Source organism: Diceros bicornis, chromosome 1 (genome assembly GCF_020826845.1).
Source record: "Diceros bicornis minor isolate mBicDic1 chromosome 1, mDicBic1.mat.cur, whole genome shotgun sequence".
In the NCBI taxonomy this organism is placed as follows: Eukaryota; Metazoa; Chordata; class Mammalia; order Perissodactyla; family Rhinocerotidae; genus Diceros; species Diceros bicornis.
The window spans coordinates 68,305,825-68,449,535 of NC_080740.1; the positions used below are offsets into that span (position 1 = coordinate 68,305,825).

The 143,711-nt window shown below is 45.4% G+C and overlaps 2 protein-coding genes across 6 annotated transcripts in view; one reads left to right on the forward strand and one right to left on the reverse strand.

The window, feature by feature from the left end:
- Positions 1-4,576: 4,576 nt before the first annotated feature.
- On the forward strand, positions 4,577-71,308 carry SLC36A1 (solute carrier family 36 member 1). Of its 4 annotated transcripts, none has more exons than XM_058544420.1 (11): positions 4,577-4,650; positions 39,650-39,797; positions 45,546-45,636; positions 46,867-46,955; positions 47,429-47,524; positions 49,542-49,626; positions 50,027-50,245; positions 54,675-54,773; positions 57,351-57,517; positions 61,029-61,198; positions 69,451-71,308. In XM_058544420.1, the coding sequence occupies exons 1-11, from the start codon at positions 4,635-4,637 to the stop codon at positions 69,720-69,722; spliced, it is 1,452 nt and encodes a 483-aa protein (XP_058400403.1). In that variant the 5' UTR covers positions 4,577-4,634; the 3' UTR covers positions 69,723-71,308. The 4 variants fall into 4 exon arrangements, with proteins under 4 accessions (XP_058400403.1, XP_058400405.1, XP_058400404.1 ...); XM_058544421.1 differs by lacking the exon at positions 4,577-4,650 and adding an exon at positions 27,616-27,740; XM_058544422.1 differs by lacking the exons at positions 46,867-46,955; positions 49,542-49,626.
- A 16,855-nt stretch (positions 71,309-88,163) lies between these two features.
- Positions 88,164-143,711, reverse strand: part of FAT2 (FAT atypical cadherin 2) — a 60,051-nt gene continuing 4,503 nt past the window's right edge. The window contains exons 2-23 of one of the 2 annotated variants that reach the window (XM_058544440.1): positions 142,847-143,161; positions 137,737-137,795; positions 136,029-136,340; positions 134,807-135,017; positions 133,113-133,252; positions 132,242-132,523; positions 130,923-131,133; positions 123,014-127,072; positions 121,338-121,534; positions 118,676-118,829; positions 116,452-116,685; positions 113,756-114,139; positions 111,376-111,590; positions 110,220-110,357; positions 109,466-109,609; positions 107,582-107,779; positions 103,433-104,243; positions 100,550-100,695; positions 96,030-96,471; positions 93,367-93,520; positions 91,231-91,688; positions 88,164-90,149 (exon numbers count right to left, since the gene is read on the reverse strand). In XM_058544440.1, coding sequence (XP_058400423.1) covers positions 89,629-90,149; positions 91,231-91,688; positions 93,367-93,520; positions 96,030-96,471; positions 100,550-100,695; positions 103,433-104,243; positions 107,582-107,779; positions 109,466-109,609; positions 110,220-110,357; positions 111,376-111,590; positions 113,756-114,139; positions 116,452-116,685; positions 118,676-118,829; positions 121,338-121,534; positions 123,014-127,072; positions 130,923-131,133; positions 132,242-132,523; positions 133,113-133,252; positions 134,807-135,017; positions 136,029-136,340; positions 137,737-137,795; positions 142,847-143,161 — 9,785 coding nt within the window. In that variant the 3' untranslated portion in view covers positions 88,164-89,628. Of the gene's footprint in view, positions 90,150-91,230; positions 91,689-93,366; positions 93,521-96,029; positions 96,472-100,549; positions 100,696-103,432; positions 104,244-104,660; positions 104,720-107,581; positions 107,780-109,465; positions 109,610-110,219; positions 110,358-111,375; positions 111,591-113,755; positions 114,140-116,451; positions 116,686-118,675; positions 118,830-121,337; positions 121,535-123,013; positions 127,073-130,922; positions 131,134-132,241; positions 132,524-133,112; positions 133,253-134,806; positions 135,018-136,028; positions 136,341-137,736; positions 137,796-142,846; positions 143,162-143,711 lie in introns of those variants that run through there. The other variant, XM_058544445.1, reaches the window with a different exon arrangement.

Sequence of the window (143,711 nt, forward strand, 5' to 3'; positions counted from 1 at the left end):
CCCTTTTATTTCTTTTTCTTGCCTGATTGCTCTGGCTAGAGCTTCCAATACTATGTTAAATAAGAGTGGTGAAAGTGGGCATTCTTGTTTTGTTCATGTTCTTAGAGGGATAGCTTTCAGTTTTTCATCATTGAGTATGATGTTAGCTGTGGGTTTGTCATATATGAGATTTATTATGTTGAGGTACTTTACTTCTATACCCATTTTATTCAGAGTTTTTATCATACATTGATGCTATATCTTTTCCAATGCTTTCTCTACATCTATTGAGATAATCATGTGATTTTTATCTTCCTTTTGTTAATGCAGCATATCACATTGATTGACTTGTGGATGTTGAAACATCCTTGCACTCCTGGAATAAATCTCACTTGAACATGGTGTATGATCCTTTTAATATATTGTTGTATTCAATTTGTTACTATTTTGTTGAGGATTTTTGCATCGATGTTCATCAGTGATATTGGCCTGTAATTTTCTTTTTTGTCGTCCTTGTCTGGTTTTGGTATCAGGGTAATGTTGGCCTCATAAAATGAGTTAGGAAGTGTCCCTTCCTCTTCAATTTTTTGGAAGTGTTTGAGAAGGATAGGTATTAAATATTCTTTGAATGTTTGGTAGAATTCACCAGGGAAGCTGTCTGATCCTTGACTTTTGTTTTTTGGGAGGTTTTGGATTACTGTTTCGATCTCCTTACCGTGATCATTCTATTCAGATTCTCTATTTCTTCTTGACTCAGTTTTGGAAAGTTGTAGAATTTATCCATTTCTTCTAGATTATCCAATTTGTTGGTGTATAGCTTCGTGTAGTATTCTCATAATCTTTTGTATTTCTGTTGTGTCCATTATAATTTCTCCTCTTCCATTTCTGATTTAATTTATTTGGGCCTTCTCTCTTTTTTTCTTGGTGAGTCTAGCTAAAAGTTTCTCAATTTTGTTTATCTTTTCAAAGAACCAGCTCTTAGTTTCATTGATTTCTTCTTTTTTTTTTTAAGTATCTATTTCATTTATTTCCACTCTGATTTTTATTATTTCCTTTCTTCCTTGGGCTTCATTTTTTCTTCTTTTTTCTAATTCCTTTTGGTGTATTGTTAGATAGTTTTCTTGAGATTTTTCTTGTTTCTTAAGGTAGGCCTGTAGCACTTTAAACTTCTCTCTTAGCTACCACTTTTGCTGTAGCCCATATATTTTGGTATGTCTTATTTTCATTTTTATTTGTCTCCAGGTATTTTCTTATTTCTCCTTTGATTTCTTCGTTGACCCAATAGTTGTTCAATAGCATTTTGTTTAATCTCCATGTATTTGTGGCTTTTCCAGTTTTCTTATTGTTGATTTCTAGTTTCATAACATTATGGTCAGAAAAGATGCTTGGTATTATTTCAATCTTCTTAAATTTATTGAGACTTGTTTTGTGGCCTAATATGTGATCTATCCTGGAGAATGTTCCGTGTACGTTTGAAAAGAATGTGTATTCTGCAATTTTGGGCTGGAATGTTCTCTATATATCTACTAAGCCCATCTGGTCTAATGTGTCACTTAAGGCCAATGTTTCCTTATTGATCTTCTGTTTGGATGATCTATCCATTGATGTAAATGGAGTGTTAAAGTCCCCTACTATTATTGTGTTACTGTAAATTTTTCTTTTTATGCCTGTTAATAATTGCTTTATGTATTTAGGTGCTCCTAAGTTGGGCTCATAGATATTTACAAGTGTTATGTCCTCTTGTTGGATTGTTTCCTTTATCATTACATAAAGCCTTTGTTTGTCTCTCGTTACAGTTTTTGTTTTACAGTCTATTTTGTCTGATGTAAGTATTGCTACCCCAGCTTTCTTTTCATTGCCATTTGCATGGAGCATCTTTTTCCATCCCTTTATTTCAGCTTGTGAGTGACTTTAGGTCTGAAGTATGTCTTTTGCATGCAGCATATATATGGGTCTTGTGTTTTTTGTTTTTTTTTGTGAGGAAGATTGGCCCTGAGCTAACATCTGCCGATCCTCCTCCTTTTGCCGAGGAAGACTGGCCCTGGGCTAACATCCATGCTCATCTTCCTCCCCTTTATATGGGATGCCGCCACAGCATGGCTTGCCAAGCAGTGCATCAGTGTGCACCTGGGATCCAAACCGGCGAACCCTGGGCCGCCGCAGCAGAGTGCATGCACTTAACCCCTTGCGCCACTGGGCCGGCCCCTGGGTCTTGTTTTTTTAATCCATTCAGCAACCCTATGTCTTTTGATTGGAACATTTAGTCCACTGACATTTGAAGTAGCTATTGATGAGTATGTACTTATTGTACATTTTGTTACTTTTTTCAGGATGTTTTTGTACTTCTTTGTTGCTTTCTTCTTTGCTTGCTTTCTTCCCTTGTGACTTGACGGCTTTCTTTAGTGTTACGTTTGGGTTCCTTTCTCTTTATTTTTTGTGTATTTATTATAGGTTTTTGGTTTGTGATTACCATGAGCTTCATATATAATAACCTATGTAAATAGCAATCTATATTAAGTTGATGGTCTTTTTAAGTTTGACCTCTTACTAAAAGCCCTACACTTTTACTAACCCCCCATTTTATGTTTTTGATATCATATTTTACTTCTTTTATTTTTGTGTATCCTTTAACCTCTTATTTTGGAAATAGATAATTTTAGTACTTTTGTCTTTTGACCTTCATAGGTGGTTGATCTACTACATTTACTGTATATTTGTCTTTACCAATGATATTTTTTCTTTGATAATTTTCATATTCCTATTTGTGGTCTTTTCTTCTGCACTTAAATAAGTCCCTTTAACAATTCTTTTAAGGCCAGTTTAATGTTAATGAACTCCTTTAGCTTTTGCTTGTCTGGAAAACTCTTTATCTCTCCTTCCATTCTGAATTATAAGCTTGCTGGGTAGAGTATTCTTGGCTGTAGGTTTTTTTCCTTTCAGCACGTTGAATATATTGTGCCACTCCCTTCTAGCCTGTAAGGTTTCTGCTGAGAAGTCAGCTGATAGCCTTATGGGGTTTCCTTTGTATGTAACTAGTTGCCTTTCTCTTGCAGCTTTTAGGATTCTCTTTTTATCTTTAACTCTTGACATTTTAATTATAATGTGTCTTGGTGTAGGCCTCCTTGGGTTCATCTTGTTTGGTGCTTTCTGTATCTGGATGTCTGTTTCCTTCCTTAGGTTAGGGAAGTTTTCAATTATTATTTCTTCAAATAGGTTCTCTGCCCCTTTGTCTCTCTCTTCTCCTTCTGGAACACCTATAATACCGATGTTAGTACACTTGATGTTGTCCCAGAGGTCTCTTAGACTGTCCTCAATCTTTTTAACTGTTTTTTCTTTTTTCTGTTCAGCTTGGGTGAGTCCCTCTACTCTTTCATCCAGATCACTGATCTGTTCTTCTGTATTATCTACTCTGCTGTTGATTCTCTCCAGTGAATTTTTCATTTCCATTATTGTATTCTCCTGATCTGATTGGTTCTTTTTTATATTTTCCAATTCTTTGTTGAAGTCTCCCAAGATCAGTGAACATCCTTATGACTATTAGTTTTTACTCTTTATCAAGTAGATTGTTTATCTCTGTTTGTTTAGTTCTTTTTCTGAGGATTTGTCCTGTTTCCTTACTTGGAACATGTTCCTTTGTCTCCTCATCTTGCCTACTTCTCTATGCTAATATCTATGTATTAGGCAGATCAGCTGTGTCTCCCAACCTTGGAAATGTGGCCTTATGTAAGAGATGCCTTCTGGGGCCCAGCAATGTGTTGCCCTCTTGTCTCCCCTGCCAAGTGCTCCTGGAGTGTCCCTTGTGTGAGCTGTATGTGCCTTTCTGTTGTGGCAAGGTTGCTATTGCTGCAAGTGCATGAGTAGGCTAGGCTGGCCCCTGGGCTGGTTGGTTGTAAGGGTCAGCCATGTGCAGCTGCTATGGCTAATTTATTGGGCAGGGGAAACCCTGGCATGCCTGGATGTGAGGTCTAAGAGCACATAACTACTGCTGTTTTGCTGTTAAGTGAGTCAGGCTTCCAATGTGACTGGTTGCTAGGCTCAGGGGCTCACAATTGCTGCAGGCCTCCATTGTGGCTCCGTGTGGTGCATGCAGCTGTTGTTGGCTCTCTTTTGGGTGGGGCAGGCCTCTGGCCAGATCTGGCTATGTTGCCTTGAGGTACACAGCTGCCTTAGGAGCGCAGATGGGTGGAGCTGACCCCAGGCATGGCGGCGCACAATTGTTTCAGACATTGGAAGGCAGGGCAGATCCCCTATTTGGCTTTTGCAATGGCCAGTGGCACAAGTCTGCTGCAGACCCACATGCCTTGGTGCCTGCAGGCCCACATGCCCCGCTGCCTGCAGGCCCACATGCCCCACCAATGTGGGCCCACAAGCATGCTCCGCCAACTTGGACCCACTCACCCCACCGCAGAGGCCCCACACACCCACCTATGCAGCCCCACAAGTTTCCCTCAGGCTTGCTGGTGGGTGGGGCCAATGCACTCAATTGCTTCATGCACTCTAGTGGGAGGGGCAAACCCCTGCACTAACAGGAAGGAAGGAATCTAATGGCGCTGCCAGCATCTGTGTCAGCACGACTGAACTAGGTCACAATAATGGCTGCCGCCAACGTCTCAGTCCCTGGGGAGGTGGCCACAGCCACCTCCTGCCTCTCTGAGATGTGCTCCGAGCTTTGTAAGTGAGTCTCTTTTACCAATGGACTATGCACTTTTCTATCTGATGCTTTCGTGTTAGTTTTTAGATTGGGTGAATCTGTGCTTGGGCCATCTAAGAGCAGGTTTTTCTTTCTCTGAAGTTCCATAGTTTTACTGGGCATATTCCCCGTTGGTTTTCAAAGCCAGCAAAGCCAGGTATTATGGGATCTTGGTTGTGCTGAATCTAAAGTCTGGGATGCCTATTGTGGCATAGACCCACTGCTCAGATCCCCTGTTCCTCTGGGAAAAGCTCTGTACCTTTGAGATCGCTCCTGGCCCTGTGAAGTGCTACAGCTAGGGTGTGGTGTTTTTCCCCAGCGGAGCTGTATTTCTGCCTCTCCCACCCCGGCAATGTCGTCCCTTGTTGTGGGGTGCTTTTTATTCAGTTTCCAGATCTCTCTCAGAGGAAATTGATTCACAGGTAGTTGCAGATTTGTTGTGTCCATGGGAGGAGATGAGTTCAGGGTCTTCCTATGCTGCTGTCTTCCAAACTCCCTGAAAATGTCAATGTCTTGTACAGATTTCATACCCCCTGCTATCTGAAAGTAGAGCATTCCCATGAAGACCTTTTGTAAACTGAAATGGTGTTAGGTGAAGAAACAATTACCTTAGGACACATCTTGCTAATGGATGCACAAAATAAATCAAGATAAAGCACAGATGCTCACAGACACAGTTCAAAGCTATGGTTCCTCGATGCTGAAGTGCTGAGTGTAGTTACCAGGGAAGGAGCTTGGTGGTGCCACTCTTGCTGCTCGAGGTGCGCTGCCTCTATAACGCTAAAACAAATGCTGAACGCTATTTTCACTTTTTGCCTTTTTCATAAAAGCAAAAATCCTCTTCAGATTTCTTTTGGTTACTGAAAACTGGTACAAATGTAGGTCTTTTGTAAAAGCAAAGTGGCATAAAGCAAACTTTGGAAAAGCGGGGAACACTGTACATTAATTTGCTTCAAGAAGCTGCCTCTACAGTCAACAATGCACAGTCATTTCTTTAGGGCTGTGGTTCTCAAACTTGCATATGCATCAGAATCATCTGGATGTCTTGTTAGAACAGATTGCTGGGCCCCATCCCCAGAGTTTCTGATTCAGTGGGTCTGGGATGGGCTGAAGAATCTGAATTTCTAACAGGTTTCCAGGTGATGCTGGTGCAGTTGGACTGGGGAACAACTTAGAGAACAATGGTTTTAGGACATCCAAAAGTATTGATATAAATCAGGGTTGTATTTCCCTGGGACCTCATTGGGACCCACCATCCTACCCCACTCCAGGCAGGGAGAGGACAAAGTACCTCCTCCAGTGGGTGTGGTCCCAGAGCCAGGTGCAGGGGCTGGCCTCAAGTGCTGCATCACCACATCCCCATAGTCCAGGAAGGGCTCATTAAGCTTGTGGGACAGAGCACAGGAAATGGGACTTTGTTGAGTTCAGAGTATATTCTGAGGAGAGAGCAAGACAAGTCTTTCCCTAGCACAAGGCTGAATGGAAAGATGTATGGTAGGAACCCTGGCAGAAATGGTTGGTACCAAGACTCGCTGGTGCCCGCTGTGCCTCCCTCATTTCTCTGCAGAGATCTGAAAATCATTTACTAATTCCTTTTAGATATCTAGTGAGTGGTGACTGAATGTCTGGAGCTGTGCAAGGTACTAGGATGCATATCAGTGAATAAGACACGCAGGGCCCCATCCTTCTGGAGCTATCAGTCAAGTGGATTAATGAGTCCCATGTATTCATTGAATGTGTGGGGACACTCAGGCCTAGAGAGAACAGGGCACTTGTTCAAAGTCACACAGTGAGTTGGGGCAGAGTTAAGACCTGATCTCAGTCTCTTGTCTCCCACAACACTGATTTTCCTATTACACCCTGCCGCTTCCCTGAGACCACACAAATTGCTGGGTTTTGTGCTAGCGATGAAGATTATCATACATGCTACCCTTGGTACAATGGCTTTTACCAGGAGTGCAGGGGTTCATACTCCTATGGGCACATCAGAATTTCAGAGAAATGAGAAGAAATGTGATTTTGTTCCATTTAATTAAAAATTATAGCAGTGATGAATGCCTGTCATAAAAAAGACAAATAGTACAGAAGTATATAAGCAAAAAAGGAACATTCTTATTCATATCCTCCCCCTGCCTCATCCCAATCTAATTCTCTTCCCCACTTCTCTCCTCAAACCTAACTACTTTTAACAGTGTAGTGTGGTTAAGTTCAGACCTTTCCTATATATTTATAAATGTTACATATAATAATTTACAAACATATATATATAAATAGGTTATTTTTAAAATCTTGCAGGTTGTTAAAAAACATATTCAATATTATTTTAAAAACTGTGTGTGGAAAGTGAAAAAAGGGCACTCCTTTTGTGATGGAAACTGCAGAAAGAAGCAGTGAAGAAACTCTTGGCTGATGGGGCATGATGGAGAGGCCTTGTTGTGGTACGCAGATAAAGACAGAGAGCAGGAGGCTAGGCAAAAATGGCGGTAGAATTAAAGCAAAGGAAATTTTGTTCGGGAGACGGCTGGGAGGCTCTCACCTGTAGTGGAAGTGTGGGCAGGTTGGCTAGGTCACCCATGCAGTGCACGGCCACAAGGCCTATCACCAACAGGCTGATGGGACCCAGCTGGAGATGGGGATGTGGACAGAAGGAAGAGAGAGTTGTGAAGGTGTGTTAGGATGAAAACTACAGGACAAAAATGGATTTATTCAGAGGACAAGAAGACAAGCCATAAACTGGGAGAAGATATTTGCAAAAGACCTACCTGAAAAAGGACTGTTTTTCCTCTTAAAGCTCAACAATAAAAAAATGAATAATTCAATTAAAAAATGGGCAAAAGATTTGAACAGACATCTCATCAAAGAAGATATACAGAAGGCAGATAAGCATATGAAAAAATGCTCCACATCATATGTCATCAGAGAAACGCAAATTAAAACAATATGGAGATATCACTACACACCTATTGGAATGGCCAAAATCACAAACACTGACAACACCAAATGCTGACAAGGATGTGGAGCAACAGGAATGCTCATACATTGTGGGTGAGAATGCACAATGGTACAGCCTCTTTGGAAGACAGTTTGGCAGTTTCTTACAAAACTAAACATACTCTTATCATATGATTCAAGAATCGCGTTCCTTGGTATTTACTCAAATGAGTTGAAAACTTATGTCAACACAAAGTTTTGTATATGAATGTTTATAGCATCTTTATTCATAATTGCCAAAATTTGAAGCAACCAAGATGTTCTTCAGTAGGTGAATGGATCAACTGTGGTATATCTGGACAATGGAATATTATTCAGTGCTAAAAAGAAATGGGCTATCAAGCCATAAAAAGACATGGGGGAACCTTAAATCCATATTACTAAGTGAAAGAAGCCAATCTGAAAAGGCTACATACTGCATGAGTCCAACTATATGACATTGTGGAAAAGGCAAAACTATAGAGATAGTAAAAACATCAGTGGTTGCCAAGGGTGAAGGGAGGGAGGGTTAGGCAAAGCACAGAGGATTTCTAAGGCAGCAAAATTACTCTGTATGTTACCATAATGGTGGATACCTGTCATACACTTGTTCAAACCCATAGAATGTACATCACCAAGAGTGGATCTTAATGTAAACTATAGTCTTTGAGTGATAATGGTGTATCAAAGTAGATTCATCGATTGTAACAAATGTACCACTTTGGTGGAAGATATTGGTAGTAGGGGAGGCTGTGCATGAGTGGGGCCAGGGAGTATATGGGAATTCTGTACTTTCTACTCAATATTGCTGTGAACCTAAAACTGCTCTAAAAAAACAAAGTCTATTAAAACAAAACAGAACAAAAAATCTGAATATTTAAGAAATGTAGACAGAAGGACTAAGAACTCTACAGTTTGATATAATTATTGATACAAGTATATAACTAGTCTCACGTGGACAGACAGTAAGACGCTCCAGAGAGTAGACCAAGGCTGGAGCAGTAAGCAGTCACCAGGAAAAGAGAAATAGGATAAAGAAGGGCCCTAACCCCTCCTTTGTGGGCTCCAGCACCATACTAGAGACTAGTATACTAGATGGCTGTATATATTTGTGCTCATGATAACTGCAAATAGAATGATGTTAACCCAAAATCTATAATTAAATAAAAAGACTTTGCAACTGCCCCTGCCCCCCACACTGTGTGGCTTGTGAGGAATGGGAGGAGCCCTGTACTGGGAGCTCAGTGCCTGGTTCCCAGCCTGGCTGCCTCTGGTTTGCTGTGCCACCTGGAACAAGTCCCTTCTCCTCTCTAGGCTCATTTTATATAAAGTGGGCTTATAATTCTCAAGGGTCTCTTTTACTTCTTAAGGTTTTAGGCATTATTTCATGGGAGCAGAACTTTCTGAACATTTCCTAAGATAAGAGTAATTAATTAGAGTGACCATGGAGGATGTTTACTAAGTGCTAGCATCTCGTTTAATCTACAGAACAACTCTATTATTAGCCCCATTTTACAGATGGGGCGACTGAGGCTCAGGAAACTTGGCCACTGCTACAGAGCTGGCCAGTGGTGACATCAGGATTCAATGGAAGGTCAACTCCTCTGTCCTCCCTCTCAATCACTCTGCAGGAAGAACCCCTAGCCTCTGCTGCCTGGGAGAGGAGAACAGAGAATATAAAATCAAAGTGCATTATGTTAGACAGGAAATGGGTCTGAGCATGGAGGTCTCCCAGGAACCTCTAACATCACAGAGAACAATGACAGAGCTCAGAGAGCACAGGGAGCGTCAGAGGATGGAGGGTGTGGAGGTTTCAGTGACATTGGAGGAAGAAAGGCAGAGGATGGACTTTAGGGGCAAAACTGATCTCCGGAGACAAGAAGGCATTTAAGGGAAGACAGTGTGGAGTTCCAAGGCAAAGGAGAAGTTAAAGGCTTATCGCTCCACAAGACTATCCAGAAAACTCATAACCTTTTCTTCTTTTTTTTGAATCACAGACTCCTTTTTCACAAATAAATTGATCCTTTCAGAAAAAGAGCAGATATTAATCATTATACTTTGCCTACAATTTCATGAGGTTTGTGGAATTCCTAAGGGCCCAGGGAGACTAATGAGATGCGAGTAATTGTTAACCAATAATTTTGATAATAATAGCAGAAAACAGTTAACTGTCAAGTACTTTAACGTTTACAAAACAACTTTACAGACATTATTTAATCTTGCCAATGAGCAGCCTGTCAATTCTTGTTTTTACAGGTGAGAAAACAGGCTCAAAAGGGAGAGAGTGCCTTCACATGGCCGGGTTTCTTTTCAAGACAAGGCAATTTGTTCTAAAATCAGATTGTGGTGATGGTTGCACAACTCTGTAAATTCATTGAAAATTCATGGAACTGCACACCTGAAATGAGTAAATTTTATGGAATGTAAGTTATACCCCAACAAAGATGTTAAAAAACCATCCAACCATAGAAAAGGGCCAAAGCACTTGGAAGCCCACATCACTCACAAGTGGCAGAGCCGGGTGAACGCAGACTTTCAGGCTCCCAGGAGTGCAGAGTCAGCCTTTTAAAGAAGACTCCTGAGAGAGAAATGGTCACAAGGACACTTGATGTCCAACTGTGTCTGGTGTCACCTGAGTGAGGTTTGCTTTCAGGCAAGTGTTAGAGCACAAAAGACATCGCTACCCACTTCCCCCAACGATCAGGACCACTGGCTGCCCCTCTCACCAAGATGCCCGCGTTCTTCACGGATAGAGGGAGCCCCAGGCCAATGGTGCCTTTCACTGTGTGGATCAGGGTTTGCAGCCGCCTGAGGACGGGGGAGGAGGGAAACATGAGAGAAGCTGGTCACTGCTGAACTTGGCCCAGAGCCAACTGCTTGGCGCAGAGCTGGCAGACAGGCTCAGGGCGTGGGTGGACCTGCCAACCCCATAGGAGTCACAGTGGGAAGCAGCTGGGATGCCACAGTGCCCAGTGTGGAGAGGCGCCACACGAATGTGGGGCCTGACGGATGGATGAGGGACCTGACCAAAACAAAACAAAAACAAAACCCAACGTGCTATGAGTCTGTATTTACAAAAAACATATCTAGAAACAGGGAGTTGATAACTTTACTTTGTTCTGCAGAACTCAGGCCATACCTGGACTATAAACTTAGTCATCTTTTAAAAAATATAGTTTATCTGGGGCTGGCGCTGTGGTGTAGTGGTTAAGTTTGGCCCATTCCGCGTCAGTGGCCAGAGGTTCATGGGTTCGGATTCCGGGTGTGGACCTACGCCACTCGTCAGCCATGCTGTGGCCGCGAGCCACATATAAGGTAGAGGAAGATTGGCACAGATGTTAGCTCAGGGCTAATCTTCCTTGGTAAAAAAATAAAATTAAAAAAAATAGTTTATCAAAATAAGTATTATATGTACATGGTAAAAATGCAAATATTACAAAAGCTTATAGAGTATAAAGTAAATCTTCCCACCCATGACTCCTGGAATCCCAATTCTCCTTTCTAGAAAGAAGCACTGTTAATAGTTTCTTGTGTAGCCTTCCAGAGGCAGTCTCTTCTCTCTCTCTCCAGATATAGATAAAGATATATATTGATATATATGTATATGTATATACACACCACACACACACACTTACACCTTTTTACAGTATTAACTCTTTTCCACTTTTATTTTTTAAAGAACAAGATTGTGCATATCGGTGCATAATAGATGTAGCCCATTCTTCATTGCTTTCAACAAGTGAGTAGTATTTCATTGGTTGTATCAAGGTTTATTTAACCCACCCCCATCGGTGAGTATTTTGGTTGTTTCAGGTCTTTTGCCACTCCAAACCAAGCTGAAATGAGCAATAGTGCACGTGTGCTTTCATACATGCGTGAGAGCTCGTCTGTGAGCCACATTCTCAGAAGTAGATTAGTAGGTCAAGGGTATGTGCTTCTAAAGTTTTAATAGACAGAGGCAAATTACGTCCAAGGAACGGCACTCATTCCGTCCCCACCAGCAGAGGGCGACAGGGACTGTTTCCACCTGTCCTGGTAAACACCGTTTATCACACTTTTTGTCCTGTGTCACTCTGTGAAGAGGGAGAGTGGCAGCTCCTTGTGGGGACTGCATTCCTGCACTTCGTTCCTTGTTCCTCGCCTTATTAAGGATCTTGTCAGATGGGACCTGTCTGGAGGTGAGAGTTAAGTGGTCAGGGGCCAGGAAACTATGACTTGGAGAAGAGCTTGGAAGGATTCAGTGGAAATCAGGACAGCCAGACTCGTGCCCTGTCCCTCCTGGAAAGGCCGTCATGGGGATGAGGGAGCAGACAGCACTGTGCATCCAGGTGAGGAGAAGGCAGCCAACAACAGGTGGATGCCACAGCACACAGCTTTCATCTGAATCTAAGAAAGCACTCAGACCTCTCCAACCCCTGGAAGCCTTCTGGGGTAGTGAGCTCCCTATCAATAGGGGTATTCAAGCAGAGATCAAGGGATGCGAGATAGGGTTGACTGGCAGTCAGTTTCTATTCCCACCTCCTTTTGGTGTGTCTTCTTCTACTGTAGAGGCTGGAAAAGGAACAGTTAGTAACATCACCCAGACTCCTGGAAGCTACAGTTCTATCTATAAAATAGGAGGGTCAAAATGGGGCAGAGAATATCTGCTGTTTTTGGCTGTTTTCTGCTGGGAGGAGAGACTGTCAAGAGGAGGGGTTTCTCTATAGAGTGACCCTGGCTCCAGCCCTGAAGGTGTTGAGAGGCAGCTCCTGCAGCCGCGGCAGACCCCAATCCTGATCCCTGGGGCACAGCTGCGGCCTTGGGTTCCTGCCCACAGTGGTCCCTGGGGACTCCTGGTTCCCTGCCTTCCTGATTGTGGGGGAGGTGGTGGCACCCCTGGCGGCCTCTTCATAAGAGTTGCTCTCGAGACCCTTCCTGGAAGTCCAGCCCAGAGCTCCCTGTTCCAGCTCTTCTAATGGCTATGTGAGCCCCTAATTCCCATTAGGAAAGCTATTTCTGGCATTTTTCTGCCTAACATACTAAGTTTCCTGCCCTAAACCCTGACTGATAGGAGGCAGGGATGTATAGGACACAATGACCTCAAGTTGCTTCCCTACTCTCAATTTCTATGACCCCATGATATTGTTCCCCAACAGAAAAGGCAGTCCTCAAAAACCAAGGGCGATGAGGCAATGCTGGGAGGAGCAAGGGGTGGCCCAGCCCCCACCTCACCCCACTGGCCGCATCTCCAGGCCCTGGCTGGCCCAAGCGGAAGTGAGTTTGTGTCGCAGTGGCCCTCCCAGACCCTCTGCTCTTCCTTATTCCCTTGGCACTGAGGCTAATTCTGGATCCAACTGTCCTCAGGGCTCCAGGACAGGCGGCCTGACCGTAACTGGAGGGTGTTCTGGGGACAAGTGATAAAGAACGATTCCTCCCTCTGCTGCCTTGTGAGCTCTTGAGGACAAAGCTCCTCATGAAATGGGTAAAGCTGTGACAGAAAATCCACAGGATGCCAGAACCAGACTCAGACTCCGCCCAGCACAGCCCCAAGGGAGAAATCCCGGGTGTAAGCGCTCCCTACGTGACCCTTATACACCTTGCCTCATTTAAACCTCTCAACAACTCTAAGCAACAGGATTTATCCTCACCATTTTACCTGTGGCTCAGAGACAGGGAGAGCTGGCCCACGATCACACAACGAATGCGGGAATAGCAAAGTCAGGGTGGGAAGGAGTGTGTTTTCCCGTGGTCTTAATCACAGGTTGTCCTGCAACCTCAGCAGCCATTGAGTTCCACATTCTCTCCCCTCCCATAAAATGTTTGGATGTTTCCTACTCCAGCCAATGCTCAAACACTTCCAGAGACAAACCTCAAGCAGACTGGCCCGTTACACCTTCAAGGACAGGTGATAGTTTATCTTCTTAAAACACCCTTGGCAGTAACACTGCCTTCTATAGAAACCCCTTCTAATATTCAACCATACTCATTCTCAAACAATCTTCCATCGTGTGCAATTTAAGGGCTTGATAAGGAGGATGCCTCCTTTGTTCATTCATTCATTTTGCAAAACTTTACCAAGCCCCTTGTACCCAGGCTCTGTGGTAGGATCGGGGGATACAGAGGTAAGTGAGGCCTGGTCTTTGCCCTCAGGTTGCTCACAGTCTGGGCAGCTCGTCTGATCCACACTAGAACTAGCTGACCTTTTACTCAACGATTACTATGTGCCAGGCACTGTTAAGTGCTTTGCATGGATTATCTCAATAGATCCTTAACAACAATCGTCTGAACAAGATACTATTATTATCCCCATTTGACAGATGAGAAAACTGAGGCTAAGGTAGGTCCAGCAACCTGTCCCAGGTTACACAGCTGAGAAGTGGCAGAGCTGGGATTTGAACTCAATTCTGTCTGACTCCAAAACCAGTGCTCGTTTCCATAATGTTCTACTGACCTAGGGCAATATCAAACCTGGGATTCTTTGATTCTGCTGGTGAAGGCTTGATCTATCTTCTTCAGTGGAGGCAGATAACGCTTTACAGTATCCTCACAGGCAACATCATTTCTCCAAGGACTAGCTCAGATGCCATCTCTAGCACAAGACTTCCCCACTGTCACCACCTGGAAAGAACACTTTCCTATTCTGAACTCTTGTAGAACACTGATTTCTTTCATGCTATTCTCTCTGGAATTTCAGTCATGTGTGTATATCTCTTCCTCCCTAGTCTGTGAGAGCCTTAGAGGCAGGGACAGAATGGTGTCTCGTGTTCATCGCTGTAGCCCCACGATGCTCAGGTACTCAGTAATGTTGAAAGAATGGACCCCTAAAGAGTATGCTTAAGATGCAAAGCATTATCTTCAAGGACCATTATCTTTGCCACTAACACAACTTCTCTACACCTCTCTTTGTCAAGAATGGAGAAGAGCCCAGATTTAGCTCCTTTAGTTACTGGAAAGAAGGAAGAAATTCCCACAGAAGTCTCTAAGTACAAGAGCTCAGGCCCAGGAGGTCCAGCTGGAGAGGAAAGGACACTTACGAGATCCTGCTGGCCTCCTCCAGGCAGCAGGAGCCTGGATGCAGGAGTTGCTGGGCCCTCCCTGGGAGCCTCTGGGGCATTCCTTGGGCTGCACCATCCAGGGACTGGTAGCTGGTGGAGGCGTCCCCAGCCCCAGGCAGGTGCACACCCCACCCTTCAGCTCCAAGCATTGGGTGGATTAGGGTTTGGGAGCGGCCGTGGCTTTGGCAAGGGCTTGAGCAAGAACAGCTTTGGCGTGTGGGGGCTACAAGGCACAGCTGTCAGCTGCTTGAGCCTTAGCAGGCTCAGGAGCTTAAATACAGCTCCATCCCCCTCGCCTGGAGTGACACAAGCTCTGCTCCTTAGGAAGAACAAAGGGCCAAAAGCATGAAAAGATGGATAAACGGGCTTCTCCTCCACCCACACAGCGACTCCTCACAGTTGCTCTAACAGTCTGTTCTTTCCCTTCGTCCTTCCTGCCACAAACACTGATTGAGTACCCATGTGCCGGGTACTCTGCTCGTGCTGGGAACCCACCAGTTCCAGGCAGCACAGTCCCTTTCCTCCAGGGGCTTAGCTGGAAGTCATGAATATTAATCAGAGTTTGCCATAAATAAGTAAAAATTTTCAACTGTGATAAGTGCTCTGAAGGAAAATTCCGAGAGGCTTGAGTGTGTGGAACCAGAGCAGTTAGTCTTGTAAAGGGGGTCAGCAAAGGTTTTCCCGAGGAAGAGGGAAGTCCCTGTACTGCAATGTTCTCTCCACCTTCCTGCTTTAACTAGAATGGGGCTCTCCCAGAGGTCCCGGCTTCCTCTGCAGACCTCTAAGAGAGGGCTGTTCCTCCTCATACCTCTCATACCACGTGGCCGGGAGCAGGGTAAGGATCCTTGCTCCTTGCTTTCCTCCCTCCTGTCTAAAAATGCTGGCTCTGGGGCCGGGCCCGTGGCAACACGGTTAAGTGCTCGCACTCTGCTGCTGGCGGCCCGGGTTTGGATCCGGGGTGGTGTGCACCAATGCACTGCTTCTCAGGCCATGCTGTGGCGGCGTCCCACATAAAGTGGAGGAAGATGGGCACGGATGTTAGCTCAGGGCCAGTCTTTCTCAGTAAAAAAAAAAAAAAAAAAGAGGAGGATTGGCATGGATGTTAGCTCAGGGCTGATCTTCACACACACAAAAATAAAAATAAATAAATAAATAAATATACTGGCTCCTTTGCAACTCAGGCCAGCAGAACACACCACCTCTGCTGGCTGCAGCCTGCACAGCCCTCAGGGCCACCCTCTCTCCTCCACCTAGTGACTTCTCTCTCAGTTCTCTCTCTCTGTCCTTCTCTCTCTCTCTCTCTCCCTATCTCTCTCCCTCCACCATTTCACTATGATCATTCTTGATGGTTTCAGCCACCATAAATGAATCATCTGTACTCCAGCCTCATATCCTTGACCTCCTTTGCTTCCAAAATAGTTTGTCCTCCACCCTGCCTGAGACACCTACTCCCACCATCATACCTAGACCTTGTCATTATCAAAAACTGCAGCACCTTCAAAATCTCTATTGCAAGCATCCCGTTCTCTGAGTGGTTCACCAACTCCTATCGGTCCATCTCTCATCCACCACTTTGCCGCCTCCAGCAGTTCTTTGACCTCATCAGGGCCTCCAGTCTACAGATGCTACTCCGCTTCTTACTCGATGCTCTCCGTCCCCTCATATCCTCACTGTCCCTTTTGCCCAGCGACTGGTCAATCATTGCAGCTCCTCCCTGCCGCACACTCTCATCCCTCTCGTCCCTCTCCTTGTATTGTATCCACCCTGCAAAAGCCACAATGCTGGGTAGATACACCTCTCCATCTACTTTGAGACTGCACCCAAGCAGTTGAATGTGGCTAGATGAAAATGCACAGATTTGCCAACTGGCTGCATTTTAAATTTATGAACGCAAACCTCAGGTGGGTCCTAGCACTGCCGGGCAACTCTACTGCTTGTCTTCTTTCTGTTGCCCTTCCTTTCTTCAAGAGGACTGTTTTCTATCTCTTCTCTAGATTCGAACCTCCGTTACTGGCCCCTTTTCACCCTCAGCTGATGACATCGTTTTTATTTCATTGAGAAAATAGAAGCAATTAGAAGAGAACTTCCTTATCCTCCAGCCACTAAATCCATCCACTGATCTGTGTCGGAATCCATACACCAGGCTTTTTCTCCCGTGATAACAGCTGAGCTGTCCTCACCTGTCTTAAGTCACTCTGCCTCGTGCACTGGATCTCACCCCCTTTCACCTACTCAAGAGCTTGGCTCCTGCAATGATCCGTCCCTCTCTCTTGCATCATCAAAATTCCCCTCTCTACCACATCAATCCCAGGACTGTATAAACATACCATAGTATCTTTAATCTTTCATCTCTCTCCTCCCTTTTATAGCAAAACTTCTGAAAAGAGTTGTCTCTACTCACATACTCCAATTTCTTACTTTCCATTCTCTTGAATCCACTCCAGCAGACTTTCATCCTCATTACAGTCATGAGCCGCATAACGACACTTTGGTCAACGACGGACCGCATAAAGGACGGTTGTCCCCTAAGATTATACCATGTAGCCCAGGTGTGTAGTAGGCTATACCATCTAGGTTTGTGTAAGTACACTCTATAATGTCTGCACAACAATGAAATCGCCTAATGATGCATTTCTCAGAATGTATCTCAGGCATTAACCCACCTGTGACGGTGCGTCACTGAAACTGCTCTTGCCAAGGGCAACAATGCCTCCTGTTGCTGAATCCAACGGCTAAACCTTAGTCTTCTTCTTACTTGTCTTAACAGGAGTGGAAATTTCAGTCTTTTTACACTTACGATTCTCACCGCCATGACGGATAGACTCTAAGGTGCCACCTCCCTTGCTAGTCATGGTTTTCATGCTCTTGTATATTCCCTCCCTTGAATGTGGGTGGCACTTGTGATTGCTTCTAACCAAGCGAAGGTGGCAAAGGTTGCAGGATATCCCTTTCATGATCACATTACATCATGGAAGATTTTGTCTTACTAGCAGACTCTCTCTAGATCTTTGAAAGCCTAGCTGGCTGGGAAGAAGTCAGTCGCCACGTTGGGAGGTCCACACGGCTAGCAGCTGAGGGGCAGCAAGGAGCTGGGCCCTAAGTCCTACAATGGCGAGGAAAATAATTGTGCCAACAACCTGAGTGAGCTCGGGGGAGGAATCTTTGCCAGTCGTGCCTCCAGATGAGGATGCAGCCCAGCCGACACCTGGTTGCAGCCTCGTGAGCCCCTCTAAGCAGAGGACGTAGTTAAGCCATGCTGAACTCCCGACCCCCAGAAACTGAGATGATAAATGTGTGTCATTTTAAGCCACTAAGTTTGTGGTCATTTATCACACAGCGATAGAAACCTGATATAACCACCCATCTTTTTTATATGGTGATTATTTTTCTTATATGGTGTTTTTTTCCCCACAATGGCATCTTATACTGTATTTTTTGAAAACTCAGACACAATTTATTTGCATATTAAACAGGTACCATTCCATACCCTCGCATGGAAAATTGTGACCATGGAACTCTAGGGTCTAAGTGAGCAGTCACAGGAGAACCCAGAGATTCTCACACTTGTTACTAAGTGTGACCTTGAACAAAATTTTTTGTCCCTCTGAGGCTCAGTTTCCCACATGTAAAATGAATGGGCTGCAGCAGACCATCTCGAAGAAACTCTAAAGTGTGATGTATGACGATTCTTTGGCTGACCTAGGACCCACTTCGTCATCTTTAGAGAGAGGAGTGCAGCTGAAGCAGGGAGCAGGACTCACAGCACTGGAGGACTTGAGGGATGGACTTCCTCCTCCTATTAATTTCATTGGCGAGAAACTGAAGCCCAGATGGAAAGGGACTTGCTGGAAGCGGCAGAGCTGGCCTCAGCCCTGCCCTTTGGGCTTCTCCATCAGTGCTTTTTCAGCAGCAACAGGAGGCATTCTCTCTTCTAAGCTCTCCCAGGCCCTTTGTTACCATTGTGAGGTAACCCCAAGGTCTGCCTGCCCTACAGATGGGGATTTGTGGGTTTACTCCAGGTTTCTTAAAGTGCCTGGACTCAATCCTGGGAATATTCCTCATCCAATGGTGCCTTCTCCTGCCTTATTTCAGGAGCTCCTACCACTTGGCCCTGTCTGGAGCCAAGACTGAGAGCAAGGAAACTGACGGCTGAGTAAGAGGTTAGGGGAGGGTCTGCGGGTGAGGTGGCAGCTGTAACCAGGTTTCAGGTAGGGTGGCGACTAGACCTTTGGAGAACCTGAGCCCAGAAAGCTCTTGGAGGCTTCTCCCAACACAATCTTACTTTAAAAATTAATATTCACATTAAAAAATACATGCCCATGGTTAAACTCTTAATTTTTTTAACCAAAGGATTTATAATAAAAATGTAGAATCTCCTTATCTGACCTTCTCCATTCAAAGTTCCTCTTTCTGGGGCTATCTTTTTTTTTAAATCAGTTTTTTGTTTAAGTTCCCCATCTCTCTATACAATATATTTTAATGATATTTCTCAACTAATTAACATGATGTTAGATGAAAATTTACGCCTGTCCACCTCTCCCACTCTTCCTCTCGATATAATTATTTCACTGTTTTAGTTCTTTATTATTTACCTTTGTACCTTTTAAAATTATATAAGCATGAAGATAAACTTCTTATAAATTATAAATGGCATTTGTGTTAGTTTCCTATTGCTGCTGTAACAAATTACCACAAATATAGGGGCTTAAAGCAGCATGAATTTATTATCTTATAGTGCTAGAGGTCAGAAGTCCTAAAGTCAAGATGTTGGCAAGGCTGTGTTCTTTCTGAGGCTCTAAGGAGAATCTGCTTCCTTGCTTTTCCAGCTCCTAGAGGCCTCCCGCATTCCATTGGCTCGTGGCTCCTTCCTCCATCTTCAAAGTCAGTAGAATAGCATCATCTCTCTTCTCTGACCTTCCTGCCTCCCTCCTATAAGAACTCTTGTGATTACATTAGATCTACCCAGATAATCCGAGATAATCTCCTTGCCTCAAAATCCTTAACTTAATCACACCCGTAAAGTCCCTTTCGCCACCTAAGGTAACATATTCACAGGCGGTGCGGATTAGGACATGGACATCTTTACGGGCAGTATTCTACTACTCCACCATGCATCCCGGTTTACCTGGAACAGTCTCACTATATGTCTAGTGTCCTGGTGTAAATATTAATATGGCCGCTTTCACTCTCAAAAGTGTTTCCGTTTAAACAAAAAATTATACGAACACTCTACTTACCCAGTGCTTCCCAATCTTTTTTATATCATAACATATGTAGAAAATGATAACAATTTATAGATCCTCTGGATAAAAAGACAAACTTGCTTGTGACGAGAGGCAATTGTCTCAGGAGCTCCAGCCACCTTAGGACCCGCCTGGCTGGTCCAAGGGGCAAGAGTGTCAGTATCTCAGCCCCTATTACCCGTTCATGGTGCACCATTGGCCATCACACACCAGTGGGAAAGTCTCTCTTACATTAAAGCAATAAAATATGTTTAAAGCCTGTTCTTTCAATATGCTCCTGTGTGAGCAGCATTTGCTTCCAAGGAGTGTACCTGGGGCTCACACACGTGTGCTGACACTCCTGTCATTGCGATCTTGCCTGCAGGTTAATTCAGGTTGTCAGATGGATGCACTTCTGGGCATCTCTTCACACACCCTCCAGTTCTGTGTGCCTGCAGAATCTGCCATCCCTCCCGCACTCTCCCGGGCATCAGGATGTTGGCACTGGTGGCCGAGCAATCCTACTGGATTTGCACAAGGATGAGCTTTTGAATAGCTTGTAAAATTTTTCTCTGGGGCTTCAGAGTGCACAAGTCTCTTAACTTTGTAATATACATATATATTTTCAATGTAATTTGTTTACCCCAGAAATACTAGTGGTAAAACGTTTTATCATCATTCCCTCCTTTCTAATCATCAGAAATCACAACAGCTTGGTGCAGAGGCACACGAGAGTGTGTTGATCTGGCACCAGCACTTTTCCCTACGTATTTGGGCTGATGTTTATTCCCTGAGCAGGGCCCTTGCTTTCAAGGCTGCTTTTCATTTCAACTCTGTTGCTGATTTACTTTATGGGATGCGCTCTCCTTAGTTATCAGCATGTCCTATCATGACGGTGTTTGGCCTTCTTTATAGCAACTGTATCTCTTCTAATTTCCATTCCAAAAGTAAAGATTTTTAAATTCATTTTTCAGCACTTGTGCTTCTTAATGAATTCTTGAATTATATTGTTATGGCTTACAGAATATTTTAAATTATGCTAACAATGAATGCTTATACTACAGCTAATAAGTACTCAAGCCACCCACAGAAGTTCCATGTAAACAATGGCATTTCTCTCTGGATTCTGACAAAAGTGGGCGGGCACTTCTGCGTCCCAGCCAAAGTGGCCACTGTATGGCAATAATCGTGTAGCACAGTTTATGGTTCACTCTCTGAGCTTCAGTCTGGCTATTAAGGGATACCTCAGGAAATTTTAAATTTGAGTGAGATTCTAAATACTCTTCTGCATATGAATTGGAACTTTATTAATATTTTATATCACACTATCTTACATTCATGTATTTCAGATATGTATACAGAGATGGTGTCGTGTGTATATACACCTTTTTTTTTTTTCTTATCAAAATGTGATCATTTTCTGTATGCTGTTTTGTAACCTTTGTATGACGTGGGGGCCAAGGGCTCGGAAGCTTGAGCAAAGAGACGCACGACGTGTGTGACTCTGGGTGCATCCCCCTCCAGGCCTCCAGGCCTCAGCTTCTCCACCTGAGGATGAGGTGGACTCACCCATCCCTAGGGGGCTTTCCAGCTCTGATAATCTATAGTTAAAGGAGGCTCCTTGCAAGAATCCCTTTATGTCTAAGGATGTAAAAAGGAGGAAAAGAAAATAAATAAGGTAAAGAAAAAACAGGAAGGAGCAGACAGGTGCTGATAAAAGAAGAGGAAAGGAAAAAAGCAAGATGCTTAGACTCAAGACGTGCGAGTATGCACTTAATTTATAAAAAAACTGGTTTCAACTTACAATGTTTTTTAAGAACGCTGGCTCTGGGTTAGACAGAGCTTGACTCTTGGTTTTATCACTTACGTTCTTGTGGGACTTTGGGCACAGTTTTTGTGTCTCTTTGACTCAGTTTCCTCATCTTTTAAGTGGAATTAAAAATAACTACCTCATAGATTGTTTGGGGAGTACAGGAGCTTGTAAAGCACCTAGCACAGGGCCTGGCACAGAGCAACACTCAGTCAACTCACGTTTTAATCATTGTCATCACTTCTCCTGGGGCCCCTCTGCGACCCCGGGACAGGAATCCTCCTTCCTTTAAGGCGTTTGTAGGCCCACCTTACCCGTCTTCATGAGGCTGAACAACTCCAATTCCTGAGTGAGGCACCCACAGAGGTGAAGCGGGCACGTTCCCCCCATGCTAACGACACCTGCCCCCTGAACTAAAACGTCAACAGTGAGAGGAACGAGAATGCCCTCTCTCGTGGGCATGTTGATCACAGAGTACCACATGCTCTGACACCTGTTAGACCCTCCTGTGGTGAGAGATGAGGAAGCAGTCTCAGGAAGCTCAAGTCACTTGCCCAAAGTGATAGGTATGGCCTGGATGTCGTATCTCACCGCTATGCCACAGCACGCATAACCTGGGGTGGGGTCGGTTCAATTTCTCCAGGGAGGCTGGGTCCTGCACGTGCTCTGCCCCGGGATGGCAGTCCCCACTCTCCCGTTCCACTAACTGCATGCTGGTGCAGGGAGGGTATGGTGAGATGGGCAAGCCCGTGATCTCTGGATTTCTGGCTTCAGCACTGGTCAGCCATGTGACCTTGGGTGAGTGTCTTCAACCTTTCTAAAGCCCAGTTTCCACATCTGTAAAATGAGACATGTGGGGAGTAGAATGGAGGGGGGAGATGTGACAATTGGCTTTATGTTTTTTTCTTGTGTATTATTCCAGAGTTTCTTTATATATATACAAGTAATAAAAATATATCCCCTCCTTTTTGTACAAAAGGTTGTATTATCATTCTCTTAATTTTTTTTCCTTAAGAATACATATCTGGAATTTGCTTCAAGGTAATCTAGGGTGCAGGGGCACTGGGTGGGAATATAGATAATCGGGGGTGGGTGGTGGTGTTGGGTTGGAATACAGACAAACAATGCTGGCCAGACAGAGTAGGTTAAACTCCCACCACCTGATCAAAGCTGCTCTTTTGAACACCATAGATGGTCTTATCTAGATAAACACACGGTCAGTTTTCAGTCCTCTTGTTGTGTGACTAAGCACCAGCCTTTGACAGAGATGGTCGCCCCCTCCTGGAGACTTTCTTCCTTTGGCTTTCAGGACGACCCCACTCCCGGTTTTCCTCCTAGCCCACTAACCGTGACTTTCTGGTTCCTTTTGCTAGCTCCTAGTCATCTTTCTGTCCTCCCCTAGACTTGATTTTTGGATTTTCTCTCATTTTTATTTACCCTAGCTTCCTTGGTGGTCTCAACTAGTCTCTTGGCTTGAATATCATCAATACGTAAATACCATCAACATGCTGACAATTGTCACATTTTTACGTCCAGGCTGGACCTCTCCCCTCTCACAATCATCCCAATGCCTACCGGACCTAACCTTGGATGTTCACATACAACAGTCTCCCTTTGCTCCTCACCAAAACCTGCTCCTGCCATTGTCTTCCTGGTCTGGTAAAAGGCAACTCTATCTTTCCTGTTGCTCAGGCCAAACCATTTGTCTCCTCTCTCTCACACTCCGTTTCCAATCTATCGACATTTCTACCATAAAAATATTTTCAGAAACTGATCATTCCTCGCCACCTTCACTGCCATCGCTCTTGTCCAAGTCATCATAATCTGATCCTGGACTGCCTCCCAGCTGCCTTCCTGTTTCTGCCCTTGCCTATATCAACCTAACAGACAGAGCATCATTTTAAACCCAAGTCAGATCACGGCCTGCCTCTGCTCAAACTCCTCCGATATCTTCCCATCTCACTCAAAAGAAAAGCCAAAGTCCTTAAAATGGCTCACAGAACTCCACACCATTTTCACGCACTCATTATTGCTCTGACCTAGTCTACTTCTCTTCCCATAGCTCACTCCGCGCCAGCCACACTAACCTCCTTGTCATTCTTCAAACAGGCCGGGCACACTCTCACCCCAGGACCTTAACACATCCCATTCCCTCTGCCCACAATGCTCTTCCCAGAGAAGTGCACGTGGCTTGTTTCCTCATCTACTTTAGGTCTTTGTTTAGATATCACCATCCCAGTGGGACCTTCCTTGACTATTTAAAAAGACTGCAACCCCTTCCCTCTGCCCCCAGACTCCCTCTCCCACTTTCCTGATTTATTTTTCTCCATAGCAGATACACTGACTCACGTGGTATGTATATGACTTAGCTCTTTTTACTCAGTTATTTTTGTTGTCTGTCTCCTCTGATAAAAGGTAAGCTTCACGAGGGCAGAGATTTTTGTCTGTTTTGTTCACTATTGTATTCCCAGTGCCTGGCACACAGCAATAAACATTTATTAATTCAGAAAATGAACGAATTTCCTTATCCTTATCTTCTCACTCTTCTATTGGATTCTTCATTTCTGTTATTATATTTTTAATTCCAAAGGCTGGGTTTTTTTCTCAGAGTATTCTTTTTTTAAAGCACGTTGTTCTTATTTCATTGTTCTTACTGCAACATCTAGTCTCTCTGAGGGCATTTGTTTGTGTGTTCAGGTTTTGCAGAGTCTCCTCCGCAGTGCCTTCATGTGTTTGTGCATTTCATCATTCTTCTGACTTTTATCTTAGCGGTTTTTCTCAAATGTCTGGTAATCTCTTTAAGATTTTTAGATTGACCTTTAGAAGTATAATTTATCTACAACAAAGTTCACATTTTAATTGTTCAGGTAATGGCTTTTGACGAATGTATGAGCCCACAGGACCACCATCCCCATCAAGGTGTGAATATTAGCGTCCCCCCAGAAAGCTCTCTTGTGTCCCTTTGCAGTCAGTCTCCCCACATCCCAAGCAACCACTGATTCGCTGTCACTAGATTAGTTTTTGCTTGTTCTATTAATTTATATAAATAGAATCATATACTATGTAGTCTTTGTGCCCGGCTTCTTCCACTTAGCATAAAGAGATTCATCCACAATTTTGCCTGTTTCAGTAGTTCCTTCCTGCTATATATGCCTCAATTTGTTTACAACTCACCTGTTGACAAAGATTTGGGTTGTTATCAGCTCAGCTGTATTAAGCCGCCTGCTGTGAACGTCTGAGTACAAGTCTTTGTGCGGACCACAGCCAGGACCAGGGCAAGGCAAACTAGGAAGCCTGGGTCACAAAATTTAAGGAGGCGCTCACTCTCATGTTCATATAAGTGCCAACTCTGCACTTGCACAATCCTGAGAGTGAGCGCCTCCTTAAATTTTTCACCCAAGTCACCTTGTTTGCCTCACCTGTGCAGGCCCTGATGTGGATATAAGTTTTGATTTTTCTTGAGTAAACACCCAGGAGGGGAGTTGCTGGATCATAGGACAAGTATGTGTGTAACTATAAAAATCTGCCACACAGTTCTCCAAAGTGGTTGCCCCACTGTATACTCCCGCTAGTGACGGATGAGCCTTCCCGCTGCTCCACATCTTCACCAACAAGTGTATTTCCAGCTTTTCTTCTCTGTTGCCACAGACAGATGCTTCCTGCACATGTGGCTCCTCTGTGTGGTTCTTTCTCTCATCCTCATCTTCTTGGCTTTCCTTGATCCAAACCAGACTCAGGAGAGCTTTTGCTACTAGTCTTGTTGAACTGCTTCCACACCCCATTGTTGCAAACAAAAGGGATCTAGCTGTGCAGCTCCAAGTGAGCTGTCCACTTTCAGGAAGAGAGTTTTCACCAGTGCTTTTCGGAGATCTGTCCCTACTGGGTCCTTCACTCCTCTCTGAGCTTCTTTCTTTCTCTTTTTCCTCCACAGCCTTTGTAGGATCTCAGTTGCTTTTGTTAGCCCTTACATATATTTTGGATTCTGTGGATTCCATTTATCTTCAGGCTTGGCTGAAAATAGTATTCGCAGAATTTCTCCTTTTCTGCCTTTGCATAGTTTCTCGGAGTAAAAGAGTCAAAATGTTCATTTATACACCCATTTTGAACTGGAAATCATCTTCATTTATATTTCCAAGTAAACAACGGGAGCAGAGGTGGAGACTTGCGTATTTGGGAAAAGTTGTTTGGGAACAATACAGAGATGTTATGGTATGTTAATTTCTAATTAGGACTGCACACTGATAAGGTTGCTAGAGCCCTAACAGTATTTGAAATTGATGTCGCCTTTTTTCAAGGGTCTCTCTAAGAACGGTGTGGTGGTCAGGTATAAGAGGGAATCTTTATTTATAGTCAGTGTATCCCAGGAGCAGGCTGGGGAAGGCAAATCCCCACTTGCCTTCTCAGTAATTCCAACAGGGGGTTGTGTGGTTCTCACAAGCCCCGGCTTTCTTGGGTGAGACATTCGGAGGAGCCAGAGGACAAATGAAATTGGAGGCCACACGTTAAGGGTGCATTCCCCGACTGACGCCCAGCAGCATTACAAGCACAGTTCCCGGCGCTGAGCAGTCAAGGAACTGCTGGGTTCTTCCAGGGACGGGATGAACTCGCTGGCCTTCATATTCTGAACTGGGCATGAATCTGCATTCTCTTCTCTTTCACTGGTGAAACGAAACAACCGGAGTAGCTTTTTAAAAAAAAATTAACTAGATTTTAAATTATTATAAAATAATATATATTCAGGAAAGAATTTAAACAGTATAGACAGTGAAGAGTGAAAGTTTTAAGCAAAACAATAAGTACTTTCAAATAAGATTTGAAATTTTAACGCCACAAATCTGTACATTTCTGTATAGATGCATATATATATCTGTAAATACATCGTATAAGGTTTGGAGAATAATACTCACATGATGGTAACTTCAAATCTTTGGAGAGGAGAGTGAATTTGGGAGAAGGGGAATTTTCGTTGTTTATATGCTTATATGTTGTCTAATGTTTCTAATACATTATATTAATGTATTACTTAGGTAATTTTTACTGGATATTTTAACAGCTTTATTGAGGTATAATTTATATATGATAAACTGCATGTAATTAAAGTGTATAATTTCATAAGTTTCAGCATATATATTCACCTGTGAAAACATCACCACAGTCAAGATACTGAGCATATTTGTCACCTTGAAAGTTTCTTTATGCCCCTTTATAATCACTCTCTCCTCTCCTGACCCCACTCGCACCCATTCTCAGGCAACCACTGATGTGTTTTCTGTCACCGTAGATTATTTTGAATTTTCTAGAATATTACATAAATGGAATATTTTTTCTGACTTCTTTCACTTAGCACAATTAAGATTTATCCACGCACAATCATTTTGACATTTATCCATTTTGCAGCTGTATCAATAGTTCATTCCCCCCTTTTTTTTGGCTGAGTAGTTACATAATTTTTAAGAGTGAAATCCGATGCGAGAAGGAGGAAAGAGAAGAGTAGATAATACCTACACCTCAAACATACTGAAATGTTGCCATTCATTTAAAAATGTTGCTTACAAACTTGAAATGTGTTACAAAGATAGTGTTGCCTTACCTCACAGTCCCATTTCCAGTTAGCACCACAAATGAGTTTGTGTAAACTTCTAAAAAACAAGGCATGTGTGAAAATGAGCAATCTTGCACAAGCTCACAACTCAGGGGCCAGAACTCTTGGACTCCGGGCTCACTGCCGACGCTCCGAGGTCAACGCCCCGCCCAGTCCCCTCTCCCAGTCCCCAGCCCCAGGAACAGGGTCCTTCCTGCAGTGGCAGAAATAGGCCGCCAGGTGGTGCTGCGGGGCCGAGCCCAGGAGCACAGTGAGCGGGGAGGAGCAGCAGCGCGCGGGAGCATGTGACCTGGGTCTCCTGGAGCCTGGATCACGTGACGGGGCCCGGAAGCGGCTGCCGGGCAGCTAAGGGGGATGACCAGGACCCGGAGCTGAGGCAGGGAGAGGGGGCCTGCGCTGAAGAGGGACCGAAGCCGGAGCCGGAACCCGAGCGGTGAGTCCGCGCGCTGACGGGCTGGGGCTGGCGCGGGTCGCCGCCTTCGGCAGGACCCACCTCGCCTTCCTTGGGGGCGCAGCGGATGCTCCGGGTCGGGCACCGACCCGCCTGGGCAGCGGGTCCGAGTCGTCTCGGCTCCCCGGCCGCACCTGTGGTCCGATACGGGCACCCATCCCGGGAGGAGGCGAACTGGAGAATCCCTCTTCCCTCACGCTCTCTCCCTTGACATCCCCTCTTATTTGACAGGTGGGGAAGCTGGGGTCCCCAGATGGGAGCGATCACCCAAGTGACCAACTCGGGCTTCCTCCCCGCTTCCCAGAGAGGTCTGGCCGGCTCGGGCAGGTCCCCGGCTCGCTGCGGGAGCCCTGCTCCGGACTGGCTAATAGTGGGTCTTGGGGGCGTAGAATACCAGAACTGCAAGGACCCTGGGGAATCATCTGCTGCAGCCCTCTTCTGGGACAGTCTGGGAGATCGAGGCCCCGGAAGGGGTAGGGGTTGTCTACGGTCACCCAGTGAGTTAGTTGCAGACCTGCGACTAGAATCCGAGTCTCCCTCAGCTCCAGCCCCGTTTGCTTTTCACCGCGCCGCCTCCTGCGGAGAACTTGACATGTGGAAAGGCACCCTTTTCCTGTACTCTTCTCTTTCATTGCTCTCCGCTTTTAGCTCAGCATTCTCCATCGCCGGGATTGGATTGGCTTTGGGTGTGGTTCCATGTTTCAGTGTTGGCGATTTTTCTGCAAACTCATCATTCTGTAGGTTTTGTTTCTGTCTTGCAATTTTGAGTAAGTCGTATCAAAATATGACATAACAATCGCCTATGCTCCTGGAAGGGTAGGTGGCTCCCAGCTGAGGTTGTGGAGAGCCCTGGCATTAGCTTGAAGAATGCAAAGACCTTTAAATTATTTTTTCTGTAGCTTGGCAGATTTGGGGAAGACTGGTTATTTGGAGGATGTTTTGCAGTTATTTGAGGCTTGCTGAAATAAGATAGCAGCATGATGTAATGGAAAGAAGCGAGAATAGGGAATCAGGAGATTTTGTTCTAGATCTGACACTTGCTTTTCCAGCTTGGGCAACTCCCTTCCTTGTTTGAGTTTAGGTTTCCCAGTCTACAGTGATGGGGTGGAGTCCCTAAGGGTTCCTTCTTCTTTGACATTCTCTGCATCTAGATCTGTTTGTTTTCTAATCAGAGATGTCTTTCCTCCAGTATACATTAGTATCTGCCTTGCAACAAGACTTAATCGAGTTGTCCAGGAAGCAGTTTCCCTACTTCTTATTTCTACGCTGCCATGAAATCCCCCTCCTCTTTCTTCTTATCTCTGGATTACATCCAAGCTAAATACTGACAGCTGGAAATGGTTTTCTCTGTCTTTTATTACTTTAAACATGATCAGGGCCCTCTGACTCTTGTCAAGAGCCTGGTCTACAGTAACGATCTTACTTGTACATTCAGAGCATGTTTTCTTGAAAGATGTTCTTGAAGTCAAGAAGTAAGGAGACCCAAAAGGCTTGGTGATTTGCTCTGAGTCTGAGACTGTCTAAGGTAGAGGCTGCTCTGAAGACAGTATTGTCTCTCTCCCTTTGTTTTCTGATTGTGCCATTTATGTTTGTCTGCTCCTGAGTCCTTATTTTCCCTTTAAACCATGTAGCTGTTCATTCGGCCTCATCCCTGTGGCACCGTAAAGTGCTCAGAGCTGTCTCTGTCTATTTTAAAGGCAGTGTAAGGAGGCAGATTCCATTTCTTTTGTGATATTCCAGAGTTCAACTAGGACCAATGGATGGAAGTGCCAAAAGGGAAGTGGTTTTTGGGTGAGCGTAAGAACTTTCCAAGAATTCGTGCTCTCTCCCGTTGCAACACAGAGTGTGGAGGTCCTGTCACTGGAGGTAATTGTCACTGGGCAGTTACTTTTGGAAATGTGGATGAGATTATTGTACTGGTAGAGGGTTGGACTGGATAAAGTTTTGTGTTCTTCCCACTCAGAGGTTCTGTGAAACTCTAGGACTGGACTTGTTAGCATGTGGGCTGTGAAGTAGAGTAGATGGAGTGGATGTCCACTTTTGTGAATAGTTTCCCCCTTGCCCCTCAGATAACTGTTCTCATGTTAATTACGCCTGCTTTTTCTTTTTCTTTTTTTTTTTCCAGTTTTATTGGGATATAATTGATACAAGTTTAAAGTGTACAACATAATGATTTGGTATATGTATATATTGTGAAATGATCACCACCATAAGTTTAATTAACATCCATCACCTCACGTAAATTTTTTTTCCGTTATGATGAGAACTTTTAAGATCTACTCTCTTAGCAACTTTTAAATAGATAGTACAGTATTGTTAACTATACCATGCTGTACGTTAGATCCTCAGAACTTATTTATAATTGGAAGTTTGTAACTTTTGGCCATCTTCGCCCAATTACGCCACCCTGCCTCTGGCAACCACCAATCTGATCTCTGTTTCTATGAGTTCGGTTTTTTTAGATTCCACATATAAATGAGATCACGTAGTATTTATCTTTCTCTGTCTGATTTATTTCACTTAGCATAATGCCCTCAAGGTCCATCCGTGTTGTTGCAAATGGCAGGATTTCCTTCTTTTTCGTGGCTGAATAATATTCCATTATATATATGGAATATATATATTACATTTTCTTTATTCATTCAGTCAACAACTTCAGTTGTTTCTGTACCTTGGCTATTGTGAATAATGCTGCAGTGAACGTGGGGGTGCAGGTATCTCTTCAAGATAGTGATTTCATTTCCTTTGGATATATACTCAGTAGTGGAATTGCTAGATAATATGGTATATTTTTAAGTTTTTGTGGAATCTCCATGCTGTTTCCATAGTGGCTGCACCAGTTTACATCCCACCAACAGTCTACAAGGGTTCCCTTTTCTCCACATCCTCGCCAGCACTTGTTATCTCTTGTCTTTTTGATGATAGCCATTCGAACAGGTGTGAGGTGACATCTCCGGTAGTATTGATTTCCATTTCTCTAATAATTAGTGATGTTGAGCGTGTTTTCAGTACCCCTGCTTTTTCTTTCTTTTTATCACCCCCTCCCTCCCCAGCGAGTGTCTCAGCTCTTTAACTGCTTGATATGATATCTCTGCAAGCGTCAGATGCTGAAGAACCATTGCTGTTAATGCTACACTTCTTCCCACCCTGACCTGAAACAAGATCCTAGAACTGGGCTGAGTTTGGTTTCTACTTTTGCTGACCTGGTCCCGATAACCCTTCCAGAAGTGTGTGACTGACTAACCACTAACACCCAGGCTAGTTTTCTTCTTTTTCCCATAGAGGAAACTCACATTGAGTCTGTTGACCTCAACCCAGGCCTTGGAGGAACCATGAACCTCCCTCCTTTGGCTGGGCCTTACTAGGTCCGAGCACACAAAGCTGGCCTCTGTCTGATGGGTGTGGGGTCCAGTGGATGGGACGTTCTGAATTTGCCAAAATAGAAATCACATGATGCTGCATGTGGGGCAGTCTCTTTTTATCCCCCAGACATTTCTGTGGGAAGCCTTGACACCCAGGGCCAGTTCCCAATGATCCTCTCTAGTAGGAAAGACTCCTCTGTGCTTCCGTTTTCCACGAATTCAGGAATCTGTGTGGGTCACTGGGATGCTCATGGCATGTAGATCACCATTTCCAAGACGGGGACCAGGCTCAGCTCTCCAGAGGGATGGAATGGAGGAAGTCCTGCATTGCTTATTTGTGTAGTCAACTTTCTAACTTCCTGTCTTTGAACTTCTCTGTAGAAATAATCACAGTTGCTACCATCAATGAGGATCCATTATGGACCATGCAGCATATTGAACATCTTTTCCTTCTCTCTTCATAACAATAGTGTGATGTAGATATTATTAATGACATTTTCCAGATGAGGAAACTGAGACAATGGGACATGCAGTAACTTCCTCAGGGTCACACAGCTGGGTTCTGAACTCATGTTCTTATGATGCAGAGTTCTCCCTGCAGACCTAATCCTGTACCTGTTTTGTTCCAAAGTAGCTTTTAGGAAGGGTAGATAACTTTTGGAGTGGTAGAAGGTGTACCGGACTGAGAATCTGGTATCCTGGATTCTAATCCCAGATCTCTAACCAGCTGGGGGCCTTGGTTTTCTCACCTCCTAATGGGAAGCTGGAGCTCGATCTGTAAATCATGCCTGGTCCTAACATTTAGCGATTTTTATGATCGTGAGTAAAAAGTGAGCATGTTTGCCTGTTCAGCTCCTATTGTGCAGAGCCTGCTGAAGTCAGCAGCTGTTTTGTGGCTGCGCTCGCACCAGACTCTTTCAGGCAGAAGTCTCAAGTTATGGGATGTACTTCTGTGGTAGGTTAGATGGAGCTTTATCTGATACTGTTTGAAAACAAATCACATGGAAGTCAGAAAGTTTCACTTCCCTGCCTCTAGATCATACACAGCAACACAGTCTGTGTCCCTGTTCATGTCTTTGGAATTCCAGCAACAGAGAAGAGACAATGCAGCTAGAGAGTTCGCTGCTTCTCTGGGTGCCAAAATCCAAGCCAGTGGAATTGTTTCAGAATAATGGACAGTGCTTTTAGTCTGCGTTTATCACCAATCCATGGACTCTGGTAGGAGGTAAAGCTTGGGATGTACGCATCATAATAAGATCATTTATTTTTGGAATGCTTTATATAAATCTACCTGTAATCAAGATCACCTAGTAAGCTGGTTAAAAATAAAATGCTCAGGTTGAATCAGACTGAGCCCAGAAATCTGTTTGTTTTTTTTTTTAGCAGCTTTATTGAGATATAATTCATATAGCATAGAATTCACCCATTTCAAGTGTACAATTCAGTGGCTTTTAGTATATTCACAGAGTTGTGCAACCCTCACCACAGTCAATTTTAGAACATTTTCATCACCCCAAAAGAAGCTCTGTACACCTTAGCCATCACCCCCTAATCCCTCCCAACTCCCTATTTCAAGCCCTAGTCAACTACTAATCTCCTTTCTGTCTGTAGGTTTCCCTATTCTGGGCTTTCCTATGAATGAAATCATACAATATATGGCCCTCTGTGACTGACTTCTTTCCCTTAGAATAATGTTTTCAAGGTTCATCCATGTTGTGGCATGTATCAGTATTTCATTTCTTTTTATTGTTGAATAATATTCCATTGTATGGATATACCACATTTCCTTTATCCATTCATCGGGTTTATTTCCACTTTGTGACTGTTAGGAATAATGCTGCTATGAACATGTGTGTACAAGTTTTTCTGTGGGCGTCCATTTTCATTTTAGTATGTATCTGGAAGTGGAATTGCTGCGCCAAATGGTAACTATGTTTAGCTTTTTGAGGAACTGCCAGATTGCTTTCCCAAGTGGCTGCACCATTGTACCCTCCTACCAGCAGTGTCAGAGGGTTCCAATTTCTCCACATCTTTACCAACACTTGTTATTATCTGCCTTTGATTCTGGCCATCCTGGTGGGTGTGAAGTGTTGTCTCATCATGGTGTTTGTTTTACATTTACCTGATGACTAATGATGAGTATCTTTACATGTGGTTATTGGCTATTGTCACATCTTTAGTGAAATAGCTATTCACATCCTTCCTTATTTTTTAATTGGGTTGTCCTTTTATTATTGAGTTGTAATAGTTCTTTATATGTTCTGTGTACAAGTCTCTTATTAGAAATATGATTTGCATAAATTTTCTCCCATTCTGTGTGTTATCTTTCACTTTGTTTTTTTTGCTGGGAAAAATTTGCCCTGAGCTGACATCTGTTGCCAATCTTTCCCCCACTTTTTTCCCCTCCCCAAAGCCGCAGCGCATAGTTGTATATTCTAGTTGCAAGTTCTTCTGGCTCTTCTTTGTGAGCTGCTACCACAGCATGGCTGCAGACAGATGAGTGGTGTGGTTTCGCACCCAGGAGTCGAACCCAGGCCGCTGAAGTGGTGAGCGCCGGACTTGAGCCACTAGGCCATCAAGCCTGGCCCTGTCTTTCACTTTCTTGATGGTGTCCTTTGAGGCACAAACACTTTTAATTTTGATGATGCCTAATTTACCTATTTTTTTTCTCTTTTTGCTTGCGCTTTTGCTGTCATATGTAAGAAACCATTGCTTAACTCAAGGTCATGAAGATTTATGCCTATGTTTTCTTCTAAGAGTTTTATAGTTTTAGCTCCTACATGTAAGTCTTTGATCTGTTTTGATTTAATTTTTGCATATGGCGTGAGGTAGAGTTCCAACATCATTCTTTTGCGTGTGGATATGCAGCTGTCCTAGCAACATTTGTTGAAAAGACTATTCTTTCTCCATTGAATTGTCTTGGCACCCTTGCCAAAAATCAGTTGACTGTAGATGTGAGAGTTTATTTCTGTACTCTCAATTCTATTCCATTGCTCTATATGTCTGTCCTTATGCCTGTGTTATATTGTCTTGATTACTGTAGCTTTGTACTAAGATTTGAAATTGGGAAGTCCTCCAACTTTGTTCTTCTTTTCCAGAATTGTTTTGGCTAACCTGGGCGTCTTGAATTGCCTTATGAGTTTTAGAATCAGCCTGTCAATTTCTACAAAAAGGCAGCTGGAATTTTTACAGGGATTTCATTGAATCTGTAGATCAATTTCGGGAGTATTGCCAACTTAACAGTATTAAATCTTCTAATCCATGAATATTGGGATGTGTTTTCGTTTGTTTAGCTCTTCTTTAAGTTCTTTCAACATTGTTCTGTAGTTTTTGTGTACAGGTCTTATACTTATTTGGCTAAATTTCTTCCTAAGTATTTTATTCTTTTTGATGCTATCATAAATGGTACTGTTTACTTAATTTCATTTTCAGACTGTTCGTTGTGAGTGCATAGAAATAGAATTGATTTTTGTGTATTGATCTTGTATCCTACAACTTTACTGAACTTATTAGTTCTAATAGTTTTTAGTGGATAATTTCTTATGTGTTTACAAGTCACCCTAAAAGTGTTGTTTACCTTTTGGTAATGAAGCTAACTAATACTTTAGTATTGCCTCTCCCTTCGTCCTCTCCTTTCTCCTCCTTGACCTTCCCATTTATAGAGGCCTATAAATGTGTACAAACGGATTCTCCTTCCCTTGTTGGAACTGACCTTGTTCATTGTGCTGAATTTGGAATAGAATCCAATCAATAAACTCTTAAATAGCTATCTTGAGAACATTTTAGTATTTTCAAAAGTGAGTGTAATATTTTCAAAAATATGAGTCTGGTAGGTGGGGGAAAGATGGTTTTAAAGTTTTCATTATCAGGGGGCCGGCCCGGTGGCGTAGCCGTTAAGTTTGCGTGCTGCGCTGCCGCGGCCCGGGGTTCGCAGGTTCGAATCCCGGGTGTGCACCGACGCACTGCTTGTCAGGCCATGCTGTGGCGGCATCGCATATAAAGTAGAGGAAGATGGGCACGGATGTTAGCTCAGGGCCAATCTTCCTCAACAAAAAGAGGAGGATTGGCAACGGATGTTAGCTCAGGGCTGATCTTCCTCACAAAAGAAAAAAAAATAGTTTTCATTATCAGTGGTCTTTGCTGGAAAGTAAAGAAATGTAAAATAAAACAGGTAAAAGGAGCCACCCATCCACCTAAAAGAGCAAAAATAAAAATGAGAAAATTCAGCACTGGCAGGGTTATGAAGAGATAGTCATGTCCATATATTGCTAGTGACACTGTAGGTTAGTTCAATCATTTGTATGATAAGAACCGTAAAAATGAGCCTGTACACCTAGCTCTACTCGCAGGATATGACTTAAAAATTAAAAACTATTTGTATGAATTCTTTTTAGCTGTGATATGAGATAGTCATTAAAAAAAAGAAAGCAGAAGCCCCAAATCCAACAATTGGAAGCTAGTGAAGCAAATTATTATATTAAGATAATGATGGACCATTATTATATTGCAACTAAACTTCATAGTGTATGCACTGCATTGCAACTAAACTTCATTAGTATATGCACTGTATAGTATAGTATATGCATTAGTATATGCAAGGAAGACTAGATATGAAATAAGCAGGAAAAACCTTAAAATAATGATAATATTAATAATTAAAAATGGTTTATATAAGGAAAAAGAAGAAAATTTATCGAGGTTATACAAATAGTTGATATTTCAATGCAATTTTGGGTGAATGTACACTTGAAGAAATATATATGTATATTTTTTGCCACTAAACATGCAGACTTTTCTTACTTAGTAGTTCACTCTTTTGGGTCTAAATATAGAGATTTTGACTTTGCATCGTCAAAAGGCCACACCTAATGCATAGATTAAGTTCATTGCCCTCAGGAACCTGAAGGACTGGCTTGTCTCGAACTCTCACATTTTACACCCCTCATTCTGACAGTTAACATGTTCTATTAAAATTTCCCACAGGGCAGGAATGGGCAATTGCAGCAACAGACTTGGAAACCAGGTTTTATCAAAGGGATCCCAGGGGCAGGGTGACCATGGAGGCTGGCACTCAGTGGGGACACTAGAAAGCAAGAGCAGGAGGCCTTGGTTGCCAGAAAGAACCACAAGAAGGGACTCCAGGGGGTGACTGCACCCACCCTCTCCCATGCTTGAATCCCTGCTTAATGCTCTGAGAAAGGGCTTCTGCTTGGACTTTCCCAGGGGTGGAGACACACTGTCTCCTGGAGCACTATGTTCTGTCTGGACAGCTCCCTCTTTTTCTTTTTCTTTTTTTTTTTTTTTTTGCTGAGGAAGACTGGGTTCCCTGCGGCAACTGAGCTAACATCTATTGCCATCTATTGCCAATCTTCCTCTTTTTTTTCTTGAGGAAGATTAGCCCTGATCTAACATTTATGCCAATCTTCCTCTATTTTGTATATGAGTCACTGCCACAGCATGGCTGATGAGCGGTGTAGGTCTGCACCTGGGATCCAAACCCAGATCTTTCTCTATTTTGTATGTGGGTCACTGCCACAGCATGGCTGACGAGCAGCGTTGGTCCATGCCTGGGATCCGAACCCGCAGGTCCGGGCCACTGAAGTGGAGTGCACCAAACTTTAACCACTACACCACGAGGCTGGCCCCTTGACAACTCCTTTTGATAGAAAGTTCTTCCTTATGTCTAGCCAAAGTCCTGCCTCCCTTTACTTTCCACCTACTGATCTATTAGTGACTAATCTTTGAGGTCCCACAAAACAAGTGTTATCCATAGGCAGCCTTAAAGACAGTTTTTCTATCTCCCAAGTCGCCAGTTGTCCAGGTTGAACCTCAGTGCTTCCAACTGTTCCTCATTTAGTTGGTTTCCATCGCCCTCCTGATCCTGGTGCTGACCTCTGGCTATACCCCAGTTTGTCATTATTCCCTTTATAGTGTGCTGCCTGGAACGGAATACTGCATGGCAAAAACAGTGCTGTCATCTACCTGGGGTTCTGTCTCATCCTAGTGCAACCTAGAATTGCATTAGCTCATTTGGCATCTATTATTATATCATTAACTTCTGTTGAGCTTATCATCAACTAAAAACCATAAGTAGAGTTTTTTTTTTCCTTTCCAACATGCGCACGGTTGCCAAGCCACTTATTCCGCATCCTGCAGTTGTTTTTAGCCTTCAGATCTATAGATTTCAGCTTCTTTTTGAGCAGTTTTCTTAGCAATAATCTGCTGTGGGTTAACTTCAGTTCTTATACACAACATAAAGAAGCCTCTTTACAGCGTTTGAAACAAATTGAGCATCTGTACCAAGTAAGCAACAGAGTGGTCTCTTGGTTGATGGGGAGGGAATGGGGGACGTGTCAGTCCCTGCATTCTGTCCCTTCTTCCTCCATAATATGCAAGATTCACTTGGAAGGCTCTATTCTTCAGATGCTTTTGATATGTTGGAAGAGACTAGAAATTAGCTGTTATTTGCATAAAGAATTACAGGAGTCGTTTCCTGGAATATTAGAGCCAGAGAGTTGCTGGCAGATATTTTAGTTCACCCCCGCCCATTCGCACATTTGGAACTAAGACTTTAGACAAATAAAGAGAATTGTTTCAAGTTACTAAGCAAACTGGTGAGAGGCCACTTTAGAACCCAGGCCTCTGACATACATGGAAACTAACTTATTAACTTTTGCCCGAATAGCAGCTTTCAGCTGCTCATATTAAGATACTTCATAGGTTTTTTTTTTTTTTTCCTGGCCCTCTTAGGAGTTTAGCTGTTCCAGAGCTAGGTGACTTCTTTGAATTCCTCCAGCATGGGAGCAGGTGACACCCTCTTAGATATTTAGCGAAGTCGGTCTGGTGGTGAAGCTAGACAGGATCCTCCCTGGGACTTCGAGCCCTTTATTGACTTTCCACCAAGCACTTTCCTTGTGAGATTGCGTAAGGGCCTTCATCTTTTACAGTTGGTGGGAGAAAATGAGAAATGAGTGTGGCACTCGGGTGCCAGGCTGGGGCCAGTTTCCAAAGAATCCCCCGGGACTGGAATTGTGGGAGCACTTGGCACAGAGCTGTCCTGTGGCAGCTGGTGTTGGGTGTCGTGCGGGATGGCGTGTGGTGATGGCTGTCGGAGGTCCTGTCTCCTCGCCAGGTAACTGAGATAGCACACCAGACTCAGGGTGGGCGTCCAGCCACATGCTGGGGGAGAGCCCCCAATAGGCGGGCAGTTGTGCCAATCTTCCAAGTGTCTGAAGGGTTTTTATTTGTAATTTTTAATGTTCGTCTACCTTTTTTTCCTTGTTTGATTGCAGATTCTTGGAGGACAGGAAGTTGACTCTTTTTCATTATAGTATTCCGTCACTGCAATTAGTGTGTTCAGTAGATGTTTCCAGATACAGGCAGGGCGTCAGGGTGTATGTTTACTGCTTTGCTGCTACCTGGTGTAGCAGAGCAAGTCCCTTGATCTTTGGGGGGTTGAGTCTTCCTCTGTACCGTGAGCAGCTTGGAGTGACCTCTGAAGGCTCTTAGCAACAGTCCCCAGGATTCTGGGAGCCTCATGAGTCCCAAAATGTATCCTTATCTGTGCAGATCCTTGTGTCTCGTAGAGAAGTCATTGTTCTCCTTTCTTCTGTAGTAGCGTTACTGAGAAAGACCTCCCAGGGGACGCCACCCTCCCCATCCTTCCCCAGCACAAAACAGGAAGGGTTTCTTCTTTCACCATCTTTAAAAAATTAGCAAATTTGTAAAAATAAAAAAGAAGAAGGGTTGTGGAGGGGAGACGTTGAGACAAGGGCCAGTGGTGAGCACTTCCCGTGCTCCTGGTCTTCCTCTTGGCTGCTTTCAGCTGCCATTTCTCAGTATTCAGGCTGAGTTCCAAGAAAAGATTCCTAGGGTCAGCAGATGAGAGTCACTCCTGACCTCCTGGGAGAGGCCTGAGGTCATGGCAGAGAGAAAGAGAGTGTCATTGTGGCCCTGGGACCTGGTGGGGAGTTGGAGCAGAATTGGATGATCCAGAGGGGGTTTCTTGAATGCAACAAGGTTCTTTCTCCAATGAATGCAGAGGAAAATAGGATACAGTGGGGCATATTTGGATTCCTGTCCTCTGAGAGCTTGCTCTTGGGGAAGACGGATGTAGAGACAATTTAACTATTGTTCAAGGTCCAAGAAATTAGCTCAGAGGGATAGTTCATCTTGACTAAGGAACAGGGAAGACTTCCTGGAAGCGCCTGTCTGTATCTTCCCCCATGCCTCCCCAGCAATGCCTCGCCTCTGCTCTGGCCAGGTGTACTGGGGCTAATTTAGAAATATCTGAGTGTGGCACGACTGGAAAGGCTGGGAGGCAGAAGCTGAGTGAGCTCAGCCCGCCCACGTTTACTTTGCACCTTTTCAATTTCCCTTTGTACCAGACACTCTCATACTTAATCAATCCATAGTTCAGATGTCACCGAGCTACTGTGACAATGGCTGCTCCTGCCCCAGAGCCCACCCCAGGCTTGGAGCTAAAGGTCCCAGCCCCTGGAGGTCTTAGCGCTGACCCTGTCCCCCCAGCTACCATGTCCACGCAGAGGCTTCGGAACGAGGACTACCATGACTACAGCTCCACTGACGCGAGCCCCGAGGAGAGCCCGTCTGAAGGCCTCAACAACTTCTCTTCCTCCGGCTCCTACCAGCGGTTTGGGGAAAGCAACAGCACAACGTGAGTAGCTGTTTCTTCTCCCCTCCTGGGCGGGCTTTATGTTCCTAGGTATTAGTAACATAGTCTCCCTTATGTTATTTTTGCTCCCCCATTTTATCCATTCCTCACTTCACAGATGAAAGTAAGATAGAGATTGGGCGAGTAACAGCACCGAGATTTGAGCTTCTTGCCTGCCACTCTCTGGCCTGTTTCTTATTCTTTGTTCCTTTCGGCTATGTTGGTCCCGGAAGGCTGGTGCCGAGGAAGAGCCTAAACGTAAGAAAAACTTCTAGAGAGAACTTTCTCTTAATTTAGAACCATGGGTCATCTGTGCTAGAACCTCAAATACCTCCAGGCTCCATTGGAAGCCTCCTTTGCAACGTCTCCCCCAGACTTCTGTCCCCGTCACCAAACAGCCAGTTCATTTGGCTGAAGAAGTGGGAAGAACGAGGAATAACTTCTCCTGCACTTAAAAAAATTCAAGGGGTTAATAGAGAAGAGGAGATGGGCTTTGCATTAAGGAGGGCTTATCTTATCCTTGGAAACTGAATCTCAAGACTCGTCTGGGCTGAGGTTGGCCCTCTCTGGGCCTCAGTTTCCCCAAATGTAAGATAAAATGAGGACCCCACTCTGAAGCTATGCTGACTGTCTGGTGCTCACGCTCGAATTAGAAAATTCAGAGGAGGGTTTTCTACTCCATTGAGTTCGCCGACTCACTCCCTGATCTCAGCATCCCATCTTTTGCACCCCTTCTGTTTATTCAAGCTTAGCTCTCACCCTTTTTCTGTTCCCTTGTGGGTTGGATGTGACTTACTGAGGGATTCTTTATGTCCTAGACTTACACTGTCCCCTGTGACTCCCCAAGAGACCACAGAAGCTTCTCTTAGAGCTCATTACTGGTGAAGCTCCCTCTGGCTGCAGTCTTTCCTAGTGCAGGGCATTTTCCCTCGTGAACTGGGATAGAACTAGAGGATATGGCCTGTGCACATTACCAGCCACTCTCCACCACTAGTTAATTTCTGCTCATAAAGATTCAGTCTCTATAGCTTATCTCTCAAGTGGCATGCTTTTGTAGATTCCCCCCTTTGTTTGGAGTGTTGCAATGGGAAAGATTGCTTAGAGCACAACTGGCAGCAGTGAGGACTATCCCTTCTTCCCCTAACCTAATCCACCCAGCTGGCTTCCCCCAGGCAGGAGCTGCAAATGCAGCCAATGGCATGTGATAGCTTCCCCTCAGAAGTCACACTTGTTATTGTGAAATACTTCTTCCAAGCTTCTCTCTTGTTTCCCTTCCAGTTTGTGCTCCTTCTTGTTCTCAGGCATCAACTTGTCTATGCAATGCTTGCCATAGCGGAGTCTAGATTTTCATTTTTAAAGTGACCTCTCCGAAGTTCAAAACGAACCAGCTAGCAACCTCAGGATGGTAGCTCACAGGTTTTGTATGCATTGAAGCTAATGCATGCCTGTTAGTTATTCTGAATATCTCTTTTTTTCACATTTTTTTCACATATAACTAGTAGTCAACCCCAAATTACCCCTCTTTTGTTGGAAATTGAGCAGATCGGAAGATACCTTCCTCGGGCTTGTATTGGGACATCTTCCAGGGTGTACTTTGTTCTGAGGGCCCATCCTACCCTGATATTGTGATGCCAGGTGTGACTAGGAGCTCATCTGTAAGTGATGGCAGATATCACAGTCCCGTCACAAGTGCTACAGGGAATAGGACGCCCTTGGGACTTGGAGGATTGGTTGAGTCCTGCCCTGGGGCCTGGATCCACATGAGCATCTATGTATAGAAAACATGCCAGGTATGATTTAGGTATAGGCTGATTTGGGGGACCTTGTTAGCCCACATGAATCTCTAATACGTGAGAAATGTTAAGGATGAGTTTTTGAGCTGAATTCCTTGTCTGCTTGTGCCCTGTCCAACCCTGTTATCTAGTTTGCAAAAGAACAAAGTACATGGAGGTACTTCTCAGCCTACTGCACATACGTGTGCACACATCTGGCTTTTCTAGGGGTTAAGGGCTCAGTAAAACCCTTAACCAGGGGTGCACATAGGAACCCCACCACTTCCATGGTGATGTGCTTGGTGAGGTTACTTCCTAACACTTAATGTGATCAAGCTGTTGACTGTTTTGGCAATGGCCTTATTTTACTCTGTTGGGCAAATATTTCTCCTTGTTGCCCTGTTGAGTTATGTTATACCAGTTCTTGGTACGTACTTCTTCCCCAGGCTGCAGACTGAGGAACCAGTTGACTGAAACTGGCTTTCCCTAGGTTATCTGGAGCAGCCGTCTGCAAAATGTGGTATTTAGACCCTTTGGGGTTCCCAAGACCATTTCGAGAAGTCTGAGAGGTCAAAACTGTGTTCATAATAATACTAAGATATTATTTGCCTCTTTATTGTGTTGACATTTGCACTGATGGTACAGAAGCACTGATGGTACTGCTGGCACCTTAGCATAAATCAAGGCAGTGGCACGACATTATGCTAGTCATCCTGTATTTTTCACTGCCACACATACAAAGAATGAGCTAGTTTCACTGCAGCATGTCCTTGATGAAGCAGTCAGATTACTAATTTTATTAAGCCATGACCCTTCAGTACAGGTCTTTTAATATTCTGTGTGACACAATGGTAAGTGTGCATGAGGCACTTCTACTGCATGTCCAAGTAGGGTACTTGTCTCAAGGAAAAGACCTTGAGTGATTGAGCTGTGAACTGAACTACCTGCTTTTTTTTTTTCCATAGAACACTATTTTTGCTAGAAAGAACTAACAAATTATAGATTATTCAGACCTGAGTACTTGGCAGACATTTTCTTGAAAATGAAAGAAATGGTACCATCGCCTCAAGAAAAACAATCAACAGTATTGGTGTTGCCCACAATAAAATTTGAGCTTTCAAGCAAAATTTGAAAAAAACTTGTATCCAACACTGTGGCCTTGACAGCTTCCCTCTACTTAAAGACTTTTCTGATGAGATCAGTAATGATGTTAATAAATGTGATTTTTTGATATTGTATAATGAAATGTGCCAGAATTTGGAAGATCTGCATAACTCAGGGAATCAATATTTTCCAAATTACCAAAATATGATGTTAGAAAATTGTGCATGGGTAAAAGATCCATTCAAAGATTCAATAGGTTTTAATGTAATAGTGGATGAAAAAGTTCAGATTCCACATTATAACTAACTTCTAAGAAACTACCATATGTTGAGTTTTGGTGTAGTATCAAAGAAAAATTACCACAATTGTCTGAAGAAGCAATTAAAATACCTCTTCCATTTCCAACTACATGTCTGTGCGAGGACAGATTATTTTATATACTTCAACCAAAACAACATATCACAACAGATTATTTGCAGAAGTAGATAATCCAGCTGTCTTCTATCAAGCAAGACATTAAAGAGATTTGCAAAAAAGTAACATACTGCCAGTCTTCTCACATTTTATTTTTTTGGAAAATAGAGTTACTTTTTATTAAAAATCTTTTATATTAACATGTAATATGTTTATTGTTATTTTAAGTTAATTATTAAATATTTTTAAAATATCTCAGTTTTAATTTGTAATGTAGTATATATTAGACAGAATCCACACAAGTAAAAGCTATTTGGGATCCTCAATAATTTATAAGTGTATAAAGGGGTCCTGAGACAAAAAAATATAAGAACTGCTGATTTGGAGCATAAACAGAACTACAGAGATTTGCAAGGCTTATTTCTTCCTCCCTCCCCATAGTTAAGACTTTGCAGTCCACAAGTTGATTTTGTGATACTCATGTGGTTTTGGGTAATCCTAGCTTGGGGCCTTTCATTAAAAAGAGTAATTTTGGTCAATTGCCTAGAATCCTGGTGTTGCAGAGTTGAAGAGACCTTGGAAGGTATGTTGTCCTAGTCCAGTCCCCTCACTCTACAGACGAGACAACAGGCCTGGAGAATGGAAGGGAATTGTCATATGGAGTTAGTGGCTGAGCCAGGGCTGGAGGGACCTGGTCTCCCACGTAACCCAGCTCAGAGGCATTTGGGGGAGGCCTCCGGTAGGCAGGTGGGTTTGGTATAATGCTCACCTTTGCCCTTAAGTGGATTAAACATTTGTCAGGATAGAATTTGATTGGCCCAGCATCCCCGCCGTAATCTCCCGGTCATTGGCTCCTGATAGTGAAGGTGTCACCTCCGGACCTTGCGGTCCTTAAGCTGTGTCCTCCGGGTAATCCAGAGAGCACTCAGCTTCTTCTCAGTTGACTCAAAGCAGTTTCCTCCATCTTTCCTGAAGAGCTTGGGGACGGTAGGAAGGTCAGGAGGTTTTCTCCCTGGAGGTGGAAGGAGAAAGGTTACCAAAAGTAAAATTCTTTCTAGAGGGTGTAGATGGGTCTTAATATAGTCTTTATGAATAGCATGTATTATTTGCCTTCAGTTTCTTCTGAACTGCAGATTTGAAGAAATATGTGTAAGCATCATTTCGGAGGGACTTGGGTTATTTGTACAGAATTTCCAGACTGTGCCAGGAGCCAAATCCTGAGTGAGTCTGTGATTTGGGGCAAAGTGACACTGTATTTGACTTGTTTTGTGTCCTCCTGGAGGTAACAAAGGATAGAAAATGCTGAAGATGAGGCCACTCCTCTGCTGTCAGTCCTTTGAGGAGTTCCCATTCCCTATGGAATGCCCACCCTCGCCCCACCTGAGCGGCCAGGAGGCGACGCACGCCTCCGTGTTGGTGCCCTGCATCTCTCTCTCGGCTCGTATTTCCAGGCTCTTCTTCCCCACGGGCACACTGACAGACCCTGCCTCTCCTGCTGGGCTCAGCCCAGGTCCCTCCACTCTGTGAACCCTCAGCTGCCTCCCCTCCCTGAGCATTGATCCTGGGCTCTTCTTCAGACAGGGATCTTTCTACCTTGAGTGATTGTTAATGTGTCCACCTTATTTTCCCTGAGACATTATTAATTTCTAGAGACTGAGGTCCATGTCTGATTCATACTTATTTCCCCCACTGCATTAACACGACATTTTACACGTGATAGTTGGTATTTGCTGAGTGAAAAAATAAATGAGGACGTGTGAGAGGCTTTACAGTTGCAGCTTGAGGGGGACAGTCTGTACAACAGGCGAGGGAAAAATCTGTGCTTGAGGCAGAAGGACAAACTAGGTGACTGTCCAATCCTAGGCCTCTATGGGATTTGACTTTTTTTTTTAAATACAAAGTACGCCAGGGACTTCTGGCCTATTGTGGTACCGTACGACTTTTACTCTGCTCACTTTGCATAAAACATTCTGTTAAGGGTTTTGGGCTTCCGTTTTTTATTTCCTCTGTTCTTCTCTGACACCAATCTGTCCTTCACAGTTACACTTGTCATCCTCTGTTGCAGTTTTGGATCTGAGTCTTTACAGTGGACAGCTCTGTGGTGACAACCAGGCCCAGATACACTAGGACAGGACAGAGCGCCTAGCGAGACCTCCACCCTCCCACCAGTCTAATCTCCATGGGAGAGGGATCCTCAGAGCTGCCACAGAGAGCACAGCTTAAGCCCAGTGGCTACGACAGTGGGCTCAGGGGTCAGACCACCTGGGTTTGAATCCTGGCTCAGCTCTTAACTAGGTGTGTGACCTGGAACACGTTGCTTCCTCCTCCATAAATCTCATAGGGTTGTTGCGGAGATTGAAGGAGATAATACGTGAAGGCTCTTAGCTCGGCGCTAAGTGCTTAATGAATGTTAGCTGTCATTATTGTTAACATGCTCTTGTCTGCCTTCTTCCCACCTCAGATGGTTCCAGACCTTAATCCACCTGCTGAAAAGCAACATTGGCACAGGACTCCTGGGGCTGCCTCTGGCAGTGAAGAATGCAGGCCTCTTGGTAAGGGTCTACACTGGTAGAGGAAAGTATTGTGACAAATTTTAGGAGACAGTGTTTTTCTTTCCTTAAATTACTTCATTTAAAACATTTTTTTTTTTTTTGTGAGGAAGATCAGCCCTGAGCTAACATCCATGCTAATCCTCCTCTTTTTGCTGAGGAAGACCGGCTCTGAGCTAACATCTATTGCCAATCCTCCTCCTTTTTTTCTTTTTTTCTCCCCAAAGCCCCAGTAGATAGTTGTATGTCATAGTTGCACATCCTTCTAGTTGCTGTATGTGGGACATGACCTCAGCATGGCCGGAGAAGCGGTGAGTCAGTCTGCGCCCAGGATCCGAACCCAGGCCCCCCAGTAGCAGAGCGTGCGCACTTAACCGCTAAGCCACAGGGCCGGCCCCATTTAAAACATTTTAAAATGAGAAGCTTTTTTAAAAAAATTCAGCAGAGGAAAAGTTGAAGCATATTTTTCATGTAAAAATGAAATATGTTTCATGTAAAGATATTTATTGAGGGCCTTCTGTGTGCCGAGCACTGTCTTAGGCTCTTAGAGTATTATCAGTGAATAAAACAGATAAGATTCCTGCCCTCATGGAGCTTAACTTCTGGTGGGGAGGATGTACTTAAAGTGTCTCAGGCAGTTTCTATGAATAATATTAACTAATGAATTTGTAACACAAGTCTGTCTTTTTCTACACAGTCATTCCATGCCCCACCCTGAGGTGGCCAACTCTGAGAATCTTAGTTTTTCTTTTATGACTCACCCCCTATAGTCTGCCTGTCCAAAGCCATCTGGTTTCTTTTAGAGTTGGAGAGAGCTCAGAGATGTGGATTGTCCTTAGCTGAGGGCTGTATTTCTTGCTCTGACATTGCTCTAAAGAGAACTTCCCCCTCCCCTGCCCCCTTAACCCATCCCTGCTTCCCAGATAATCACAGGAGCCTGTGATCTGCTGATTGGCAGTGGTCCTGGAATAGCATTATCTTGTGTCCCTCTTCTCCTTGAGATTAATTCTTTCGAAGGCATGCTAAGGTTTGGGTGGTGCCCGTCTCATCGAGCTAGTCTCCGTGATCACATTTCTCTCTCTAATGCTGTGCCAGAAGTTCTGCCATTGGAAAATGTCTTAGTAGTGTTTTGATCATTTGCAAACTCCTAATTGTACCTCCTTGTCTCTGTTAACTCACTCCTAATTGTACCTGCTTGTCTCTCCTTCTCTTCCCCACAACACCTGTCCCCAGATGGGTCCCCTCAGCCTGCTGGTGATGGGCATCGTGGCTGTGCACTGCATGGGTATCCTGGTGAAATGTGCTCACCACTTCTGCCACAGGTGAGAGCCCTCCGAGCCACCTCTCAAGTAACAAATTGTCCTTTTGGGTTCTGTTACCAGTCCTGAAAGCGAGCACTTACACAGAGCACTCTAAATTCCTGATGCTCACTGAAGGTGGCTGCTCATTATCACAGCAGTGCTTTTCCCTGTTATTTTTGTGTTCTTTTTCAGCTTGTTGTCATCTGTCAAATTTACTTGTGTCTGGTGAACAGAGACCACATTCTCATTTTATGTGCTTTGTAATATTTAACCCATTGAAATGATTCTACCAGATGTTGTTAATTATAACAAAAGTAACTGTCCTGTTGACTTAACACTTCTGATCCTTGAAAACCTTAGATACAGGACTCAGTGGTATGTCCAGGGTGACAGGTGGGGAACTGGCCCAGGTCTGAGTGAGCTACGTTTGTTCTGTCATTGTCATTGTCTAACCCGCACACTCTGCCCTTTCTCTCTCCCTCCCCTCCTCCCAGACTGAACAAGTCCTTTGTGGACTATGGGGATACGGTGATGTATGGACTGGAATCCAGCCCCAGCTCCTGGCTCCGGAACCACGCACACTGGGGAAGGTACCTGGTTTCCTCTTTCCCTTTTGCACTAGCCTCCCAGTGTGGAGGCCTTCAGATAGGGGAGTGAGATGTGGGAGACAGTGTAAGTAGTGGAAAGTGCGTTGTTTGGGTCAGTGGACTTGAGTTCCAGCTCAGCTCTGCCAGTGGTAATCTGTGTGATCTTAGGCTGTGTGACCCCTCCCTTCTCTGGGCCTTAGTTTCTTCATCGGTTAAAGCACGGGGCCTGGCCTGAGAGATCTCTAAGGAATGTTCCAGCTTTGACAGTCTATGACCAGTGATGTATTTCATTTCCTCATTTGTTCAACAAATATATTTAAGCCCTCTCTTCTAAGTGGTACAAAACAATTCTGTGTATAGGGAGGGGGGATTCCCTGAGGTGAATTACGTGATCCTGGCCCTCTAAGGATTTGTAGCCTCTTTGAGGAGAAAGATGTGTGGGAAGCTTGAGAACAAGAGATGAGGAAGAGTGTAAACCAGTAGGAAGCGAGTCTCATGAGCTAGAAATACATCCTGGGCTCTTAGAGGGAGAGGAGCTTTGAAGAGTCTCTTGTCCACTGTGCCAGATGAGAAGCGCACACGATAGGTACTTTAAGGGCAGGGCACGAGGCAGGAGAAGGAAGGCTTCAAGGAGGAGCTGAGGGGAGCTAGAACAAATGGATTTGTTAGAGAAGGACACATTTCAGGAGGTGAGGGTGTTTGGAAATTTCTCCTTATGGTGACTTTTCAGATGCCTGGAGGAAAATATTCTACTTTTTGTTTCCTGTTTGAGGAAACGGTATATTTAGATCTAGAGAATTGATACCATCAGGGGCTGAATCCTTTTTTTCTTTTTTAATTGAACCACATTAAAACTATGTTCTCCAGAAAACTCCTTTTTGTGGTCACAGGGAGACTTTTACCTTCTTCACTCATAGTCACCTTCTTCCTGTGACGCAGGTTTATGTAATTCTTTCAGCAAAATCATTTTCTGAGATGAGGAGAAGCCAGATTGCCAAGTGACCACCATTGGTTGGTTGTTTGGTTGCTGATTAGTCCTTTCTCCCTCCCTCTCTCCTCTCTTTCCCTTCCTCTCTCCCTCTTTCCCTGTCCCTCCCTGCCTCCTTTCTTACTCAGCCTCTCACTCCCTCCCTTCCTTCCTTTTATAAAATTAATGTGTACTCACGGTAAAAAAAAATTTTTTTTGAACAAGATAGAAAGACATAAAGTAAAAAGTAAAAATATATACTGGTCTCAGTTGCATGGGTATCCTTTTGGAATTTTGTGTATGTATATAAACATACACATGTTCTTAAAGTTTTTTTTACACAAATTGACCATATTATGCATACTGTTTGGAAACTTGCTTTTTTCCCTTAAAGGTCTTAGACATTTCTCCATCAGTACGTATAGATTTAGCATATTCTTTTACCTGCTGTATACTGTTCCATTTAAGAATGGTCTATAATGTAATCACTTTCCTTTTGATGACCCTTTAGGTTGTCACCAGCTGTTGTTGTAACAGTGCTTCAACCAGCAGTCTGTTTTGGTACATCTGTTTCTGTGTACTTATGTGAGAGTAGGTTGGTTCTTGGATCTAAGTGATGGAACAAGACTGTGAAGGGGTCCACTTGCTGGGCTTTTAAGCCGACCGCTCTCTGTAGCTTTAGAAGGAATGGTGTGAGATGGGATAGGGGGGCTGAGGGGAGGAGGAGGCCGAGGGGCTGGGCAGGGGTCCTGGAGTGTATGTTCTGCTCCTGCCGTTCCAGTCTCGGGATTGCCTGGCCCCATGCAACATTCCAGACAAGAAGCCAGGAAGACTTCCGCACAGATAGCACCTCCTTCACCTTCCTCCAAAGCTCCAGACCGGTGGCACCTAGCACAGTTTCTCCTCTTCCCAGGGCACACACATCCTTGTCACCTGGTGGGAAGGGTCTATGATGACTTGGGAGAAAGCACTGTTCAGACACCCTGGGAGTCTCTCTGGGAGTCTTGCTTTTGATCGTCATGCTCTTTGTGTTCCTTCCTTCCCCACCTGCAGGCACACTGTGGACTTCTTCCTGATTGTCACGCAGCTGGGATTCTGCTGTGTGTATTTTGTCTTTCTGGCTGAAAACTTTAAGCAGGTAGGGCCCTGGTAAAACAAGAGAGAGAACTGTAAGAGATGAGGGGACTTTCTGCTTAAGATTCCTTCCAAGCCATTTTTGGTCAACAAAAGAATTACTATTTTAATACTTTACACAGAACAGTGTCTTTTGTTTGATTTCATCTAAAGACCTCGGGCATAGAGAAACCTCCAGATGTTTGTCTATCCTCTTGTCTTTAAGTGAGATCTGATCAAACCCAGCTCAGACAGCTGGGTTGCTAATGATAATTATGAAGATCTTCAAAGCAGGTTCACTGAACACAGACCTCTCTACCGCCTTGTTCACGCTGAGTCTTTAGTCAGGAACCCCTTCTGGTGGAAAGCCAATGGCCTTAGTCGTCTGAGAGCCCTTTTCTCTTTCTTCTCTTCCCCTCATCTAGGTGATCGAAGCAGCCAATGCGACCACCAGCAACTGCCACAACAACGAGACGGTGGTTCCGACGCCCACCATGGACTCTCGGCTCTACATGCTCACCTTCCTGCCCTTCCTGGTGCTGCTGGTCTTCGTCCGGAACCTCAGGCTCCTGTCCGTCTTCTCCCTGTTGGCCAACGTCAGCATGCTGGTCAGCCTGGTCATGATCTACCAGTTCATTGTTCAGGTACGAGCCGAGGCTCCCCCTCCGCCTGTGAAATAATCCGAGAAACAGACAGAACAAGTAAAAGGGACGTAAATAGGGATGTGTGACTTACGCGTGGTATCTTTAGAATCGGGGTTCTCAGCCTCAGCACTGTTGACATTTTAGGCCAGGTAACTCTTTGTCGTGGGGGCTGTCCTGTGCATCGGGGGATGTTTAGCAGCATCCCTGGTCTCTACCCACTAGGGGCTAGTAGCAACCACTCCCCAAGCCGTGACCACCAGAATGTCTCCAGACATTGCCAAAGGTCCCTGGGGGCAAAATCACCCCCATCCAGGTCACTGGTTTAGACTTTTTCCCAATTAGAGAGTGAATGCATGATCATCGTGTAAGATTGGAAAATAGAGAAGAATATTCAGATAAAAATAAAAACCAACGTGCAGGCAGGTCTGTGGGGTAGTACAAGAGAGGACATCTCTGTGTAGGTGGGTAGAAGATCAGCCTGAGAAAATGTGTTATTAGACACTGGCTGTGTATGGACAAGACAGTGCGTTTTGCCAAGACTTGAGAAAAGGGAAAGAGTGAAAGCACGTGAATAAAAGAATAACTTTAAAAAAGTTATTTAAATTTAATTCCACCAAATAATTCACCAGTATATATTCATCACAATGCAGACAACACAGGTTCCTGTTAACACCACATCCCCACCCTGAGTCTCCTCCTCTAGGGACCCACTGGGTACGATTGGTCTGTCTCTTCCAGGTCCTGTGGATGCATAGAAATATATAAACCAAAAATATATTTTGTTTTCTGTTTTTTTAACATAATTTTAAAAATTGTTATATGTAGCGTTCATTGACCTTGATATTTTTCCCTCGACAATGCCTCAGAGAGCTTTCCATGTTGATACACCTGGTTGTACCTCATTATTCTTAATTGCTACATAGTATCTCAGAGAATAGATGTGCCCATAGTTTACTTAACCAGTTCCCAGTCAGCAGACTGTCAGATCATCTATAATATTCGGTGTTATTTCAGTATTACAACACTGAATATGTTTATGCCTTCCTTTTTGTGGACATGTATAAATACTTTTCCGAGATATTTTTTGTGAAGGCACAATTGTGAAGAGTATGTGCTTTTGAGTTTTTTATATTTCCAAGTTGCTTTTTCCAAAAACTGTTTACCAATTTCACGTAGACTCTCTTCCATAGTACCTAAGCGTCTCATCCTAGCGAACACTGGGTGTATCAGTCTTTTCAGTTTTGGTCAGTCTGACAGGTGTGCATTGCTTCATTTTTACCGTCTGTGACCCAGTTACCCACTGATGTGGTTTCTAGGAAAACAGTGGGTCATAAAACACAGGGACTTCCTGTTCTGAGGAAATGACAAATGAATTTAGGTTAACATTGTACTCAGTGAGCATTTGCTGTTTTCCTTGTCCTAGTAAGTCAGATGGGTGGTGGATATGGACTCTTCTGCAGAACTGGTTTTTTTTTTTTTTTTTTTGCTGAGGAAGATTTGTCCTGAGCTAACATCTGTTGGCAATCTTCCTTTTTTTTTTTTTGCTTGAGGAAGATTAGCCCTGACCTAACATCTGTGCCAGTCTTCCTCTATTTTGTATGTGGGTCACTGCCACAGCATGGCTGACGAGTAGTGTAGGTCTGTGCCTGGGATCTGAACCTGTGAACCCGGGCCGCTGAAGCAGAGCACGCCGAACTTAACCACTACGCCACAGGCCTGGCCCCCAGAACTGTTTTTTAAAGCATAAAATAAACAGCTCTCCATGTCCCATTTTTTATGGGACTGGAAGGAGGGCCTGTGAATGCATGATTGACCATTTCCAGAGAACTTCTGGCCCCACCTCTGGCAAATTAAGTTAAAACAAGGAAGGGTAACTAAACCCATGATTTAACTTTGTCATTAGAGATCTGTCAGTGCCTAGGACAGCCTGCAGCAGACATTAAAGATGAATTGAGTGAGGCCACCTCACATAGACATGCACACACACCACATTTATTTCTAAACCACTTCAGCTAGTTTACTTTCGTGGTTCGGACTGTGGTGGTTGCTGTGATCAGAGGGCTGGAATGGGAATATGGGTTCTGACCACATCTCAGTTCCATTTGAAGGGAGCGTCCATCCAGTGCATTGTCTGTGCGTAGTACAATCTGCACTTTCAGATGAGGCAGCCCTGCTGATTTCTGGAGAGCGCCTCTGAGCCTGCCTCTGGGCTCAGCCCATAGGTGTGTTGTGATCAAGTAGTGCTGTCTGCCCTGGGTGCAGCAGGAGAGACTGGTGGCTTGGCTGTGTGTTAAGCAGCTTCGTTTTGACGTGGCGCATAGCGAAAGATGCTCCTTTGTTGCTACTGCTGCTGTTACTACTGCTCCATCTTAGCATTTTGCCCCGTTACCATGAGGATTTCCCTGTCTGATGTTCCTGAATTTTTACCTAATCCTGAGCACGTGTGTGACCCGTGCTCTTGCTCCTCATGCAGTCACCATCGTAGGAAGCAACCGAGGTCTTCCACCTGAGCAGGTTTCCCCGTATCTTCATCACGTGGAATGAGGAATGGCACTGTTCTGAGCAGAGTGCCTTGCCCAGAGGGGGCTCCCCGTAAGTGTTTCATCACTGCATATCCTTAATTCTGAGATGCGTTTTCTCACAGTTATAACATTTCCAACATTGGAGTACATCTTGCAATCCTTATGTATATTTAACAGCATTTTCTCAAAAAACTGTTATTATTATATTGGCAGTATTGTGGAATTGTGGAGATAATATGTTGATAGTGAGCTGATTTCAATTTGTATGTTTCTTTGCAAATTAAACTTTCTCCGTGTGGTTGGTTGGGTTATAAGTCAGTAGCAGTCATTAAGTAGGTAGAATTATAAATCCCTCCTGCTGGCCTAATTCATGCTGGTGTTCCCAGACACGTGTTCTGAAATTCCGTCTCTGATACCTCGACCTGATCTGATGTGTGGACCTGGGCAGTAGTCATCCACTAACCGACAGATCGCTCCTGTTTCCAGGAACAATTACACTGTGACTCAGGAGTAATTGTAGGGCAGTCTTCCTCTATTGTCTCACTGTAAGGCAAAAATATTTATTAGTCTGTGTTCCTTCCAAGTACTGAAGTGCTTCTTATAAAGAGATCTAACTGATTTCTTAGGAGGGGCTCAGATAAAAGTATTTTTTAAAATCTTTATATTTTAGGGAGACTATAATGTAAGTGCTTTAAAATCTTTTAAAGAGAAGCCTATTGCAGAGGTTAACATTAGATCTCCTTTTGTGCACTGATGTTATTCTGTCACACTGTTAGAACGTGCCCCATATTTATCTAGATACCTCTATAGTTAAATCAATTGTAAAACATTGTAAAAGGCAGTTTTAAGGTCAATATTTCTTTTAGTCTAAACACGGTACGCACATGGGTTTAAAAGCCAGATTCTAAAAGGACGGCAGCTTCTCTCACTCTGAGTCCTCCTCCTTCAATGCGTCCGTTACTGGGCACTATTGTTCAGTGATGAGCCAGGTAGGATTCTGTGTCTGCACCTCCTTGCTTGTACATCCTTATATTGCACCTCAGTTAACAATTGCCTTGGTTTTTGTTTGCCTTTTTTTTTTTTTTTTTAGGAAGATTGGCTCTGCATTAACATCTGTTGCCAATTTTCCTCTTTTGTCTTTTTCTCCCCAAAGCCCCGGTACACAGTTGTGTGCCATAGTTGTTTTATTTGCCCATTTTTTAATGCTCTTTCTGCTCTTTTTTCCCTAAATGTTCCAATCCTGTCATGTGCCTATTAATAATGTTTTACAAGGGCTCAAACTCATTCTCAAGAATTAAAACAAAAAAAAGAAAGAAAAAAAGAAAAAAAGTTCGTCTAAAAATCTGCCACCTTCCCTTCCAGCTTTATCTGTGTGGAGTGTTTATGTAGTTATATCATAGTGAAGACGTAAATGTGAAAAATACTGTTCTCACTCTTATTTCATAAGCAGTTTTTCATGTGCCGCTTAGTCATCTCAATTTTTACTTTGCAAATAGTGCATAATAGTCTGTGGTAGAGTTGATGTGCAGTAAACTAACTATTCACTTGTTTGGGAACATCTAGGTTGTTTTTAGTTACTGTTAAATAGCTTTGCTCAACTTTTTTCATATTTTGATTTTTTCCTACTCGGATTAAATTTCTGAGGATGGGATTACCTAGTGAAAGAATGTGACTATTTTTATGCAAGCTCCAACATTTGCATGTTTTATGGCACATTGAGCTGGGCTTTCCTCAAAGCAAGTAGGGTTTTCTCAGCCTGAAGGGAAAAAAATGTAAAGGTTAAACGTCCCTAAATCACCTGTCAGGTGTCAGACGTTCTCCCTTCAGAGGATCTTGGATTTATGGAAAGGAGTGACCTGTCTGATAATCTCTCTATAGCCTTTGATTTGTCTTATTTTCTCTTTCAGAGGATCCCAAACCCCAGCCGCCTCCCATTGGTGGCATCCTGGAAGACCTACCCTCTGTTCTTTGGCACGGCCATTTTTGCATTCGAAGGCATCGGGATGGTAAGAGTTACACTGTGATTCTTTGGTGCCCTTGGTGTCCTCGAGGTCTGCTTTAAGGAATGCTGTAGAAATGGTGTTAGAAATGGTCTTCTGAGACTTGTCTGGTTAATGAACAGTGTTTCAGGGATTTCACTGAAGTTTCCCAGCTCCAACTTTTGAAAATAAATTGTATGTAATTTGAGAATGTTTGCATTCAGACCCCCTCTGCTGCCTGCTCATCTCCTGTGTGTGCAGTAAGCAATAGTACATGGCAGTTAGGAATGCAGGGTCTGGAGTTAGACTGACTTGGGATGAGTCCTGACTCTGCCGAAGGGTAGCTTTGTGACTTTGCGCGAGGACTTGACCTCTCTGAGCCTTCCTTGTTTGCTTCTGAAAAGTGAGCTTAATGATTAGTAGTTGTTAGGATTAAATAAGATATGTGTAAAGTGCTTTGTACAGTCCCTGACACATGGTGAGCATTAAAGGAATTTTTATTTTCATTAATAATCTTATCAATTTTATTATTAAATCAATAAATACATGAATGATTTCTCTGCCCTCTGTTTTCTGTGCTATATTTTCTATGTGTAAATGAATAGCCTTCACTCCTAGCTCAGCTTCCCCCATCATTGCTGTGATTTTGCCAAATTCTTCTCCTGAAGAGAGGAGCCTGCCATCAGTTGTTCCTAATTTGATTTTTATTTGTATTTTTCATAATTAAAGGTCCAGAATTCTTCTCTGAAGAAAATGATTAGCTCTGCTGGCCAAGGGCGTAGGAAATGGGAAGACGCTTCTCCTTTCGTGGAATTTCTTTTTGTTCCCATTTGATTTCCCTATCACCTTATACACTTCTAAGAAAACCTAGAAGCTGGACATACCGTGGTGTTGATGGAATGTGTTAAGGGTCTGACATCATGGGGGAGGCTTTCTGAGTGACTGTGTGTAAGTCGTTGTCCTAAGGTTTTAAACCTTTCCCTCCCTCTTTCCTGGGGCTTCTCATTGCCCGGGAGGAGTGTCTCACCTTAATTCACAAGCACAGGTGGTTTCCCTGCTGCTGGGGCCGAGGCCTGAACGGGCCGTATCGCAGCAGCGAGAAAGGTCCCGAGAACTCTGGACTGGAAAGCGGTTGAGTATGTGGAAGGATGCCCGGAGACCCTGGGGTCTTACAGAGCATCGTACTGCCTTTATCAGCTTTCCTGACGGCTCAGCACAGAGGCTGTTCTTTGCTTCATTAGCCAAGGCTTGGATACGGAGTCATCCTGTAAACATCATTATCTGTTTCTTCGAGATTTCTCTGTTTTCTATTTTTACAACAGAGAGAGAGAACACTGTAGTTTTGACTCCTAGTTTTGGATTTGAGGGCTGTTCGACATGTCTGGGTGAAGTGCCCTGCTCCGTGTTCTCGTTGTGCTCTCTCTGTGTTTGTGCTGCTGGCCCAGGCCTGGCAGACCTGGAGGAGGTGGGCTCCCTGCTCTCTGGCTCTCTCTGGACTCTCCATAGGAGGAAACTGAAGGAAAGCTTAGAAACTGTTTCTGATTGGATGTGGATCAACTGAAGCTTGGGACCCTTGAGCTGGTGGCGGATGCTGAGGCCAGTGGAAATGCAGAGCTGTGGCGCCCCTCTGAGCACTGGGCCTGCAGGCGGCTCGCGGTGTCTGGCACAGACCCGCTCTGCCTCATAGCTGCAGGTGCTCGAGGAAAATGAGAAAATGAGTGTAACGACAAGATCAAAGATGGTTTGTGGGGCAGCTAGACATTGCCCTGGGTTGCTTTTCCTCGTCAGCCATGCCAGATGCAGTTGATAGCAGGCTGTGAAGATTGTCACAGTCACAGTCACACCTGCTGTTGTCCCCATTCCTAAATGAACCAGTCTTCATAAGGGGCCTTTCCTTTCCTTTATCTAAGGTTCAAGAATGTCCTCTGCTGTGAGAGAGGAGGCGGCAAGGATCAATGGTTTGAAATAGGAGTCTGGAAACTGGGTTTTCTGATACATCTCCCAGATCCTGAATCTCCAAGGTCCTCTATTAAGTCATGTCACCCCCAGCACCTCAGTTTCTCTAACTTGGAGGTTTAACTTGTGATCGCTGGTGCCTGCCGCTTTTGGGGTAAGGAAACAGTTTCTGGGAACTAGAGTGACAGTTTTCCCTGACCTACGTTTTGTGTCCGTTGGACTTGTTAGCAGAGCTGTGACCTCAGGCGAGGTCCAGCAGCCTGTGTCACAACAGCATCCGTTGCACCTCGCGCCAGGTGGGCATGAGGCGAGAAGGCCTGCTGGTTGTCATGCAGCTGCATTCGAGGGGCAGAGAGCGCTGCCGGCCTACAGGGATCTTACAGCAGGAGGCAGAGCGCTGGCCTGGGCTGGAGTGCTGGGTTGCAGTCCTGCCCAGCCTTACCTCCCAGGATCTTACCTCCAGCTCGCCAGTGTAACTTCTGATGAAACAACTTATTTGTTTGTTTATCTGTCTAGTAAAGGACGAATATGCTTTTGGGGCATTGCGGGGATAATGAAGTTACTTTTTTCTGAGAATATTACATTCTTTCTTGGCCATTAATGCTGCTTTTTTTCTATGCTTTCTCTTCTATCTCACTACTCTCATAGGTTCTGCCCCTTGAAAACAAGATGAAGGATCCACGGAAGTTTCCCCTCATCCTGTACGTGGGAATGGCCATCATCACTGCCCTCTACATCAGCCTGGGGAGTCTGGGGTACCTGCAGTTTGGAGCTAACATCCAAGGCAGCATAACCCTCAACCTGCCCAACTGCTGGTACGTGGAGGAAGATGGAAGCCCGGAGCACTGGATGTTTTTTTAAATTAATGGGTCAGAAGGTGGATTTTTCCTCCTCCTTCTCTCTCAAATCTGCCCGCTTTAGCCCACTTCTGCCACCCACCCCCCCAGGCCGGCACCATCCCTCCTTGGCTGCCCTCCAAGCCTTTGACTGTCTCTCTGCCTACGTCTTTCTCTTTCTCCAGATCTCTTCTCCCCTTTATTACCCGTGTGAGCATCTAAAACTCAATCCGATCATGGATCCCCTTGTTGAGAACCCCTCAAAGGCTTCCCTTTGCTCTTACGTAAAGACAGCCCCTTAATGTGCCTGTCAGGGCCCTTCAGGCTCTAGCCCCACCCCCAGCTAGTTCCTCCTCAGCAAGAAGGACTTAGTCTAGGAGTCACTTTTTGAGACGCTTTCTCTGATCTCACTGACCATGATTTTAAGTCCTGGTCAGATGCCCCTTCTCTCTGCTCCCGTGGGACTCCAGTAGGATCCTACCCTAATTCTTATTCCGTTGTGTTTGTAATTGTCCCTTCACCTGTTCTGTGGTCTCCCTACACTGGAAGCTCTGTGAGGGCAGCGGCCGTCCAGTTCTCCACTTTATCCCAGCATCTGGCACCATGCCTGGCCACGATCACCACCCCGTGAATGATTTCTGAACAAGAAGGAGGACTAAAGCTGAGACTGTGAGGCTTTTTATAAATGAGGAGATGTTATCAGGGAGCAGCTGGGGCACAGAAGATCGACGTGAACTGCTCTGTCCTCACTCTGTGGCCTTGGGCAGTCACAGCTTCTCACTGTCTCATTTCTCTCTTCTGGGAACCAGGAATAGTCACTTCTTCCTGCCAGGATTGTCATGAAGATCAAATAATACATGTGAGAAAAAGCTTTGTAATATTACTGGTATGATGGAGAAGTGGGATGCTGCCCTGAACTCTAATCTCTGATTGGATGTCATTCCTATGGAGGCGTTTGCCGAATGGATTGGTCGATCAGCTGACTGATATACCATTTCCTCCTGGAAATCTGAGCCCAGCAGGGCCAAGTAGCCAGTCCACGCACCTTCAACCATTCCAAATAGATGGGGAGAGAGGAGAACAGATCTGCTTGGTTCCCAGCTTCTGCTGTACCTCCCCCCATGGGAGTCACCGGCCTGACATGCAGGTGGAGCGTCTCACCATGGACCAGAGTTGTGGGCACCCTTCTGCATCTCACTTTCCTTAACTCTTGGTTGCCGTATTGTAGGGAAACACTGAGACGTAGTGAAATGCTTCCTAAAGAGTTAGCTGTCACTGGGTGTGTCCTGTGCAATAATTCTGTTCTAAAGATTAAATTTTCATTGTGGAGAGCATCTGTGAGCAGACACTGAAAGCTTGTTGGGTCCCCCAGGGATCAGAATAACGTTTCCAGCTGGCCGGTTGATCTGCCTGAGTGTGTTTTTTAGAGCTCTGATCGGTGAGGCATTGGGCAAGGACAGATTGAGGAAACTGAGAGAAGCATGTATTCAGTAGTGTTGTCAGTGTTGAGCACAGGACACCCTAATCAGCAGCGGTCTGGGGACTAGGTTTCTTGTATGGCCAGCCAAGTGGTAGCCCTGAGATGGGCCGCTGTTTTCAGGAAATCTTGCTTTCTCTTTCCCTCTGATGCCTGCTTTTCAGTTTCCAAATGTTCCTCCCTTTCAAGAGTCAGGTGGTAGCTCAGCATAACCGCAGAAAGATGGGTCAGGAGCCGCGGAGGCAGCCCACATAATAGATGCCAGAGCCGTAGATGGGCATCTGTCTTCTCTTCTTCGACACTCCAAACCCAGCTGCTCTAATCTTTCTGCCTCCATTTGGGGGCGATTTATTTGGCTGTCCCTGCAGGTGACTCTCCTGATTGCACACTTCCCAGTGCTCCAGAAGGCTTTGGTGCTATGCTGACGTTAATTATAGAGCCACCAGCTGATTTTTCCAAAGGGTTTTTATTATCTGTCCTTGGAGCAAGTAAGGCCTTTTGTCAAACTCAGCCTCTCCCAGGGTGTTCTCCTGCTTATAGCGTAAGAAATCTTCTAGGTATCAAGTTCAACCACAGAGAAGTTCAGCGCACATTACGCACAATATAATCATCACTTTTAAATAGATTTCCAACAAGGGGGTGAGACCAGTGTTTCTCGCTGCTTAATGCTCGAGAGTCTTGTTTGAAGTGGAGCTTTGCTCAGGGACAGAGTGGCCTTCCTTTTAACAATCATGTCAGGTGCGTGAGTACTTGGTGGTCAGACTTTTTTTCTCCTCTGCACAGTCCTAGGCATGGGATAAGGTAGAGGTAATCCACGGTGCCTTAATGGTCTCCCTGAGAAGCTCTGCGTGAAGCAGTGGTAGGAAGATGGCCATGGTGGAAGGACGGATTTTGCTCCTGCCTCTTAGTCCTACGTGGTCACCATCTGATTCTTAGGAGCGCTGAATTGGATGGGAGGATATAAATAGGCTTGTTACATTTTAATTGTGTTTTTTTTTAAAGGAAATGTATTTTATTTTATTATTATTTTTTTTATCTCTTGCTTTTTTTTTTTTTTTTTTTTGTGAGGAAGATCAGCCCTGAGCTAACATCCATGCTAATCCTCCTCTTTTTGCTGAGGAAGACCGGCTCTGAGCTAACATCTATTGCCAATCCTCCTCCTTTTTTTTCCCCCAAAGCCCCAGTAGATAATTGTATGTCATAGTTGCATATCCTGCTAGTTGCTGTATGTGGGACGCGGCCTCAGCATGGCCGGACAAGCAGTGCGCCGGTGCACGCCCGGGATCCGAACCCGGGCCGCCAGTAGTGGAGCGTGCGCACTTAACCGCTAAGCTACGGGGCCGGCCCTTAATTGTATTATTAATTGTTTTTATTTTTGAAAGGCTATATGCCCATGGTAAAGATTCCAAATGTTCAAAGGGTATACAGATAATGTTAAGTTTCCACTCACCTCCCTTAGTCCCCAGTTCTACAGTTTTCCATTTCAGAGGCAACTGTATTACCAGTTTCTTATGTCTGCTTCTGGAGATGTTTGGTGTGTGTAAGAATGTCACATGTATGTGTGTGTGAGGGGGAGTGTTTTTTCCCTCTTTTTTTCTTTTTTAGACAATTTGTAGCAAACTGTAGACACCGTTCTGCTTCATGCTGTTTTTGCTTAATAGCATATCGTGGGGCTGGTTCTGTATCAGCACCTGGAGTTCTGCCTCCGACTTTTTAACAGCTGTATGAGGACACCATGATTTATTTAACCATTTCCCCACTGATTAGCATTTAAACTGTTTTCAGTCTTTCGTACTTAAACAATTGCTGCAGTGACAGATTTTGAATATCAATTTTGTGCACATATGCAAGTGTATCTGCAAGATAAGTCCCTCGACATGAAATTGCTGGGTCCAGAGGACACATGCATTTGTCACTTGGCTGGATGTGACCAGTGGGACCATCTTGCACACTCACTGCTGGTGTATGAGTGTGCGGAGCAGGCTTTCGAGTATGTCTTGGCTCTCTCCGCAGGCTGTACCAGTCGGTTAAGCTGCTCTACTCCATCGGCATCTTCTTCACCTACGCCCTCCAGTTCTACGTCCCAGCCGAGATCATCGTCCCCTTCTTCGTGTCCCGCGTGCCCGAGCATTGCGAGCTGGTGGTCGACCTGTCTGTGCGCACCGCGCTGGTCTGCCTGACGTGTGAGTAGAAACAAGATAATTGCCTTGTTTTTTCCCAAAGGGCACCCAGTCCCCGGGGCTTTCCTGAGAGAGAGTGTGTTTTGGAGAAACTGCCAATGCTGCGTGAACAGGAAACTTGTCGCACTGTCTCAGTTTCAGAGTGGGGGGCACGTCCAGATGGTGCAGGGGATTGATTATATGTCTCTAAAGGACACAGGATGAGACGGTAGTTTATTTATGGACATGGCATAAAATGCTGCGGTGATGGGCGTAATTCATAGTAGAGACACACGATTGCTATTCCGTATAAAATAAGGTAGAAGTCTAAAACAGAGGCACTTAACCCAATGTATAATGATTATAGGTTATTTTGATAGTGAACGCATGTTTTTTTCAAACAATCATTTTTCTGATGTGACAATCTATTCCTTAGATTTCATTTTGAGCGTGTATGATACTATTTTGACATTTTTGGATGTTGGTCTTACTAAATATTATGTTTCTTAGAAAATTGCTATTGATTAACCTAGGTGTTTGATTTATCACTTTTGTGTTTTATTCCTTTTCCCCACCACACACCCAGGAATGTGAGTTAGGAGACAAAGTGTCACTCTATTTGTAGGTTGAACTGGTATGATTTAAAAATGAAAATAAATTCTTCTTTTTAAAATTTTTTTTGCAGCATCTGTGAGTTGATAGAATAGAGAACCCCTGAATAAATTGGTCTATAATATCTGATTTAAATTTCTAGGAGGTTTGCAATCTTTCCAAATTGAAATGCTTGAATCAGATTTGTCTTTTTGAATGTGTTTGGCTTTTTATTTTTAATTTTATTCTTTTGGTAAAAGAAACATCTTTGCTTATTGTATTGAGACTTCTCTGGAAATTTCCTTAAATTGTCCAGTCCAAGCTTCTGTCTTTGGAATAAAGAGAGATCTGTATGGTTTTTTAATTGAACCAGAATGGAGTGTGTTAGGGAAGAGTGATGTGAAAGTTGTCTAGCATTTGCTCATAGTCTGGAAATCAGAAATGACTTTACTTGTTGACTATTAGCAAGAGAAGAGCAGGCAAGAGGCTATCCATCCTTTTCATTCACCCAAGCAAGACCTGGGAAGCAGCCTAGTGCCTATCAGAGAATGGACCTCCTCAGGGGAACAGACTAACATCTATCCCAGAATGGACCTCCTCAGGGGAACAGACTAGCACCTATCCCAGGATGGACCTCCTCACGCCACCTGCAGTTCTCTTCCTCATTTTACTTCAAGGATAGTGCGTGGAAACTCAGCATACATCTCTGTGTGGAAAGAACTCACTGGAGCTAAGGAACTGAAGGCCTTTCCATGACCACCTGTGTTCATGTTGGGCAACACTCCTTCCGAGGATTTCTGACAGGGTGGGGATGGATAGGAGCCGGGCAGAGGGTGGCTAACTTGCACTCACCAAAGCCAGAGAGCTGATGGCAAGAATCTGACTTCTCCTTGTAGCCTATAGCGGCTGCCCACTCAGCAGCTAATCCAGTGCTCTTAGCTGCCCACAGGCCACTGCTACCCCAGAGAGGCTGAAAAGGAAGGAGCGTGATATATCTTGCTTTTCCAGTAAATTCCCTAAATATGTGCTAAGATAGAATGCTTGGACCCCAGTTTACTCCTGTCTTCTGCCAGCAATTCCAGATGCTTTGATCAGATATGTATGTTTTCTCTGTAGGTGAATTAGCTCTAAGTGTTGAGGAGACGGCTTCCGTGTTCACAGTGTTTATAGCGTCAACTCGACAGCCCCGATTCTTAAATCCAAAGGGCATTGGAAGAAAGGATGGGGATAGTTTAAATAATTGGCTTTATTTCATAGTGGTTTTCTAGAGAAAGTTGGTCTGTCTGGGTAAAGTGTGCTGTAACTGCCTAGACAGCTCCTTCTCCCTGCCCGACGAGCTGGGGCAGGGATGCTGGGCCTGCTTCCTCTCCCTGCCCCATTTTCGTCTCCAGCCTGGCTTCGCCTCCAGTAGCATATGTCTTGCTTCCTGCCAGGTTTCTCTCTGCTGCGCCCTGCAGGAGCCAGCAGTCTCTGAGTCATAGACCTCATGCAGGCCTTAGATGCCTCCTGGTTTCTGCTTCACTTTCCCTGGCTCTGTCCACGGGTCTCATCTCCCTTCTATGGCATGATGCTCAAAGGACGCAAGCTGCTTTTGATCTTCAAGCACGATCAGTTGTTTTCCCTTCTCCTGTGATGTGTTGTGACTTAGCATTGCATGGTCATCCTATTAAAGGATGCAGCCCTTCATCTCTGAGCTCTCTGGCTTCTCTCACCTTTCCTGGATACTTTGAAGTAATTGTGGGAATCAGGAGAGGCATTTCACTGTAGTACCAACTAAAATGTATTTGTGTGAGTTCATTTTGTTCTTGTTTCTCTTTACGTTCAGATCTTTGGGCACAAAGTTGATTGGTATATGATTTTAGATCTTTGATATAACTGATTGTTTTCAATTATGCCCATAAATTTTAATGGCAACTTGGTTTTTTGCTATTTCTGGTGTTTTCTTTTCTTTTTCCCCCCTTTTCCTCCTCTTCCTCACCCTCCATCCCCAAGGGGAGCAGGGGAATTTGGTCCAGCCTCATTTTTTTTTTCCCACTTGGAATTCAAGTTTCTCACCCCTTTCCTCCATCCCCCAAAGATTGCTGTGTCTACTTTGCGATGCTAAATTTCAGACTGTTGGAGAGGAGGGGAAGGGAAAATACGCATGTCAGAGACTAGTGCCCGTTTTGTTATGATCTCATATGGGACAGTGTTTGCTTGCAGCGCATATATTTAGAAATGCAGGCTTAGCAGGTCACCTTATGTCCAGAGCTTGTGTAGAAGGAGAGGCTGGAAGAGGCTGGCTCCTCCTGAGGATTCTGGATAGTTTCTCTGAATTCCATGAGGCACTAACCTGTCCTTCAGTGGTTCGTACTAATTCTCTGTGGCGTGTGCCACGTGAAACGTTTTATTTCAGTTAGGTATGAGAATTTCAGAAACCTGTCGGTGAAGATGTAATCACGTAAAACCATATCAATTAAGAGGCCTGTTTAGACTGGAACGCATACCTGCAAAACATTCCGAGCAGCCAGACCCATTAGAGCGTGAAGTTTCCGGTCCAAACAGAGTGGCTTCTTTGACCTTTTGGCCGTTCACGCTGCTTGGTCTTGCAGCTACAGTGAAGAAGGGCGGCAGCATTAATTAGCTGTGCACTGTGCCCCCCATTCCCAGGAACCCTCACGAGGCCTCAGTTTCCTCAACTGTAAGATATGAAGGGTATCTGCTTGCTAAGGTTTCTAGCAAGTCTAAAATTCTGTGATTCTGCATTACTTTGAGCCTGATTTTAGATTTCTACCAAGGTATTGCTTGAAGAAAGAGAGTTAGTGTAAAAACATGTGAAGAATGTCTAGATCTGAGGTTATTGAAGAAGAAAGTCCCAATATCTCACTGACTTAACAAAATAATTTTTCTCACATTTTATCTTCTGTGTTAATCCTCACAGGTGCATTTTAAAAATAGTTGCCATCATAGTATACACATAACTTTGTCTTTTGCATTTTATTTAATATTATATCACACATATACATATTCTTCATAAATATTTTCGTGACATGATATTCCATTATATTTACTGAACTACTCCTTTAGTGTTGGACTTGTAGGTTGTTTCCGTTACTATTGTATTTTTTTTACTTATACTCCCACTAAATGAGATTATACATTCTGTCCAAGGCTATTAGTAATTTTAAAGACAGATTTCTAGACATTTAAGAGTAACACTGGTGGGCTCTACCAGCAATGATCATAAGGAAACAGCAGATATAAGGAAACAGCTCCTTCCAGGCACAGGAGCTGTAAGTGTCCAGGCATTGCTGTAAGTGTGTATTTGTTCTCTTAAGTGCTTTCTCTTCTCTTGTGCACAAGTCAGCTCTTTCTCTTGCTGGTCTAAAACCACAGGCTCCAGAATCCCAGTCAGCTCCTTCTCTGAACATGGCCGTTTGCCTCATGTGGCTTCAGCAGTTAGAAAGATCATGGTTTTTGTATCTCTTAGCCCGAAGGGAAGATGTTTTGTAATACCATTGGAGCCCTCTTGACTAATCATGTGGTCCGGTTGAGTTGTCCTCGGTCCTGTGGCAGAGGGCTGTGGAACTGCCAGTTGGGACTCTGCTGTCTTCCTCTCTGTATGGGGTATTCTTTTTGTGGGGAGTAGGGGGAGTGGGGAGAGGGTGTTCCCAGTTGGCTGCTTCCTGAGATCTCTGCCTCCTCAAGTTTCTCTTTCTAGAGGGCTTTAGCTCATAGAGTAAAGACGTTTAGTGCTAGAAGAGGTTTCAGTTGCTCCCATATCTTTCCTAAGTACCTGATTGCTGCCTCTGGAATTAGTTAAAACTAGTTTGCCACATTTTGCATGGTGGCAGAACAGATGCCCCTGCTATGGAGCCCTCAGGGCTGTTTATGCTAATTTGGTTTGGGTCCCCTCTCTTCCCCCCCCCCACATTAGTGGGAGGCCTGCTCTTCTTGCCTTCTCCCCCATTCTCTCCCTCCAATGTCAGCCTTTATTTAGGGTTCAGTTGTGGTATCTGGTCCAGCTAGGACAGGAAGAAGGTCTTCCCTTTGCAGCCCTGTGGTCTTGGCTTTAAGAGAAGAGAAAAATTTTGCCCCTTCTAAGGATATTTTTGTTAAGCATGCTTATCTTGTATATCCTTTGTAGTAAAAACAAGAACAAGTTTTTAGATTGCTTTTAAAAATTTCACGATGAAGTGGGACATCTCTGTCCAATCTGAGAAAATATTCCGATTGCACAAGCTTCTGTTTCTGTTTCCACTTCTTATCACAGAGTGGAGCTCATCTGACTTCACTCAACTCATCTCACGAAGTGGCCGTATGTCCCCCGGGTTAATGTGACAGAGGGAGAGGAGATAACAGACTCTCAGAGCTGGGAGGGGGTGGGCAGGTCATCTGACTTGTCTCCTCCGGGGCTCAGTGTCTCTGAGAAAGGCCTCCTTTCTCTTGAGCGGGCTGGAGCATCTGTGGAAACCAGGAGCTGGCACCAGAGGAATAACTCACACTCCCTTTAAAGAATCAAAAGCAGGCGGGCTAGGAGCTGTGTTTTGGGCACAACCACGTGTCCCCTGTGCTCTGCTGTGCCGCTCTTCAGCAGCACAGTGTGCTTCCCAGGGGACAGTGAGTTGAGGGACACATCCCTGCACACTTTCCTAAGTGACTAAATCTGCACTGTACAGTTCCTTAAAATTTCAGAGTCAGGTGAGACTTCAGCAGTCATCCCATATTAATACAATCGCCGTATTTCGTGGGTAAACGGACTGAGGCTCAGAATGGTGAGCTGATCTGCCCTGGGTCACAGCCTGCTGCTGAGCAGGGAGGGTAATTATAGTAGCTAACATTTATGAAGTGTTTATGATGTGCTTAGGACTCTAAGTTCTTTATGTGAGTGATCTCATTTGACCATCCCTATTTGGCAGTAGGGGAAATGAGGCTTAAAAAGGTTGTAGCTGGCTGGTTGTTGTTGGAGCTGGGGTTGGAGCCTAGGTTCTGGGTCCAGAGCCTGCACTCTGAACCACATTCCCGTACCAGCCTCTCCATGGGCTTAGTTCTGGTTGCTGCCTCAGTGCTGTTTCCACCCCACTACTCACCCAACATGTGGAACATGTGGAGCCATCACTGTGAGGCTGACATTAGGCAGGTGGAGACCCAGGCCCCAGAGTGGGCAAATGTCTTATTCGAGGTCGCACAGCAGATCAACTCTTGTTGAGCGTTGGGTTATCCATGATGAGAATGCCATTTAGTCATCCGCCTATAAACACTTTACCTCCAACTTTCCCCTGAATTCAACCCTGAAGATTTGAGGAATATCACCAACTCTGTTTATTTAGAAACAGCTAAGGGCTGAGACAAGTTAAAAGCCTGCTCCTTTTGTAGACTTTCTGAAGGCTTCAACACAATGAAGGTGTTAATGGGTAATTGCCATTATGGTTGATCACTAGAAGAAGGAAAGGGGAAGAGATTGCCCCAGGGCTATAAAACCAAGGCAGAGGCAGATCTGAGACTCAGTGTCCCTGGACCCCCTTTTGTTATCAGGCTCAAAACCCTTGTCTGATTTCCTTTACAAACCAGGGAGAAGTCGGGGCTGACCGTGTACCGGATTCTCTGCCAGACAATTGTGGTGCTTCCCGGGGAAGCTAATCTGATCTCTGATTCCCCCAGTTCTTCAGATAGGACCTCTCTGCTGATCAGCCGGATCCCCCGTTCTCCCTCCTGCTGTGGGTATCATTCTGTATTTCCTTACTCGTCAGGTCTGTGATGTGACAAGGGCTTGAGGCCCTGGATTCTAGTCCCAGCTCTGTCACTTTCTATCATTTAACCTCTCTTTCCACGGGGACAGTAATAATGTTGGGGAGTTATAGACCCGTGGGGAAATCGAGGCAAATTCACTTCAAAGAGTTGCTGCTTTGCAGTGCTGTCTGCTAGACACTGGACATTCTGCAATGATGGAGGCGTTCCGGGTCTGTGCCGTCCAGGACGGTAGCCACTACACACAGGTGGCTGTTGAGTCCTTGAAATGTGGCCGGTGTGAATGAGGTGCTGAATTCATCTAAATTTAAATAGCTGATGACTACAGTGTCGGACAGCACAGCTTCAGAGTAAGTGTGAGGCAGGAGACATGAATCTTCTCCCCCGGGAGATCTCATTTCCCACGTGCCTCTCCTCTTACTGCGGGGAGTGGTGTTCCAGTTTAAAAGTAAGTGTTTCTCGTAAAACCTGGCCTCTAAATGCAACTCAGTCGTTTCGTCTGGTGCTCAGCCAAAGAAGCAGCGATCAATTCCAACAGTCCATCTGGAGGGTGAAATTGGCCGTGTTGGACTGAGATGTCCTGGCAGTCTCACCAGTGAGATGTCCTGGCAGTCTCACCACTCTCAGCCTTCCTCAGAGTGATTTGACTACATTTTTGCTTTCTGAAATGAAGTTAGAACTGAAACCCCCATATCAAGTGTAACCCCCTCGTAGGGATCAGTGAGGTAATAGACGTGCCCTGGGTCGGACCTCCAGGTGGAGCCTGGCAGCGGGGAAGACAGTCGGTCAAAGTACATTTGATTACTAACGAGTTAATGATGCACTTTACACAAGCAACACAGTATACACTAGCGATGATAATACGAACTGTATTGCATGCCTGTTGTCCACCAGACCTTTTGTTAAGTGCCTGTGTAACCTCGTTTGATCATCATGACATCTCTGTGACATAGGAGGTATTAGTATCCCCATTTTGCAAACAAGAAAACTGGGGACTAGAAGGGAGCCATAACTTCCCCAGTGTCACTTAGGCAGAGCTGGGGTTCAAACACAAGAGCTGAATTCCAGAGCCCGTAATCCTCAGTGACTTGTGAAACATTGGCCTTCTCTTCCCCCGCCCAGTGGAAAGCTGAGTTGGATGGGAACTGTGGGACCACTGGGCACTGGAATAAGTGTGGTCACTGAAGCCTCCTCACTTGGTTTTAAACAGCACTGTCTGACCAGCGTGACAGTGGTGCAGTCCTTAGTATGGTACGGAAGCCGATGGCATTTCCTGATGCAGCTCACCATTCATCTTTGTCAGTTCCACCTTCCTCACATACACCCATGGCTAAGTTTCAGGTGTGGGAGCCACTAACTTGTCCTGGCATAGGGACGTGGTCATTGTGTGGGGCCTTGCCCCTGAGGTCAGCCTGAACGCAGAACTGCTTCTGCTTTCCCTGTGTGAAAACGCTGTATGAAATGGGGCTTATCATGGTATCGTTCCAGAAGGAGGGTTTTTCCCCATTTGGTTTCTTGTCAATCAAGTAGAGATGTTTGTGTTGGAGGTACCCACAGGGGTAAGAAAATGAGCAGTCGCTCAGAAATGGTCCACCTCCTTTTCTGCTGCATACCCTCTCTTCTTTGATGGGAACCAGATTGCCCTGGAATGTATGTAATTTGGTTCCTTTTCTTCAGAATGATGGAAGTCGTGTACTGTAGCAGGAAAAGCTAAAAGCCAGGTGACTGAAGCCAGGAGACCTGGGTTCCATCCCAGTTCTGCCAACCCTGCAGTGAGACCCAGGTTATTCCACATCTCTGGGCATCTGTCTTCTCATCTGTGGAATGAAAGATTGGATTGGATAATGGCTAAGTTTTCTTAGAGCTCTCCAGCCGATAAGAAGGAGACTTGCTAAATTTGCTGAGCCATCTCTTGCAGCTTTGGGCAGTCTTGAACAGACATGTCCTCTCTCCCACAGGCATCTTGGCCATCCTCGTCCCCCGCCTGGACCTGGTCATCTCTCTGGTGGGCTCCGTGAGCAGCAGTGCCCTGGCCCTCATCATCCCGCCCCTTCTGGAGATCACCACCTACTACTCGGAGGGCATAAGCCCCCTCACCATCGCCAAGGACGCCCTGATCAGCATCTTGGGCTTCGTGGGCTTTGTGGTGGGGACGTACGAGGCCCTCTATGAGCTGACGCAGCCAAGCAGTGCTCCCATCTTCATCAACTCCACCAGTGCCTTTCTATAGTGATCTGGGTGCATTCCCTGCTCACCCCACCCCTGTATGTTCCCTGGCCGCAGAGCCTCAAGTAGGGTCCAGGCTCTCTGGGGAAAGGCAAGGTTGCTGTCTGGGAACCCCTCTACCTGGCATCTGGCTACCCTGGGCCAGGTGGGGCCGAGGGCAGGGGAAAGAGTGGGTAGCAGATACATGGGAGGTACCTCTAAGTAGCAGTGCCATCACTGTTCATTTGTACTTATCTTAACCTAAAACTTTTCAGCTCTTGTCCCTCATCCTGCCTCCTCCCTTACCTGCCTTCCTCCTTCTGACCTCCCTCACTCAAATTATTCCTCTTGCACAACTCACTTTATTTAAAAATTTTAGCATTCCCCACCTCATGTTTTCTCCTTTCCTGGGCCAAGCCTAGATTAAATAAGTGGGACCCCCCTTCTTTATAAAGCCGACCCTAACTCTTTCTTGTATCTCTCCCAAGTGTTTTACCTCAGTATTCTCCTACCTATTCAAGTCTCCAGGAGGTGTCTGGACCTACCTAGTAGTTTAAAACCAGCACCCAAAGCTGGAGTTTTTAATCTCTACTCTCTGGCGTGCTGTGACCCTTGGCAACACCTTCTCTTCTCTGAATTCCTTGTGTGGGTCACAATACTGTATTCTTAGTTGCTTTAGTTCCCAAAAGATATCAAGTGCTGCCTAAATTGAAAATATTTATATTTTATTTAAATTAGCTTTTGTTTTTAGACTTTGTCTCTAGATCTGGGTTGTTGTGAATTGTTCCTTCCTCAGTAAACTTTTATTCAGCTTCTCCTGCTGAAAAGAAACTTGCTCCAGGAAATGTCTGCTTAGGTCCTCAGCACTCCTGGCTGAGGACCCCAAAGGTTTGAATCAGGGTCACCTCAGTGTGCACCTCTGTGGAGGGGCATGGACTCTGCCTCCCGTTGGCCAGCCTGATTTCATATTGAGAAGATACGAAAGCCTCAGGAAATACTTGCCAGTGCATTAGGCTGAGGGAAAGGATGGCTGAGTGGGATGTGTATCTGCCCGCAGGAGGCTTATAAAACGGGCACTTTGTGCATTCAGGCCCGTTTGTCAGCCTCCGCCCCGGAGAGGCAGACAGCATGGCAGCGTTCAGTTGCTGTCATGTCGGGAAGACACCCAGACTGTTGCCGTGGATGAGAAGATGAGGCCAATGTGCACAGAGAGTGTGAAATTAAGTTCATAGAATGTACAGCGGCTGGTCTGACGCTACGCTTGGTGCTTGGTCGTTTACAATCAACGGGGGAGAGGGCCGAGACAGTGCCCCCCAACCCCCCCGAGCTGCCTCCATGACCTGGACTTCTAAAAGAACCACTTGGTTGGGACTTCACTCCCCTGTGTGCTAAACACTAATTGTGACCCCTGTCCCTCCTGGCCATGCCTCCCTGAGTAACAGAAATAGCCTCAGGGTTGGCCCACCTCAAGGCCAGCCTTCAGATTTGGGGGCAAACTGCCTTGCTTTGGGCTGCCTCTCCTTCCCTCTTGGTGTGAGAAGTGTTTCTGAAGGGCATTCGTTAACTCTCCACCTCTTGAGCTGTGTGTGTGTGTGGGTGTGGGTGTGTGTGTGTGTCTCCAGGCTCACCTGGAGACACTGTTCGCCCTGACAGTGGGGAGAACAGCACAACTTTGTCAAGGGTTTTGTTTTTGTGTTTCACCAAAGCTCCTCAGGGCTGTGACCCCGCCCCCCGCCCGGGCCCCAGCTTTTTCTTTCTCTTCTGTTCCAAAGCCAGACTCTCTTATTGCACTGACTCCTAACCTACCTAATAATTTATTAACTTAGGAAGATGTGATCAGTGGTGACTTGGTCTCCCTAGGAGAATGACACTTTTCACCCTTTCTTTCTGCTCTTTGATGGTCACTAACAGGTGCTTATATGATCGAGATTCTAGCTGGAGGTGGTAATGGCCCTGCCCTCTGAAGCCTCAGGCTTAGAAGTTACCAAAGTGAGTTCAAGAACTGTCCTCCCCATTTGCAAGCCCGGGCTCCCGCAGTCTTTCCACAGCTCACTGAAAACACAGAGAGTTGTTTTCAGTGAGAAGGAGTGTTCCAGTAGGGGGGTCAGACTTGTGTCCTGCCCGCAGCTTCCACGGTGGAGGCTTCTGTGCACTCAGGGTGCTGCTAGAGGCCGTCCCGTCCAGGTGGGTGGTGAGACAGGGACTGACTCGGGGGACTGAGGACTGGACGGCACGGTACTGAGGTCCTCTGGCCCCCGGTCTTAGCAAAACACAGATTATTGCTTAAGGGTCCCTGGCCCGGAGAACGAGGTGTGTAGGAGAGACGGCTCTAGCTTTTGGGCTTCTGGAAGCTAATTTGGCATGGCCTTCACCCTGTTTGATCTCTTTCCTGTGCTCCTGCTGCTTTGGCAGCCTGATCGCATGGCTGCTGCAGAAGACCCAGCCAGGCGGACCAGTCAGTTGCGCAGCAATTAGTTGTTGAGTAAAGGGTCAGCTGGAAGATGGTAGCGGGAGGAAACCCTTCCTCCTCTTCTGGAAGCAGCCCTCTGGGCCAGCTCAGGGAAGCTTACTCTTCTGCTGCCCACAGGGCTTCTTCAGTGAGGGAGCCCTCCCTGGTTTCTTCCACTGCGTGTTAGGAACCAGCAGCGAAGCCTCTCCCTGTGTCCTGCTCCGGTCCCTGCTGAAAAGCCGCAGCGTAAGTAGAAGTCTGATGAAGGAGCAAGAGAGCTAAGGCTTTCTGGAGCGTGAGGCTGTATCTGCCAGACCAAAGGCCCACCGTGGGGTTTTCTGGCCCAATACTGTCAGGCTCTGTCCCTCCTCGAGTCTCCCCATGCAGCCCCAGGTTTCCGTTAACCCAGAGGTAGCTTCTCAGAGCCCCCTGTTCTCTCCTGCAGATACCACTGTTGGGAGCAGGTTTCTGACTCTCTGTCGGTGATACACTTCCCCTTAAATGCAAGTACTTGCTGGGAAGAGCATGGCCTGGCATCTTCTATTCAGTTTGCCTAGAAGGTGTCACCATTCACAAATGGCATTATTGATATGTGCTGCTGTCTGGCTGCTGGGAGCCCTCCCTCTGCACACACCCTGGCCAGGCGTATGTGAATGTGTGGTGTGTCTTAGCCTCGGACCTGCAGCCTACGCCCTCCCTCTCTGTCACTCGCCTCTCCAGCCAGTTCATCAGCTGATGCTCGTTACTCACTCTCTACCCCCTGAAAGGTAAAACTTGTAGTTTTATCACCTGTCTTAAAGTGATGATCCTGAAAGGGTACGTTGGAAAGATCTTTTCTCCTTCCTGTTCTCCTGTCTTATTTTTCTCTTCTCAAATTTCTCCCTTCCTGAATTATAGAGTGTCATCTCTGTTTAACACTACGCCTCATGGTTTCTGGAAGTGCAAAGTCTCAATTTATGTCTGTGTACAGCTCTCTCTATTCACTGCGCACAGCAAGGAGGTCTGTATCAGTGGGTTTTTATTGCGTAGCTGATCAGATGGTAAGGCCCAATGTTGGCCTCTGGTCAGAACATGCAGCTGCTCCCCCCCAGAGGGGCGCAAAGTGCAAGTGGCGTGACATGGTGATGAAGAGTCAGCTCCAAGTCTGCCTTAGAATTAAATTTCCCAAAGTACATTACGAATCTCCAAGACCATTAGAGGAAGAGGAGAGGGGGTGGCTTGTCTTTGAAATCATGGTCAGTACTTTCAGATGATAATTCTGCTGGTTGCAAGGCTGTTTGCTCTGACAGCATCAGCCTGTTACATTTCTTCCCTGTCCTTTGTGCCACTGGCTCCTTCCCTGGCCAGGGGACGTAAATGGTGCTGATATGAGGTTACTGGAGTGGGAGGGTGGGGGATAAGGGTGGAGGGTGCCCGTTGTAAGCCGTGTTCTTTTGCTGAAATCAGGGTGATGCTGGGGAAGCTGTTTTGTTCTAGTGAACAATAAAATTATGTGACTCTGTTGTAAAACATGTCAGTGGATGTGTGAATAAGAGGAGTATGAAAAACTACTGTCCAGCAGGTCTTGATAACCAGGCAGTACTGTATATGTCCTGTGCCTATGTGGATGTATATTTCCCGCGTGGTATGTGTAGAGATGTGGATCGTGTAGGAGCTCGGAGAAGACTCATTTTGGGTTCTGCATACGGATTGTGTGTTAAACTTTTCCTTTTCAATAAATGAATTTTATTTTTTATTTTTGAGAGGTTGTGATCTGCGTCTTTGTTTTCACTTTTTTTTTTTTTTTTTTATGTCACTCAGATCCTCCCTTTACTAGATCTTAGGTTAAAATGTTTCTAGTTTATGTCACAGAGCTCATCTGGGGGTGTAGTGTGAACCATAGAACCATCTATGGAAATGAGAGTTCCCAAGAAAGGGGGCAGTTGGTTATTTTTCTGTTAGACAATCCTGCCCTTCCTGAGTCTGCTCCTGCTTCTCGTGAAAACTTGAATAGGAATTCTCAGCCCTCTCTGTGCATATCAGATGACTGCACATGACAAGTGCGATGGTTAGTTTTATGTGTCAATGTGGCTAGGCTATAGTGTTGAATAACTCAGTTATTCAATCAAACACTAACCTAGGTGTTGCTGTGAAAGTATTTTGTAGATGTGGTTAATGTCTGCAGTCACTTGCCTTTAAATAAAAAAGATTATCCTCAAAATGTGCTTGGGCCTCATCCAACCAGTTGAGGGCCTTAAGAGCAAAATTGAGCTTTCACTGAAGAAGATATTCTGCCTCAAGACTGCAACATCAGCTCCTGCCCGAGAGTTTCCAGCCTGCAGTCTGCCCTATGGATTTTGGACTTGCCAGCTCCCACAATCACATAAGCCAGTTCCTTGAAATCCCCCACCCCATGTATGTATGTCTGTACATGTGTATGTCTCCATCTTACTGGTTCTGTTTCTCTGAAGAGTCCTGGCTGGTATGAGAGGTAACACCCAATTTTCTTGAAGTGGGGAGATTGATTTCAGGACAGTGGAAGAGACGACTTTCCTTCCCTTTTTGTCACATTTAAGAAGAAAAACAAGACCATCTGAGCTGTCCCTTAGATGATTTGAAAACTACTTTTTGTTGGCTACTGAATTACACTTGTTTAAAAACAGAACCCTCAAGGAACACTATAAAAGTATAACATTTTACTGAGACAGTAAGGTAGGGAATGCGTTATGGCTATTATCAATTATCAGTATTGTTACTGGAACTTGGGGCTCAAAGGGATTCAGTGACTGTGCCAAGTCACCATCCGGTCATTGGCAGAGTCAGGATACACAGGCGCAAGCCCTTTGATTCCAGAACCTGGCGCTTCCCAAGACACTGGCTGCCTCCCCCTCTTGTTACAGCCTTGTGGGGGAGGTCCACCTTCAGGGATTGTTGTGAGGGTTAGAGAGAATGTTGTAGAGTGCCTAGCAAGAAGGGTTTAAGAGCGATTTTCTGAAATATTAGTTGAATTGAAGAAAACCAAGACTCAAAGGCAGATTTACTTGCTTTTCGGTTATGCATTCATTTATTATGATCATGTCTTGCTCACTTCCTTTGTGCAGAACATTCAACGCTTTGTAGATTGTTCCCCTCTTCACATTTTATTCCTGCCCCCTGTCCTCCATAATGGCTGTAATCCCTCCTTCCAGGTAATCAGGGCCCTCAAGGGAGGCCCACTGCGCTGCTGGAGGCATACATTGAGTGACAGTGGATTGAATTTACACCCTAAACCTAGGGCTCTTTGCTAGATAGGCTGCCCTCAGACTGAGCCCACTGCAGATGTGTGCTACCTGTGTGTGCGTCTTTAATTGGTGCACTTTGCTAGACCCTTGACCATTGGTCCCCGTCCACCTTTCTTTGAAAAAATTGGGGTGTAATCTACATATAATAAAATTCACCTGTTGTTTAAGTGTACAGTTAAATGAGTTTTGACAGATGCATGCAGTCATTTGACCACCATTTCAATCAAGATTTAAAATGCTTCCTTTACCCCCCAAATTTCCCTTATGCCCTTTTGCAATCAATTCCATCCCGGCGCCACTTGGTCTTTGGCAACAACTGACCTGTGTTTTCTGTCTCTAGTTTTGCCTTTGCTAGAATGTCATATAAATGAAACTATGAAATGTGTAGTCCTTTCTGTCTGGCTTTCACTTAGCAAATGCTTATGATATTCATCTTTGTTATGTGTATCAGTAGTTTACTTCTTTTTATTGCTGAACAATATTCCATTGTATGGATGAACCATGATTTGTTTACTCATTCACCAGTTGATGGATGTTACTTCCAGTTTTTGGCTATTATGAATAAAGCTGCTATCAATGTTCATGTACAGATCTTTGTGTAGACATATGTTTTTATTTCTCTTGCATAAATACCTAGGAGTGGAATTGTGGGGTTGTACAGTAAGTGTATACTAACTTTATAAGAAATTGGAAAATTGTTTTCCAAAGTGCTTGTATTATTTTGGATTCCTACTGACAATTTATGCAAGTGCCTGTTGCTCCATATTCTCACCAATACTTCATATTGTGGTCTTTTTAATTTTAGCCATCTTAATGGCTGGGTAGTGCTACCTCATTGTGGCTTTAATTTGCACTTGCCTAATGGCTAGTGATGTTCTGCATCTTTTCCTGGGCTTATTTGCCATGGGTCTATCTTCTCTAGTGAAGTATTTGTTCAAATACTTTTCCACTTTTAAAATTTAGCCTTTTTAAGAAAATTTAAGCTTTTTAATTTTTTTAAATTTTTATATATTTATTTTTTGCTGAGGAAGACTCGCCCTGAGCTAACATCTGTTGCCAATCTTCCTCTTTTTGCTGGAGGAAGATTGGGCCTGAGCTAACATTTGTGCCCATTTTCCTCTATTTTGTATGTGGGTGGCCGCCACAGCATGGCTGCCCACGAGTGGTGTAGGTCCGACCCTGGGAACCAAACCCAGGCCAGTGAAGTGCAGCGTGCTGAACTTAACCACTAGGTCATGGGACTGGCCCCCAAAATTTAAGCTTTTTACTTTGAAGTAATTATAGATGCATAGGAAAGTGCAAAGAAATGTATAGGGAGGTCCAGTGCACCCTTCTCCCAGTCTCCCCCAGTGTTGACATCTTGTATAACTGTAGTACATTATCAAAACCAGGAAATTGATGACACAATCCATAGAGCTCATTCAGATTTCTCCAGTTATATATGCACTCATTTGTGTCTATGTGTGTACCTATGTGTTTGTGTCTATACCTCTAAGCAATTTTATTGTACATGTAGCTTCCACCACTGCAATTGCGATGCTTAACTGTACCATCACCACAAGACTCCTTCATGTTACTCCTTTATAAACACCCTCACCCCCGTGCTCCCCTTTATCCCTAACCCCTGGCAACCACTAATCTGTTCTTTTTTTTTTTGTGAGGAAGATCGGCCCCGAGCTAACATCTGCCAATCCTCCTCTTTTTGCCGAGGAAGACTGGCCCTGGGCTAACATCCATGCCCATCTTCCTCCACTTTATATGGGACGCCGCCACAGCATGGCTTGCCAAGTGGTACGTCGGTGTGCACCTGGGATCCGAACCGACGAACTCCGGGCTGCAGCAGCGCCGCAGCAGCGGAGTGCGTGCACTTAACCGCTTGCGCCACCAGGCCGGCCCCCTTCTAATCTGTTCTTTATCTCTATCATTATATTATTTCACGAATGTTATATAAGTTGAATTATGCTGTCTGTATCTTTTTGAGATTGGCTTCTTTTAGTCAGTATAATTTCCTTGAGGTTCATCCAAGTTGTTCCATGTATGAATAGTTTGTTCCTTTTTATTGCTGTGTAGTATTCCATGGTATTGATGTGCCACAGTCTGTTTACCCATTCACCCATTGAAAGAAATTGCATAGTTTCCGGGTCTGGCTATTATAAATAAAGCTGCTGTGAGAATTCATGTACAAGTTTCTGCATGAAAATAAATTTTTATTTCTCTGGGATATATACCCAAGAGTGCAGTTGCTGAGTTGTATGGTAAGCTCATTTTTAGTTTGAAAAGGAACTTTCACACCAATTTCTAGGCTGGCTGTACCATTTTACATTTCTATCAGCAATATGTGAATGATTCAATTTCTCTGCATCCTGGTCAGCATTTAGTGTTGTCATTATTTTTTATTTTAGCCATTTATCAGATTTTACGAGTGCTTTGTTAGATTTATACCTAAGTACATATTTAATTTTCTTTGGAGCAGTAAATGGTAATGTGTTTTTAAATTCAGTTTCCACATGTTCACTGGTAGTCTATAGAAATGCAATTGATTTTTGTGTGTTAATCTTGTATTCTGCAACCTGTCTAAAGTCACTTAATAGTTCTCTGAGCTTTTGGTTGGATTTCTTGGGGTTTTCTATATAGACAGTCATGTTGTCTGCAAATGGGGATGGTTGTATTTCTTTTCCAATCTGTATACCTTTTTTCCCCCTTATTTCAATGGCTAGAACTTCTAATATGATGTTAAAAAAGAGTGGCGAGAGTAAACAGTCTAGCCTGTCCTTGATCTTACAGAAAAGCATCCAGTTTTTCACCTTTAAGCATAATGTAAGCTGTAGGATTTTTATAGAAGTTCCCCTCTATTTCTGTACTGAGAGATTTTTTTTTTGTATCATGAATGGGTGAATTTTGTCCAATGCTTTTTCTGCACCAATTGATAGGATCTTACAATTTTTCTTTTTTTATCTGTTGATGTGGTGGATTAAATTGGTTGATTTTTGAATACTGAATCAGCCTAGCTTACCTGGAATACATCCTACTTGGTCATGGTATATTATTCTTTTTATATATTGTTGGATGTTCCTTTGTTTTTTATTCACACTGATATTTACTCTGACAAATGCAGAATCCAGAAGGGAGACTTTTTGTAAACGAGCAAAGCCATGCACCATAACTGCTGTTCTTGGCCTAAGTGTACTTTTGCCTCAGGCCAGGGTCCCAGCTGCTATGAGGCTACATGACAGCCGTAACCTCGGTATTTTGTATGTTTTGGGCTGGATGATTCTCTGTTGTAGGGACTGTCCTGTGCATTGTAGGATGTTGAGCAGCATCTCTGGTCTTTACCCACTAATGCCAGGTGCACCCCACCAGTTGTGATAACCAAAAGTGTCTCTAGATGTTGCTAAAGTTCCCTTTGTGTGTGCGGGGCCGATGGGGTGGTTTGGAAATCACTCACCTCTCCCGTGGAAACGCACTGCCTTAATACGTTTAGGCCCTACCTACCCCTAGCTGGGGGGATGTCTTTTTATCTTGACCACGGAACAGAGGTAAGTGTGTGGTTATGGATATTGCAAAAGATCTGCCTTTTTAATAGCAGTGATAAAATATCTAACATCTTTTGCGCATTTACTGTGCCAACTATGCTAAGCACTTTACCTATATTATCTCCTTTAGCGCTCAGATCCAGTGAGGGATCTGAGCGCTAATATCCCCACTTTTCAGACTGAGACATGAAAAGTTAAATAACTTGCCCAAGATGACACTTTTCCTAAGTAGTGGAGCCAGGTCTGTCTGACTCCAAACCTCATGTCTTTGCCCTGAGACCTGCTTCCCTGCTATTGGTCCTGTCACTCCTCCCCTCACATCCCTCAGTGGACACAGTACATTTCCTGGCCCTGGTCTGGGGACCTAAGTCCTCCCACATTCTGACCCAGCCCATCAGAACTACCCCTCGTTGGCCAAATACTCAGAACATGTAGGCCTTCTCTTTAGGCTGTTCTCTTAGCCTCCCTGGCCCTTCTCTGTGCTAAATCTGAAGCTCAAGCTTTAGACCCAGCTCAGATGGCTGCTTCTCTCTAGAACCTTCCCCAGCTGCATCACTCAGAATTTATGGCTCCCTCCCCAGCAATGCTGTAATGTCACTTCTCTGGTTAGCCTCATCCCTTCTGATGCTAGAGAGATATGACTCCTTGGCCACTTTCCCTAGCTCATGAGCTTGTGGGGGAAGAGGGAGAATCCCCCTCTGCCCTTTCCCTTAAGGTTCTTATGGCTGGCCAAATAATTAACAAGACAGGTTAGCAGGAGAAAATAATACCAAGTTTAATAACATGTATACATGGGAGAAACCAGGGACACTGAGTTTCTCACCACGATGACAGAGATGCTCGTCTTAAATACTATCTTCAGCTAAAGATAAAAGAGGATGTTGGGGGTAGGTGGTGTTTTGGGATTTCAGAGGGGAAGAATACAATTTACATGAAGAGGGAAATGTAAATGTTTGTCAGACAATGCTTTGCAGGGCCACCTATAGAGAATGTGGCTGGAGAGACGGGAATTATGGTAATCAAGAGTATGTACATTTAAGTCTTCTTCTTCCGTCCTGATAAGAGTTTTCACAGATAAGGTCATTCTCCCCTCCCTTCCCACTACGCAGAGGGAGATACCTTTACAAATGTAAATATTTGATAAACAGAACTTTGAAAAGAATGGGCTTAGTGAGGACCCTGCCAGTCTGTCCATACCCAGAGTTAAATTCCTTTAGGCAGTTAGTGAGGGAGGTCAAATGTCCATCAGAGAAAATAATCAAGGTAAAGAGATATATTTCAGGGTGGCCAATTTTGATCTCCCACAGTTCCACCTTTGAAACTTAAAGTTTCACAGTCCTTTTGAAACTTAAAGTTTCATAGTCCAGAAGCTGAGTTGGTAGATTGTTCCATCTCACTGAACACATTTCTTAGTCCTGATAATAGATCAGTTCAATTAAGTTCATTTTAGAAGGTGGTGATGCAGGAAGGCTCCCAAAGTTAGACCTTATATACTGTGCAAGTAAGCAATCAAGTATTTAATAAAAAACATTTCTATGGATACAAAAAGAAAAACAAGGTTAATGATTGGAGCAAATTGTAAACCAGTTTCTGAGTTCAGAGGACAGCCAGTTAAGAAAATTTCTAGATGTCAGCATCAAAGCATCTTTTGCAGTTTAAAATGTCTCTGATGACATCATCAGGTAATATCTCAGGTTTATATCAAGTCCATCAGTTTTAGTTTGCAAGGCTTCAGGAAAAAGGGCAGATTCAGTTCTCAGTGATTCCAAATGAAAATGATGGAAAAAAAATCAAAAACGTTAGTTTGGAGATCTGTAGATATTTTAGGAGACTAGAAGAATTCAGGATCCAGTCTAGTCAACAGATATAAAACAAAAACCTCAAAAGACAATTAACAAAACTGGGATCTAATATCTGCAAATGTATACTATAGTTTTTGCTGAAATATAATTTTTCTCTCTAAAATCACCCTTATTTTTATTAAAGATAGCCAAATTAAGACTAACTGGTTTGCAAAATAAGTGTAGTTTCAATAAATTTGGCCCAATTATTTACATAAGTACAGCAAGAATAGCAATTGATCATATAGGCTCTTTTAAATCTGCTTTGCTGGAACTTTTTATAAGGAACTTCACATTGAACTTCAAAGGCCTCTCAAGGGCCGGCCCCATGGCTTAGCGGTTAAGTGCGCGTGCTCCGCTGCTGGCGGCCCAGGTTTGGACCCCGGGCGCGCACCGATGCACCGCTTCTCTGGCCATGCTGAGGCCGCGTCCCACATGCAGCAACTAGAAGGATGTGCAGCTATGACATACAACTATCTACTGGGGCTTTGGGGGAAAAATAAATAAATAAAATTATAAAAAAAAAAAAAAAAGGCCTCTCAAGGCCAGGAAAGCCAAGCCAGGGACTTTGTCATCAGACTTTGCCTGCAATACCTACAGATTTGGGTGAATTCCTCTCTTCTTGAGGTTTCCCCAAAATATTTCGAGGTTCCTTGTACCTGCCAGATAAGTGACATTCTTTACTTATCCTGGTAAGTGCTGCTTGGAACATAAGGTACCAGGCCAATATTTCCACGTGGCTTTATTCCATAAAGTCCAATCTTCATTCCTCAAAAGCTGTGTGGTTATATCACAAATGTGATGTTCCAGTCAGAGCCTTGGTAATATAACCAGTGTTTCCAACTGTGTCCTGTAATAAGGAGAACAGATTCTTATTGAACTTATGCAAATAACTATATTGCCATGAAATAAGAATATTTACTTACTAAGAGTTTCCAAATTCTAGAGGGATCAGGTAAAGAGAAAAAAATAAATATTTCAATTTTACTTACAAAAGTATCATTTACTAAATTGTTATAAGTCATAGCTAGCTTAGGAGAAAAGAGAAAAAGTTTTCCTTAAATATGAAAAAATAAAACATTAAAAAAATTAGCAATATTTTAAATGAAAAATCATTAAAATTATAATCATCCTCATCAGTTTATTCAGTCCAGTGTAATTGATTCTTGATCTCAATCTTCTGTTAGCAGTTTCATGAAGTCAGCAGTTTTTCTGTTAGTGTTCTGTTATTTCTTACCCAGTTCAGTTTTAGGATCAGAAAGTTTGTCAGAAACCTGTATTCCAGAGTAAATGTTAGAGTCCTTTCCATGAACTTCTCTGAAGATGAAACATATGTAAAAGCATCAGTGTAAAGAAATAACTCTCTGTAAACAAGACCCCAAAATGACAATTGACAAAGAAATTTGGTTAATTTCGTGACATACAACACTTTAAATAATAATAACCAGAATTATGACTGATAACCAGGACGGATAAGAATTTTAGTAATGTTATACAATTTCAAAACGCCTATATCAATAACATTCACCCACATAATACCACCTAAGAAGGTTTATCATAAACACTTGATCAAGTATGAAACAATGTTCGTTATGAAACAGTCAAGGGCAGACAGAGAGTTAAAATAGTCAAAAAAACTGTAGTAGAGAGAGACCTCAGTCCTTTTGAACATAAGAAATTATTTTAACAAAACATAGATTTTGTGTCTTTTAGGTAGACTTACTGAAAGATAAAGAAACCTTTTATAACCTCTCAGATGAAAAGTTCAAGAAAAATTATCCTTTTAAGAGAAAGAAGACCAAATTATAATTTTGTACCAGCTTGCTTTTGACATTAAAACTCTTTTACTTAATTGGATTTACTTTAATCTTAGCCAACTTGACCATGTATAAAACTCTTTTTCCAGAATTCCCCTTCAACAAACCTTCTATAACTTTCTTTGTATACAGAGCTGTTTTCCTTATTAATTTTTAGTAACTTTAATCACATATTAATTAGAAATTTTAACCCTAAGAAACCTTAATTTCTGAGTGAAAACTAATTATTAACTTTCTTTTACGGTAGTATTCTGTGGCTTGGAAAATTGATAAACACTTCATAACTTCTAGAAACATGTTACTTTATAGTATAACCTTTTAATAAAACATGTTTACCAATAGACCCCAAACACCTTTTAGTTTTCCTGTAATAAGCCAAAAGTAGATAAACCTATATTTAGCAATTAATGTCTAATACCTTAACTTATTTGGAAAGTATCTAGATACTCAATGAATTTTTATCATAAAATTTAGCAAAACTCTGAAGTTTTAAGCCACCAAAAAGAGTTTGGAAGCTGTAACCACCATAACACATAATTATTGTTAGAAGTTCACCCGACATACAGCTTTTTCACATCTATTTAGTTACTTGTTCCCAATAATTATTTAGATTGCCTACAAGACTTCATAAGACATTAGATAAAATTAGCCATCATTTATTATTTTTGTTAACCAGTTCTGTAATAGAAATAACATCAGTTTTTCTACAAAATTTCATGTAAATTTCATCACCTCTTATACCTCTAAACATATTTTTCATTAGGACCTTTATCAATAGGCCTTGGTCTTATAATTTTGGACAAGGGAAGCTTTCCCAGTCAGACATTTTACAACATACTCAGGCAAAGTTGATGTAACCTCTTTATATAAAATTAGCTCAAACATTCCAATCTTTATAATCTTCTCAACACTTACACTTTTCCATGTTCTCAATTCAATTGTAACCTGAGTCAGGGTCTTAAGGCTAGTCAAATTTTTCCCTTCCTTTTTTTTTTCCTGGCCTTTTCTTAGGTACCAATTAAACAATTATGTGAGAGCTCTCAAAACATATTTTCCCCCAATTTAGAAGTTTTTCCAATTCAAAGCATCCGTCCTCTGGCCATTGATGAGTAGGATCTTCATTTGTATATTTATTCCAATAGTGACTCAATCCAATAAGCCTTTTTAAGGAAAGACCCGGAGGTAACTTTCCACGCTTAGAATAAATCTTTACCATGGATGCAAGAGGCGTCCCTGGTGAGGGCACAGATGATGTAGCCCCCATGATCCACAGAATTCACTCCCAAAGATATTCAGAGTGAGAAAAACAGAGATCACTCTGGGAGGAAAAGGGATCAAGATCAAAACCTAGAGTACTCTACCAAATTTACCAGAGTCACTAAAAGCACAAGAAACTAGTTTCCCAAATATTTCCTCCTTCCATTCTAAATTTAATTTCTTTTTTTTTTTAATTTTATTTATTTTTTCTCCCCAAAGCCCAGTAGATAGTTGTATGTCATAGCTGCACATCCTTCTAGTTGCTGTATGTGGGACGCGGCCTCAGCATGGCCGGAGAAGCCGTGCGTCGCTGCGCGCCCGGGATCCGAACCCGAGCCGCCAGTAGCGGAGCGCGCGCACTTAACCGCTAAGCCACGGGGCCGGCCCATTCTAAATTTAGAAAGAGAAAAAAATTCTCACCACTTGCTTCCACCAGACCCTGCAGATAGAGATTCCGGGAGGCTGACGTGGTAAGAAATCTTACCTTTTGCAGGCTTTCGTCAGGCATTTCCATATCTCATCATCTGCAGTAGTCCAGGGAGAAGGCAGTTCTTCCCGCCAGGGAAGGCAACTTGCCAGCCAGTGGGGATCCTGCTGACTACGCCAAAACTGTGCAAGAAGAGGGAGAATCTCCCTCTGCCCTTTTCCTTAAGGTTCTTATGGCTGGCCAAATAATTAACAAGACAGGTTAGCAGGAGAAAACAATACCACGTTTAATAACATGTATACATGGGAGAAACCAGGGACACTGTGTTTCTCAACACAATGGCAGAGATGCTCGTCTTAAATACTATCTTCAGCTAAAGATAAAGGAGGATGTTGGGGGTAGGTGGTGTTTTGGGATTTCAGAGGGAAGAAGATAATTTACATGAAGAGGGAAATGTAAATGTTTGTCAGACAATGATTTGCAAGGCCACCTATAGAGAATGTGGCTGGAGAGACAGGAATTATGGTAATCAAGAGTATGTACATTTAAGTCTTCTTCTTCCGTCCTGATAAGAGTTTTCATAGATAAGTTCATCCCCCCTCTTGCCTCTACGCAGAGGGAGATACCTTTACAAATGTAAATATTGGTAAACAGAACTTTGAAAAGAATGGACTTAGTGAGGACCCTGCCAGTCTGTCCACACCCAGAGTTAAATTCCTTAGGCAGTTAGTGGGGGAGGTCAAATGTCCATCAGAGAAAATAATCAAGGTAAAGAGATATATTTCAAGGTGGCGCATTTTGATCTCCCACAAGCTACTTGAGGCACTGATCAGATCAGGCCTGACCTCCCAGTGCCTGCCTGTGGGGCTAATCGTGTATCTGGAATTGGTTAGTTACTAAATTCAGCGTGGTTTCCTCCACTTGGGAGTGGTGCCTGGCCTGTAAGGAGCTGACATCACTCTTTATTTTGAATTTTGTATCAGTTTCACCAAGCACTTTCCTTGGTTGGACCTTGCAGATTTTTTGAAGAACCTTGAGAAAATTCTAAAGGCTTGTCTTTTCCAAGCCCAGTCCCTGAGAAAGTTCCTACTCTTCATTCAGTGAGGCAGCCTGTGCCTCTCCTGAAGATGGAGCTGGCAGAGGCCACTCGAGGACTTCTGCTCTGCCCTTAGACGCCGCACCCTGGTCTGTTGTTCAGCACCTGGGCGCAGTGCCCCCACAGGCTGGCATTTCACCAATTCGTCATGCGGTACAAGAAGGGTGGGTCAGCCCTTCTTTACTGAACTAGCCACGGGCCCTGGGCAAGTCACAACATATCTCAAAACTTTACATACTGTATCTTGTTTTCTGTCTGTTTTTTAGAATCTCCGTTATCTTCAGTCCAGGAAAGAGCAGTTTTCCTCCCAAGGCCTTTACTCTGCCCGTCTTCCACCCCAGAGACTTACTTTTTGAGGTTCTAGCCGTGGCTTCAGTCCTCCCCCCAAGACCTCATGTGTCTCCCTCCAGATCACTGCTCTGATCTCTGGAAGATACACTTACCTTCTCTAGAAGGTCTTGAAAAACCCCACGTGTTGGCGCAGTTGTGCAGGCCCGCCCTCACTCCACCCCCACCCCAAGGAGCAGTCTTGCAATTCTTTTACCATGTGTCCTGGTGGATTCCAGCTGCCCTTCCTCATGGGATGTGGTTGTAAGTCCTCGCTCCTCACCCCTTTCCTGCCAGCCCTCCTCTAGCAATGCTCAAGGTTGCTGTGTCACTCTTAAGGTCCAGCCTCAGAACTGGACTCAGGATTACAGGAGTGGCCTGGAGTTGAGCCCCAGGTTGGACAAACCCACCTCCCCAAATCTGGACACTCTGGCTCTGTTCGTACCACCTAGAATTATAGTGGCGTTCTTGGCCTCCAAACTCAATTGGATCATGAAACTAAACCCTCTCAGTCATTCTTGCTGCTGTTCCTCAGTCCTCTGATGTCCTGTATTTATCATTTGTTTCATGAACCCAAATGTTAAACATGGAGCTGGAGTCAGGCAGCCCTGGATTGGATCCTGTCACTCATGAACTAGGTGACTTCACTTTAAGTCATAACATAAGTTACAAGCCACTTAATTTCTGTGTGCCTCTGTTCCTCCATCTGTAAAATGGAGAGGACAGTACTTACTCATGGGGTTTTGTGAGAATCAGATGAGATAAGACATGCCAAGCCTTGCTCAGTACCTTTTGTACAGCAAGTGCCAGTAAGTGGTGGTAGTGAGGATGCTTACAGTGAACTGTAAAAATGCCCAGCATGGAAGTCAAGACACCTAAGTGTCTGCCTTTCTCTGCCATTGTTATGCTGTTTCTGATTCAGGATGTTTGGAATCAGAGGCCCAGTGGGTTGAGATGGGAGAATTTTCCTAAAAACCTTCAGGTCTTCCGTGGCTCAGTAGGCTGGGTCTTGATCCCAGAGAGCCCTCTGGTGGCTGATCCATGAAGGTGCGGGCTCAGGAGGACAAAGGGAAGGAGGGCCCTGGGGAGGAGAGAGGAGTGCTGGGTGGACACAGGTTCCCTCATCCAGGTTTCTCCCATCTAAGAGAAGTGATGTTGTAGGGAGATCCTCAGGCTGGGGCTACAACCTGAATGTGGGTATCACCTCTGTGAAGTTCTAGCTGTGAGACTTCGGACAAACCCCTTCTCCTCTGCGGGCCTTGGTGTGAGGACATGGGGAATAAAGGTAGACCAGATCAGTGTTTCCCAAAGATGATTTAGGGAGCCCTTGGATAGTCATTTTTAAAATCTGAATGTTTATGTCTTTTCATGTGTGCTAGAAAGAATAGTAACTTTCAAATCCTTTAATTTATGGATATTATTGTTTTAAGGTGAGTAAAAAATATTTTTAAAAAATCTAAATACACTAAAAGAAAAAATATTAAGTAAATAATAGTGCAGGTGTTATTCTATCAGGGCAAGAATCATAAAAATGGTAAGACAACAACAGAAATTTGGGCAACACTGGACAGATTATTTGTGATTTCCTGCACAGTTCTGATAAGTTAATCCTATCATTATATTACCAGGTATTATTTCCTAGCATGATGGTCACCATGTATTGTTTATGCTGCTATAAGCTCTTTACGTCTATTCCCCAGAACAGCATTATCAGGTAGCTATTATTTACTGTCTCCATTTTACTGAGGCACGAGAGGCCAAGTCACAGCTGCCTGAGACCATGTTAGGGTGTGGCCGAGCGGGATTGGAGCTGAGCCCCAATCCCAGAGCCACAGCCTGCTGTGGTGCCTCGCAGGGGTGTGCCTTCTCCGCTGCACTGCACTGGGAGCCCGACGGCAGGGACTGGCCCTTCCAGTCCTGGTGTTACCTGCAAGGCCTGCACGGACCACGGTTGCCGGTGACGTTCACATCCAAGCGGGCCTCGGGGTGAGCTGTGGAGCAGCGGCCATGGCCATGGGCTGGCTCTGGGCGTCAGGGGGCTGCCTTCCCAAGACCTGTGATTTTAAGTCCCCTCTCCCTGACCAGTGCGATGCGGTGTAAAGGGTGCTGGCCGGGGGTCGGCAGTCCTGAAGTCTTGTCCTGGGCCTTTTGCCAACCTGCTGGTTAACGGACTTGTCTACTAATTGCAGGCCGTTGTATCAGAATTGGAGGCGTTTTTCCCAAATAGTGTCCTGGGCCGCACCCCTAGATGTTCTGATTTTGTATGTCTGGGGTAGGGCTCAGGGATCTGTATTTTAGCCATATTGCTAGTTTGGGAATCACAGGGCTTGATGACTTCTAGGGTCCCGTCCAGCCCCCAAATTCCCTGAACCTCAGCATGGAAGGGCCTGTAGACCCTCATGCCCTTCCCCTGACCCAACCCCAAACAGGCTACGTGACACAGAAAACAATAGTAAAAAAGATATTTTATTATTAAAAAAAAACCAGATGACCCATGAAACCATGCATCCCGTCACTCGCGCTCACAGTCGCACGCACAGCCGCGAACCACTCGCACAAACACGCCCTCACCCACACAGCTCCCTCCCGCTGTAAGCAGCAACCCTGTGGGTAAGAGTCTCTATTGCTTTTCCTTTTGACTTTGTCTCCAGAAACAGCACAGTTGAAAAGTCAATGGACCGGAGCGAGGGATTGGGAGGGGAGGGAGTGGTAAGGCCACCAGAATTCTCTGGTCCCTGCCACTCCTGGCTACATACAGTCTGCACATGTGTACATACCTACTATACATGGGTGCCTACATGTGCAGAAACGTGCCCACATTGACCCTCCATGCATAGGGCTGAGTCACTGCAGGTAACACTTAGATTGGCAGGCATCTGAGATGGGGGCAGGAAAGGGCAGGCTGTCCAACCTGAACACTCTGATGTCCGGCCCCCTGCCTCCACCCTGCCGTGAAAAGGAGTTCTTAGTTCCTTGTGTCTAGGGAAGAAAAATCCCTTTGGGACAACTCATCCAGACAGCAAGGTTGAAAAGTGCCTAAGAATTTTTAAAATGAAGAATTCTGTCCTTCCTTCCTTTGACCCAAAGTGCTTGAGAAACTTGGGATGAAGAAGCCAGAGTTCCATGAGGTCTGAATTCTTTAGAAAAGAAGGTCCAGGGCTGCATGAATCCTGGCAGGCCCTCGCTGGTAGAAAGTCACGTGACTTAAAGAGGCAGAGCAAGTTGCTTGGACTCTGGATTAGAGGAGTGAGACGTCCAGGAGACTGAGGCCAAGTGATGCTCCTCGGAACCCTTGTCACCTCATTCACTATCTCATCCCCGATGCCTAGCTCAGTGCCTGACACGGAGCAGACACTGCAGTGAATGTACGAATGAGGCAGGTACACAGGTGACTTTTAGTACCTGCTAGCCTGATGCTCACCTCTCAGCCCCTAGAAGGACACCCTATGGCCCTCCCGGGTCATATGACCCCGGACCTCGTCTCTAGAGTAGGTGTAGTGGTTGCCTGTCAGACAGGAACCTGCCTTTGCCTCCAGAATGGAGCTGCGGGCTGGGGTACTAGGGTGCCCAGACAGAGCTCACCCGGAACTTCGGGCCCTGCCTCCCTGGGTGCTGAGGGAGGGCAAATCGGTGAGACACTGCCTCTTGCCCATCTCAGAGTCAGTTTTTCCTGCCTTTGCAGGGTAACCGCTCTGTGCATCCCCTTTCTGGGGGCCCTAGTGCTATTTCTGAAGCTCTGCTCTCAGCTTGCCTCCATCCTCAGGGACTAGCTGGGGGTCTGGAAGAGTACATTTCAAGGTATGGCAGCCTCGACTGGGAATGGGGGCTTCCCTCCCACTTTCCCAGCCACGCTCAACTCACTCCCTGTAAGACAGGAGGAAGGTGCCTAGTCCTGGCCTCCCACCTGCCTTCCTCAGGGGACAGCTAGAACATGACCTCCTCGCAGCTCCCATAATCGCTCTCCACCATGTCAGAGCCCTCATAGTTGGGGGGGCCCCGGCCTGTGAGAAGCCCACCCCCTACTTCACAGTCGGCGTAAGAGGGCCCGGCCCGGCTGAGACGCATACTCATGCCCTTGGAGCCTCCCTCTGCCGGGCAGGGCCCTCCCCCTCCCTGCCGGAACCGCGAGTGGTAGTAGCTGATGGCTGTGTACTCGTTGAGACAGGGGGCCAGCAGGTGCTCCCGGGGACTGGGGGGCCGTTGGGGCATCAGATCTTCCAGGTTCTGGTTGCTGTAACGGGGTGGGAGGGGTGCCCGCTTGTTTTCCATCTCCAGTGGGAAGGGGAAGCCCCCATAGAGGCCAGTGGGGTCCGGCATCACAGCTGGGGTCTGGTGGCGGTGAGGTGAGGGCGGCAGAGGGCCCGGGGCCACTTCAGAGTGGGGGTATTCCCAGCGTTCCTTCCTGGAGTAAGTAGGAGGCCAGACCGTGACTCCGCCTGGGTACACTGAAAGGGAACAGCAAGATATGGTGAGCTCTGAGTTTCCCTGGCGAAGCTTCCAGCTGGCCTGATAGCCACTATATATAACTGAGCACATGGTGGAGACGGCCCAAGGAGAGGGTCGGTATGTGGCCCATCTATGCATGTTGTCTCTGGCAGCTGAGGTTGGTATCTAGAACCCAGTGGGGCCAAGTTCAAGTCCAGAGGTTTAAACCAAAGCCAGCCCATCCTGCAAATCTGTCTCCCATCCAAGGATCAGTGAACAAGGGAAGAATATGGATGGCTCCATGCAGCCCACCCCCACTGCTGAAGACAGCAACTCCATCCCCAGTCCTACTGGTTGAGTTTTGTCTCCTTGCTTGAAGGAAACAGACATACAGTTTGGAGTTAGAGGTGTGATGGCATATATCACAGCGGGTGATTAAATGAGATGAGGCTTGGAAGATTGGAGACTAGGCATTGTTGGTCCAAGCTGTGTCCCTGCTACTGACCAGTTGGGTGAGTTAGAGCAAGTCATTGCATCTTTATGGGCCCCATTTACCCTATTGGCAAAAAGCTAGTGAAATATCTATTGTAACTATTGGTGAATAAGCCAGAAAATATAATGTGCTTACAAATTCACCTCCTTTTGAGCCAAAGTTGAGAGAGGAGGTGAAGGTCCCTCCTCTAGGCCAGCCAGGTCTGGCCCAAGGCTGCTGTACCTCCAGATTGGGTGGACTACTGCTTCTCTTTCCCGTCCCAGAAAAGCAGAAATGCACAGAAGCCCCCTTTTCACTCCAGGGATCCTACCCACCCCTATCCAGGGTCTATAGGTTTCTGCCGAGGACATCAATCCTATGGAGTGACTTGGAATTTAGAGGAGTGGATCATGGTGCAAAGGAATGAGCCACAGACTCTGAGTCCAGAGACCTGGCATCTGTTCCAGTCCACTAATGCACCGTGACCTTGACCACATCCCTTCATATCCCATCCTAAGGGATTGGACTAGATGGTGGCCAAAAACCCTTGTACCACGGATAACGGAGTGTTTCGGTCTACCACCCCATTCCATCAATCCCAGAGGCGAAGGGCGTCTGGCTATACTGACCCATCTCCTCGCCTGACCAGGTCCTCTTAATGACAGGCTCATTGTCAGAGTGGGAAGGGACTGCAGCTGGCGGGAGTCTGGGAGGCACACTGCAGACCACTGGCCGCTGCTTAGAGCTGGGTCCAAAAGTGACAAGTTCATTCGGAGCTGAGGTCTTGCTGGGCTCCAGTTGGTTCAAGTTGTTGCAGGAGCTGGTGCTCACAGGGTTGAGCTCAATGGCAGGTGTGGCTTGGGTGTCAACACCAACGCTCCTGGCCAGGAGGTCTGGGTCCTCCATGGCCACAGGCTTGTGGGACTTGCACCGGCGACAGTAGAAGAGAAGCCCAGCAGTGCATACAGTGATGAACAATAGGGCCACTATGATGATCAGAATCTCCTGCTGTCCCCAGTCTCCCCTTTTGATCTCAGGGGTAACTAGGCAGTGTCCTTCTGAGCAGCCCCTGGCCTCCATTTCACACCTGCAGAGACAGAGAAGTAGTCAGAGGGCAGAGACACTGTACTGCCCTTTCCATGTCCCCTCTTACAAAGGTCTACGGGATGCAGACCCCTGCACTCAAGCCTACCTTCTCCAATTTTCCACCAAAAACAAAGAAAAAATGATAATTATCAAACATATCAACATACCAACTTCAGAACTTTCCATCCTCCGCCAGTAGAGTATGGGACTCAGCTACACCCTCATTCATGACCAGTTGGATCTGGGCTCTGGGCACATCCATTATTTTTCACCCATAAGATCTAGGCATTGGATATGTTCTCCACCAATGAGATCAGATTTCCAACTATATACTGCAATAGAGGCAGCTGACATACCTAGCTGTCCTCTAGCAATGATGTCAGGGTCCCAGACACAGGTCAGCAGTCACCCAGCAATGGCAACCAGGCACCAGAGTTACCAGCTCTTCTCCACCAGGAGGTCACAGAAACCCAGCATGGCCCTGCACAGACCTTACATTGGGCAACTTTCTCAGAGAGAGCACCTGAAACTGTGTGACCTCTCAGGTCACCTACAGCTTGTCATTCCATGGTGTGTGGCTCCTAGGAGACTTCTATGGCCAGCTTTATCCACTTTTGAGGGATACTGGGAAAGTCTCCCTCCATCCCACTTGAGGCCAAAACATCTCCCAGTGCCTAAAATTTCACCACCACCAGTTTGTCCTTTTGGGTTTAACATCGTCCTCCCCAAGTACCCCTTCTAAAATGCAAACCCCACTTCAAGCCAGGAAGTGTCCTCTCAACACGTCTACTGAATGGAGAACTTTCCCTACTGCAGAGCAGTAAGTGAAGTGGGGCCAGAAACGCCAGTTACCGAGAGAAAGGACTTGGGTCATTAACACACAGGGGAATCTTGGGTAACCCCTTTCCTTCTCTGGGCCTCAGTTTCTCCATCTATAAAACGAGCGGGTGGACTACATCACTCGCTGTCTTATGCACACGCTGACAGCAAGGCGATCCCTTGGGAACTTGTAAAAAAATAGAATCTCAGGCCTCAGTCCCTGGAGATTCCGAGTAAGTTGGTCCAGGAATCTATATTTTTCACCAGTCTCCCTCAGGATTTTTTAAGGGCTCCTAAATTGGGGAGCCATAAAACCAGATAATTGCCAAAGCCTCTTTGCCTCTAGGATTCTAGGGATGATTTGCTTTCCCTTGCAACCTGCCCCAGGCCAGCATAATACAAGGCACGGGTAGCTTGACAGTGGGGCTCAAGACCTGCAGCAGTGCTGTACCAGTTGGAGTCATGGTCCCTAGGCTGCTTTCTGGGAAATCATGGTCCTGAGCAAGAGAATAAGAAGTTTAGCTATTTTCGGACATCAGCAAGGATCAGAACCACCTGAGGAGCTGGATAGAAGTGCAGATTCCTGGGCCCCAGCCTGGTGAATCTGAATCAGTAGGTTCAGAGTAGGGCTTGGGAAATCTGTCTTTTCAGCCAGAACCTCCCCTTCTCAGAGTGTTGTGATGCAGACGGTCCAAGGAAGAAGCCTTGACACATGGAAAATGGCAGAGAAGCCACATCCTTGGAGCACTCAGCCCCTGGCCTCCCATGGCCTCTCTAGAGGTCAGAGTGCAGAGGTCATTCTCTAATGGTGCCAAAGCAAGAGTGAGGAGCCAATGGCAGATGGCCTCTCCAGTGCTTACCTGTCTCCCGTGTAAGGGTGAGGGCAGTTACAGGAGGCTCCTTCGGGGGAGGAGATGCAAGTTCCACCTTCCAGGCAGGGTGTCGAAGTGCAGTTCTCCCTTCTCTGTTCACAGTGCTTCCCAGAGAACTGTGGGGGACACTTGCAGACATAGCCTGGGAGGAAGGGAAAGGAGGTGAGAGCGCACACTGGCCTAGCGGTCAGGCAGCTGAGGCTGAGAGGCCATCTGGGACCCAGGGAGACCTCAGCGTGTTTGCAGATCTGGGTTGTCACATTTCGGTGAGTGCCAAACACCAGGTTGGGCCTTAGTGCCCTGCTGGACCAGACTTGATCCCTGCCCTCAAACAACTTACAGGCATGTAAAGAATAATAATGGATATGCCACCATCATCCTAGACAACACTTATTCAGTGATAGTCATTGTCCTAGGAATCTTCATGTATGAGCTCTTTTGATCCTCATGACAACCCTGAGATTACTGTTATCACCCTCATCGGGGGACAGGTTGATGGCAGGTGAGAAATGAGGCACAGAGAATGTATGACATTTGCTCAAGGTCACACAGCTACTAAGTGGCAGGATTGGGATTCAAACCTAGACAGTTATATATAATATCAGTATATTAGTTATTATCCTAAAAATTAGTTTTATTGAAGAGATGTGTTTGGGGAGGGGGCTAGCATAGTCTAGGGACCAGGGGAAGTTTCCTGGAGGAGGTGATATTTCAGTTGAGACCTGAAGGATAAATAAAAATTAGCCAGGCAAAAAGATAGAGGGGCAGGCCGGCCCCGTGGCTTAGCGGTTCAGTGAGCGTGCTCCACTACTGGCGGCCTGGGTTCCGATCCCAGGTGCGCACCGATGCACCGCTTCTCGGGCCATACTGAGGCCACGTCCCACATACAGCAACTAGAAGGATGTGCAACTATGACATACAACTATCTACTGGGGCTTTGGGGTGGGGGGGAAGGAGGATTGGCAATAGATGTTAGCTCAGAGCCGGTCTTCCTCAGCAAAAAAGAGGAGGATTAGCATGGATGTTAGCTCAGGGCTGATCTTCCTCACAAGAAAAAAAAAAAAAAGATAGAGGGGCAAAGAGGAAGGCGATTCAGGCAGAGGAGAAAACCGTTTGCAAAGGATCAGAGGAGAGAGTGTGACATGTTCCAGGAACTAAGAGGCCAGGGCAGGTGAGCCTAGTGAGCAGAGGGGAGAGTGGGAGCTGCAGGGCCCGGAGGCAGGGGGGCCAGGGCATCGGAGGGATGAGCCATATGCAGAAATTAGGAATCGGGACTCTATCTGAACTGCAGGGGGAAGCCATTGCAAGGTGCTAAGCAGGCAAGTGACCTGCTCAGATCTGCATTGTGTGAGGATCACTCTGGTGCCCTGCTGGAAGACGCAGGTGGAGGGAGAGAAGCGGGAGAGCAGGGAGGCGGCTGGCACAGTAGAGAAGGTGAAAGATGACAGGGGTTTAGGTCAGAGTGATGGCAGTGGGGACAGAGAAGTGATGGACTCCTTGGATACTTGCGGGTAGAAATGACAGTACTGTTAGCCAGACAAAAATTAGGAAATGAGATAATGCCAGGTGTTGAGATGGATGTAGGTACATAGGAACCTCATGCACTGCTGGTGGGAGTACAGGCCGTGGCCATGCTGGAGAGCAATTTGACCCTATTTAGTTAAAATAATTATTTGCATGCTCTGGGTATGTGAATTCCATCCCTGGGTGGTGTGTGTGTGTGTGTGTGTGTGTGTGTGTGTGTGTGAAGAAGGTTCTGACACCTTCTTGAGATGTGGGTTTACAAGATGACATGTCTGAGGATGTTCACTGCAGCGTGGTGATGGAAATGGGATTTTGAAGCCACTGCGGTGTCCATTGCTGGGAGAATGGAGAGGGAAATGTGAGTGCATGCACACCTTGGAGTATGGAGCCTCAATTAAAAGCAACAAATAAGGATTACTTGTGTCAGCGTGGATGGGAAAGTGTAAAAAATTATGTACCACTTACATAAATTAGAAATTCGAGCATGTGAAAAACAGTAATATACATTTTGCAAGAACTCGCTTAAAGACTTTAAATGTTAGGGCTGGGCGAGAGAGAAGGCGGTGGAGTAGAGATTAAAGGGAAATAAGAAAGAGAGAATTTGCAGGGATCAATGACGACACTAAGATGTATGATGAACTCAACCTTCTACACCAGAGGTCCCCATTCATGCCCTTCCCCCATCCAAAAAAAAGAAGGAAAGTTAGCTCTTGCTGAGGGAGAAGGAAGACTCCTGGCTTCCATAGTGTAAACCTAGCAGACCGCAGCTCATTACTCACCAGTGAGGAGAAGAGAGGGACATTTGGAATCAGGAGTCAGGAGTGCTCCTCTGAGACCTGCACCCTGAACATGGTGCAGCCATGTGACCTTGGCTCACTTAGCAGCCATGTGACCTTGGCAAAGTTCCTTTACCCCTCTGGGTATCCCTCACATAGCCTAGCAGTTTCCTGAGCTGCAAAATGGAGCTGATAACGGCTCTCTTTCCTCCCTCCCTCCCTCCCTCATGGGGCTGTGGTGAAGGAATATGCTTCTTAAACTCTGCAGTGATATGTGATTGCTAGTTCAACCTGTCAGAGTCCTCTGAAGAGCCTCCTGGGATCAGCCATGGGGTCAGCCCCAGCCCTTACCTGCCCTGCGGGTCTGTGAGCACTTTCCACCATTGAGACACGGGTTCTGGCTGCACTCGTTGCTGTGGAGGCAGCACTGGGTGAGGGCCTGCCTCTCCAGCAAGCCTGCCGCCTTATTGCCATGGGCCAGCAGCTCCAGCGCCTCTCCGTTGATCACGACAGCTTCCAGGCAGCCTTCGAAGCCCTGGGAGACTTTTGGGGAAGAATGCAAGAGGACAAGGCCGCCCAGAAAGAGGTCTCTCTCAGCCCTCGGACCTCGGCAGTTTTCTGGCAGCACAAGGGATGCGTTGCCTGCGCTGTCCACCAACAGGCGCATGGCAGTGTCTGTCTCCTCTACCAGAATGGCATGCCACTCTTGGTCGTTCACGTGGAGCCAGGAGGAAAGATTTCCATGGAAACCACCTGGGCAGCGGTATTCCAGCTGGAGCACTCCATTGACCAGCTGCAAAGAAAACCCAGATGGCCGTCAGCAAAGCCAAGAAGTTCCTATTAAATGCACTGCTAACAGGCTGCAGTGCAAAGAATGTTGGTCACGTTTTCATGGGTGGGAGCAGTAACGTTTGGTGATTTTCAAGGCTGTTTTACACATTGTATTTGTAGAGCATAAAAGCCCTTCCAGTGTTCTGTCCACGGTCTCATTTGGACCTCACCACAGACCATGGGATGGTCTGGGCAGGGTTGACATCTCCATTTCACAGATGAGAAAACTGAGGCCCAGAGATGCCTTGCTGATCAAGACCGTGGATCAAACCTTTTGGATTCTTCTTCACAGGCTTCTCCAATGTTCTACACTCCTGACTGTGGGCCTTCAGGGAGGTTTTCAGAAAACCTTTCTCTCCCTCCCACTCCCTTATTCAACAGTTCAGCAGTTCTCAAAGTGGGTCTCCAAGACCTTTTCAGGAAACGATTTTCATAGTAATACTAAGACATTATTTGTCTTTTCTATTCTCATTCTCTCACAAATATACAGTGGAGATTTCTAGACACAAGCTATCCCAACAGATGAAGGCAGACGTAGATATGAGAAGCCAGCTGTCTTCTTTGAAGCCAGACATAAGAGAGATTTGCAAAGATGTAAAACAATGCTACTCTTCTTTTTTTTTATTTTGGGAAATATAATTATTTTTCATAAAAATATGGTATTTATGTTAACATGTAATGGGTTTCTTTCTTTCTTTTTTTTGGTGAGGAAGATTGGTCATGAGCTAACCTCCATTGCCCATCTTCCTCTTTTTGTTAAGGAAGATTGGCCCTGAGCTAACATCTGCCCCCATCTTCCTTTATTTTGTATATGAGACCCCGCCACAGCATGGCTTGATGAGCGGTGTATAGGTCACGCCCAGGATCCAAACCTGTGAACCCCGGGCTGCTATAGTGGAGCACGCAAACTTAACCACTATGCTACCGGGCTGGCCCCACTTGTTATTTTTAAACGAATTAATAAATAAATATTTTAACATTTCTCAGTTTTAATTTCTAATGCTGAAAACGTCAATAGCTATAACCCACATAAACAAAACTTCCCTAGGATTTTCAAAAATTTTTAAGAGTGTAAAAAGTCTTGAAATCAAAAGGTCTGAGAACCACTGGGTTAAAACATTTTAGTTCACCTCACCTCCAAGAAGTAGGACTACTTGTGGCCAAAGATTTTTCTGATCATTCTGGGTTAGGTAGAGCTTTCTCTGGGTGAAATTGAAGATCTAACCCATTGTTCTCCAGAAACAATGGCCATGGTATACCATCTTTCTGATTTTTGCTCTGGTTGAGTACTACCTATACCTTTATTTACTTGAAAAGGAAACCTAGTTTTATTACAGAAAATAGGAAACCAATATAACTTGCCATTAAGAAAGGAGAGTGGCAAAAATAAGTACAGCTCAAAACGTTGTCATTAAATCACTCCTTTTCTTACTGAGGACCACAAATCCATTGATCCCACCATCTTTTCACTGTCTTTCACCTCTGTAATGTCCTCACTCCTCTCCTTATCCAGCTTAAATTCCATAGCCAAATTCCTGCTTCTTTCTAACTTGGCAGAACTTACTGGGCAAACCCACAAACTGGTAAAATCCAACTCTCCACCTACTCTATATGAGCATCGTGATGGCTAGAGAAAAGCACACAGCCTTGCTATGGGTCTCCCTTTAATTTCATGACCATGAGTCTCAAATGAGCCCTTCATGCTGCCCAACAATCGTACTAACTTCCTTAGTCTTCTACGCTCCCAGATGACCATCTTCACAACTTCTCTCTTCTCAGACCCCTAATGCCTCCCTCCCCATCCTCCCTCCAGCAATCAGATAGGAACCTGCAGGCATTCTCACCATCACATCTGTCCACTTTGGTGAAGGCCAATCTCTCCATTCATGTACTAGATCCTACCCCCCTAAGGATGAGGTTCCCCTGACTATCCTTTCTCTTTCCTACATCTTTGTCATTCTCTACTGGATCATCCTAATTGTCATACAAACATGCAGTTATTGCTCTAATCTAAAAAAAAAAAAGAAAAGTTGTCTTGAACCCACTTCTCCCGCCAGATATCTCTTTCTTTGTTCCTCCTTTGCAGCAAAATGCCACCTCACCCACCATGACACGGAAACCACTGGTGTCAGGGTATTCAGTGACCTCTGTGTTGCCAAATCCAATGACTGATATCACTTCCTATCTTGCTTGACCTCTCAACAGCATATCACCCAGTTATCGCTCCTTCCTTCTTTATACATGTTCTTCATCTGGCTTCCGGGATATAACACTTGGTTTTTCTCCAACATCACTGGTAGCTCCTTTTCAGTCTCTTTTGTTGGATCCTCCTCTTACCCCAATGTTTCAATGTTGGAGTGTCTCAAGGATGAATCCTTGATCTACTCTTTTAAATCTACACTCCTTGGCGATCTCATCCAGTTTCGTGGCTTTCGATACTATGTGTATGCTAAAGACTCTCAGATCTTCATCTCCAGCCCAGACCTTTCTCACCAACGCTAGACTTGTTTATCCAGCTCTACTTGGAGGTCTAATAGCCATCTCAAACTTACATGTGCAAAACTGAACTCCCGATCTTCCCTCCAAACCTGCTCTACCCATATCCTTCCCCAGGTCTGTTGGTGGCAACTCCATTCCTTCTAGATGCTCAGACCAAAATCTTACACTTTGCTTTCTATCTCAGCCCTCATTCAATTCATCAGGAAATCCTGTTGGCTTTACCTTCAAAATCAATTCAGAGTCTGACGTCTTCTTCCCACTTCTACTGTCATTACCCTGATCTAAATCGCCATCATCTCTCACCTGAATTATTGCAATAGCTTTTTGGCTGGGTCTCTCTGCTTCTATTCTTGTTCCTCTAAAGTCTATTCTCAACACAGCAGCAATGATGAACCTTTTTGTATATGTCATATCATGTCAATTCTCTGCTCAGAACTTTCTAATGCTCTCCATTTTGCTCAGAATAGAAGCCAAAGTCCTTAAATGGCCTACGGGACCTTTATAAATATGCCCCTACCCCATTACATCTCTGACTTCAAACCCTACTATTACTGTTGCCCTTGCTTACTTCACTCAAGCCATATAGATTTCTGGGTTATTCCTTAAACATGCTCAGTATTCTCTTGCTATTCCCTCTGCCTAGAATGCTGTTCCCCCAGATGTCTACATAGCTAATTCCCTCACTCCCCTAAATTATTGTTCAGTTATCACCTCAATGAAGACTTATCTGACCACTTTATTTAAAATTGCAACTCCTCACACTCCTGATCCCTCTTAACCTTTTCTTCTTTCTTTTTGCCCATAGCACTTAGCACATTCGGACAAAATCTATAATATTCTGATTGATTATGTTTATTGTCAGACTCCCCACTATAGGATGAAAGCCTTAAGAGGGACTTTTGTCTTATTCACTGATGGAGACCCATGCACCTAGAACAGCGCCTGTCACATAGTACATGCTTAGTAAATATTTGTTGGCTGAATTAAATTCAAACTAGCTACCAAAGTCTGCTTTCTCTTTGTCAAAGTGGGAGATTGGCATGTGTGAGAGAGGTGTTAAAATCAGGCAGGCAACCTGAGACTTTCCAGATGACATAATCAGAAAGTCTGAAAGACCACTAGAAAGGAAATTCATTTTTCTCCCATGTGATTCCAGGTAGCTTAATGCTGGCTTTGTCATCTTGAGCACACCCTGTGGTAGCCAGCCTCGCATCCCTCTGGGGAAACACTGATCTGTTAGCAGAAGTGATAAAACCACCGGGGCTGTGTGGCCTCACCCATCTCTCTTTCTATCTTCAGAGGCTCTCTTATGCCACAGAGCAGCCCAACCTCTGGTTGTCCTTGGACGTATATCTCCAGGTGGGATGGCTGTGGCAATCAGGACTGGAAAGTCTCCTGTCCTCACCCAATGGTCACAGCCAGCATCCCCGAAAACCTTGCAGGGATTTCTTTGCAGAAATTGGCCTTCTTGGCTGTCCCGTGCTCCCCCCACCTCCCCAGTGTACGCTCACTGGAAATCTCTCAGGCTGGCAGTGCCTCACCTTCAGGGAGACATACACTGTCTCATTGCTGAACAGGAGAATGGCCTGTGACTGGAGTGTTTTCAGACGGAAGCGGATGTGCCAGTTCTGAGCCTCCGGGAGACCGTACCGCGCGAAGCTCTGACCGCTGAACCTTGTGGCAGTACCTGTGAAAGCAACCAGAGGTGTCACCTCCACGTGAAGTGGTCTCCAGAGAGCCCTTCAACAGACTGTCTCATTCAACCCTCGGGTGGCAAGCAGGGTCATTGCTGACATTTATAGATGAAGAAACGAGGCTGGGGGATTCCTTGTCCAGGGTCACACTGCTGGACAGGGGCCATCACCCTGCACACCTCCCTTTGGCCCCAGGGATCCTGGACTTGGGTCCCAGCCTGTGTCAGGAACTATGAGCTCAAACCACTGAGAAAGCAAGAATCAAGCCAGAAATGTAATCAATCAAATGTGTGGAAATCAAAATTTCCATCCTACATAGTTTCCATGTTATCTCTGACATCACTTGGGGAGGAAGGTGGTAGAATTGCAGAGGATTTAGCATACGTGTCTGATTTCAGGAACACCACAAGGATTTTTTGCCTCAAGATATCTCCTTCCTCATTAGGAGTGTACACATTTGGGTAAGCACTTCCCAAATGAACTGCTGCTGAGAGGTCAAGAAACACACTGTGATAAAGGCAGGGGTGGTGAGAGATCGTGTGGCCAAAGCTTCTGTAAAGCCCTGCATGCCCCATCCCCCTGTAGCAATTGCTAATGCACAGTTGCATAAGGAGTCTTCACCTAAACTTGAGTTTCTCAAGCTTACCTGACCATGGGACCCTCTTATGTGACCACCTATTTAGCCCTTGGTAACAGCAATCTGTAGGACCCCCTTTGGGAAATGCTATATTATATTAAGCACTGCCTTCCGCAGATTGTTAAAAATCCACCCTCCTGAGAAGTAAGTTGAGCTATTAAACTCCTAAAACCTCAGTGTGAATAAGCTTATAGTTTCAAGGGAAGGTGAGCAGTACAGGCCCCAGATAGCTAAGGAATGGGAATAGTTGAGGAGGGAACAAAGGCCGAAAGGGAGGAAGGAAGAACGGATTACAAGACCCTAAGAGTCTATCATTCCGTAGGTCTAGAACTCTCTGACGTGGCAATTCCATGGTAGTAGGTCGTTATTGGATGGGATATTGACGATGATCTAGATCAGGAATTCCCAAACCTGGCTGACTATCAGGCTCAGCTGGAGAGTCTTTAAAACCCAGAATGCCAGGCTCTGCCCTCAGCGAGTATGACTCAGTAGTTCTGGTGGCGCATGGGGATCTGTGTTTTCAAAATCTCCCCATGATGGTTGTGGTGACTGGAAGAGAGCCCGAGGGACGTTTCTGAGATGCTGGTCATGTTCCGGTCCTTGATCTAGGTGCTCGTTACACTGGTGTATTTGGTTTGTGAAAACTCGTTGAGCTGTACACTTAGGATACACAGATCTTTCTGTATGTCCTATTTCACTAAAATGTTAAACAAACCTCTCTCCAAGTGATTTTGGTGCTCGGTGAGCCAGCCTGTCTAGTGTTTCTCAAAGTGCAGCCCTTGGACAACCTGCGTCAGAATTGCCCGAGGTGCTGGTTAAAAATGCCAATTCCAGGCCTCACCCAAGACCTTCTAAATAAAAAACTCTCCAGGTGACACTCAAGAGCAGGTCTCTTTAAAAACACACTCCCCAGGCGATTTTGTACAATCTTGATTTTAGAACCTCTGTTGTCTGATGCAGGAGGGTCAAGAGAGAACCTTCAGCCATCACAGCCTTCTCCTGCAGCTGACTTGGGGGCAAGAGACACAAGAAGGGAAGCTCCCTGCCACACCCCCAAGAGGAGCTCACTAGCCTAAATCTGTGGACCTGAAGAAAGTCCACAAATCTTCCCAGAAAAAATTTCCCTAATGCAAACTGGGTAGACCTGCAAAGGGTAGGCCAGGTCAGGCAGGGGGTGATGGTGAGCTGGAGGTGATGCCCTTCTTTTGCTAGTGCTCCTGAGCTGGTCTGGGGCATTGGTCTTAGTGCCAGGGGTGGTACAACCCGCATACCTCCGTTTCAACTGTAGAGGGAGCTGATGTCCCTGCTTTGTAGGGTTGTGGTGACGATGAGTTTAGGTAACATAAACACAGAGGCTGGCACATAGCAGAGTCCTTATAGCAACAACTGCTACCATGTGAATGACAGCCACCACGGAGGGGGTGCTTATTAAGGGCCAGCCAGGGCTTGAATGCTTTTATATCCATTAAGCAATTTACTCCCCAAACCAACTCCAGGAGGCAGATGATATTATTTTCATTATTTATAGAGGAGAAACTAAAACTAAGAGGATTTTAATAACCCACCCAAGCTTATACAGCTAGTAAGTGATAGAGCTGGGGTTTGAACCTGAGCTGTTGCAACTAAACCTTGAGGTTATAACCATCAGGCCATAGTAATAACTGTAGCATTGGTAACTCATGTTTATTGACCACATCCTATATAGCAGGCACTTATCTAAGTAGGCACTTGCTGTTTAATACTCACTCAATTCCTGCAACAGCCCAAGGGCACAGAGAAGTTAAATAATTTTCCTAAAGTTACCTGGCTAACAAGTGGCAGAGCTGGGATTTGAACCCAGGCAATCTGATGCCCAAGTCTACGCTCTTAGCCATGATGCTAAACTGCCTCTAGTACTCTTACTGTTATTTTCAAAATTCCAAAAAGTGGCCAGGAATAGGGTGCAATTCCGCGACTAGATTTTGTGAGGCCACACCTGTCTTATGGTGGTCTGTGGTCCCTCTACCCCACAGAGACCCCCGAGATCTCCCTCCCTAGAGTCGAGCTGGCCGAGCCCACAGTGCTGGTTGTCCAGGGGAAGGCCCGCTCCTCACCATTGCAGGAGCAGGTCCTCTCCAGGCGGTGCCGCGGGGTCAGGATGCTGAGCCTGGCCGTGCTGTACGTGGGCCCGACCCTGGGGTCCAGGTGCACTGTCTCTTGGCAGATTTGCCCCTGGCAGCTTGGCCCTTGGCAGGGCACCACGGGTATGGCTGACCTCATTTGAATTCCCACCGAGTGCTCCATCTCCTTGGCTGAGCGAGTGATGATGGATGCCAGCTCCTGCAGCTTGTAGAAGGTTCCGGAATGCCCCTCAAAGACCAGGAGCACATCCACCCCAGCCATGGCCTCTGCAGGCTGAAGGCTGGCCAGGTGGATGTTGGTTCGTTTGATGTCCAGCTTGTTGCTGAGGAACCTCTGCAGGTTCCTCCAGTGGTCACTCACCAGCTCCTCTGGGGTGAGCTGGTGGAAGCCCATCCACATGGCCTGCTGCAGAGCCTCCTGCCCCACTTGCCACACATGGACATGGACCCCAGTGGTGGCAGTGAAGGTCCCATCGCTGACTGTGATGTTGAACGCATAGCGGCCACGAGGCAGTCCCTGGGCAGCGATAATCTTGCCATCAGTTGTGCCCACAGAGAAGCGCCTGCCCAGGGTCTTCTCTCCTGCCAGGCTGTAGGTCAATGTGTCCTGGGGGTCTCGGTCTGTGGCGTGGATTTTACCCACCATACCGCCCTGGAACTCCTCCTCCCCGATGGTGATGAAGATCTCCAGCGGGAGGGCGGAGGGGGGATAGTGGCTCTGCTCTGTGACGTGGACTCTGACGGACGTTGAAGATGAGAGGGGAGGGCTGCCACTGTCTGACACCTGTGGGCAAAATAAGCACTGCCATTACCATAGGACTGCGACGAACGGTGGCCCAAGTAAGGCTGGGCCCCCTTGGGGAGACACGTCTCTCTGCTTGAGGGCAGGCTCAGCATGTTGTCACGTTTGAAAAAGAAAATAATAATTCCAAAAGCTCCGAAGGTTTTGTGGAAGGAGTTACATCCACATACCACACGGTAAAACCTAACTCCGTTTCCTTATTTGACATCTCTGAGCCTCTTCCTAAATCTCTCCGGCTTCCTTCCTCCTGAACATCTCTCGTTCTATCTCTTTCTTTAAATGAGTCATCACGTGTCTCTTGGCGATTCCAATGCGCATCCTCATGGCCCTGTCAGCCTACGAGGTTCTCTTTGGGATTCCCCTTTACTATGCGATTGGGGTGGGGGTCGGGGTGGACATCTCTTCTTCTCTCCGCCAGCAAATATTTATTGAGGGCCTTCTGTGGGCCAGGACCTCTGCTATGATAGGAGAAAAGAGACAATAAATCAATTGCTAAAAAGACAAGAAAATGTCAGACTTGGATAAAGTGCGATAAAGGAGATAAACAGGGTGACGTGACAGAGAGATCTAAAGAGTGAGAGAGACCTAACTTAGATCAGGTGGGAGGGAAGGTGTCTCTGAGGAGGTGACACTTGAGCTGAGTCCTGAGGGATGAGAAGAGGTGAGGAGAAGAGGTGACAGACAGGGAACAGCAAGTGTAAAGCCTTGGGGTGGAAAGAACATGGTGTGCTCGGCAAAACAGGGGCCACAGCTGCTGGAGGAGTGGGCAGGGCTGAGGAGCACAAGGTCAGATTTTATGTCAGAGCCGTGAAAAGCCTTTGAAAGTTTTAAGCAAGGCAATGTCGTGACCTCAATTAAGCAAGGAGAAGAATGTAAATAAGAAATGCATCTTCCTTTCACATTTCACCAAGTGGACTGCCACTTTCTGCTGACTTAGCAAGGACGAAGCTTTCCACGAGTGTCTCCACCATTTTCCCTACAGAAAGGAAGATCTTGTTCGCGTGCATTCCAGTGCTTTGAGTGGGTGAGAACTTTGTAAAGTTACAGCTACTGCTAGGAATTGTGCATAACGCTGATGAACTATCAGTAGCAACAACAATAATTAATACCACTACTAGGTATAATATATAACTAACATTAACCGAGGATAAACTGTGTGCCACTTTTAAATGCTTTAAATGCAGGATCACAGTTTATCTTTCTTATGAGATAGGTACCCTTAAATATCTCATCTTACAAAAGATAGAACTGAGGCTCAGAGAGATCAAATAACTTGCCCAAGGTTGTACACCAGGTAAGGCCAGAGCGGAATCTGAACTCTATGACCGTAGCCTGTGTCTTTCCTGGCCTATGGAACCGCCCAGTGAATGGAAGTGGAAATACAGGACATATGCAAGAGACGGTGTTGATGCCCATGGTGACAGAGCACCTGTCCAGGCCAGGATACAGAGGTCAGGCAGCTGTTGTCACTCATCTCTCCCTAAGCAATCAAATCCCTGCCCTTGGCTTCAAGGACCCTCTGCATTAGCCCACACCTCTCCTCTGAGCTGCAGACTCCTGTTCCCAACTCCCTACTGGACACTTCCATTTGGATGTCTCACGGGCACCTGAAAAGTAACGTGAGCAAAATAGAGCCCTCATTTTACCCCATAAACCTCTCTTCCCTCACCCATCCCCCAGTCTTTCCAGTTCCATAATTGGCCCCAAAACCCAGGCTTCACTGGAGCAGGAACCTGGGAGTCGCCCCTGATTCTTCTCTTTTTTCCTCTCTCCCCATATCCAATCCATCACCAACTCCTGCTTAGTTCCATGCAAAGCTTTTCCCAAATCTATCCACTTCCTGCACCTTCACCATCACCTCACTGTCTCAGCACCACTGTCTCCAGCTTGGATGACTTCGCATTGATCCCACAACCACTCTTTCTCGCTTCATCCACTCTCTCTAAAGCTTCAAAAATGAGCCTCCTGAGACACAAGAAGGTCACTTCCCTGTTTGAAACCCTTCAACCACTTCTCATTGCACTTAGATTAGAATCTGAAAGTATTACCAAGGTTTACAATTAGGACGGCTGTACTTCCTGGTTTGCCCAGGACAGTCTTGATTTTCACCTGTTGTGGATCAATTATCACAAATTAACTATTTTAGTGTGCCTCTCTCACTCTCAAGAACGTCACAGTTTGGACCTCAAATAATATGGTCACCCAAGCTAGGAGGCCTCCATGATCCACCCAACCCATCTCTTTACCTTTACTCCCACCAATACTCACCGTGCTCTGACCACACTGGCCAAATCTCAGGTCACTTCAAGCTCTTTCCTAACTTGGGACTTTGGCTCATCTTGTTCTTCCTGCCTACGACACTCTTCTGCCCACTTTTCACATGGATGGCTCCTCAGGTCTCAGCTCAAATGTTCCCTCCTCATGAGGGCAGCCACCCACCCTCTGAATATGTGTTCCCTGTGCCTTATGAGTCTCACATCACTTTCTCTCTTCATCTGTTTATTGTTTATCTCCATGATTAGAACCAAAAGCCCATGGGGACAGGGACCATGCCCTTCTTTCCCCCTGCTGTATTACCAGCAGCTAGCATAGGGCCCGGCATATGATAGGTGCTTGATAAATACTTGTTGAGTGACTGACTAAATGGCTGCATGGCTGGCAGCCTGAATGGATGAATATACCTGAGCCCAGAGAAGTTCACAGGATAGTAGGGTCCACTAGACTTGAGATTCAGGAAAGGGATTTGGGGGGAATAAAATGAGGGGAGAATGTTTGACCACGCTCTTGGCCACTTTCCTTGGGCCATTCTCGCACAATCCATAATAATACCATAATCCCCTATACATACATGCATATGTATATTCCCTCATTTAGACCCCACACCAGTTCTGTGACGTAGGTCTTTAAGAAGACCTGAGGTTCAGAGAATTGTCCTGGCCAACCTCAAGGAGTTAGAGCCAGGGGTGAGGGTACTCTGCTTGGGAGTGGGGCGGGAATTGAGAGCTTGGGCTCTGGGGTCAGAGTGCTTGGGTTTGAAGCAACCCACCTCTGCCGTTATTAGTAGCATTGCTTTAAGCCAGTCACATCACCTCTGTGTGCCTCGGTTACCACATCTGTCAGGTGGGGGTGGTAACTGTACCTGCCCTAAAGCGTATTGTGAGGGTTTAATGCAATAACGCATGTGGAGCACTTTGCCCAGTGCTGGGACATAGGAAGAGCTCTGTGAGTCCTTTTTCCTAGTAATAGAAGCCCTGGTAGTGCTTTTGCCAGCACATTTACTGTCCCCACGGTCACCACCAGTGGCCAAACACAGTTCTCACCTCGATCTGAAGCTGATACCATTCCTGGACTCTTCTGCTCAGGCCTGCAGTGGTCACCAGCCATCCATCTGGGGTCACGTGGAAGGCAGAGCCATGGTTCCCCTTGGTGATTCGGAATGAGTAGGGGGGGCCATTCTCTGGGGAGTCCGGATCACTCAGGATCAGCTGCAGGACTTTGCTGCCAATGGGGGAGTTCTCCTGAGAGCGGGAGTGACAGGAAATCAAAGAGCAACATGAGTTCCAGTCCTTCCTCTCGCATCTTTCTGGATCCCCTCATTTGGAATGAATCCTGGCACTCTGGCTGCTCTCAGGCTGTGACTGGACCTTGAGCTGTCATTCACCCATTCTGCCTGTCTGTGAGTTAGTTGTTGACTTTGTCAGTCTAGACCAGGAGCTCTCTAAGGGAGCAAGACCCTAAGTGCTGGGTCTTGGAAACAAAGCCCATTGAGGCTGGAAGGATATTTAGAGTCCCTTTCTCCTACAGGGAGGTGACTTGCCCAAGGTCATATAGCTGATGATTCATGTATGTAAATTAATTAGTGCCTGGAATCCATGTGGGAATTTTGTGATTCGTAGGGTCAATTGAACACCTATAACTGGTTTCCTGCTTAGAGGGCCAGTGGAACACACATGCAATGAGAAAATTCAAAAGATGATTAGGAATTCAACGAAGAAAAATGGGCCTCCTGAGTATCATTCCACTCTTTGTTCTATAACACAGGAATTCAGTATGCTATAATACGATGGTTGTTAACTGTCTTTTTAGCATCAAAATCTTATCTACAAATAGAATCTTATGGGCGGAAATTGATGGTTGCCTATCCAAGAGATATTCTTCCCTTCCTTTCTTACAAAACCCTACTTGTGTTCAGGTGAGGGGTGCCAATATCCTCAGAAAAGAGGATATGTGCCCCTCCTAAGAAGAGAGGGACTATGATTGGTCTAAGTCAGTTATAATAATCTGATTCCCTGTGCAAGTTTTTGGTTTAAGGGTGATCATTATAATCCGATTCTGACTATTGAAGAAGTCTACCCAGCGGGGGTTCTGAAAATTCTCCCTCTTTAATAAAAAACAGATCCTGCCAAAGAAGTCCACTTCCATTTGCTTTTGAAGATGGTTAGGCAAGGATGTGATGCTGGAGCTGCAGCAGCCATTTTGTAACCATAAAGGAGAAGGTGAGGGAATTTCAAAGAAGCTAACCCAAAGTTGTGATACTGTTTTCCTGTTGACATAACAAATCTGGAATAGAATTTCTCACCATCAGACCTTTTGTTATGTGAAATAATAAGTCCTTATTATTTAATGAGCTTTTAGTCAAGTAATCTGTTAACTGCAGCCAAGGCATCCTAACTCATACTCCTAATATACACAACAGGTAAAAGTGAAGTGACCCTGGTTGATGCAGAGCAAGACCTGAACTCTGCCCTCCTATCCACTTCCTCACCTCCCTCACTCATTATGGTCAAAATTCCCCGTAGAATTCCAAGGCCCTCTCCAAATCCCATTTGCAGACCATTGGTATGGTGGAAATAGCTTGGGATCTGGAAAATCTTCTGGGTTTAATTCCTAAGTTTGCCATATTCTTAACTAGGGCACATTTCTGTCCCTGCATTTTTTAAATCTGTAAAATTGGTACTACCTACTTCACATGACTGTGTGAGTCCCAAACGCGATAACGGATGTGGAAGTGCCTAGCACAGGACCTTACTGTTTTTAATTCCGTAATCCATAATCCCCTTCAGCAGGCTATGTTACCATTAGGGATGTCAGTGGCAAGGTCATAGTCGCTGTTTGGGTGCACTGATGCTAGTGGTGAGCACCCTCCACTAGGAGGGAAACGAAGGGAAGATGGGTTCAGGATGCCTTTGGAAGCTCAAGTGTACCTGGACAGAGGTGCTGTAGTTGAGCTGGAAGAATCTCGGTGGGTTATCATTGACATCAACCACTTGGATAGCGATGTCTGTGTCCTCCTGCAGTGGTGGCCGCCCACTGTCTGTGGCTCGGAGCCTCAGGGAATAGCTAGAAGTCTGTAGCAAGAAGCCCAGTGGAGAGTTAGCAACAAGACTTCTCAGTTCTGGCCCCTAACTCATCACTGATGTTTGCATAAAAATAAGATAGAGACACTCCCCTGTGCCCACCCCCGTTGCCCACCCGTAGCGTCTTAGGGCCCAGGTTCTGGAGTCAGGCAGAAATAGATCTGATTTCCAATTCAACCGTTTACCACCTGTGAGGACTTGGGAAAGTGACTAAACATCTGTGAGGATAATATCAGGACCCATCTCCTAGGATCACTTTAAGAAGCAAATGGCATGATGTATGTAAAGCACTTAGCAAAGTACCTGGCACAGAGCAGGTGTTCAATAAATGATAACTTGCTATAATGAGCTGATGACCTCTGGTCAATAGTGAGAAGCTGGCCTGAGCTCCTCTAGGGAAGGTTAAGTGTCACTCAGTCTCTCTCCTGCCTCTGGCCTCACAGGCCTCAGAGGCCCCACAGAGAAAACAACTGGGAGACACTGGGAGCAGGTCTGGAGAAGGGTCAGGATGGAGCACTGACCACAATTCATCCTCGGGACCTGCAGCAGGACCATATTCTGCTCTGAGGAGCTCAGACTGGGCCCCTCCCACATGACTCACCTGTTCCCAATCCAGGGCCTTGGCCACCTGTAGCTCCCCCTTCTTGGGGTGGACGGTGAAGTGCCCGAGCTGGTTCCCTCCTACCAGGCTGTAGGTGATGGCACTGTTTACAGGTCCATCTTCATCAGTCGCTGACACCTGCAGCAGTGGGAGGGTGGTTGTGAACAGAGGGGCAAGGGGGGCCAGAAAGGAATCTTGGCCCTGGGAGTATAAGGGGCACAGATATGTCCCTACCCCAAGGACTGCCTTTGGGCTGGCAGTCCCTGGACCACAGTCATCCCTGCCAAATGATCCTCTTTATTTACATCCTAGTATGGACTTCAGCATGCCGTGGTTCCTTCCTGTAGCCATTCATTCTTTCATTTACTCACTCACTCGTACTAACAGAGTGCTGAGTCCTGTGCCAGGAGGTGAGGAATGTGCCAAAATGAATATGCCTGCAGGAAGCTTAATATCTGATTTTATGGGTAATTCTAATTTGGGCCAAAGTATGATCAGCTTTATGAGAGCACAGAGAACACAGTGATAAATTCCACTTGGGGAGATTAGCAAAGGATTCATGAGGTGAAAGAGAAGGAAGGCTTCCGGGAGTGGAGGCAGCATTCCAGGCATGAGCCCAGAGTGTGCGGATGTGCAGAGGATGTTTGGAGAAAGGCACATCGTCCTGTGTGGTTAGAGCGTAGGGTACATGTCAGGGAGTGGAAGAAGGTAGCCTGGAAGGCAGAGTGAAGCGGGGTCATAGAGAACCTTGAATGTGGGCATACGGAGTTTGGCTTCACTCCACGCAGTAGGGAGCAATTACATGTTGAAATGCAAAGAGGCGTTATTTGGTGTCCCTTCAGTCCCCTCCCCCCACACACTGAAACTCCATGTCACACACTGTGACCAGACCCTTCCCAGGCTTTGGGGCCGCTGGCAGTCTTCTGGGGCCTCTCCCATGCCCATTCTATCAGTACCTCATCTTAGATCTTATCAAACATGGCCCTGAGACCCTCTGTCAGGAGAGACAGTTTGGCCGAGTGACTACAAGTCAGTCAAGCTTATAGTGCATTAATTGATAAACTAACCCGTGCTCATAAATGACTGGGAGAGGGGGAGATAAGAGCCGACCCCAAAGTTCATGCCCCCCTCAAAGGGAAAAGTTGCAGATCCTTACTGTGAGCACGATGTCACCCACGATGGCATTTTCTAAGACACTTGTGCTGTACAGATCCTGGGAGAATCTGGGCCGATGTTCATTGATGTCAGTGATATTGACTACAACTGTGGTCATGTCACTGAGGGAGGAAGAGCCTTTCCGGCTACACTCAATGGACAGGAAGTACTTGGGGTTTGTCTCAAAGTCCAAGCTCCTGTTGACATACAGGATCCCTGAAGAAACAAGAGGTGATGGGAACGTTGAGGCAGTTGGGACCACAAAGGCAGAGGGCTGAGGGGTCTTGAGCCAAACCCCAGGAGAGGCCGCTCTACAGGGGGGAAGACAGAGCCCCTCCATCATCTCCTCCTCCACTCTCTCTTTACTTCCCCTCCCTCATTACCTTCCCCGCCCCCTCCTCTCCTCACATTTTCCTTATTATCATTCCCAACAGCAGTGTTTCCCTCATTTATTTCTCCCATCCAAGTACTAACCAGGCCCAACCCTGCTTGGCTTCCGAAATCCGAGATCAGGTGTGTTCAGGGTGATATGGCCGTAGACTCCCTCATTTATTTCTGTAATATTTCATTGATATATCTTTTAAATCTATCTCATGTAGTTCTATAATAACCCTGTGGAGCAGGAACAAGTGTGATTCACATTTTCTAGGTGAGTCAACTGATGTTGCCAACAGCTAAGTGACCTGCCGAAGCTCACTCAGCTAGCAAAGGACAGAACTTAGATTATAAAGTTTTATAATACCCAAAGTTGTTCAATCAATTGTTGGGGCATAGATTTATTATTCTGAAAACTGGAAAAGAACAAGGATTTATCTTGCCACTCCTGGATAACCAAATATTTAATGGCAGAAAACTCTTCTTTATAAAAGAATTCCAGTTACTAAATGAATGAGGAATAATAAGAAAATCACCATTTTGCAGCCTCTAGTGAAATAATATATCTAGGAAATAATCACCAATGGCTGCTAAAACCATTTGAAGAAGAGCTGATGAAGAACTCTATAATGGATGGATCAGGCTGACAACACCTGAGCCCACCCTCAATCTTAACATCAGAAAAAAGAACCAAACAGCCATTATGTGCCTCCCAACACTGTGCAAACGAGAGCTCAGCATCGTGTATGGAGCATCGTTGCCAAAAAATTGGCCTTGAACCTGATGAAGGCTTTTGAACCAAATGTCATTTGTAAGAAATAGAGGCTAGAGAGATACGTTATATGACATCATAAAGATACAGGTAGCCAATCCAAAATATACAAAATTCTGCCCAACATGAGACACAAGTTTTTCATTAAATAAGTGACAGGGGGAAATAAAGAGGGAGAGGAAAATGTTAGAGATTAAAAGAGACTTAAGATATTGCGTATAAACCAAATGCACAGTGTGGACATTTTTGGGATGTTGACAGACAAACCAACTTCAAAGAGGCATTTTTGAGATAATCTGTCTGGCTGGGTATTAGACAATATTAAGGAATTATTATCTTTTAGGTGTGATAATGGTATTATGGTTGTGTTTATAAAAGGAGTCCTTATCATTGAGAGAGACACACTGAAGTATTTACAAACGGAATGACATGATGTCTGGGATTTGCTTTAAAGTAACTCAACGCAGGATGGATGTAGGGGAGACAGTAAAGTTGAAACCAGACTGGCCGTGTTGATGACTGAGGCTGGGTGAGGGAACATGAGGTTCATTATACCGTTCTTTCTTTTTTTGTATGTTTAAAGTCTCCATAATAAAAACTTTCAAAAAAATACTGCTCAACAATAAGGCAGCTGCTTTAGGAGGTAGCACCATTGCAGGGGTACCTGCAGGAGGAATCCTCATGGGGCGAGGTCTGACCTGGGCGGCCTCTGAGGCCCTTCCACAAGGTTCTGTGAGTCTGACTTAGACTTTTCTGGGGCTAGGAAAAAAGAAAAGAGACAGTTTCCTAGTTCTCTCTCTTCATGAGAATAAGGGGAAATTCAGGGGTGCCAGGATGTTTTGGAGAAGCCTTTAGGAGGGAAGCGAGCAGCTTTGCCCTGAGCTGCTTCAGCCCCAGATTCCAGCAAGTGCTTTGTGCCTCTGCAGCCAAGGAGGGAAGGTGGCCTCAGCCTCCTGGGGCTGGGTCTGAGCTGAGACTTTGAAGCTGCAAACTGTGGGAGGAGAGTGGGTCACGGAGGGTCCTGGGTGGGGACGTAGGGGAGTAAGGAGGGTTCCCACATAAGCTGGCCCCAGGGTACACGGAGGGATTTGGCACCTGGAGAGATGCAGAGTAAAGAAAGGACCAAAGCAGGTCTGCCCTGGGAGGGCCTGCATGGGGCAGACATGCCCCGTATGTGAGGAATCCAGCATTCCCCAAGACTGTGATGGGGACGCTGCCTCAGGCGCTGTCTCACCTGTGCGGGGATCCAGGCGGAACCTCCCCTGCTCGTTCCCGCTGACCACGCGGTAGCCTGTCTTCTCAGTGCCCGGGCGAGTGAGGGTGGCCACCTGCAGCACCTCCGTGCCAAGCTGGGCATCCTCAGGCACCTGCACGCTGTGCTCGGTGTTCAGGAACAGGGGCAGGTAGTCATCAAGGCCCACCACGGAGACGGTGACGGTGCCCAGAGTGGACAGCGGTATTGGGGTCCCCAGGTCAGAGGCACGGACGGTGAGCTCCAGGGCTGCCTGCGGCCTGACCTGCAGCGGCTTCTCCAGCCGGATCACACCCGTGGTGGCCTCGATGGAAAAGTGGCCTTCTGCAGAGTCCGTCAGAGAGTAAACCACCTGGGCATTGGTGCCTGTGGAGGAGACCGAGGGCGTGATTCCTACTGAGGGACCCTCCTCTGGCCCTGCCTGCAGCAAATCTTCCAGCCAGAGGAGGGCCGGGTGGTGGTGGTGGAGGGGGCTCCAGTAAAGGCTAACAGGCTCAGGCTGTGTTAGGATTGAGAGTCTCCACACAGAGGTTCTTGCCTGGGGGGGTTCAAGGCCTCGTAGAAAGGTTCTTGGGGGCAGGGCATCTGCAAACCTATAAAATTATCTGAAAATGTTTATATGCTGGTTAGAGTCCAATGTCAGCTTACAAGGTGAAAATTGTGCAAGATGAAAACCACCCATCATTAGTTCCCTGGTTGTGATAGAATAATTCTGTATTTTGATTGTGGTGGTGGTAACATGAATCCACACATGGGATAATATTGAACAGAACTATACACACAAAACACATGTGCACGCTCACATTCAAACGAATGCATATAAAAATTGGTAAAATCTGAATAGGGCTTGTACAGTTACTAGTAATGTCCCAATGCCAGTTTCCTGGCTTTGATCTCACACTACAGCTATCTAAGATGCTGCCGTTGGGGGAAGCTGGGTGAAGGGTGCAGGGGCCTCTCAATTCTATTTTTGTAACTTCCTATGAGTCTATAATTATGTCAAAATTAAGGTCAAAGAAAAATATCCATGGAAAGTTCTTAGTAAATCAAAACAGACAGTGTTTCTCCCTCTTTGGCTCAGATTCTATTATTTCCTTTGGTTGTGTACCAGATGAAGCAGTTGGCTTGTGTAGGAGCCACTGTATATGAAGAACACCAACGTTTGAGACTCACCCAGTGAGTCTCACGTCTCACACATGAGTGGGGACGTACACTCCTTTGGTGGAATGGTGGCAGGAACTGCCTATAAGAATGGCTGAATTTACATAAATTAAATGTGCATACCATGCAATTCTCCCATATATGCATTTTTCTGGAGGGACCATAATTTTTCTGGAGAGAGGGAACAGCTGGTCAGGCCACATTTGGAATATTTGGGTGGAATTTGGTTTAGAATAATAAGTTTTGAAGGGTTATTGGTTATTTTGGAGGGTAAATTGGCGCAAGGCCAGAGGATGTGTCCTAGAAGGGGGGTGGGACTGGAAACACGTGATTGAGGAAACTAGGGCTCCTCCACACAGAAAGGGAAGCTTGGGGTCGGAGCAGATAGTCACCACCTCCCAGTCTCGGAAGGGCTGTCAAGGGCGAGGGTCTAGGAGATCTGTGGGGATGCAGAGGCTAGGACTAGGACTGATGGGTTAGCTCCAAATGGCTAGCACTTGACAATTCTCTGAGGTTCCATGGAAGGAAGGGGCTGCCTAGGAAGTAGGGAGCTTCCTGTCCCTGGAGGTGAGCAAGTACTGGCTAATTGAGCATTTGCAGGGCCTTGTAGCCATTAGATGCCTTTGCACTGACTATTTGCCCTCCTAGAACCCCTGCATCCCTCCAAAATCTCTCACCTCCTTTAGTGCCAAGCTGAAACTCACTTCTTCTAGGAAATCTTAAATTTACTCTACTGGCATCAAACAAAGCAAGGGGATTTGATCCCACTTTTATCATCATCATTGTCAGATCCTATGTTCATCTAGGTACTTTGACCCTGAGGGCATTTTTTACACCTCAATTATGAAATTTGACTCAAGAAAATTGTATGTGTACACACATATATGCACACACACACATATATACATGTCATATATATATATACAAAACCACAATAAAACATTTCATGATGGCAGAAGCTATATCTGGTACAATACGGAACAAATACTCCGGGATGAATCCAATTTGCCTTGTAAATTTTAAAAGGAAAAGAATTAACCCTAATGAAAATAATGTCACTAAAATTAAAATGTAAAATATTGAAAATGATTCCACTTCATTGTATGGAAAATTGATCAAGGAATTTAATAGGCTTAATGGAGTTTGTGCCAAAAATTCCTTTCTTGTGGCAAATTAATCAGAGTTGAATAATTCCAATTGGTGTATTTCAGATTAAACGTTTGGATTCAAAATACCTTTGAGGTTAAATGGCAGGATTGAAAGGGCTCCAGGTCTAAGTGGCAGTGAGAAACAATGAGGCTGAAATGCCCCGTACCAGCCTCAAACATTGCCAAAATTTTTTGTCACATAGCCTTAGGTACGCAGTTTGTGGACAAACATTTTCCACTTGTAAGTGTCCGTAGCCTCAGCGAAGAGGTACACTCCTTACCAGTCCCAGAGCAGCACCCAGAGAGCCAAACCGTCGCCCAAGGGGACCCCGTGAGGAAATGCCTCCAGAAGGTCCTTCTTCTTCTCACCTTGGTCGGGATCCCTGGCCAATACCACGGCCACGGGGGTCTTAACTGTGGTGTTGTCGAAGACAGCCACAGCACAGTGGCTGGGGAAGAACCGGGGGGCGTTGTCATTCACGTCCTCCACGTGGAGGGTCACATCTGCCTGGCACGATTGGCCGCCTCCATCCGTTGCCTTGGCAACAAGGCTGTACACATCCTTCCTCTCTCGGTCTAGGGCTGTGAGTGTGGTCAGCTCTCCTGGCCAGAGAAATGACAGCAGGTGAGCTTTCTCTGGGGGACATTACACCAGGATGTGCCTTCTAGATATCTCTGCGAGACAACCCCAGTCACACAGAGTTTTGACGCAGAGAAAAGGGGTCAGTTCTGTGTAGATATGGCTAGGAAAGAAGCTCGGCCTGTATCCCCCCACACCCTTTCACCTCTCTAATTCTCCCAAACACACTCCACCACCACAGCGCCAATTTAAGATCCACACCAACAAGCTACAAAGAGGCATAACACTTTTAAAGGGCAATTAGGCAATTTCTGACAACGTAAAATGTGTTTATCCTTTGGCCCACAATTTTACTTCTAAGAATATATTCTATAGAATAATTAACCCAAGGATAAAAATATATGTGTAAAGATATTCTCTGCAGCATTATTTATAATAACAACATACTGAAAACATCCTATATGTCTTTCAAAAGGGCACCGATTAAATATATTATGATTTAGCCATACAGTAAAATACTGTGCAACCAAAAAAGGATTATGATAGAGCTTTATGTACTGCTTTGCTAATATCTCCAAGATATTACTATATGAAAAAAAGCAAGTCACAAAATAATGTTCTATATAGAGATTTTGGACATGCATGGAAAACCAATCTGATAGAATATACATCAAGAGTGCTTATCTTTCGGGGGGAGCCGGTTATTATGCTGACTTTCCATTTCTGCATAATACACACCTTCATTGTTTGAATTTTTGTACAGTGAGCATGTATTATTTCCATATTCAGACAAACCACCTAGTTTTTTTTTCTTTTTTTTTTTTTTTCAAGACCCCCGCTGATCACCCTGCAGCTGAGCAAACAGCAGCAGACTGAGATTAGGTAACCTACCTGGGGTGACTCAGCATGCTCATGCAGGGTCAGGAAGGATAACGTTGTCTCCTGTCTATCCAGACAGCTTCCTGGGACACCACTCTCACCTGCCACCTCCCTGCTCAGGAATCTCCGAGGCATTCTGTGACCTACTGGTTCCAAGCCAAGTGCTGGCAGCTGGCCTCTGTGACCTGGGCCTTCTGTGCTGCCCATCCCCACCCAGTCCACTACAGCAGCAGGCAGGGATCCTACCTCTGCGGGGCTGCTCTTCCAAAGGAAGCAGACCCCACCCTGTCTTCTCCACCAGACTCTTACAGCCCAACCTCTCCCAGGTATTCATGGTCTACCCTGCAGGGCTCTCTGCTTTGTCCCCTAATGAATAATAATGACAATGGCAACCACATCTAAGGATCTCTTATTTTGCGCCAAACCTGGGCTAGACTTCTATATACTTGATCTGCTGGGATCCTTACAATAATACTGAGGTTTTATCCCCAGTCTGCAGCATGATCTTGAGATCATGACCTTGACCTTGACGCTCACCTGCCTAAAGCCCCTATGGCTCTAAAGGTAGGATTTGGGACCCTCTGCCCTGAGGGCCTCATTCTTTGTCCTCTCTCCTCCCCTTCTGTGCACCAGTGTCTGGCCCTCCATCAGGGCCTCAGATGTGTGTGCTCTTTCCCAAAACACAGGCCTTGTATGAATTCTCCTTCTACCTTGACTGTCAATCCCTACCACTCCCTTACCCTCTGACTAACTCCTTTATGTCCTCAAGTCTCACATACAATGGCATTTCTTTAAAGTTTTATTTCATCTCGCTTCCAAGCCTAAGTCAAGTTCTCCTATCAAACTTCCCCTTAGCACCCTGCATTTTTTCTTAACTCAGCACATTTCAAACCACTGATTCAATGGCTGCCTTTCCACTAGATTGTAAAGACCCAGATCTTGTCTTAGTCTGTTGATTATGTCCCCAGCATCTAGTGGAATGCTTGGCACACACTGCCAAAATATGTTTGCCGAGTGAATGGATGGATGAAGAAGTGAATTCCTGTTTCTTCTCCAAGGAGCCTACCATCACACTGGGCTCTTGGTATTCAGTAGATAAATTCTTGAATTGATGCTGCAGTTCAGGAAACCCACCTGTATGAGGATCCAGCTTAAATTCATCTGCTCCAGGACCATGCAGAGAATATGTGATCTGAGCATTGGTATCAGAGTCTAAGTCTGTTGCAGAAACTTTCAAAATGAAGTGTCCTGGAGATACATCTTCACTGACTTTGCCAGTGTAGAGAAGCTGGGGACGGAAGACAAAGAAGAGGGAGGTTGTGGGAGATATACTTAGATCCAGAGAAAGGCAGAGTGACAGAGGGAGGGAGAGAGAAGAAGAGCGAGAGATTAGAGAGCAGAGATGGAGAGAAAAAGAGAGAGAGAAGCAGAGAGAGGGAGGGAAGGGAACAGAAAGATGGAGAATAAGATGAAACCTGCAAGGAAAATGGAGATTAAATACAAGGAGAAGGATGACAAGAGAAGCAGTCAGAAAAGACAGAGAATGAGAGAGAAGTTCCACCATTTGAAAGCCCACACTGGGCTGGCCCGGTGGCGCAAGTGGTTAAGTGCGTGCACTCTGCTGCTGCAGCCCGGGGTTCGCCGGTTCGGATCCTGGGAGCGCAGGGACACACCACTTGTCAAGACATGCTGTGGTGGCGTCCCATATAAAGTAGAGGAAGATGGGCATGGATGTTAGCCCAGGGCCAGTCTTCCTCAGCAAAAAAAGAGGAAGGTTGGCAGATGTTAGCTCAGGGCCAATCTTCCTAACAACAACAACAAAAAAAGCCCACACTCAGGGGTAGAAGGACTTGCTGCAACCTACTCCACAGGGGCCCTTTGAGGCTTCTGGATGGGGCTGATGAGATGGGCCTGATAAGAGGCGTTCTGTGAGGTGTCAGGTCAAGCCACTCACTCCAGTCCAGGCATCCCTGGTCTCTGTGGTGAGGCCATGCTGTCAGGCTCACCCCCATAACCACACTCCTAGGACAAATGCTTGGCTATTTGAGTCAGGTCTGGACCCCAACGGCCCCCAGAGCCTGCTCCACCCTGCTTCCTCTGCAGGGAACTTCATGGCATGGCAGGGGATGTGGCACAGGGGAGAGGCTGGAGCTCCCTGAGAACCCAATGTTCCCACAGCTGCTGGCTCTGGGCACAGCCTCTAAGCAAACTAGTCCCCTGAACTGCAGTGTGTGGGTGAGCATGGATCTCTGTTCGTGCTCTGTGCAGAGGTTTGGTGCTTGGGTGGGCTGTATGAAGATGGCCCCCAGGCCTCTCTTCCCTGGCTCTAGCCATGCTGTTGACCACTTTTGGGAAGGCCAGGGTGAGCTTGGCCCTAGCCTCTCCCAGCATGGGGAGGATGCAGGCTGGTTTCTGGGGGCTGGGGGAAAAGAGGAAGAAGGTGTGGCCACAATTCTCCCCAAAAAGGCTGCCCTCTGAGACCACTCAAAAGGTGGTCATCTTGGATCCTGCAAAGATATTTCCCATGCACCCTGATAACCCAGGTTCTCTTTTTCTGCTATACTTTTCTGTGGTTGGAGTGTAGAAGACAGAGGAAGAAAAGGGGATGGGATATATGTATTTTTGTGTGTTCCAAGGTATGTGTCCATATGTATATATGTGTGTGCAAATTAGTTGAAGTGTGCATATATGCAAATACATATGTGACTATTTTTGTGTGAATTATATATGTATATTTGCACGTATGGATGGATATACACATGGATGAATGTTGTCGATATGTAGGTATATGCTTATGTGTATATATGTATAGGTATTTGCATGTATATATAGAGTTGTAGATGATCTTTTGTGTATGTGTATATGGGTGAGTACGTATAAGTTTGCATTTATGTATATATACTGAATGGCTAGATTTTATGGAAATTTGAATTATGCTAATTTGAGATGTTATAAAATTAAAATCTTAATAGTTTAACTTTATCTGCAAACCTTGAAATAAAGCAAATCCCCTCAATGTTAAAAATTGTTTACTGTGTTTAAAAAGTGTACGTTTAAAAGCAAAGCTACACGACAAGGATTGTTGATTTATGCCCTCTAAGAACACAGCTCCTCTCCCAACACACACACACACACACACACACACACACACACATATACACACACACAAACTGCTCAACATTTGTTCCCATGGGATATTTAGGGTTGAATTATACGATATCCTTAGGAAATGAATCCTTGCCTAAGGATACCCCTTATCAAAAATGTAACTGTCTGCACGTTTGTGTACATGGATAACCTGGAGGAAGGTCTCTGTGATGGTCTGTGTTACCCACGCAGATGTGGGTGTATGCATATGTGGGCATGGGGGGCAATGCGGGGTGTCTCTGGGGGCAGGTGTCTTTGGATGTATTTGATAATAATGAGCCATGCTAACAAGCTGAGCATGGAGGGAGTTTCCCACTGGGCATAGCTGACTGTGTTTGGAGAAATTAGAAGTTACGTTACTTCTGGATCTATTTTGCAGAGAAGTGGACCTTTGTGGGAAGTGTAGGGGGAGAGGTATGGACCATGGGTCCTAAAGAGCTTGGTGACATCCCTAAGGAGGGGCCAAGGAATGCCCTAGAATGATCCCTGCCTAGGGCACTAGTCTGAGGCCGGCTGGGGAGAAGCAAGGGCAGGCGTGGTCAATGATGGCCAGCCCCAGAGATGGTCCCCTGAGTCCTTCTCCTTCCTCTGGCCCTTCACGCCAGCTTCGTTGCCTCCACTCCCACCCCACCCCTCAGCAGGCTTTCACCTGTGAACACTGCGGGCTATTATCATTGATGTCCAGGACAAAGATCTCCACGAGGACCGACGCCTGGAACTTGCCATCGGAAGCTGTGATTCTGAGTAAGTACTTGGCCATGTGCTCGCGGTCCAGCGTCTTTCTGGAGAAAATCCTCCACTCATCTCCAACTTGGCTGATGCCAAACTGGCCCAGGGGGTCTCCCTCTAAAAAGATGGAACAGAGTTTCCAGAAGCCGATCAATAGGAATGAACCAGACTTTGTGCCATAGGTGGCTGCCCACCTGACATGTTTTTTAGGATTGCTGGGAAAGGCAAAATTTTCCTCCTTTAACTAGGGACCCACATTTCTACACTGAGTTACTTATTCCGTGTTATGAAGCCTCTTCCGAATTCAAAGGCCTCATGCTAAATGGAATTATCACTGTGAGAAGCACCACTCCAAAATATGTGGCTGAGAGGCAGGTTTCTTAATTTTTGTGCTTTGGAGGGCATTGGGGGAAGTTAAAGGGAAGCAAATTTCAATTCTATACGAGAACCTTCTAGTATCTAGTATCTGTTCAATAGTGGAAGATAGGAAGTACAACACTAAACTCTCTGCAGTTTTATTTTACAACTCAGGACATAGACTAAGTGGAGGTTCAGGTGGGTCACTAGGCTTGCTTCTGAGTCATCTTTCCTTGACATCAACCACTGATAGGGAAGATGGATTCCTGAGATTCTAAAATTCCAGAGTTCCAAGATTCAACGATTCCAAGAGTTGACAATATATTGACATATATTATTCTACTATTCAGAGATTTTAAGACTTTTGTGATAAAATTCTATTTCCCTAAGACTCCATATTTCAAACAGCTCTGATCCAGGATCTGTCTCCAGGAGTCTGTGATTCTTGGTTGGAACTTCGGGCTCATTAACTCTCCACCAGACAGCTGTGATAGCAGAAAGGGCCATGTCTATGGGAATGGGATGACATGGCACCTGGGAGAGGGGAAAAGGACACTGAGAAGTAAAGAAACTCTTTTGGCCACTTGTTGGCTGGTTCAGCCACTGGGCAGGGATTGGGGGTAATTAAGGTTTGCAATAGGTATCCACTGAAGAAAGCAGCTTGTAGGGTGTGGTTTTAATCCCAGTCCTGAAACAAGCTTGCACTGTGACCTTGGTTGAATTTCTCTCCTTATCTGGGCTTTGGTTCTCCCATGTGTGAAATGAGGGAATCAGGCTGGAATCGTATCTAAGGAAGTGTTTTCACTCCAACACTTAGATCCTGTGGTTGACTAAGAAGCCTTTCTAGTCTCCACCTCTTGCTCTAGGCAGAATACTACTCTACAAGGACAGTCACCTGACAGTTTTCATGGATCACACAACTGTCGATGCCTCCTCCATCTCCCAGAAGCTAACTGAGAACAGTTACAGTATCTCCCTTATATCCTATCTACTCCACCTAAAGTAATGAGAGATCCTCTTTGCAAAGCATTTTCCAATTTATAGGGGGCTTTTTCAAGTTATATCTTACCAGCATCCCTGGGAGATGAATGAGGATGGGCATGCCAAGTCTATAGATGGAGTAGTTGAGGTCCTAGGAGGTAATAAGTGGCAGAGCCATGACTTAAACCCATGTCTCAGGGTACCTCTTACTGGACTTTTTCCAATGCCCCCAGTGCCTCCATTCCAAGACATCCTTACCTGTGATATAGCAGGTGACCTGTCTATTCTGCTCAGAGATATCAGCATCCAAGGTTTTAAGAGTGGCCACAGGTTCACCAGGTTCACTGTTCTCAATCACAGATCCTCTGTAGTCTTCAGAAGCAAATCGGGGAGCATTGTCATTCTCATCTGTAATGGAGACTTCAACCAGGACCTGAGAAGACAGCTGGATGGTCCGGCCATGATCATAGGCCACCACATAAAAGCGGTAGGTCTGGCGGGTTTCACAGTCAAGTTCCTGGAGTGTGGTGATCCAGCCGGTCTCACTGTCAATGGCAAAGAGTTCATGGATATTGCTACCAGGGTCCACTGGCAGCCTGTAGCTCACCTGGCCATCATTCCCAGTGTCCTGGTCATTGGCAGTCACTTGAATGACTGTAGTCCCCGCTGGCATATTCTCAGTGAGGACAGCCTTATACGGATCAGCCTCAAATATAGGCCTATTGTCATTGACATCTTTCACTTGGATGTTGACAGAGACTAAAGAAACCAAGTAAGTGTCATTATGGGGGCAATGCGCCATCAAATCAATCTGGTACCATTTGGTGGACTCATAGTCCATGGCCTTCCTCACCTTTAGAACTCCTGTGTTTTGGTCCAAGGAGAAGACACCATCCTTGTTGCTCTCTGGTGTAGTGCCCTGCACTAGACTATAGATGATTGGATCTTGAGCTGCCACTGCTTTAACCGAACCAATTTCAGATCCCTCAGGAAGGTCTTCAGATGCAGAGAAAGTATACAGAGGTTCAGAAAATTTGGGCAAGGATACTTCATTAGGAACCACCTGAAGTCGTAACGACACCAGAGAGTTCCAGTGAGGAGGGCCCCCGTCTTGTGCTTTGATTTTTAAGTCAAAAGCCCGATTTTCCAATCCCACTAGGCTCTCTTTCACCTTGACAACACCAGTGGTTGGGTTGATTTCAATGACCTCTTCATCCAAGTCCTCCATCGAGTCCACTGAGTAGGTGACATCGGCATTCCGACCTTCATCTGCGTCATAGGCCAGCACCTGGATAACTGGGGAGTCTTTACTGACATTGGATTGAATGGACACTGTGTACTCAGATGCTTTGAACTGTGGGGGGTTGTCATTTTCATCTGTGAGGATGATCTTTACAGTGCAGAAGGCCACTCGTCCCCCTCCATCCTGAGCCATGACCTTAATAGCAATGACTCTTTCTGTTGAATTTTCCCGATCCAGTTTCTGCAGAGTGGTGATCTGGCCACTGGGGTTTATGGAGAACTTCTCACCTGCTAGTTTATTGATGATGGTATAATCTACAGTGCCATAGGGACCACTATCTTTGTCTATGGCTATCAACTCAATCACCTTGGTTCCCACCTTTGCATTCTCTGCTAATTCTGCCTCATAAACGTGCTGCGGGAACTCTGGGCTGTACTTGTTGGCATTTGTCGTGTTGATATACACAGGCACAGTTGCTCGGAAGACCCCATCAGAAGCACCTACCCTCAAATTGTAAGAAGATTCCAGGTGCTTTTTGCACAGGTTGAACATAGAAATTATTCCCGATGAACTGTTAATGGAGAAGTGCCGGTCCTGATTGCCAGAAAGAATCAGGTACTCCAGGTGGGAGGTGTCCCTGCTGTCAGGGTCAAGAGCTTGGACTTTGAGAACCAAATGTCCACAGGTTGCTAGCTCACTGACATTGGCTTCATACTGAGGTTGCCTGAACTCTGGGGGGTTGTCATTGATGTCAGACACATTGACAACCACAAGGGTCTCACCAGTGAGCGGGGGGTCTCCTCTATCCATGGCCCTGACCTTCACATGAAAGTGTTGTTGGGCTTCATAATCCAGCTCTTGAACTGTGGACATCTCCCCTGTGCTTCTGTTGATCTGGAAGAATCTGGAAACATCCGAGCCATCCTCTACGATCTGATAGGAGACATCACGGTTCTGCCCTGAGTCCTGGTCAGAAGCCAACAGCTGGATGACAGGGGTCTGAGCAGGCAAGCCTTCTGAGATTGAAGTGGTATAGACCGATTGGGAGAAAGTGGGAGGATTATCATTGATGTCCTCCACCAGGACTTCCACTGTGGCTTCAGAAAATGACCCCAGAGCTGTGTCTGTGGCTCTGACTGTGAATGTATGTTTGGTCTTAGACTCATAGTCCAAAGGGCCTGTTACTGTTAGGACACCAGTCTTAAAGTCAGTGGTGAACAGCCTCAAGGGCTCTTCCTCCACAATGTTGTAGATGAGCCGGAGTCCCTCTGGACTCCGGGCCTGGGTGTGGAGAATTGGGGTATAGAGTGTGATATTTTCAGGCACTCTGACTTTGTAGTAAGGACTCTGAAACAGTGGGTTGGATTTATTTCTCACGATGACGATTACTTCTTCCTCCGTCTGGAGGGATGGGGTTCCTCCATCCTGAGCAATGACTTTGAGGTGATACTTGTTTAAAGCTTGATAATCAAAGGGTTTCTTCAGTGATATGTCCCCAAGATAGGGGTCAATTCGAAAATATGTGTAATCTTCTGCAAATGCATATGTTACAGCACCATTTACCCCCAAGTCCTGGTCGGTGGCAGATACCTGAAAGAGGACATCCCCCGGCTCTGTGCCATCTTGGATGATTGTGTAATAGGGCAGATGCTTAAATTCAGGGCGATTGTCATTGGTATCCTCAACAAAGACTCTGACCAGAGCCTGAGCCACCCGCTGAGGGGTCCGATTGTCCCTCAATTCCACTGCCACCTCATGAATGTCCTGCTGTTCTCGGTCAAACGCCACACCTCGTGTCTGCAACACACCTGCTGACTTGATCATGTGAAACATATCTGTGCCATTCAAGAGGAAGTAGGAAAGGGTGTCATTCAAATGATTGCCCTGGACACCAAAAATCACCAGTGCCTTTCTGTCCTGCAAATTCTCCTTCACTGTTGCCCTGTAGACATCTTGGTCAAACTGTAAGCTTGTGTTAAGGGCTTGTGTTAAAAAAATTTTTACTAGTGCAGTATCTTGATACAGGCCGTCAGAAGCCCTGATGATGAGCTCCCGATTGAGTCCCAGGAAAGCAGGATTCAACACAGATATGCGGCCAGCAATGGGATGGATGGCAACAGCTTCATCAGCATTGCCAGTTTTGATGCTGTAATTGACTTCTGAGTCGTCATCGCTGGCCCACACTGTGAGGAGCTCCATACCCGGATGGATGGGTGCCACTAATGCTACTTCATATGTCTTGTCTGAGAACCTGGGAGGAGAGTCATTTACATTTCTGACATTGATGATGACCTGAGCAGGCCGGGGTGCAAATAAGATGGGGCTTCCTTGGTCATGGACATAGATGCTGAATTGGAAAGAGGGCATGCTCTCGTAATCCATCTTTAATATGATGGTTAGGGTTCCCATGCTGGGGTCAATTTTGAAAAACTTCAAAGCTTCTGGATCCAAAATTTTATAGACCAACAAGGAATTAGCTTCGTTGTCACTGTCAGAGGCACGAATCACAACGGGGTTGTTGTTTTCATCCACGATCATGCTGTTCAATGGAGCTGCTTCACTAATTTGGCCCACAAAAGTCAACTTTAAGAACATGGGAGCATTGTCATTTTCATCAATGATGTAAACAAGAACTATGACATCAGTAAATGCACCCGCCATGTTGCTGCCTCGGATCTTCAGCTGGTAAGATGAAATTTTCTCATGGTCCAAGTTCTTCTGGGTGGAAATGAGGCCAGAATATGAGTTCATGGAGAATACGCCATCCTTGTTTCCCTCTCTTAACTCAAAGGTAACTTCTGAGGAGCTTCTGGCTGAGACAAGAAGGATTGGGGAACCAATGGGGATTGATTCAGGGATCTCTACAAAGTACTCGGCTTTTGAAAAGATGGGGGAGCTGCTATCTGAGGGGTAGACATGAATGATCACTGTAGCCAGGTCATGCCACTGTGGGGAGCCTTGATCTTCTGCTTTCACTGTCAGAGTATACCGGGCATGATTTGCTTGGCCAAGTTTCTGGGCTAGAGTGACGATGCCTAGTAGGGCATTGATGTTGAAGAAACCCTCGCTGTTCCCTAAAACGAAAGACAAGACAAACTGAAGTTTACCACACCCTCAAGAGGTACCAACTAGGCTTTCTGGGTCAGTAAAGAGGCTATCATACAAAACCTGGACAGGGCAAAATCCACATCCCGTGCCTCCCTCGATTTAGTTATGACATAGTGTATAGGGTAGATATATACTTTATAAAATTCCTCATATGGTGCACATAGCAGATGCTGCATAAGTGGCAGCTTTAATTATCACTAAGTCTTTGGGTAACAAACCAAAGCTATAAACCAAAGGTGCACTACGTCTTTGAAGCAAAGAAAGGAGACTTATACTTTGTAGGAAAAGCACACTCCACCCTGTATTTCAGTAGTGCCTTTTATAGGAAAAGCTTCAGTTACATTATACAGAATATTTAATCATTCTTTACATAAATTTTAATAGCTTTGTTTATACACTTGATAGATGAGAACTATAAATATGGAGTCATAAATTATCAAGACTGACAGGGACTTTAAAAACCACATTGTCTACTCCCCATATAGTCTATGGTGGGAAAGTCCTTGTCAGGTGTGGGGAGTGAGTGGCAAGGAGTCAAGCAGGGAGGGACTGGAGAGATGTTGAGGCTCCTCATCAAACAACCTTTCCCCCACACTGGGGTTTCCTAAACTGTTTCCTAAACTTCAGGCATTCTCACATTGCCTTTACAGTGTTTTCTACATCCAGCCACTACCTATACTATTTTATGCTATTATTTAATGAGTATTTTCCTTTAAATTGATTCCTTTTTTAAATTTAAACTATTTTTTTTGTGTGTGTGAGGAAGATCCGCCCTGAGCTAACAGCTGCCAATCCTCCTCTTTTTGCTGAGGAAGACTGGCCCTGGGCTAACATCCGTGCCCATCTTCCTCCACTTTATATGGGACGCTGCCACAGAGTGGCTTGCCAATCGGTGCGGCGGTGCACGTCCGCGATCCGAACCGGCGAACCCGGGCCACCGCAGTGGAGCGCATGCACTTAACTGCTTGCACCACCAGGCCGGCCCCTAATTTAAACTATTTTTAACAGGCAACTTTGTATCGCTACTTTAAAAAGAAAACCATTATTGCTTGCCATAAATCAGAGGTTACCATAAAAACAAGTCAATGGAACAATATCTTATTAAAATCTAGATAAAATCTACTGCTTGCTAAATGGTCTGAGCCTCAGAGCTACCCTCTTTCTTTGGTAAAAATGAAGAGCAGCGTGTGTTAGAGAAAAATTAAAAACATTCTAGAACCAATGGAAGCTTTGTCCTTAACTAATCAGGGACTCCAAATGAGAATCAAAAAGGGAGTACTTTCTCTACATCCAACTACCTATTTTTCTTTGTAGTCCTTTTTGAATTTAATGTCTGTTTTGATAAATGCATAAGAACATTTCAGATTTAAGTTTTGAGGAAAGCTATGGTTATATGATAGTGCATGGTTCACAAAAAATAATGCTGAGAACTAATTATATTTCCCTAAAATGTAGTTTCTCAAAGTTATTGCAGTTTTTAAAGTCTGACCTTACTTGGACAGCAAAAATGCTTTTTCTTTCTTTTTTTTTTTTATTGTGGTAAGAACAGATAATATGAGATCTACTCTCTTAAGAAACTTTTAGTGAAATAAGTCAGAGGGAGAAGGTCAAATACCGTATGATTTCCTTCATTAAGTAGTAGATAATAACAACAATAAACAAACACATAGGGACAGAGATTGGATTGGTGGTTACCAGAGGGGAAGGGGGGAGGGAGGAGGGTGAAAGGGATAATTCAGTACATGTGTGTGGTGATGGGGTATAATTAGTATTTTGGTGGTGAACATGATGTAATCTATGCAGAAATAGAAGTACAATGATGTACACCTGAAATTTTTACAATGTCATAAACCAATGTTACTGCAATAAACAAAAAATTAAAAAAAAAAAGAAACTTTTAAGGGTACAGTACAGTATTGTTAACTATGAGCACAAGTTGTACAGCAGAACTCTAGAACTTATTCATCTTGCATAGCTGACACTTTTCCAGTTTTATTGAGATATAATTGACATGACATTGTATTAGTTTAAGGTGTACAATATAAGGATTTGATATATGTATGTATTGCAAAATGATCAGCATGATAAGTTTAGTTAACATCCATCACCTCACACAGTTACAAATGTGTTTTTTTCTTGTGATGAGATGATTACCTATTTAATGCCAGGACTGAGTAACACCTGAATAATTTTGCTCACCACCAGGAGGATGTCTTCCACTTGGGGACGTATTGCTCTTCTCTATTATTATTCCATCTATCACCCGGGTGCATATTTTATTATTTCAATGGCAAAGCAAATAGCTAGGCTTCATCACAGACATTCCATCTGAGTCTACCACTCATGGGAGCCATTCTCTAGCTGACTAGTGAGGTGATTTCCCAATTGGCTTTTGTGATACAAATCCTAAGTTCAGTCAAAGGACATGGTTTTGATGAGTAGACAGCAGCTTAGCAGTAGTTCCATTAAAAGTAGCCAAGTAAACTATCTAAATGTAATTATAATTTCTTGTGTTATACTACTGAGAGAAAAAAAGCAGGGCCCCAAATTGCATATTGATTTTTATCTTAGTATTGCAAAAATATGCATAGAAAAAGATAAGAGGGAAATACACAAAACTATTTTCTCTGGGTGATGGAAACTGTGGCTGAGTGTTATTTTCCTCTTTATATATTCCTGTTTTTTCCATGTTTAAAAAATGAGCATGTGTTACTTGTATCATCAGAAGAATATTTAAAAACTAACCTCAAGTTACCTGTAAAATAAAATTAGTACCTCCATCAGTGGGGTTGTCAGTGAGATAAAATGAGAAAAAAGATGTGATTATACTTCATAAATCACAAAAAGCAAGCAATTAATGGGTTATAATTTGTATTATTCTTCTTCAAGGATGAATAGACTTCTGCCATATGGCAAAGTATAAGAACTTCTCTTTCTTCCAAAAAAGAAAATGTAAAAAGCTCTGACTTTCTGAAGTTGTATAATTTCAAGGAATTTAAATTGTATACTGACAAGCAATAAATGAACATGATGCTCTATGGACAGAGAAGACAGAGAGCAAGTCATGCTCACCTTTGTCCCTCTGCAGCATCTAGCTCTATGAAGTATTAATTATTATTAAAGATAACAACTATTATTAAATACTATTAATTATGAATTATCAAACATTACAAGTTATGATTAATAATTAGTTGGATACTGGATATTATCATTTTTGTTAAATTAATTTACTTATAATTAACACTTATCAATGATAGACTAACCCCTGGCATTTGTATAATATTTTACAGTTTACAACATGTATTAACATACATTTTCTCTTTTAATCTTTACAAACACTTTCTGGCACAGGTAATATTCTCACTTTTGAGATAAATAAAACCATATAATAGATATGAAATCATGGTGTGGCCTTAGCAGAAAATGAAAATTACTCCCAAAACTATGCCATATACCTTACAAAGTATTTATAGGTCCCTTCTATTGTACAGGTACAAAGATATTACATTTTTAAATGTTGCATGTATTTCATAAGCATCCTTTATGTGTATGGTCATTGGTGGGTTTATATAATATTTATGTAAATTCTCCCATAACTTGAGTAGTCCCTTAATTAGTCCCTTAATTATTGTTCTTACTATCTTTGGAAGTGCATTAACTTAGGTCATTATAGTCCCAGGGAATGCTCTAGAATGGTAATTTGCCAAAGCTTAGAGAGCTTGACACGGATTAACCCTCAAATTTATGCCTCTGTTTTTTTCTCTCATTGTCGAAGCCCCTTCCTCCATGCTCTGGACTCATGGCCAGGCCTCTCACCTTTGAGGAGGGAATAGCGGACCTCAGCGTTGGCTCCTCTGTCATCATCCATGGCTCGGACCTGGAGCAGCTCTGTGCCGGGGGCTGTGGTGTCGGCCACACTCGTCTCATAGTGGAGCTGGGTGAAGCGGGGTGGGTGGAGGTTTCCATCCTCCACAAGAATGGACACCCACACAAAGTTCCTCTTGATGGGCATCTCCTGGTCTCGGACCTATGGGCCCAAAGGGGTAACGTGGTGAGCAGCAGATGGAATGGGAGGAGGCAAGGTTAGATTAAGGTCAATGAAATAGAATGCCAATGAAAAATATACCCAATTGTAATTCTCTGTATTCCTTTAAATTTTGCTCTCATTTATGCTTTTTTCTTTTTAAATAAATTTATCAATTAGTGATTATTAGGCTTAGCTATTTTCCTGGATAATTCCACTTTAGGAGAAAGGCAGAAATAAGCAGAGAAGCAGCACTTTCCAAATTAGATCTCAGAGAATATTAGGTCTTCAAGATGTTAACATGTTATGCACAGAAAAAAAAAAAATTCTATAATCAAGTAAATTTAGAGAGCATTGAATTAAATGAAGCTAAAGTTTTCTTTGGTGCAGGACTTCTCAGAGCCTTTAATATATATATATATATTTAATGTGCCCAGAGGATGATAAACTAACACATAAGAACTCTGAACCTTGAGTCAGGAAGGCTGGACTCTGATTCTGGTTCCACCATAAACAACCATATGAAGGTGAGCAAGTCTCTCTTCCTCTATGGGCCTCAGGTGCAAGACAAGAGAACTGGGTGGGATCAGGGCTGAGAACAGGGTGAGGCAAGTGAGGCACGTAGGGCATGCATTTAAGGAGGCACTCACTCTCAGGGTCATAAAAGAGCAGGCACACGACCCTGAGTGTAAATCCTCCTTAGATTTTGTGCCCTACGTACCTCGCCTGCCTCACCCTAGAGCTTGCTCTGGGCTGGATGGTATCTGGGTTCTTCCCAGCTCTGACACTGTGTGAATCCATGTTGTGGTCATGCAGTCATGGAGCAGGGAAAGAACTGTTGGGGGATATTTGGAGTGAGTCCAGAGAGAGCCAAGGCTGCAGGAGTTTCCTTGGCAGCTGTCACATCTCTTTCTTCACTCCCAGGCATCCCTTATGGAAGGTGCCTCCAGCAGACTGTGAAGTGTCACAACTCATCTCATGGATTATCATTATGAGCATTAGGACACCTGGCTCATCAGGGGAAAGGGAACCTTCAGCATGCCTTCAAGCGTATCCACCCCCTCACATCCACATGTAAGCACATCCTTATCCGATTTTTCAGTTTACTCACCATAACTGTCAGTGTGTGCTGGGAGGGCCCTGAGCCCAGGTCCAATTTCCCCACAGTTACCAGGACACCACTGCTTGGGTCCAGCTGGAAGAGGCTGGTACTTCCTGGGTCTAGGCTGCCATGTATGGTGTAGATGAGGCCCTTGCCCTTGTCTTGATCCATGGCCTGGACGCGGAGGAGCTCAACCCCAGGCAGTGTGTCCTGGGGAACTCTGACCTCATAATGAGCCTCCAGAAACTGGGGCCGATGGTGGTTAACATTGGCGATCACGAAGATGTAGACCTAGGGAGGAGAGTGAGACAGAAGGGAGACTGTCAGCTCCGGGGGTCAGGGACCTTGTCTGTCTTTTGGCCACAGATCACCTGCCTAGCACAGCAGTCATTTGATAAATGTTTGTTGAATGAATGATAGAGTTTAAAAATCACAAGGCTTTCAGATAGCATGCAGTCTAGTGGTTTTCAAAAACGAAATTTTCTTTCAAGGGCCTTTTCTTCAAAATTGAAATTTTTTTGTGAAATTCCCATATATGAAACAGATAAAACTCTGGCTGAAACTGGAGCAGAAATCCAGAGCCCCACTTAACATCATTCCTCCTACCTATGGTGGCCCCTGTCGCACTTTATCTTTAGTTGAAAACCACCCACTTAGACCAACCCCCTCATTTCACAGAGATCCTCAATGGGAACAGGAATTCTCCCAAGATCACAGAAGTGGAGAGTGTATCAGATAAGACTGGAATGCAGAACCTCAACTCCAAATTCAGTGTTCTTTGAGGTACATCACCTTCACAGAAAGCCTTCTGTAGCCTTCCCCCAACCAAGGAGGCCTCCCATCTCCTATCAACTCAGGAGTCCCGAGCAAGTTCTCTAACCTGGGTGGCAATGGCTTGGGACCCATCGGTCACCTCCACAGTCAAGTTATAGCTCGACCTCCTCCTTGTATCGAGAGGCTTGGCAATGACAATGCTGCCCGTGGTCTTCTCAATGTCAAACTCCATGTCCTTGTCCCCACCTGGAGTGGGAGTGGGCAAAGCACACACAACCTCAGTCATTTAGGCAGTAATAGCGCAACACGGGGTTTGGCTGGCAGACTTTGAGAAGGTGGAAGTAGATTCTGTCAAGTTATTGTCAAATTATTATCAAGATCCAAGTGATGCTACAGAAAAAGGTCAGCTTCTAAGGACTGACGAGTCCCAGAGGAAGACCAAAATTTGCCATAGAAAGTGTTCTGCTCCTAGGATTGAAACATGCAGGAGTAATGGAGCTCTGCTTCACGGTTTACAGGTAATTTGCAAATCTAAAGGTGCCTACACTCAGGGAAAAGTGAAATCAGACTCTGTTCAACAAGAGGGAATTGATTTAATAAACTATAACTATCCAAAATATAGAATCAGCATGCAGCTATTTAACTGTTCACTAAATTGAAATCTGTTTAGTGACATGGAAATATTTTCATGACATATTTAAAGAGGTTATAAAACAATATTTTGGCATAACCCTAAGCATGTGTGTGTGTGTGTGTGTGTAAAGAAAGATGACTAGAAGGTAACATATCAAAATTGTAATGGTGAATTATCTTCTGATTGGTGGGAGTTTAGGTGATTTTAATTTCTTCTCTGCATTCATTTGTGTTTTCTAAATTCTATAGAATACATGTATTACTTTTGTACAAAAGAAAAAGAAGCCAAACAATTAGAAAGAGCAGCAAATCAGAACTGGAAGTGCATCCAGGTGGTTAAAAACTTGGGACAGGTGCGTATATAATCTCTGAGCCAGGCTGGGAAACTCTGTGAGACTCCATGGTTCACGTGGTATTGAAACTCTTAGGTTCAAGATTCTTAACCTGGAATCCCTGGCTGGGTTTCAGAGAATCTATAAAACCCCTAAATTTGTATGCAAATTGTGTGTGTGGGTGTGTGTGGGCGTGTGTGTGTGCACGTGTGTATATCTTTCTAGGAAGGGGGCCTAAGTATTCATCAGATTCCCAAAGGGGTCGAGACCAGTCCCCCTCCCCCCAAAGATGTTTAAACTAAATCTTAGTTTAGAGACAGAAAGGAATTTCAGAGAAGGCCATGAGAGCTTGGACCCAGGTGTCTCCTACAATGAGAATGGACCCTTTCCCCTGATCTTGAGGATGGAACCTGGGACCAGAACATTAAGCGTGGCCCCAGCGTGCAGCTGGCCTCAGGCTCACAGTCAACAAGTCAGCTCTACACTGATTTTTACACTGAGGCAGAAAAGGAAACACAAAACATGTGCCTTCTCCTCCGGGTCTCCCTGGACCACCATCTTTGGTCTCCCTGGTGCTTGGCAACTGAGGCATTGTCCATCTCTGGCTGGGGTTGCCAATGAGACCATGGAGTTTCCACCTGAGATCATAGCTGGTGTGGAAGGAAAGCTTGGCAGAAGTGGTGCTCCTACTACCCACTGCCCCTGAGAACCAGGGAAGAGGTGATCACCACTCATGGCCAAAAAGGGGCTGCCAGGGAGCGTGACTAGGAGAGGCTCAGAAGGATTGTACCACAAGGACTAAGGCTGGTCTGTAAGGATGGGAGGGCTGCCACACCTGAGATGCTGAACCAGAAGAGGCCGGGTCGGCCCTCGACACTGATGACTCCCACCATATGGTTCACAGGGTCTGTCTCCATGACTGTAAATCTATAGTGGAGCTCGTCAAAGGCCAGCAGGATGGAGGAGGGCCGGGGCTGGGGGATCCACTCGATGTGTAGCCGGACGCTGGCGGAGAGTGGTGGCTGCCCGTTGTCTGTTGCCTTGATCTGAAAAGAGGCCAAAACTGAAATTGAGGCCTCGTCTTCAGGGTTGGGGCCTAAAAACAAAAAGACCAAGGTGGCTAGGCCAAGAGACAGAACACCCTGTGACTGACCGATCCGGTCTCTCGTCCACTGGTCCATTCATTCGACACACAGTTGAGGGCTTACTGTAAACAGGCACCATGCTAGTTGCTGCAGGCACAGTGGCGGACAAAACATATAACCCACGCTCAAGAACCTCGTGGGTGGTGAGAAAATAAAACATAATAGCATAAAGCCACTACTAACTGAAGGCTCACTGTGAGCTGGTTCCTAAACCGGACTTTACATTCATGGGCCTCTACCCCTCCCAACAACCATAAACATAATAAACTAGAATTTATTGAGCTCTCACTATTATCATGCCCTGCTCCAAGAGCAATATGTACAATAACTGGTTTAATCCTCATGCCAGCCCTGAGAGAGGTGCCATTATCATCTCCCATTTACAGAAGCAAATGGGGGCTCACATGGTGAATTCACCTGCCTGGGACTGTCTGCCTGTCCGGCAATGAGGCTGGGGTTGAATTCAGGCTGTCTGACGCGGAGCCTAGGCCCTAGCCACTTGCTACATTGGCTTCCTACAAGGAAAATGTTCTTAGCCCCATTTTATAGATGATAAAACAAAGGCTCAAAGGGGTTAAGTGATTTGTCCAAGGCCCCACAGGTGTAACATGGCAGAGCCGGGATAGGAATCCAGGCTTACCTTGATTCCAAAGCTCCTACCACCCTCACCAAAATCCTTCTCTCTAATAGAGTGGATTTCCCAGGCAAGGACCTTATTGCCCTCAAAGAGAAAGGACCAGAATTCCGATCCTTCGGCTAAAGTCGGGGTTCCCAGTTTCTCTGGCAGAAAGCCAGGGAAGGGAGTACTGTCTTGATCATGCCTGATGGCTCTCTCCCTCCTCCTGTATCCTCAAAGAAAATCCTTAACCAGTTATGCCACTCCCCCCTCTGCGGCCGTCATCCACCCCTCACCGTTAGGATGTTGTACACTCCAGCTGTGAAGGTGCTGCTGGATGACACCACACCCGTGACCGGGTCGATACTGAAGCCCTCCTCATCACTCTCCTCGATACTGTAGGTGACCCTGCCATTGAGCCCCTCATCCAGGTCTGAAGCCACCAGCCTATACACAGGCCGAGGGGTCACTGGGTTCAGCCTCTCCGGAAGGCGGACATTGAAGAGCTTGTGGGAGAACACAGGGGGGTTGTCGTTGACGTCCAAGATGCATACCACCACCCTGGAGGTGGACCTGAAGGAGGGCTCCCCATTGTCCAGCACAGTCACCTGGGGACAGAATCCGGTGTGAGTTGCCAAATGCAAAGCAGTGACTATGGCTCACCACCCACCGCAACCCCATCTCTACCCCTGCCTTCAACAGCCTGGAAATATGAGTCCATCTGTTCTTTGGTATATGCTCGTGATTTTTATTATCATAACCTCACCTACTTGGAACCCAGCTCTCCAGTAACCTCGCCCACAGGAAAGCAAACAAGAACAGAGAAAGAAACCAGAAAGAACAGGAAGAAGACAAAGTCACAGAGGCTCCAGAACAAAGCTGATGCTCTTTACTCAGGACGCCCGTGGGCCATTTCTCAGAGACCATTAACTTTCTATTTGCTCGTAATTCTCGTAAGCTTTGTTCTCTGGTTTTCTTAAGCTACTGGAGGTTAGAAAAAACAAATGAGACGATGTTTATGAAGGAGTGGGTGCTACCTTTTGAGTCAGACATGTGGCCCGACCCATGAAGTGAAACCCAGAGTGAGAGAAAAGGCACTAAAACAACTTCAGAACCGGGGGCTATGTCACGTAGGGGCAACTCATCCCAGGCGTCCACAGCCCCAAGGGCGTCGTACGAGGTAGGACATTTCCACTAAACGGTTCTGAATTTTTTAAATATTTTGCTATTTAACGATAAGAACCTTTACAGAACTGTGGAGAATGTTTCAGTCCCTAGAAGGCCATTTAGCTGCTGCTTACTAATAACACCTGTTTCTTACAAAGGGCATGTGCAGAGGCTGGGAGCATAGAAGGCAAAATTTATTGCAGTTCTGCTGAGGAATTTGTGTCCCTCCCACCTGATGTCTTGAAGACTAGAAGAGATGCCTGTTCATCAGTTATGGGTAGCTCAAGAAGGGGCATAACCAGATTCCTTCTGATTCAATCCCCTCTAGGTCAAGACCAATGCCTCTCATTGGAATGGGCACCAGGGATGCTTGTGGGATTTTAGAGACATCCTAGAAAGAGCACAGATCTAGAAGACAAAGGTCTGGGTTTTCAGCGTGGCTCTGCTACTGACCTAGTGTTTGAGCTTGGGTGACTCTCTCTCTCTGGACTGTGGGGATGGGCTAGAAAGCAGACTCAGTAATTACATAGCACATGTGTACAGCTTCCTCTTCCTGCACTCACTGCAGGCATTACTAATCAACCAGTGCTTCCTGCCCAGCCTGGACATGGTTTCAGATTCCTTCCCTTCACAGTGCTAAAGAGCCAGCGAAGACCCTGAGAGTCTACACTGCCAACCACAGCAAGGCTCAGCTTAAGCAGCAACTCTTCCCTGAGCCCAGCACCCTCCTCGACCATAGTGCTTGGAGACATGCATGTGACCCCCAAGGCCTGGCCCAGCTCCAGCCTTGGCCTCCTTCAGGAAGTTTTGGAATCCAGATTCACCACCATTACTCACCTCCAGGATGTGTTCATCCTTGTTCTCTCGGTCCAGCTGCCGGGCGGTGGAGAGGAGACCTGGGAGAGAGAAGGTAGGAGGCAGAGCTGAGCAGAGGGCTCCCAGGGCCACTCTACTGGGCGTGAGTTCAAGGATTACATTCAAATCCTACTTCAGAATTCGGGTCTTTGGAGAACAAGAACATTACAGGGAAATAGAACTCTGGAGAAAGAGAGGGGGAAACAAGGAAGGGGAATGCACAGCAGAGATGGTGGTATCAACAGAGGCTCTACCTGTGTCCTGCTTTCACCATTAGGAGGGGTGTCGTACACAGTACATTGTTAAGTAAATAAAGGCAGCTTGTCAGGAGTTATAACAGAGATCACAGTCATTGCATCCAGCTCACAAGAAATCACAAAGTAGTAGCTTTATTTTTTTTGTGTAAGGAAGATCAGCCCTGAGCTAACATCCATGCCAATCCTCCTCTTTTTGCTGAGGAAGACCAGCCCTGGGCTAACATCTATTGCCAATCCTCCTCCTCTTTTTTCTCCCCAAAGACCCAGTAGATAGTTGTATGTCATAGCTGCACATCCTTCAAGTTGCTGTATGTGGGACACAGCCTCAGCATGGCCGGAGAGGCGGTGCGTCGGTGCGCGCCCAGGATCCGAACCCGGGCCGCCAGTAGCAGAGCACGCACACTTGACCACTAAGCCACGGGGCCGGCCCCCAACAAAGAGGCAGCTTTTTACTCCTTTGTTATTAGTATATCATTCACCTGAGTTCTAGTACTGGCCCTTCCCATGACCAGCGGGCACAGATGAGCCAGCAGAGGACTCCTCTCTCAGCTCATCTGTACACTGAGGAAGGTGGACTTGAGGAGCTGGAAGTCTAGTTTTAATTTTCGGAGGCACTATGGCCGTAAATTGAGGGCATAAAGGAAAGGAGGTGCCAGTTCTCTGCAAGCATCAGGAAGGTCAAGGTCGATAGGCCCAGAGGGCATTTGAGCTCATAGACCGAGAGGTCACAGTTGGGGAGGGAAGGTCTCTTTTAAAGGAAAGCAGAGCTATTGGTAGGGGCCAGCGGGTCATCTGAAAACTTTCAATAAATGTCTTGATCTTGTTTAGGCAATTAAATGACGGAGTAATGGAATGAAGCCTGGGGATGGGGGCTCCGTGAGGGGAAAGGGGACTCAGGGCCGGGGTGGAGGCTCCAGTGCTGGAAATGGGAGTGTGATGTGAGGAGCGGCCTGTCAGGGGCACTCTCTTGCCTTGGGCAGTAAAACTGTCACCTCGACTTTTTCTTCCCTAACTGAAGGCAGCCGTCAGAGGGATCAGAGACGGCTCCTGGAAAGCCCCACAGCCAGAGGCCCTTCCAGTCAGAGAAGGAAGACATTCCTCTAGGACAGTGTGAATATTGTCCCAGGTCACCCCACCTAGGTCGTCTCCAAGCAGAAGGGCCTGGGATCTGGGTGCCCCCCTAGAAGAATGCAGGGATGAGAGGGCCTGGGCAGGGCAGCCTTCCTTCTGGCTCAGTCCTGGCCCTCCTCCCTGCTCCTTCTCTCGCTTCATCCCCGCCCCCCCCATCTCCCTGTCTCTCTTCTCTCTCTGTTTATCCCTCACCATCCTCCCTCTCTCTTCCTTTCCGGGTCCTCCTCTCTCCCTCCCCCCTCTTGATTCTCTGATTCTCAGACACTCTTTCTCTGTCCTTCTGGTTTTTCTTTTCTCTCACCCCTGCCTCCCTCCACCTTCTAAGGGCCAGTGTCCCTGAATTTGCAGCCTTGGCTTCCTGGACCACTGTCCCTGCTATCAGTCTCATCCTCCTCTGTGAGGCGGGTGTCAGGATTCCCAGGGAGTGCCCGTGTAGAATGGGGACCTGGCAGAGCCACCCCACGGGGCTGCATGAGGGTCCACTGAGGACCCTTCCTGGCCTGAGGTGGGCACTCAGCCGATTCAGCTCTTATCATTTCCCCCATCACCCCATCTCAGCCCCTACCCCCTCCCTCCCCTCCTTCCTCCAATAATTTCCCAACTGCTGTTGATGCCACTTCCAGTGGATTCCAGATCCTTCTACTCCTTTCACCCTGACCCACCACAGTCTAGGTCTTATCCAACTACTGTCCCAGCTTCCTGTGCCTCTCCTGCCTCCCTCAGGATCTAACAGCCCACACTCATTGAGCTCTTACCTGTCCAGGCGTTCTTCTAAGCTCTTTATACATCTCTATTAACTCATCTAACCTTCACAACCACCCAGCAGGTAGCTGTGGTTATCTCCATTTCACTGGTGAGAAAACTCAGGCATAGAGCAGTTAAGTAACTTTCCCAAGATCTTACAGTTAAGTGATGGACATGGGATACGCCTTTAGAAAATTCACCTATGTGCTCCATCTTCAATAAGACCTGGGGGGGCTGGCCCCGTGGCATAGCGGGGCTGCTGGCGGCCCGGGTTCAGATCCCGAGCACGCACCGACGCACCGCGTGTCTGGCCATGCTGAGGCCGCGTCCCATGTAAAGTGGAGGAAGGTGGGCACAGATGTTAGTCCAGGGCCAGTCTTCCTCAGCAAAAACAGGAGGATTGGCATGGATGTTAGCTCAGGGCTGATCTTCCTCACAAAAAAAAAAATAAACAGAAAAAAAAATAATAATAAGACCTGGGTCTTCTTCCTTCCTGGCTATTGCTCCTATCACCATCCTTGCCCCGGTGCCTGCCCAGACTGCTGCCTGTCAAAATCCTCCCCATCCTTCAGCTCAGCATGACCTCCCCTGACTCACCACGCTGAGCAGCTGCCTCTCTGCTCTGGGCAGCCACGGCACCACATCTACAGATATTATACAATGTTGTGCTCCTTCTCACTGGTTCTATAGTGTTTTATATCCAGATCTTCATGCTCCTGATGGACTGAATTCCTCAAGGCCTGAAACTGTGTTTTATTTATATTCACATCTCTCTACAGCACATAGTTTAAATACCTCGTAAAAGCAGACACCTTTAAACGTTTGCTGAATACATGAATGAATCTTGGGCTTAACACAAGATTGTGGATGCGGGCGAGATTCAAGCATTCATTTCCCAATTATTTATTGAGACTCTACTGTGTGTCATGCACTGAAGACATTATAGTGGGCAAAAACAATCAAGGCTCCTTTTCTAGAAAGCCTTTGAAGTCTCGTGCAGGACATGCATAGTTAATGAGATAATCACACAAGTGAATAAAGTGTTCTATGTGATAAGTGTTTCAAAAAGGGAGAGAGAAGATGGTGCTAGGAGATGTAATATAGTGTCAGGAAAAACTTCTCTAAGCAAAGAACAGCTTGGCTGAGATCTGAAAAAAGGGCAGGAGTTAACCAGACAAAAGGAGAGAAGAATAGAACAGCATGTGCAAAGGCCCTGTGCCGGGAGAGGGTGTGGACCGAAGCAGACCATGTGGCTAGAACCAGAGAGTGGAAGGGTGAGAGAGGCAAGATGAAGCCAGAAAGGGCAGCAGGAGCCAGGTCAGGCACAAGTTTGTGGGACACGGCAGGATCTGGCTTTATCGTAAGGGCACAGGGAAACCATCCAAGGTATCCAGGTAGGGAAGTGGGACTATACAATGGTGGTGATAAGAAAGGTGAGCTGGGGGCTCATTGCTGATTTATTACTTTATTTTTAAATGTTAATGCTGGTAAAAATTTCTTCTCCTCAACTGCAGGAAGACCAAGAACATCTCTTGCCCTCTGGGGCATTTTGCCAGACCCCTGTCAGGGAACTGTTGACAGTAAACAGAACAGGGATTTGGAAGAAATTGAGGAGCTAATGCCCTAGGTGAGAGATCTCTTCCCTCTTCCAAAAAGGGAGGGACAGGGTGGATCCAGGTAGAGAGCCAGCTGGGGCGTGTTTTCCGAGGGAAAAGCATCCTCCTTCGAGGAGGACTAAGCCGCTCCCTGAGCTCAAAGGCTAATAGGAAACAAATGTCACTGGGCAAATAGACACTTGGATCCCCCACCGACTGTCTGCCCTGGGACCCCCAGGCTCATGGTTTCCTAGTTCCCTTTTATCTTAAGGATTGAGGGACTGCCTGCTAGCATTCTCCTTTTCCCCTTCCTCTGATCTCACCAGGGTTCTGTCCTTCCAAGAGTGAATTGCTGGAGCTGGAGAATAGGATGTTGGGTTCAGAAGAGAGAATGACAGCCTTCTCTGCAATAGGGTTGTTATTCATCCTCCAACAGGAAGATGTGGCCTTGGAGAAATGTCCGCAGTAAGGAGAACCAGCTCTCAAATTCCAGCACCAGTGGGAACCAGGCAGGTAGCCTAAATTCGAGAAGCAGGCTGGGACCAATGCCATAGGGAATGAGAGGACAGCGCAGAGCAGGGAATATGCACCTGCTCTCTACAGGGAGCTGCTGTTGGCTCCAGGCAATTGTGGCCCTGTGGGAATGTGCGGTCAGTGTGGCCAGATCTTCCAGTTTTTGAAGAACAACCAGAAACCTGGAACGTTTTGTAGAACTTTCTAATTTTTAAACGTTAGCAACAACTTGAAAAGTCATTATTTAAAGCTTGTGCAAACCAAACAAAACACCTTTGTGGGCTACATCTGGCTCACTGCTGCAAGCTAGTGACCTCTGGATTCCTCGAAACCATAGACCATCCTTGCCCCAGATGGCTCTGGGTCAAGGAGAGATATCTGTGAGATGGTTGACTTGACGGAAATGGATCCCTCATGCCACCACTCTGGGCAGGCTTGAGATCAGTCTGGAATGAGGGTTAAGAAATTCAACCTGTGACTTGTGACTCAAGGGAGGAGTCAGTTGGGAGCACTTGGAGGTCTGAAATAGACCCAGCCTGACTACCAGGCAACCTGCTTAGCTTCCCTGGCTCCAAGTAAAGCCAGCTGACATATTCTTATTTTCCCAAAGAGATGGACTTTGTAAAGCAGGGGTTCTCAAATTTTAGCACACATCAGAAACCTCTGGATATCTCGTTAAAATACAGTTTGCTGGGCCCCACCCTGAGTTCTGATTCAGTAGGTCTAAGGTGGGGCCTGAGAATTTAAGTTTCTACCAAGTTCATAGGTGATGCTGATGATGCTGACCCCGGACCACACTTGAGAAGCACTGCTGCAGAGAATTCTATTCACCCAGACTCCCGGGATCCTTACCTGTGAGAGGATGAATGACAAAAAATCCCATATGGTTCCCACTGGTGATGTTGAAAGTCAGCTTTCCGCTGGAGCTGGAGTCCGGGTCCAAGGCATCCAGTTGAAGCACAGAGGTGTGCAAGGGTGCATCCTCCCGGATAGAGGGGTAGAACACAGGTCTGGACATCCGGGGTGGGTTGTCATTGACATCCGTAACCTCAATGTAGACTTCAGTTACAGAAGAGAGGGGTATGGAGCCTCTATCCACTGCCTGTACCGTCAGCCAGTAGCAGGACACGAATTCTCGGTCCAGGGGAGCCAGAGTCTGAATCATTCCTAGGGGCAGTCAATCACCAAACCCAAAATATTTTAGAGTTCAAAGAAGCTTTAGAAATCACCTTACCTTGCAGTCCCCAAACTGTACTGTGGAAAGAACATTAATAGGCATTCCATGAGAAAAGGGAATTCTCGCCAATATTGTGTGAAAGATGCTAAGTTAAACACAGGGGAATTCATATCCTCATTGTAGAACCTCTCAGACCTTTCTCTGCTAAAACAGGGCCAAGACTCTAACACATGGGCATATGCAGGGTTTCCAGACCACAGCAGTAGGTGACCTACTCTCTCCTGACTGCTTACGTCAACTCAAGTCCTGTCAATTTATTTCCCATTCTGTAAGTGGAATTTCCTTACAGTTGGTCTTAAACTGGTTCCTTCAAGTGTTAAGGCCTTATAGATATCAATTAAAGTGTTATGGATTTGATGAATAAATTGCTGTTCTCCTTTCCATCATCTTCATGATTTTAGAGACTTAGCTTCACCCATTAGTTCACTCATTCCACAAATTGCTTACTACGGGCCAGCACTGTTCTAGAAATCGAGGGTC

Excerpts from the sequence above, each read along its gene's own strand:
- SLC36A1 (XM_058544420.1), top strand. Across the intron at positions 49,627-50,026 it reads TGGCTGAAAACTTTAAGCAG|GTGATCGAAGCAGCCAATGC; the intron begins GTAGGGCCCTGG and ends CCCCTCATCTAG. Across the intron at positions 61,199-69,450 it reads CGCGCTGGTCTGCCTGACGT|GCATCTTGGCCATCCTCGTC; the intron begins GTGAGTAGAAAC and ends TCTCTCCCACAG.